The sequence below is a fragment of the Mauremys reevesii genome, linkage group 16 (genome assembly GCF_016161935.1).
Source record: "Mauremys reevesii isolate NIE-2019 linkage group 16, ASM1616193v1, whole genome shotgun sequence".
In the NCBI taxonomy this organism is placed as follows: Eukaryota; Metazoa; Chordata; order Testudines; family Geoemydidae; genus Mauremys; species Mauremys reevesii.
The window spans coordinates 33,624,082-33,768,260 of NC_052638.1; the positions used below are offsets into that span (position 1 = coordinate 33,624,082).

At 41.4% G+C, this 144,179-nt stretch overlaps 1 protein-coding gene and 2 long non-coding RNA genes across 10 annotated transcripts; 2 read left to right on the top strand and 1 right to left on the bottom strand.

Annotated features, from left to right (window-relative positions):
* Positions 1 to 1,552: 1,552 nt before the first annotated feature.
* On the top strand, positions 1,553 to 80,194 carry CDYL2 (chromodomain Y like 2). 3 transcript variants are annotated; one of them, XM_039502677.1, is made up of 7 exons: positions 1,553 to 1,699; positions 41,594 to 42,188; positions 55,920 to 56,137; positions 66,794 to 66,966; positions 72,063 to 72,273; positions 72,931 to 73,074; positions 75,523 to 80,194. In XM_039502677.1, exons 1-7 carry the CDS (start codon positions 1,676 to 1,678, stop codon positions 75,679 to 75,681), a joined length of 1,524 nt encoding a protein of 507 aa, XP_039358611.1. In that variant the 5' UTR covers positions 1,553 to 1,675; the 3' UTR covers positions 75,682 to 80,194. The 3 variants fall into 3 exon arrangements, with proteins under 3 accessions (XP_039358611.1, XP_039358610.1, XP_039358609.1); XM_039502676.1 differs by having other exon boundaries at positions 75,510 to 75,663; XM_039502675.1 differs by lacking the exon at positions 1,553 to 1,699 and adding an exon at positions 32,357 to 32,433.
* LOC120384263 lies at positions 44,860 to 107,888 on the bottom strand. Its single transcript, XR_005588718.1, has 3 exons — positions 107,789 to 107,888; positions 69,685 to 69,809; positions 44,860 to 45,103 (listed from the first exon to the last, which is right to left on the bottom strand). It is a non-coding gene; the product is annotated as an uncharacterized LOC120384263 (long non-coding RNA).
* Positions 107,889 to 107,977: 89 nt separating this feature from the next.
* LOC120384262 lies at positions 107,978 to 111,773 on the top strand. Of its 6 annotated transcripts, none has more exons than XR_005588712.1 (4): positions 107,978 to 108,146; positions 108,419 to 108,617; positions 108,987 to 109,186; positions 111,278 to 111,773. It is a non-coding gene; the product is annotated as an uncharacterized LOC120384262 (long non-coding RNA). The 6 variants fall into 6 exon arrangements; XR_005588714.1 differs by having other exon boundaries at positions 109,004 to 109,186; XR_005588713.1 differs by having other exon boundaries at positions 109,026 to 109,186.
* The last annotated feature ends 32,406 nt before the right edge of the window (positions 111,774 to 144,179 follow it).

The window sequence follows — 144,179 nt, forward strand, 5'->3', positions numbered from 1 at the left end:
TTATCACTTTTTAGCTGGGGGGATAAGTCCCTCTGGTTGGGTAGATCTGGGGTTGTGAAGTCTCAGGAGAATCATTTATGTTACTGTAATGGCACCCAATTGCAAAAGAGTCTTTTGCCTCCTCTAACATTTTAATCAGTTTCTCCAAAATGTAGCCCATTTCCAGATGGTTTCTTTGCACACAAAAAATGCAGCTCCCATCCCATCCCATGCAAAGCAGAGGCTCCATGGGTGTTCACCACATTCCTGGGGAATGGTGGCTAAACAGGTCTAGGGGGAAAACTCCTAGTCTGGGCATTCTAGAGTATGTCCCATCAGAATCCATTCAGCTGGAATCCCCAGTTGCTTTTTTCCTGGACAACCTTGCCCAAGGGCAAAGCTGATCTATCCTAGTCTGCTAGCACCTTTCTGTTCTAATAAAATGGTATCAGGCTGACATTACTCAGGATCTAAGACTCCTTCACTCAGTGGATTCCCCTCATCCTCTGCACGGTATCCAAACCCTAATGGGTTTCCCAAACATTTCAGATTAGAGGCAAAGCAGAGGTGGAACACAAGGTACCTAGCACGTTTCCTCTTCTGAGAAATTTCTCTGAAGGACTCCTGACCTCAAATAAAGGGGGTGTGAGCTGGGAAGAAGGGGGTAAATGCCTTTCAGAGCAAGTTGGTGAGCCTTCCATGCTCCAAGAAAGGAGCAAAGTGGAATGGAGAATCTGTTCCATATTTCGCTCTCCATAAAGACATTGTTTCATGACATTGACTACCTGTCTGTATCTACTGGAGGAGAGTCTTGAAACCAGTCATGGGCAGCTCCATTGATGGTGGCCACTCCAAGTGTGGGATGGTTGAAAAAAGCAATGCGAAAACCTACATTTTCCTGGTGGTGGCCGTTGATGCGGTGGGACATGGAGGAAGTCAGCGGCCAGTAGAGCAGAAGGAAAGGGGAGAGGGGTTGGAAGGGTGCCATTAGTCTCATCGTTCCCTACAGGTGGCCATTGAGGGTTATCAGACCTCCATGTCCTTGATAGCAGTCCTTGGGTGGATGGGGCTTGTAGTAAGCCCTGGCCACCTTGGGTTCCTTCATGGTGGCCATCCTGTCCCTGAGGGAGATGGCACCCACCACCTACCCCGTGCTCCCAGAACCCCCTAACACTCCACTGCCACCCTGCAAGCCCCACAGCCTGCCTTGACCTTGGGCTGGAGGCCGGTCTATCTCCCGCCTAGCTGCCCTGCCCTGGCTGAGCCGGTGTGGTGTCACCACAGGTCCGGGCTCCCCCCCTCGCTCTTTCCTTTTTGGCCGTGGAAGGAGTTTGAAGCGCACCCGGGTGTCCGGGGAGGCGGCACGTCGGAGGGCCCGGGGACTTTCCCTGCGGCGTGTGGCGGGTGCAACCCTCCCCCTCGCCCTCCCCTAGGCTGGAAGGGGGACTGGGGAGGGGGGAGGCTGAAGCCAGCGCGAGAGAAGCCACAGAGCGCAGCGCCCCGCTCCAGAGCTGGTTACGCCAGCCAGCCCCGCCGCTGCCTCCCTCTCTCGCCGTCTCTCCTCGCCTCTGATTCTGCGCACAGCCGGCCCCAGCGCCTGTCATTCTGCAAAACACAGTTTACTCCACGGCGAGCGGGGGAGACAGAGGGAGAGGTGGCGAGGAGGCAGCCGAGAAGCCAAGTCCCGCAGCCCAGCATGGCTTCGGGGGACCTTTACGAGGTACGGGGACGGGGGGGTGGGGGCAGCCCCGGGCCAGCTGCGCGCCGCAGCCCGGCGGGCAGCGGGCAAGGGCGGGCGGGGAGCGGAGGCAGCGGCAGCAGCGGCAGCGGCAGCAGCGGCGGGGGGTTTGTTTCGGAAACGCTTAGCGGAGCCTGGGTAGTTCCTGAAGAGGGGAGGAAATCGCCCAGGCGGGGGTGGGGGGGAGCCGGGCTGGCGTGTGCGCCGGGGTGGGGGGCCCGGGATGGAGCGCTCCCCTCCCTCCCCCTGCCTGGCTCCCCCTGCCTCTCGCGCTCCCTACTTTCCGTGGGGCTGGAGCGCAGCAGGCCTTGCAGGAGGGAGAAGGAGGAAGGAGTGAGCGCGAGCCGGAGTGAGCGGTAGGATGGGAGGTGTCAGCCGCCCGGAGAGTGGAGAAAGTCCAGGTAAAGTCAGCGGCGGCGCTGGACGTGCTGAATCTGCAGATTAGTGCGGAGGAGAGGGCGAAATGCGCCGCGGCGCTGCTGGGGAGGGAGGCGCAGGGATGGAGGCGGCTCCGCGCCTGGCCGTGCGAAGTGCAGGAGCCAGACGCCCGGCTGCTTCACCTTGCGCCTGGGGGGCGGCTGGGGGTGGAGGCTGGGGGTGGGGGGGGAGATCGGGGGCTTTGCGGGGAGGGCTCGGGGCAGCCGGGGTGGGGGGGGCGGTGGCTGTCAAAGTTTGGCAGGTCCCTGGTGGCTGGTTGGACCTTAGCGGCCAAGGGAGGAAGGGAAAAGCTGGAGCTCGTTGCATCCTTCCCGTCTTTGGTTCCAGGCTCCCAATTTGTACCATGCACAAGTCTGGCTGCTCCTACTGCGCCAGAAAAAAAAGAAAGAAAGAAAAGCGCCGGACTTCCGACTAAAAAAACAAATCTGGCCGTAGGGTCTTGCTGGGATCCAGCCAGATTTTGACCCCGAGCACCCAATTTTAAATGTCCAAAGCAAGAGCAAGTCTAGTCCCTCCTGCTGGTCCACAAGAGAATTTGGACCCAGGCACTGCAAATACCTGGGTCCAGCGAATGGATCCAGCTGAATCTTGTCAAAATGTGCTCCAAGCCCCAAATTCCATCACTGAAATTTAAAAAAAATCATATCTGGTCCTATAACTGCTACTGAATCAGGATGCATCAAGGTCCATCTTTTCTCAGTGAAATTGGAATGGCTAGACTTCTTCTTTGTTTAAACTGTACAATGTGAGACTTGCAACCAAAAATTGTCATGTTCCAGTTCCATCCAAGTGTCAAGGTTTCTGCAGCGCTCATATACCAGGATGCGCCTGGGTCTGGTGCAGTAAGAGTAGCTAGGCATGTTCTCTATTTTGATCATAGAATTTGAGGTCTTGCATCCAAAACTCTCAAGATCTGTGATCAACTTTTCCCTTTTACCGTGGCTGTTGCCTTTGAAATCCCCTAACAAAGGGCGTAATTAATGTACGATATTGATCAGTTCTGTTTTTCTTGTGCTGAACTGGATTTTAAGTTTCCTTGAAGTAAGTAGAACTTGGACTCTTATAGGTGAGATATGCTCAGAGATGTGTACTGATCTAAATTAATATTGTCAACTTATTTTCCCTGGTTCTTCATAGATTTTGTAGTGTCAGTTTGTAATTAGTTATTAACGGCATTGTGTCAACTTTATCTGTGCTCTGACTCCATTGTAGTCTACAGGAGATCTATCAAGGATGACTTTGGCCCATAACTTTCAGTGAAGTAAAGGTTTGGTTGGGCTCTTCTTTTATTGCCTATTTGTAACTTCTGGGAAGCATGGAGAAGTTTTAGGTAATCTTGCATCCCAGAGACATTTCAGTACGTTTAGATTGGTTCTGGAAGGAAACAAACACATACCGCTAACATTGACACTGGCTGTGTTATTACAGCTCCTATTCATTAATTAAAATCTGTGCTCTTTTATGAGTCCTGTGTTACTCTGAATGAGCAGATAGCCTATAGAAATGGGAGATGGGCTCTGCATTTAATATTGTGTATTGTGTGGAAATTTTGTAAGTAACAACGTGCCATGAAAATGCTATGTGAAATCCACACTTGCAACCTAGGAAGCACATCGAAGCATGATCATTTTAAAGGCTCTAGTCTAGGCTGTGAAGCCATCTTTGACTGTACCATGAACTTAATTTAGGCAATGTTGAATGCTGTAGTTTGCAGCCTGTGGATTATTCTTGATCATTCCCTTTGGGCTGTTTTTGATTATCAATATATAATAGAGAAGAGTTGTATTCATCAGGACAGGTCAGTGAAAGAATGGATCTCCACCTCTACTTTGTTGATATGTCTAGAACATGACCTTCTGAGATGGTACATGGTGTTACATCACTGCATTTATGTCAAGCTGCTGGGAAGCATGTGTATAGTGCTTAAGTTAGCAATTCAATCTATGCGGTGTAAAAACCTTTCTACTGTGAAGGTATTTGTGACTGGGGCCAGAGCCTGGAAAGCTGAATAGTTTATATTCTGATATGCTGCAAGTTGGCAGTTGTTAGGCTCTGGTTAAATGACTGCTAAACTTTCCCACACACGCACACACAACCCCCCACATCTAAAGATCTCTTTGGGTTTTCTGAAGTCGTTAGAAAGAGGCTTCTAACAGTTGAGTAGGTAGTGATGTCAAATATCAGTTAGGTAGCATGAGAGATGATGTTATCACCATGAACATGTGGTGTGTACCTTATTTTTTGGTTGTATGTGGCATTGTTTTGTTGCTTTTTTGGCCAGCTAAAATGTTCTGATGTCAAGATGCATATTAAATAGCTTATGATTGTCACCTTTAACAGGCTGCTCTTCTGAATGATCTGGGGCTTAAAGCACCCTGCATAACATTTTTAATTGTAGATACACCTTATGAATCTACTAAGTATGTGTAGAACTGCCTTAACAATATCTCAGTCCTTCAAAATTTTTACTGAAGTTCAATGAATCAGGCAAGAGCAGTTACCTCTGTATTAGTAAGCAATTGGTATTGTCTAAAAATGATTTTACTACAGCTGATTATGGTTACAGTAGTTATGACTAAAAAGAGTACACTGTGTTATTACCCATCTAACCCAGGTTAACATTTTTCCTTGGTTGTATCTACATTATGTAACATATGAGAAATGTAATTCAGTGCAAACTAGATATGTGATTTTATATATATAACAATTCATCCATTTTGTATTGTTCAATTATTTTAAAAACAGATTTTTTTTCAACACGGTGTTGTCTTGAAGATAAATTTAGCGCATGTGTCGCGGTTAAAGGAAATGAAGATTACAGCCAAAACAACAATAATATTTTATGTTGTCCTACTACACTTTTCAATATCAAATGGCTTCTAGTCATCTCTGCTTGAAAATACATTCTATTTCTTTAGGATTACAAATTAGTTTTCATTTATTCTACAAAATGAAGAGCATCCCTAGAGACTTCTATGCTTACTGATAATAGGGTTCTAGGTTTGTGTATCTTCGAATCAAGATGTGTTACACTTGAGAATATCTTGCATCAGATATTATTAGAAAGTAGGTGCTAATTTTGAAGACAACAGAAACAAATATTTTTTTGTGTGTAGAAATTCAGTTAAGGTTTTCCCTTTAAGAAATTTTAGATTAAATTGAAGTGTGGAGAGGCACTCAGACATTACGATGATGAGCACAGTGTAAGAACCGGAATAGAATAGAATAGAATCTCAAGCACAGCTATGCATTCACAGGTTGAACAAAAGGCCAGTTCTGGTTTGCTTGTTTTGACGTAATTATGACTCTGAGCTTCTCCCAGTGGGTGAGGAGGTTCTTTATTACCTCAATATTTTCTCAGGAGATGTAATCTTTTTATATATTTAAGAAATACATAGCACAGTATTTAGACCAATAAAAATTTAAATACAAATTTTGGCAACAGCATATCCACAGTGACCTTCAGTAGCATAGCACTGTTGAGCTTTCTAGTTGTTTAGACAACTTGTTGAATGTATTGATATAATGTCTTTATTAATCTCAGTAATAGGTAAAATAAGAGTAAATTTCAACGTTGCTCATTGGTGCTATGAGTTTTGCTGTCATTGCCTTGGTATATCCTTTTGTATTCTCCATCTTGAGTTCAGTTCCAACACTTAAGACCCTCTCTTAACAGAATTAGGTCGCTTAAGAAGGCTATTGCACTGGTATTAAATATGAGATGACAGTATAAGAAACAAAACTTTAACTTCAAACCACTGCACACAAGTTTTTTCTAGCAAAGGGAATGCAATTTAGTGCAATAAAACATAAACTCTGGTTTATGATGATGATATCTGATATCATTTATCAATAACATGCAGAAGCTTTTGAAAATCACGGGCGTTTTTGTTTTGAAATGTAGTTTTTATTTTGATCTAAAATTTTCTATATTTTCTCATTGTTTATAATAAACCAACATAATCAGAGCTTTTGGAACAATGAGATCAAAACTTAAACATTTTCTCATAGTTCTTTAAAACTATTGGAAATTCCAATTATGGTAGTTTATTAAACAGTATCTTAATTCAGCGATGTAATGAATTAGCAGCTAAGTCTCTCGAGAGGAATGTGGCAGGTAGATATCTCTGGACCACAGTAATTTCATCATTATTTAAAACTATTAGCCACTAAAGTGCAATTTTACTTGGAAAAGTGACTTTTTAAAAATGAAACTGTCTTAATCAAGAGATACAATGCCAATGTATATTCATGTCTACCTACATCAGTGACAAAAATAAGATTTAACTACATTTTACTCCTGTTAATACGGCTATGTGAGAGTGAGCTGCAGTCTATTCCCACTCACATCATCAACAGGATTGTTAATTAAGCTCCAACATAGTTGCAGTGTCAAATTCTTCTCTCAATTATACCTGTGCTCACTGCGCAGCTATCAGTGAGGACAGAATCTGACAACAGTGGTGCTCCACAGATGTAAATGAGGGCAGAATATGGCCCACAGAATATTTGTAACCTGTCTTGATGTGTAAATCAGAAAGACTACAACTTGAATTTCACATTCCTGTTTGAGTTTACAGAACTAGGGTTTAGAAATTGACTTTTGGCTTGTAAACTGAGCTAATGTGATTACCAGTCCATAATAAAGATGGAAGCACACAATGCTCTTTTCATGGAGTCACTTTTCAGTATAGAGCCACACTTTAAACTGCTGTTATCTTATGGAAAACATTTGGGAAGGGGGAATCTATTTTAAAACAATTTCATGCCCTCCTTTTTCATTACAGAGGCGACTTACTTGAAACAGAATGTTTGTTTAAGAAGTAAATATACTTATTTCCAAACTGAAGTCAACCTCTTTATTGACATAACAATTGGTTGTTGTGGGAATATGTGTGATGTTACAAGCAGAGAATGATGACTTCAGGAGCAAATGATTGTATAAATAATGAAAATTCTATTGGAGTGAGGGCAGAAAAATATAGTATATCGAGACAGATTCTCAGCTGGCGTAAATTGGTATACCTCTATTGACTGTAATGCTGATTGCAATAGAAATAAGCCTATTTACACTGGCTGCTGATCTGGCCTTATTACATTTAAGCAAAACTGCTGCTAAAGAGAATGCTTTATCAAGTCTCTTTAGGAAGAATCAGCTCTTTAACTAACCATAAATTTACTTCTGTATCATTGTGTCACTGAAGAATTATCACAATCAATAGTATTTGGGATACTTAATTTTACTTCAATTAAGATAACTTGTACAAATACTACTCTAGTTCAGTTGGTAGAAGTCTCACAGTGGGGTGAAGCTTTCTTTATAAAATCCACATTAAATTTGATCTTGTACCCAGTGGTTACAGTGATATGTAGTTCTAGATTGGGTAATCTGCCGGATGAGAGGTTAAATTTAGGTGTCAACCTTTCAGTAAGAAGTTAAATTGAGGTTTCTTCTACTCACGTCTTGTAGTTCCGCATATTAAAGCAAAGTTTCATAATACTCTCAGAAAAGAATAGGGGATAACTCTGCCAATATTCCCTCTCAAGACATGTCTACAGAATTGCTGCTACAGTGGCACTGCAGCTGTGCCACTATAGGTGCTGTAGTGTAGATGCTTCCTACATTAACAGAAGGGGTTTTTCCATCAATGTAGTTAATCCATCTCTCCAAGAGCAGGTAGCTATGTCAACAGAATTCTTCTGTTGACCAAGCCACATCTACACCAGGGGTTAGGCCAACCTAACTATAGTACAGTACTCAGGGCACAAAATTTTTCACAGCCCTGAGCGATGTAGTTGGCTCGATCTAATGTTTAAATGTAGACCAGGCTTAGTAACAGACTCTGGTGTCAAAAGCTTTGTAAAACATTACTGTGAACACAACTGTCATGTTTACCTACATTGTCACTGTGTTACCAGTATCCAACTTCCTCATTGCATTGGAAATTGCTTGGGACTTTTTGAGTATGAAAAGACCTATTGTAAACCAAATGATTTTCTATTGCATTAGTGTTTTATGACCATCTTGATGAAGTTCTTTCATCCAGAGCATGATATATTTCCTCCAAATGTAGGTTAACTCAGGAATATGCATGAGATAACCATGTTCCTGATTGGATAAACTATTGGAAATATACTTTCTATTATAGTTAAACCACCATTAAGTATACAAGATGAACTACATTTCTCAAAAGAAATTGAGTATATTTCCTTTCACTGTATAGGTACATATATAATCACATCATAACTTTTCTGATAGCATTTGGTGAACTACAAAAATGTAAAAATACAAAATGTATTGCACTTAGATTGGTGTTTTATTCAAAATTGTCATGTAATTATGTAATTGTTTGTGTTTTGTAAGTTAAAATATATTTAGAACAAACCTAATACAAATAATTGTGAAATTCAAATGTGATCTGATACTGAGGAAAATTAGCTGATTTTTTTTTTCATCAAAGGCGGAATTGTAATGCCTAACTACTCAGTGAATAATGTTTCTTTGTCCATTCATTTGACTTTTAACGCTGTTGCATTTTCTTGGCTTTGTATATTTTCATCAGTGTCGATTATTTGTTGTCACCTCTTACCCATATATTTTGGGAAATAATTTTATAATATATTTTATGCCATAAGCATCTTGGTATTGTCAACAAGCTGGATGAAAGACTTAACTATTCTTTTTATTTAAGTGTGTGGAATTATGTAAAGTTTGTATCAAACCATTTAAACGTGTAATATTTATAGTGGTAGAAATGATGATCGAACTCTATGAGCCCCAACATGTTTTACACAAATAAAAATAAGATTATTCTTTCTGTTTCCTGGAGAAAGAAAACTGGTCTTTTAATTTGTTTAACAACAGTGCCACAATAGCTATGTTTATTCCAAAGCCCTTATCCTATAAATGGCTAGTGTTGTAAGGCTGTGGGGGAAATATGGTGTGTCTATTTTCTTTTATCACACACCAACTGTAATGTTGTCATTGTTAGATACAGTGTAGAATTAAGTCTTTTGTAGTTATTAGTTATCATTTAAACAGTGACCTGTGTGTTGCAGGGTATATTTAAGGTTTCTCATAACTTTATTGACATTGTTTAGGTTGATACAGATGGACTGTGTAGGAGCCAGTGATTCTTGTTGTAACTTAGCAAAGCAGGGGAAATAGATCACCCATTAGAGTACATCCTGATACATGAATAGCATGGGGTTACTTAGTGATAGACAATGACAATGAAAATAGTGCTGAAAAAATGTCTGCCAAAAATACCCTTTTCTTTGCAAACTGCTGTTATATCACTTGGGGTGTGATTTTTGCTGTGCCTCTTGGAGGTCCAGCACAAAACCTGCAGCCCAGAGGGAGTGGGGACTAAACTGGCTGTAAGCCACCTTTGTATGCTCCTCATGCTGGGTTGTTCCTGAGGCTGGTGCAACCTCTGGCATAACTTAGGTAGCCCATCCTCAGCTGCCTATGGATGGCAATGTCAACCAGAATCTCCACATGCTGCGGCATCTGCAAATATGTTATGCTTAATAGACAGTAGTAACAAACTTGACTGACCACCTCAATTCTGGTTGAAAATCCTTGCAAAAGAAATTACAATAAATTAAAACGGCATTTTAGTGATATGTGTAGAATGAGTTAACCTGTAAAATCAATGTTGTTGTAAATATATATTAATGAAAGAAGGCGTTTCTAATGGCCTAAAATATCTTTCTCCTCTTTTATAATTTTGCTTTCAACATAGAAATCATTTCAAGATCTGTGCTGGGAGGATTTATTCCAGGACTTTCAGTTAGATTTTGGGGTGGATCTTCACAAGTATCACACTCTATAGAATTTATGTTTTCTTCCCCGTTAATCTGAAAAGACCTAGTTTGCTGTTGTGTGCAACTGGTAGTGTATTCAAACTTTTATTTTAGTAACATTTCACAGAAACCTTATTAAATGGCTATATACTTTTTCCTTATTACCCTTCTTATAAATGCTGATTATCAATATATTTTAATGTAAACAGCTACCTCTTGTCCAGCAAATCTGCTCTATTTCAGTGAGGCCAAAATTCATTTTTTACAGCATCACATTCTCATTCACTGTGATGAACGGTGATGTTATGAGCTATGTTCTGACATCAGTGAGTATAACAGGCTGATTGTAAAGGAGATAGCTTCTGTTCACATAGCTTATTAGTCATCCATGATAGGGGAAGGAGGACAAAAAGAACATGACTGTATGATAAGCTTTGGTAAAAGGATTACCTTTTTTAATGTTTAATGCTGTTTAAATTATAACTGATAACTACAGACAACTGAATTCTATACTGTATCTATTGAAGATTACCTTTTTTTAATGTTTAATTTTGGGAGATGGATCTTCCCCTAAAATGTTGAGTGTTTGGAGTTTCCTCAAACTAATAACAGAATGTCTTAAATTATTAAAACCTCATTAATTTATAGGATTGATTAACAAGATGTAGTATAAAAATCATTACATTTAACAAATGAATATACTGGATGAATTCCTCTTTCAGAAACCTCATTGTGACAGGATAGCAGGTGTTTCAGTGTCGGAAATCTGACAAGAAAGGTGGAGCATATCCTGAATACTACTGGGGAGTTCCCGCTGAGTGTAGTTCATGTAGAAACAAAGTGCACAAATGGAGTTTTGCTAGAATCAAGAATGACTTCTGGCACTTCTGAAGAGGGAGTCAAAGCAGATGATCTCAGAAAATTTTCTGATGACAAGTATGAGTAGAGAGAAAATATTGGAGGTTAACGGATAGAAGCATGGATGGAGGAGAGCTGGTGTTCATGGATCATCAGAATGCCTTCTGTGATGAGAAGAGACTGTGTTTGATGGTTTCCACTTAAGCAAGGATGTAACAAATTCCCAGTTTCAAAAATGGCAGGTATTGTTATGGCAGCTCTAAATGAAGTAGTCACATGTGAGAATGGATGCTTTAGCATAACTCCAATAATCAAGCATGTACTTTCATCTTACACCATAAGACAGATGAGGAATACAGCATCACAAGTTAAGTACTGTAATCAGAATGACAGGAATTATAGAAAAAGGTGCATTCATGTACTAGTGTCTCCACAAAAATACAAGGAGAATGGGAAATAACCCAGAAGTTCCTGAAGTAATACTAAATTATGGAGATTATGACAAAGAGGACATAACTGAAACTTTATGGATTGAGTCCAATAACAGAAAACCGGAGCATAACAATCTCAGTTGGGCCATGATCATTTACTCCCATTTTGGAGTGTCAGATGCACTCTGTGTAGAAAAGGAAGTGGCAATGGGGAGTAGGAAGTACAATATTTACCAAGTCAGTGAAATACACTTCAGTGGCAAAAATGGTAGAGAAATACTTAGAGATACAGAAAGAGAAAGACAAAAGAAAATATAATGGGCATTTGCTGCAAATCCTCAGGATTGGAGAAGTGCAAGAATGAAAACTTTTTGCCACAGATTTCAGTGAACTCCGTACTGCAGAATACCTTTCACAAGAAACAAGTTAGTTACCCAGATAGCTATTGGGTAGCCAATATGGCTAAATGTGCATCAACGTTCAAAAGACCCTTACTCCCAGCTTACGTAGAAGACAGCACTGTGATCGAAGGAGTCAAGAAGCAGAGAGTCCAGCCCTGTGAAAAACCATCCTGGATCGACATCTTGCTGGTGAGAACAAAAGAAAAGGAACTTTTTGAGAACACAAGGATAACAGGGAAGTTCTTGGAGCTATTGATTACAAGCTACTTGAATGCAGCATAGTAAGAAATGCTTCCGAGTGCAACAGAACTAGAGGATTAGAATTCAAAGCAGCAAATTTGGGAGAACTGAGAAATTTAGTGAGCAATGGGAAAAAATATGAAAATCCCTGAGTGTAGAAAAAGACTGGAGAATCCTAAGAGACACCAGAGAAAAAAAATCCTGTGAAAAAAGAAGACTGCAAGGAACAATCAGTGATCAGTGTAACTTCATAAGAGACAACTCACAAATGTGAGGATAACAGCTTTGTTCAGGAAATGAAAAAGAAGGGAGATAACCAAACAACAGCACACAAAGTCCATTAAGGCTTGCAGGGAAAAGTTAAGGGCAGCAGAAAATAGAATTTGTTAATGTTGGGATTCAGTGGATTAAAATCCTTTTCAAAAATATCAGAGATTGGGGAATATGAGGAAGAAAGGAAGCCTATTAATGAATGAGGAGGGGGATGATGGCTAAAATACAGGTTTTGTTTTAATCTATCTGTAAAAGGAAAACGAACGAAAAGAGATTGAGGCAACTAGGAGGGAAAGAAAAGCTTGAAAAAAATTAGCTACGGGGGGCGGGGGGAGCTCCAGTCCGGTGTAGAGTGTTGGGGTGCAGGAGAGGGTGAGAGGTGCAAACCATGGGAGGGTGTTTGGGTGCAGGAGGGTCTCCAGGCAAGTGCAAGGAATTGGGGTGCAGGAGAGGGTGAGAGGTGTAGGCTGTGGGAGAGTGTTTGGGTGCAGGAGAGGTCTCCAGGCAGGTGCAGGGGATTGGGGTGCAGGAGGGGATGAGGGGCACAAGCTCTGGGAGGGTGTTTGGGTGCAGGAGGGGGCTCTGGGCTGGTGCAGGGGATTGGGGTGCAGGAGAGGGTGAGAGGTGTGGGCTGTGGGGGGGAGTTTGGGTGCAGGAGGGGGCTCCAGGCTGGTGCAGAGTGTTGGTGATCACTGACTTATAATGCTACACTGGGAGGATTTTCTTCTATATTTTTACACACAAAGTAACAAGGGAATGGTTCTGGCACAGGGTTTTTAAATACTGTTTGGCATTTCGTATCAGGGCATGGTCCTCTGCAGTATATTGTGGAAGTCATGGATCTCCCACAGAAAGGGTCACAGGGTTAGAACAATAGAATCATAGAAGATTAGGGTTGGAACAGACCTCAGGAGGTCACCTAGTCCAGCCCCCTGCTCAAAGCAGGACCAACCCCAACTAAATCATCCCAGCCAGGGCTTTGTCAAGCCGGGCCTTAAAAACCTCTAAGGAAGGAGATTCCACCACCTCCCTAGGTAACCCATTCCAGTGCTTCATCTCCCTCCTAGTGACATAGTTTTTCCAAATATCCAACCTAAACCTCCCCCACTGCAACTTGAGACCATGGCTTCTTGTTCTGTCATCTGCCACTACTGAGAACAGCCAAGCTCCATCCTCTTTGGAGCCCCCCTTCAGGTAGTTGAAGGCTGCTATCAAATCCCTCCTCCAGAAGGCACACTGTTGTCTCATATCTAGTGTCTTGTCCACTTTAATCACCAGGTCCTTTTCTGCGGAACTACCATTTAGCCAGTCGATCCCCAGCCTGTAGCAGTGCATGGGATTCTTCTGTCCTAAGTGCAGGACTCTGCACTTGTCCTTGTTGAATCTCATCAGATTTCTTTTGGCCCAATCCTCCAATTTGTTTAGGTCACTCTGGACCCGATCTGTACTCTCCAGCGTATCTACCCCTCCCCCCATCTTAGTGTCATCCGCGAACTTGCTGAGGGTGAAATCCATCCCATCGTCCAGATCATTAATGAAGATGTTGAACAAAACCAGCCCCAGGACCGACCCCTGGGGCACTCTGCTTGATACCGGCTGCCAACTAGACATCGAGCCGTTGATCACTACCTGTTGAGCCCAACAATCTAGCCAGTTTTCTATCCACATTATAGTCCATTCATCCAATCCATACTTTTTTAATTTGCTGGCAAGAATACTGTGGGAGACCGTATTAAAAGCTTTGCTAACGTCAAGATATATCACGTCCACCAGTTTTCCCATATCCACAGAGCCAGTTATCTCATCATAGAAGGCAATCAGGTTGGTCAGGCATGACTTGCCCTTGGTCAATCCATGTTGACTCTTCTTGACCACCTTCCTCTCCTCCAAGTGCTTCAAAATGGATTCCAAAATGCTCCATGATTTTTCCAGGGCCTGGGGTGAGGCTGACTCGTCTGTAGTTCTCTGGATTCTCCTTCTTCTCTTTTTTAAAGATGGGTACTATATTTGCCTTTTCCCAGTCGTCTGGGACCTCCCCCAATCACCACAAGTTTTCAAAGATAATGGTCAATGGCTCTGCAGTCACATCAGCCAGCTCCCTCAGCACCCTTGGATGCATTAGATCTGGACCCATGGACTTGTGCATGTCCAGCTTTTCTAAATAGTCCTTAACCTGTTCTTTCACTACTGAGAAGGATGACCAGACAGCAAATGTGAAAAATTGGGACAGGGAGTGGTGGGTAATAGGAGCCTATATAAGAAAGAGCCCCAAAAATCAGGACTGTCCCTATAAAATCGAGACATCTGGTCACCCTACCACTGAGGGCTGCTCACCTCCTCCCCATACTGTGCTACCCAGAGTAGCAGTCTGGGAGCTGACCTTGTCTGTGAAGACTGAGGCAAAAAAAGCATTGAGTACTTCAGCTTTTTCTACATCATCTATCACTAGGTTGCCTCCCCCATTCAGTAAGGGTACCACACTTTCCCTGACCACCTTCTTGTTGCTAACATACCTGTAGAAACCCTTCTTGTTACCCTTTGCATTCCTTGCTAGCTTCAACTCCAGTTGTGCTTTGGCCTTCCTGATTACACCCCTGCATGCTTGAGCAATATTTTTATACTCCTCCCTAGTCATCTGTCCAAGTCTCCATTTCTTGTAAGCTTCCTTTTTGTGTTTAAGCTCACCGAAGATTTCTCTGTTAAGCCAAGCTGGTTGCCTGCCATATTTGCTATTGTTTCTGCACATTGGGATGGTTTGTTCCTGCGCCCTCAATAAGGCTTCTTTAAAATACAGCCAGCTCTCCTGGATTCCTTTCCCCCTCATATTAGCCTCCCAAGGGATCCTGCCCTTCAGTTCCCTGAGGGAGTCAAAGTCTGCTTTTCTGAAATCCAGGGTCTGTGTTCTGCTGCTCTCCTTTCTTCCTTTTGTCAGGATCCTGAACTCGACCATCTTGTGGTCACTGCTGCCAAGGTTGCCACCCACTTCTACTTCCCCTACCAATTCTTCCCTGTTTGTAAGCAGCAGGTCAAAAGGAGCATGGTCCCTAGTTGGTTCCTCCAGCACTTGCACTAGGAAGTTGTCCCCAACACTCTCCAAAAACTTCCTGGATTGTCTGTTCACTGTTGTATTGCTCTCCCAGCAGATGTCAGGATGATTGAAGTCCCCCATGAGAACCAGGGCCTATTTCTCATAGCAGCAAAGACCTCAGTAACTTGCTGAGTAAACAGGTGCTTTGCACCAGGTTTCTCCCTTTATCAGTTTTTCAGAATTTACTCCAGACCTTGCTGAACCCATTAGTGGCCTATTAGTAATTGGGGGGGCACTAAGGGAATAAATAATGCCCTCAGATTTAGTACCAGGGATACTGCTTTGTGACCTGACAGTAGCAGAAGGGACAGTAGAACAATCTGCCCCACCCATGTCCTCAGTTAGTAAAGAATGTTCTGATGTCACAGCAAGAAGACTCAGTGTCCTCCCTGCCTGTTCTCCTGACGTGTCCGCTCCAGCAATAAATGACTTCTGGTGCCTTTCCCGTGCACTGGCATGCACTTGCATCAGATGACAGATTAAAGCAGGGGTGCCAACGTGGCCTTGCCATCTCTCCCTGCTGACTAAGGCTTTACAAACAGCATGTTGCACCACATTTATCAAGTGGATCACTGTCGAAATTACAAGTTAATAAGGAGGCAACGTTTTTTTTTCTTTCACATGTAACAGATGTGAATTGTTCTTGTCAACCTTTTGCTTGAACATCAGTAGGACACACTTCCATCAATAAACATCACTGCTCACCATATGGATTGGGTCAGACCTCGTTCACAGTTTTATGAATTATGGATTTTGCTGCCCCTTCAAGGAATTGTTAGAAGTGGAGTAAGACAATCTCTCCTGGATGGGTAATTTGTCTGCCTTTTCCCAGCTTTGTCACAAGCAGGATCCTTTTCCCCATCAATATTCTCTGACCCTGCAACAACAAACTCGCTTTCTGACACCAAAGATAAGTATTTGCAGTGATTGTCAATGCTAGTACAGCTCTCACTATTAGACGTGGTATCAAATATCGTAATACGTGTGTAGTTACCAGTTGTTGACAATCCAGTGTGGGCTGTGTTTTAAATTCTTCCACAACTGTGCCACTATTATTTTCTCTGCTGTTCTAATCAAATGTCACTGACAGCCTGCCATGTTTAGAAAACAAAGGCTTCTTTTGCTTGTGAACTGGACTTGCTATTTGCACACTTAACTGCAAATTTTCTCCAGGGCTGTCAACAACTGTTCTGGTAGCCTGTGTAGTGCACAGAGAAGAGGGACATTGCATAATGAACAATAAAAATACTTGTGCTACCCAACTGCTTTTGGACTACCGCCCCTGTCCTTCAATGTTAGAATGTTCACACCCCAATTCTTCACAATCCATTTCAGGATTTGTGGCTAAATCACAGTCTACAGGCTAAAAGGAGAAAGGAGAAAATTCTTGGTAGCTGCTTCCATTCTCAGGCTACAACCAGAATTCCTTCAGTAACAGCTACCACTTTTGGGTCAGCATTACATTTTCTAGTGAAATTCTAGATTCCCAAATTAAACTGATTTCTTGAGTATCTCAGTCATTATCTGACAGCGTCTATCCACATACAACCCCATTCTCCCCCTACGTGTGCTTTTCCACTTGCTGTTGCTCCTGCTGGCCTCAGCAGATGGCCATTCCAAAATCTTGCAACATCTCTGCTATTCATGGGCTGAAATATGATAGTAATTAGCTGATGAAATCTTAATTTGCATGTGTACCAGAATATCATACCTGAAAGTTTGTTTAAGACCTAGGGTTGTTTAAGACCTAAAGCCAGAACTGTAGGGATGTGTTGAATATGTATTTGAACACATGCACCGCTAAATGCAATGGCATTTGATTAAGGAGGTGTCCCACCAGATTTGTAATATTTGATGTATCACCTTCCCAGGACTAGGGACTTATTTGATTGCTAAGACTCACATCTATTAATAGTAACAGTAAGGCCTAACTTTTCATTTCCTCTCCAACTGATTCTTCTTTACTAGAATAGTAATAATAATACTCTAGCAGGTAGCTTGGAGGGCCAGGCAGCCTAATGGTTAGAGCATGTGGCGCTCAGTCCCCTGCTTGGTTGAGAAGCCTCAGTCTTTAAGGCATAAATGGACCCAGGCCCTCCCCCTCCCCTGCATCCCAGTCTAGGGACCTGTGTATGTCCACCCCTGAATGGGGGTGGGGGGCAGGTCCCTCCTAGCAGAGAGGCAAAATCCACTGCCCTAGGATAATTCCTATCAGTCTGTTCAGTTTGGGGTATGACCCCTCTAGTCCAGTTTATTGGGTGGTTTGCTTCCTATAGGGTCCCCTCTTGGGTCTTGGGCAGCACCCTACCATGGTCTAGGCTTCTTCAGGCAAGGTTGAGGCGGGAGCTAACTGCCCCCCTACTTGAGGGGAAGGAGTGCTAGCCAGTCAAGGCAGCCAACAGGGAATAAGCACTGTCTCCCCAGCCAAGGGAAACTGCGAAGGGGACGTAGGAGCCTCCAGCTCCTGAGACAATGAGTGAATGAACCCCAAAGACATTGTGGAGCTCGCCCTCACCAACTTGCGGCTGCCCACCAATCATCCCCAAACTGACCCTGTCTCTCTTCTTTTCTCCCCACCTGTAGCGGGGTGGGGCTAGCTGGTCCCAAAGGCTCTCTTTAACCCCTGCTGTGTGGCTGGTAGTTTCCCTGCTCATCACACAGTCATGTCTACTAATACCAAAAGCTGAAAAGCATGGTAAATATAACAAATAAAAAGAGTTATAGCTAAGTATAGTAAAAATTCCATTAAAAAAAAACTCTTCAGCTGAACATGGTTGACCTTACATTTCAAGGCGCTAGAGGGATTTGATTCTGCATAGTTATGAACTTAGCATAGTTTAAATGATGCATCAAAAGCTAATAATGGTGTAATGTAAATGCTTATTGACTTCTACTAAGGCATCATCCACAGCCTTCAGCACAGATGATTAGGGAAAGATCTGATATAAAAGATTCTTGTGTTTCTTAGGGGAATATGTCATTTACATATTTTAAAACAAACTGCTAATGCTATAGTCTGATCTTTCCTTTCTTCCTCTTTATGAAGCCCCTTTAGAGGGGTTTTCAAACAGACAGCGAAAACAAGACAGTACTACATCAGGGCCCAACCAAGAGAGAACATCTCAACCTGTGCAAGCCCCAAAAGGCCATGTGGATGCTAGCTGAATGGCAGCCTGATCTAGTCAAGGAAGAGGATGGCTACTTGCAATAGAACACACATGGAAAAAACCCAGCTGTATAGCGGGGAATTGGAGAATTACTTTGGGGGAGTGAAGAGGAGGAAAAGTGTTCATGTTAATGGGCTCCCATTTCCCTTCCACTACACTGTTCCTTGTGCGTGAGCTGGGCCGCTGCTTTTCCCTTCACCTTAGTGTTCACAACCCAAGGAAGTAGTAACCCTCCAGTGCAGCACAAGGGTGGGAGATAGGTGGATCCTAGCCACCTTCCTGACCAGCAGGGACAGGTAATTTAGGGCTTCCTGTTCCTGATCACCAGAGCTGACATGAGGAGGGACTCCTTCCAAGTTATCAAAATCCTTTCCTCCTCCCTTTTGCCGGGAGTTGGGGGAGAGAAATCTTCAACCCAGTGTCTTTGCCTTTAGTGAGTTCTAAAGGGCCCAACTTCACTAAAATTCTTCCTTGGCTGATTGAATGTCAGAAGGCAACTTGTACCTCATTGTGGGTCAGACTGAAAATGCTGGTACTCCACCTGCAACATCATCCCTTTGAGCACAGTTGCCATATTTTGCAATTAGCTGGGGAAGAGTCACATGCTTTGTCCATGAGACGGGGATATTAATAAGCTACTGTATGAAGATTGAGGCATTGATAATAAGGACATGTTTTTGTGGCTGTAGACCCAGAGAAACCTTTTACAGTCAAGCAGGGAAGCTTTTATAGGCAGGTAGCCTACTTTCTGCTAAACAGATGTTCAGATGACCTCTAGAATGCCAGCAAGTGCTGGTCCAGCTCTGTTAGATCCGTGACCAACAAATGTTGTTCCCTTTTACTTTAGTGAAAGTACCAACGTTGTATTCCTTCATCTTATGCTGTATCCTGTATCATCCTGTCTTTGGAACTTGAATTGGACTTCACAGAAGTTTTGTATGCAGATCAATGGCAGGACATGCTCTTTGCTTTTAGAGTGTATTTGACAAAAAACAACACTGATGTTTTAGCCAATTAGACAAAAATACATACTACAAACAGACATATTTTCTCACAATAGTGACTCAGAGAAAATGGCTAGAAATTGGAAAGGTTTGGTATCGACCCATGTTGTAAGTATAGCTAACAGATGAAAATTATATACCCTCTGTGATGTTTACAGACCATTTGTTTTAGTAAGTACGGATATATGCACATTTTTCTTTGTAGATTACCACTGTGAACATTCCCATCAAGCCTTAATTTTAAACTTGGCTTGAAGACATGAAGTCTCTAAGTAGTCGTTCAAACAATTAATGTCTAATAACCTAGGACATGCTTTTAAGGACATTAAAATGGTATCAGTAAAACTGGCTACATTATTTGCAGCTTCCAGAAACTATAAAATTCCTAGACAATATTAGAAAACTTTTAAAAGTATTAGAAAACAGAGTTTCTCAGATAGCCATTCTTGGCACTCTTCTTGGCACTCAGTTTGACAACTACACTTCTGAGGGATCGTTTTAAGTAGTGAACTAAAATATTTTATCAGTCATATAAAGCTGGCCAGGACCAGTGAACTCATGTACCAACAAGGCAAGGCTACTTGAGTTATTTTGTCCTGTGGTGTTCACTGAGCTCTGAAATGCAGAGACTTGGTTTATTTCAGTGGAAACTCACTAGTGGTGAATTTCAGTGGAAAACAATTACTAAATTTTTGTTTCTTAATTCACAGTCTGCTCTAGGAGCTAAACAACAACATTTCCAAAGATGTCTTTATGTGTATCCATGTGGTACAGTCTCACCAAGCTGTCTTTTAAAAGTGCCTGTGATAAACCTTTCTAATTCCAGAAGGAAATCTTCCTTCATTCAGCATAAAACTCTATGAGGGAAATTATTTGTGCCTTGTGAAAACTTTTCAGGGGTCAGCCTTAACCATGCCTCTCCTATTTTAAGGTATATTGAAGGGATATGGATCTTGATAGTGCTGTGTAAAGACCAACTCAGCTCAAGCTCTTCCAATGAGTTCTGCCCCACACTGTGGAAATTTGAATAAAACAGGCATCTAGAATACAAAATACATTTGATCTCCTTCCCTACATATTGATCATCACATTAGGTGTATCCTTTTAAAACTAGTGCATGTCGAAATATTCTTTACAACCACCTAAGTTCTGAACAGATTCTCGAATACACCACATGTATTTTACAAAAATTCAACACCAAGAAGACTGTTGATTTTTAAAAAGGCAGATTATTAAACTCTACAGGATTTATGTTACTCAGATACATGACTTGTTTTTTTTAGTGACTCAGACATGCATAATGCAGTAAGTTTAAATACACTCAAAGAAACAATAAGCACTTGGATTTTGAAATGCAAATGAGGAAGGTGTGTATTGTCATCCCACTTTAGAAAGAAAGGTTAAAGATTTATGCAAATATAAAGCAGAATGTGGGCAAGTCTATAGGCATGTGCAGGGATCCAATATGCAGGGGATCTCAACCTTTTTCTTTCTGAGGCCCCCCAATATGCTGTCAAAACTCCATGGCCCAGCTGTGCCACAACAACTGTTTTTCTGCATATAAAACCAGGGCCAGCGTTAGGGGGTAGCAAGCAGGACAATTGCCTGGGGCCCCACACCACAGGGTGCACCACGAAGCTAAGTTGTTTCAGCTTCAGCCCCGGGTGGTGGAGCTTGGGGCCCCCAGCTGCATTCCTGCTTGGCGGGGCCTCAGCTTTTTGCCCTGGGCCCTAGCAAGTCTAATGCCAGCCATGCTTGGCAGACCCCCTGAAACCTGCTCACAGCCTCCCAGGGGGCCCTGGACCTCTGGTTGAGAACCATTGCAATATGGGACAACATGGGGAAACTATTCCTTTAGCCAATAGGACTGAACACATGGTTCCAGATGCAATTTAGACAGCTACCAGCTGAAAACTGTGTTTTCACAGCTGCAACAGAATGGTGGCAGAGAAATTAGTATTAAACATATTCCTTGCAGGGTGGATGAAAATCAGTGATTAAAAAAAATCAATGTTTTAATTATTTTTTTTATTTAAATACAAGTGTGGGAGAGGGTTGGAAATAAGCATATTTAAAATTAAATCTGAAAATGACAACCTGTGTTAAGGGCTAAATTCACTACAATCTATTAAAATGATTTAAATTACATTAAATAATATTAAGGGGTACATTTGCTGCCAAGATTTAAAGAAAGTCAAACCACCGCACTAGGGGAAGTCATTGACCAAGCTCCTGGAGCCAGAGTTAGATGAAGTGCTAAACCAGCTTTCAACAGCAATAGCCTCTTCGGCAGGTGTAGAGAGAATATTTTCTTAGTTTCAGTGTATTCAATTAGTGTAGTTCAGTGACTAGCTCATTCAAAGTTAAGAAACCAGTAGTAGTTGAAAAAGCAGAAAAGCTTGTTGACCTTTTCCAAAATCTTGAAGGACATAGTGACCAGAAACAATGTTACATGCACTAACTACAGCTAATACTTCCTTTATTTAACAAATCAGTTCATATTAAATGCAAAATATGTTTTGATATACTTCCTGATAAACCTTTTTCTTATGTATCCAGCATATTGAAGATAGTGTTATTTAACTAAAAAAACCACATTTTAAAATGCTGTTTATGCATTATTTATTGAATTTGAATTTCCATCCAAATGGAGTTCGACACAATTCACAAGTAAAAAATTAATTATTTAGTAGATAAGAAATGCATCATTCACCATTTTCTCACATAATAAAAAATTAAAAATTTAGACTCTGAATAAATATAAATTAAGCTATATCATTGCTTAAATAAATGTGTACATCATCCTGGTTAGTAAACAGAAGTACTAAATTTAATGTAAAGGTTACATTTAGTTGTAAATCAATACGTTTTAATGGCAACAGCCAATGAGAATCAACCTTTAGAAAAATTACTAAAAAGTACAAATGCAAAACAAGATTAAAATCAATTATTTAAATCAAGGTTTCCTGATTGTTGATTTAAATCATAATTAAAAGTGGTGATTTAAATCGCTTCAATTTAAATCAATCCACCCTGCGTCCTTATACTCAAAACTTTTTTTTGTCTGTAATTGGAATTCATCACTTTCTAAAAAGAATGTAACATTTTAAAAAAATAATAAGAGCATAAGATTCTAGTGCTAGAATATCATTTTTCCAATGTGCATTACTTTACATTTATCCATTAATTTCATTTGCCATTTTGTTGCACTTTTTTTCCAATGTGCATTACTTTACATTTATCCACATTAAATTTCATTTTTTTTTTTGTTGCCCAATCACTTAGATCCCTTTCTCCAGATCATTTATGAATAAATTGGAAACCATGTTGACTATTGCTCAAGAGTTTATGTTTTTCTATGTGTCTGACAATTTTATTCTTTACTATTGTTTCACTAAAGGACAGGTTACAAACCTTAGTTAATAGTTCCATAACTTCACATTTTTCTTTTCACGGTGACTTGTTAATGTTGAGTTTATCAATTAATTCCAAAACCTCCTCTGACACTTCAATCTGTGACAGTTTTTCAGATTTTTCACACCCAAAAAGCCAGCTCAGGTTTGGGAATCTCTCTAACATCCTCAGCAGAAGAAGACAGGCAGAAAAGAATTATTTTCTCCGCTCCACTTTACTTTATCATTTTTTCTTTTTTTTTTTTTTATTTTCATCTGGCCCCGGCCCACTTTTAGTTTAGCAGGCTTCCTGCTTACTTAAAAACTTTTTTTTTGTTATTTATTGTTTTTTTTTTGGCTAGCCTTCCTTTTTTCTTTTCTTTTTTTTTTTTTACTTTTGCACTTGCACAGTTTGTTTGCTTTTGCCTTTTTTCTTTTGCTTTCCACTTTTTTTTTTTTTTTTTTCTTTTTTTTTTTTTTTTTTTATCTTTCTTCTTTTTTAACTGGGTGGTTTTTTTTTTTTTTCTTTTTTTTTTTTTTAATTTCAGAGACAGAGACAGAGACAAAATAGGTAACTTGAATTGAATAACTCTTTAAAGAAAATGTTGCAGCCAGTACATTTATGGGAAACAGCTCTTTCTCCTAAAATGGTATAAAAAATACCTAATTTTTAAAAAATGTGCCTTGACCCCTCAAACCTGGGAGATAGTGTTTTGGAAGCCGGCTGATACAGCTTCATTACAAAAGATACAATATTTTAGACTACACCATCATATTAGCTCTGAGAGTCTTAAGCATTTACAGAAATATGGAGACCATCTATTTAACTTACTTTAAACAGCCTGAATCATCATTATTGGGGAATTTTCATCAAATGTGGGGGTTATAGAGGCATCCTGTAGGGATCTGTTCTTGGCCTCATAACAATATCTTTCAAAATATCTATTAAAAAGTCAATACCTTTATCAAGTGGGGGAGCAAAAGGATTTTTGTTTGTTTATGCAAGGTCTTTGAAGAATCATCTCCTGAAAAATGTTTCTGAAAGGTTTCTTCAATAATAAGCATAAAATAATTGCTTGTAAACTTTGACACAAAGACTGATGACACAAAGATTGATGGAGGGATAAGATGCTGCAGCTGAGACAGATAAGGCAATTGTTGGATATATAGGGGAATATTGAGTAAGAGAAAGAAAGGGGATATTCTCTTTATGGTATCGATGAGACCATCACTGGACGTCAGCAATCCCTCAGAATTTGAGGATGGTTGTCTTTCGTAAAATGGTAGCCAGTTATTGCTGGCGGATCTGTGGGTGGCTAATGAGACTGATCTGGGATCCATAGATCTTGTCACAATTGGGGCAGACATTTCCCAATGGAAGGGGCAGATCTGGATTGCTGCGTCAGACTGAGTCCTTTCCTATTTCTCCATTTCCTGTTGTTTCCTGAAATACTGGGATCCTTGCCACATGGTTCTTTTTCATTTTTGTCAGTCAAGGGCTTGGTTTTCCCATTAGTTTATGTCAATACTGCACTCTTTCATGTTGGCTTTGAGGGTGTCTTTGAAATGCTTTTTTTTACCCACTCCTTGTCTGTGTGTCATGGCTCAATTGTGAGAACATGACCTGCTTCAGGAGTCGATTTTCTGGCATTTGAAGAATATGACCTGCCCAACAGAGTTGGTGGTGGATGATAATAGCTTCAGTGCTGGAGGTTTTGGCTTGGGACAGAAAACTGATGTTGGTATGTTGGTCATCCCACTTGATTCGGAAGATCTTGCAGTGGCACCATTGATGGTATTGTTCAAAAACCTTCAGGTGTCTATTGTACATGACCTAGGTTTTAGCACCATACGAGAGAGCAGGGATAGCAATGGCTTGGTACACGAGAAGCTTGGTTTAATTCTTGATGTCACAATCTTCAGACGTGTTTTCTCAAATGTCCAAAAGCTTCACTGGTGCATTGAAGGCAGTGTTGAATTTCTTCATCGGTGTCAGCTTTCTGCAACAGATGACTGCCGAAGTAAAGGAAGTGCTCAATATTCTCCAGTGTCTCTTTATTGATCTGAATTACAAGAGCAGGATCCTGGTGATGTGGAGTATGTTGGTGGACTTCTTTAGTTTTCTTGATGTTGAGCGTGAGGCCGAGTTGGTTATAGGCCGCAGAGAATGTGCCGACTATTTTTTGAAGATCTTTTTCCAAGTGGGCACACAGGGCACAGTCATCTGCATATTAGAGCTCAGTGATTGATTTAGTAATAGTCTTTGGCTGGGATCAGAGGTGAATGAGGTTGAAGAGCTTGTCATCCATTCTGAATTGGATGTCAAGTCAGGAGAAGAGCTTGTCAGTGATGGTGAGGATGACAGCAAGGAAGATGGAGAAAAGGATTGGCATGACAACACAGCCGTGCTTAACTCCTGTCTTAACTAGAAAGGGGTTTGTTTCAGATCCATTGCTGACAACCAACATAGACATATTGTCATGGAGGAATCAGAGGATGGCAACAAATTTTGGCAGGCATCCAAATTTAAGGAGAATTCCCCACAAAGCCCCAATGGATCGTGACCTTGATGTGGTGGAGCAACTTAATCATTCCCATGATCCTGAGCGTGATGCTATCTGGAGTTCACACTCCTGGCAGAGTCGCCCAAGGTGGGAAGGTTGAAGGTGAGTTTCCAGATGAACAGCGATCCATCACTGGAACACTGTGTCTAATTCTAGTGTCTACACTTTTTAAAAATATATTGAGAAATTTGAGAGGATTCAAAAAAGATCTATAAGAAGGATTCAAGATTTGGAAATCTTGCCTTACCATGAGAGACTTATGAAGTTAAATCTACTAGAGGTGACTTGATGATCATCTACAAGAACCTGCATAGGAAGAATACTTCTGATAGTAGAGGGTTCTTTGATCTAGGAGGCAAAGGCATAACAAGATCATATGGCTGGAAGACAATGTAGACAAATTCAGATTAGATATTAGGTCCATATTTTAGAAGTGAGGATAATTAGCCATTAAAACAATTTACTAAGGGTAGTGGTGGATTGTCCATTACTTGAAATCTTCAAATAAAGGTGAGATGTTTTTCTGAAAGATATGCACCAGCTAAACTACAAGTTCTGGGTTTGATGCAAGAATTACTGGGTGAAATTCATTCCTGTGTAATGCAGAACATGAGATTAGATGGCCATAATGGCCCCTTCTGGCCTTTACGTCTAGGAGTAATTAAATCTATAAATACTGCTGTGCATTTCACTCTTCATGCTGCGGGGAGCCCCAGACCCTTTAAATCCCCGCCGGAGCTCTGGCCGCCAGGCTCCTGCAGTGATTTAAAGGGCCCGGAGCTCTGCGGCGGCCAGAGCCCCAGGCCCTTTAATTCACCCCTGAGCTCCGGGGCTCCCAGCCGCCTCTGCAGCTGGTAGCTCCGGGGTGATTTAAAGGCCCTGGGGCTCCCAGCCACATCCGGAGCCTCAGGGCCTTTAAATCTTGAACGACCCCGCCTCTTCCGGTTGAGGCCACGCCCCTGCTCAGGACTCCGGCGTACCGGTAAGTCCTTTAAGTTACTTTCACCCCTGCTTTAGAGCATTCTTTCTATCAATAAAGAGATAAATTTCCCAATTTTTCCTGTGGCTATCAGTTAACTACTATGTATCTTTGAAAACCTAATTACTTTTGTTTAAAGAATCTCAAACTTCCCTTTAAAAGTAACTCTCAGCTCCCAAGTACTACTCTTTTAAAATATATACTGATTTGCAATTGCTTGTATATTAGCAGAATCAGCAAGACAGAAAAAATTGAGATAATGTAGCACACTGAACTGTATGCCTTGTATTTGCCCCTGCACTGCATATTTTATATTTTGAACACTGCATATGACATTCAACAGCCATGGGGAAGGTCTTTGTCAGAGCAATAGAGAATCTGACATCTTTTGTGCTCACCAGTACTTACAATCCAAAAGCCAGTTCACTATTGTGTGTTGTCATCCGCGTGTCCTGACTGTTTAACCAAATATACATGTTGGATCATTGTGGCACACAATATATTACATCATGAAGTGCTCATTGACCCAAGTTACATCTCTACTATTATTAATAGCTATTACTATTATTCATAGAGTACCATAGTTGTGTGTAGTGCTTTACAAGCAATAAAAATTAAGTATCAATAATAAGTTCCCAATAATTTGGGAACACTGAGCTTTGTGGTGAAGTTCTCTATTAAAAGACAGTTGTTCAAATGGTCAACTTCACTACAGATCATTTTCTCATGATCTGCAAATGTAAAGTGGATTCTTGATTCCTCTTCAAACAGCCCAGAAATAACATTCTTAGACATGTGCACAACTCCTAAAATCCTTAGTAAATCCATGTAAAATATATTTTGCCTTATTCTTATCTGGAAGGCTAGCTAATATTCCTATAAAGATTCTAACTTGACTGAGATTTAAGTTCCTCATATTAGTCTGCACCTGAAAACCATAATATGGGAAATGCTTTTCCCAATATTTACCTTGCTTACTGTAGTAGCTCTGTTGCAGTAATAAGCATATGATATCCCTTCATCTTGTACATTATCACTTATTTTGGCATTATTTTTCCTATATGTGCCTTTGTAACCCATGTACTCTTTGGAGGAGAGGACAAGCTGATATAGGATCATAAGTTCTGTACATAATTGCATAGTCATCTAATCATGGATGGTACATTTTTGCTCTCAGCAAAGAAAAACTTGCATTCATCATATGAACCTGCTGTTCCCTCCTAGCATCCTTGGATCCTCCTGGTCTTTTCAGAACACTGCATTGCATAATTTACTCACATAAATGCTAAATGCAGGTATCAGCTGGCATAAATGCTAAATACAGAGAGACAATATAAATGAATTATCTTTCTTTTCTTCCATTTTATGCTGTTTCCTAGGCTTGCAAAGAAATAGCTTCACACATTCTCTTCATCATAATTTTCAACTTGCAAACGGATTGAGATAGACATTTAATAGTACCTTCACAACCTCTGATAATACCACCTAACTATCATAGTAATTTTCATCTCTAGATCTCAAATCACTTTACAAAGAAGGCAATTTTACAGATGAGGAAACTGAGGCACAGATAGGTGAAGTGACTTGTCCAAGGTCACCCAGTAGGTCAATGGCAGAGCTGGGAATAGAACCTCAGTCTTCTAAGCTCCAATCCAGTGGTCCATCTACTGGACAAAACTGCTTCTAGGCTAAACATCCAAGCAAACACTAAAAATAGACTACTCGTTCTGTATCCTTTAAGGAGGGGACTTTAGCAGCAATAGCTACTTCACGGTATAGCCCATTTAATATCACAACTTGCCCATTTAGTGATTAAAAATGCACCCTATATGAGACCCTGCAACAAACCAGCCCAGTCTTATCTTGCCCTAAAATGTCTGAGAGAATAGATGATTCTCGCAGTGTGACCTGAAAATCAACAAATCCTGGATCAAGAATCGAGGAAGGAAGGAAGTTCCAGAGTTGCACATGGGAAAATCCCTGCCAGCAGCTTCCTAAGCTTGACATCTGTTAGTCAATCACATTAACTAATTACAGATACCACCGAAAATTTGGCCGAACTTTATATTAAAGTTCCATTTATAAATAGTTTATACAGAGTTAGTAAATGATTAGTAGATATTATAAACATGTTACAAATATATATATATATGTTATAGAGGATTATAAGCACAACAGTAAAAAGATAAATCATAGTTATAAGCCATGTTTATAAGCAACCTAATTAGCTGCTAGACTCTGACAGTCCCTAATTATTAGTCATTTATTAAAACACCTTTTAATAATAAATCATTTATAAATGGAACCTTAATGCAAACTGTGACCCAAAACTTTATAAGTTAAAACCAACATATGAAATTCCACCCAGAAACTAACTGGAAGGCAGTGTAGATCTCAGAGCACCGATATAAGTGTTCTCTGCATGAACCTTCACTTAATAAGGAAGCAGCTGAAACCTTTACCAGCTTAAGTTTGTGAGTGGTATAGTGCCATGGAGGGCACTGCAGCAGCCTAATCCCAATCTGACAAAGGCAGGGAGAACTTTCCCACATCAGAAAGTCCTGTGTCTGGGCTACTACTTCCGTATGTCCATTCCTGAGCAAAGGAGGATCTAAATCAATCCTCATCCAGCTAACAAATAGCAGAAAAACTCCCTCAGTTAAGGGGACTGATATAAATCACCATTTCTTCTGGTTGCTTTCCCTAGCAGCACAATCATACCACAGCCATCCCTGGAGGGAGCCAGAGCTTCATCTGAGCTCCAGTTTCATCCTGATTCTGGATACGTCTCTGCTCACCAAAAGGGTCAGGAGATACAGAGATTGGTGTCATTAGCATACAGACATTGTAGCCCAGGCCTCCTCATTAACCTGCCTATTAGCCTCATAGGCATGTTAAACAGGATGAACAACACCTCAGAACCCTGTAGTACTCTGCATGGGAGAGCCCTCAGGACAGATGAGCAATTCTTAATACCACCCTGTCAGATTTCTCAGAAAGGAAGAATGGATCCATTCCACAGCAATGCCATCTATACCTGGGAGGTCTGCAGACATGTCACTGAAACCTCATGATCAAGAATAATGAAGGAGGCTGGCAGGTCTAAAAGAACCAGCAAGCAACAGCTAATGGTGCTTGGCTTGTGTACAATACCAAGGCTGAAACCAGATTGAGTGGGGTCAAGGAAAGCTGAAGATTCTGGATATTGCCAAAGTGGCCTCTGAACAGGGTCTGTTTAGCTGTCCCTGAGGAGAGCAGAAGGGAACATGTGATTGTCTGACTCTACTGCGTACCAGTCTCATTCTATCCTCCCTGTGGTGTTTGTACTTCACTTTCTATTGCCATCAGAGTTCTGTGACTACATAATAACTTCTTTATTCAACACTCTAGCTATGGGTAATGGGGGGTGATGGAAAGAACTGACTTCACTGCCTGTTTTTGGTCTTACAAAATAGCAGAGAGTTCAGACTGATTAATGTGGAGGACTCTATTCTGAATTTACAAAGTGTTACTTTCTGCATGATGACATAAGCTCAGTAGTGTGCCATGCAGCATGGTGTAGAGTCAGAACATGGCTCATTTCACACACATCCAACTTGTACAAGCACAGTAGTGTTAAGGCTTCTCCATAGCAAGTGGTCTTTCATTTAAATTGTGAGGAAATGGTCTTTCACACACACATTGCCTCTGATGACCCCAGAATATGTACTTACATCAAATCAGTTAAATATGCTCCTGTTCCATTGCTTCCTGGCCTTTGCAGACTGCCAGTCTCTTAATGTAGCCTTCTAATCAGCTATTCTGTGGATTCTTGGAAACACATCAGCCTGATATCTGCTGACAACTTTCATAACTGTCTTTAGCACTATCAGTAAGGTATTAGTTTGTTCCTTCCAGGCACCCATAATATATTGATTTTACATTGGGATAGATTCTGATCTTAACTACATCAGTGTAAATCTCGAGTGACTCCACAGAAGCCAATGTGGTAACTGAAGTCCAAATCTTGCCCAGTGACACTGCTCACCTGAATGCTGTTTTTGAGAGGATAGTAGTCTATCATTCTTCCTTCTTGGTAGTTATTCTTATGCTGATCAGTATTATCTTGTTATCTTGCACTTCCCCTCACCTATCTGTTATATCCACCTGTTGTCTCTTGTCTTATACCTAGCGCATAAGTTCTCCACAGCCAAGAAACTGCCCCAGAAGAATACCTACTTCTATGTCCCACTGCAAGAAGCTGGAAGAAAAGAGCATCTCTGAATAGATAAAGTTCCTATTGACTTCTTTGGAGTTGTGGGTGCTCAGTACCTCTGAATATTAGATCCATGGGCTCACCCACTATGAGCAGACACTTCTCAAAAGTTGGGCCCTACCCTCTTTTTGCTTGCGTTTTCCACTCTGTTGTGCCAGACAGCTATACAAATACTTACCTGCCACACAGGAGTGAGGAGGCTTATTTTATTACTGATGCTGAAAGAGGGGCACTACAACCCAGCAGTTCAAACGATTATTAATATAGCATTAAAAGTGCACCTTCATTATTATCTTTGTTCACTGAATCACCACTTCTGGCTGATCTATGAGGTAGAGGCAATAGAGTCCAACTGAAGTGACTAGTAGTATTTCTACTGGGTTCAGTGGGCATTAATCAGGTCCATATGGAGAAGGAAAAAGACTGGAAGAAATTTACAAGAACAGGAGACCTAAATAACCTGCAACTGAATGGGGAAATAGAAGCACACGAAAGACAACAGGCAGAGCTCATTAATGCTAATGGTTTCAGGTACAGCATTTATGTAAACTAGTAATTACTTCCTGCATTTCTGGACGTTGTAAAATAACCCCCAGCATTTAGTTTGATGCTAGTGAAAAGCTTAACTGCTTCTAATATGTTCCTGTACGTGTTTAAAAACATGACTAATGTTAACATCTTTCCAGCATATTCCATTGTTAGAGCTGTACAACTGTCACAGAAATACCAGCCCTCTTAGGGTCTTGAAATCCAGCCTGCATCCTACTCACCTCTTCTTACTTGAATTATTATCATTGCCATGAGTAGTACGCCGGAAGTTGGGCCAGATCCTGCTTCTGTGGAGGCAGTGGGAATTTTATCATTGATTTCCAAAGAAGCGGCTTCGGGCCCTTAGCAGAAAGAAAATATAGCCAAATCCTGTAAAAGCAGTTAGTATAATCAGTCAAGTACAGTGGTATTTTTATGTGATGCTGAGTTTGAAATTACCTCTTTACATTTCAGATTCTTCGGTTGATACAGATTTTCTTTTCACGTAAATTGGCCTTAGCAGATAAAACTAAGATTCTCAAACAAAAAACAATGGGCCAGAGCCTCGGTTGGCCTCAGTATAGCCTCATTGATTTCAATAGATCTGTGCCAGTGTACGCCAGCCAAGGGTCTGTCCCTACATGCTTTCCTGGTCAGTAGGAGTGCAATGAGGAGGATAGAGTAGTGAGTAGAACTGGGCAGTAAAGCAGTAGAATCAGTAGATATTTAATTCTTTGCAGACTTTATCAACTTTTTAATTAAACAAATGTTCTCAATTAAAGAAAGATTTGTACATTTTCAGTGAAATACTCCAGTAATAATAGTGTATGTTCTTATTGTCAAGGTATCTCAGCAGGCAACCAGTGAGTGTTTTGCACAAGCCCTTCAGCTGTGAAGTTTAAAAAAAAAAAACCCCGTCACCACCACTCAAGTTCCCTAATTTTAAAACCAAGAGAAATAAAAATAATTCTGATCTCGCACCTGTGTAAATTAGCAACTCCATTGACACTAATGGAGTTATGGCATTGGAAAGCAAGAGTAAGTGTATTCAGAATCAGGCCCTTACTTCTTAATGCTTATCAAAGTTGTAATTAACTCTTGCATCCTCGTGCACCTGCATCCTGTCTCATGTTTCACTCCCTCAGTACATAGGACTGAGCTCAGATGGGCTAGATTATCAACTGGCCCAACACTCCATAGGTATGCTGAACTCAAAGGGAGCTATGCCAATTTACACCACTTGAGGATCTGGCCCACACAAGCTGAAAGCCGAACTTGCATCTCCTATGGTAGGCAAGCATTGTAGTGCTTTACAAATATTTTGATGTCTCATTTCCCCTATATTCATCAATGTTAGTCACAAAAATAGACCATACAAACATAGCTGTACTTAAAACAAAGTTTATCCACTTCTCAAATCTTTTGCATTAACACAATGTACAGGCTTTATTTTTAAATCTCACTTTTAGCAGTAAATAGGAACCTGTACTTATTTTTTCCTTTGTTAGTATGTAAACTGAAAACACATCTATTGTTTCTATATTTAAAGTATGCACTACACCACTGCAAAACAAATTTAGTTGCACAGTAAAAACTACCAGCTGTAGCTTAGTAGTGAAATAAAAATAAGTATCCGTCATCAAACTCAAATGCCTTGGGTGGAATTCTAACAGCTTCATTTTGAAATAAGTTATATTAGCAGGATTGTCGAGTGTGCAATCATAGCCAAATTCTAATTTTTTATCCAACAGAAGCTGAGACATTGAGAAGCCTGGCTTCTTATTTTGTGCTTTTTGTAAAAAAAAATAAACACTGAAGAACATTCATTGGCTTACTTCCTGTACAAGGGAACAGTTTACCCCTGCCTTAGAAAATGGCCATTTGGCAATGCAATTGCATCATTATTCTTTAAAATAAGTGGGAAACCCATCTTCATTATCTTTCCACATGTTGTGCTCTGTGCTTTGATGCTTTGTAAGTGAGTTTTGAACTATTTAGGCAGGCATTTTTGTTATGAGAGAAGGGAATGTGATTATTTTGGTGGGAATTTATTGCATTCAGTATTATTTTTGAACAGACTAGATTACTTGACAGAACTAGTTAGCAACTACTTTGAAAATTCTAATCAACTACTCTTTGATTAACCTAAAGAAGCCTCATTCACTGTTATGCATCCTAGTCCTTTTGATGTAATGGTGCAAGGGTGTAGTCTATGTTTTAATCTTTTTAGGTACAAGAAATTTTGTCTATGTAAATTACATCTATCCAAAATAGAGAATTTTCCTAACGACATGGCTCTTAATCCTAAAAAACTAATCAGTTTTCCAAAATAAGAGTGTCAGTGTTGTTTAAAAATAATTAAATGTAAGTTACACCAATTGTTCTGCTAAGCGACCTATCAAGAAAACATCCAGGGCACAGTCTGTGTGTGTGTGTAACACAAACATGTGAATGTCCTGTCATCCCTCTACTCCCCTTTTCTGGCTCTGTTCTTGACGGTAGTCACAGTATTGAATTATACAAAAATTCCCTTCTTCCAGAGTAGGATTCTTGTATATTTCATTACCCTGACTGCTCACATGAATAGTCAGCAAACACAGCATGTTTACCATAGGTCGTGTTACAGTATGTGCACCCACAAGTAAAAGCATGGTTGGTCTCTTTTTTCCCTGCCAGCAGCCTTGGCAGTGTTCCTTTAATAATTTAAATATTAATACTTACAATACAATGGCAGATGGAATTTCAAAATCCACACATTGCATTAAGAATCTGCCTTTCATCTGAATGTACATTGGAACCCTCTATATAGGCTTTTAGACGAGAGTCCAGCTAGCAAGACACCCTCAAAAGCTACAAGTTGATGACAAAATTAAAATCCACAAAAGCTAGGAAGGGTGGATATGGCATTTTATCTGCGTTTGAAATTAAATTGACCTTGCCCAATGGGAAAGGCACCATAGCACTGTGGACTTTTCTGAAGGATGCTAATGTATTTTGTGTGTACTAATGCAGTCAAGTGGTTTAGAAAATCCCCTTGAGATTAGGGTGGGAGAGGAATATGGTTTGAACACAGGCATTATTTTGACAAATTGGAATAGGTAGAAGGGAAAGGCAATTAGATCAGACCAGGAGAAAGTTGCAGTAATCAAGGTGAGAGAAGACATGGGAATGAAAATAGGTTTTGGTAGCAGAGACAGCAAGGAAAAGATATTAAAGAGGAAGAAGCATTGGATCTTGTAAGAGACTGGAAATGGTTGGAAAAGGAGAGAAAGGAGGAGAGAGAGAGAAGATTACACTGAGACTATGGGAATGAAGTCAGGAAACATAATGGCAGTTGTCAAAAAGAAATAGTGAAAAGAGGCAGAGAAGAGCAAAGATTGGAAGGCAAGACGAGTAGTTCAATTTTAAAGAGATTGAATTTCAGATAGTGATAGGATTTCTAAGAAGACATGCCAGGAGGCAGGTAGCGATGTGAGCGTGGATGGAAGAGCCATAGTTGTGGTCTGTTTGGTTTTTTCAAACACAACAGGCAGTGGGCCGTAGCCTCCTTTGGTGTAAACTGGTATAAAGAGGAGCAGGCCAGCTCTATTCCCAGGTTTCAGCCTCAGAAAACCAGAGGTCCAGGTACACCATAAGAGTGTAGACTGCCTCTAAAAACTCTTTGCTTATGAAAACTCCTTCTGGCCCCTATGTGTCAACCTCTAGTCCTGTTGCAATTATTAAAATGGCTGACCCCTCCTGGGCCTGCCCTCCACTCTCTTCCCAGGCATATGCAGCCACCCAATTCATATCCATACACACATAGAAACATTTCAAGTACGTATTTCCAAATACTATTCTGAAATTTCAATGTTTCACTTTTATATTCTGAGTATTCTTTGTAGTCGTCTAAGACAGTGGCTCTCAAACTTTTTTACTGATGACGCCTTTCACATAGCAAGCCTCTGAGTGCAACCCCCCCCATATAAATTAAAAACACTTTTTTATATATTGAACACTTTTATATGTGCCTGAGGCAAAGCAGGATTTGGGGTGGAGATTGACAGCTCGCAACGCCCCCATGTAATAACCTCATGACCCCCTGAGGAGTCCCAACCCCCAGTTGAAGAACCCATGTTCTAAGACATCACAGCAGGTAAACCAGTGAACATTTCATGGGCATTTTTAACAGTTCACTCACTTCAGGAGAGATTCCAGAGGATTAGAAATTGGTAAACCTAGAAACAGAAGCGAGGAAGCGGAAGAAGTTGAGCCTTGTTAGCACCAGGACTTTGTCTGTTGAACTTCTTCCCTAAAGATGTCTGCGGAAGTACTGTCTGTGGGTGATTTAGAACAAGTAAATTTTCCTTTTATATATTCATATCTATTTAGCTTTTCCTCTTTCCTTCACTGTGCAGGTTCAGTAGGGAGGGTTTTTTTCAGGTGGGTCATTGGATCTCTTCTAGTTTTTAAACTTTGTGTTGGATTTTCAAGAAAGGCCCAGCACTCAGATGTTCCCATTGCTTTTAATGTGGGGGCTGAGCACTGCTGAAAAACTGGTCCTGTATTTTTACCACACATTGCCCAGGTGTTTGGACAATCAGCTTTCTGTAAATTAAATCCAAAGGTCAGAAATGAGTTACAAAGGAAGGTGATGGAAGCAAAATTCATGCGACACGTAAGATTATTTCTGAAGAAAAGAGGAGGACTGTAAGTGATCGAGTGGAAAAAGCAGGAAGTTAGTACAATAATTAATTTTTAAAAGGCAAGCACGTTGGATCGGATAGTCTTTATTTGTTTCCTTTGGCACCTTGTTCACAAGCCCTTTCCATCTCTCACAACATACTGGCACTCAATGTGGGGCAAAAACTCAAAATGAAGGAGACAGAAAAGTAGTGCAAGTACTATAACTCACAGTAATGAAAGGCAGTTTTCCCAGTCCATTCCAGGAAGTCAGTCTGTTCCTCCCCATTGCACGTTGACAGGGGCTGTTTTGGTGTCACAGATTACTATTTACAGCATCTGTCCACATACAGATAGATGTGGTCAAAAAAGAGGTGATTTCTTCTGCCCATTCTGGAAATAAGGATTTAGGTATGTAATCTTCCAACCATATCCTGTTGGAAAGGTGATTTGTTTCCATGATTAGGCAGGCTGAATTATATGTAGTCTTGCTGAAATGTGAAGAGTTTTATATATGCTGTGTTGATCTGATTATCTGAATTGTGACAGCATGCACAGTGCTTTAATTATACACCAATGCCTGTTGATGTCATTGAACTGATAAAATTAATTTTTAAGGGTTGAACCTACAATTTCTTTGAGATTTGATCTACTACTTCTATAACAAATTATTTGCATGTTGTATTTTTTATGAATGAGCAAAATGTGCATGCTGTGTATGCAGTATGTATCATCTTTGTTCAGCAGTCCATGTTATACAAATTTTGGAAACCACTGATATAGAAGTTCAAGTGCTAATTCAAGAACATGCATAGACATGACCTGTGCAATTTCACTAATTACATTTAACTGGTTATTTGCTCATGCAATCACTAATTGCATGCACAAATTCTGCATTCACATTTTAGCTTACAAAACTCTGCAAATCTGTACCATTGTTTCCTGATCTAATACGAATACTGTGTCCCCATATATGTATTTAATCAAAAAGGATGTTATTTCATTTATGTCATTCCTCTTAACCTATATAGGTGAGAATACTGCTAAGATTCTGAATCATCCACACTTGAAAGTTGAAAAGTAGCGTTAAAAATGCATTTCCACAGATGTCATGGTTTCATTCCATTTCTTCTCTTAAAACATATTTAGTAACATTTCGATTCACCCAGTATTAGCTTGTATGCCTATTGTACAGTCAAAGGAAGTAATGACACATGTAAAACTCTGACACTCTTAACTATGATACTTCTACAATGTACTTGTGCTTATAAAAGATAGGACAGCAGCATAATTAGGTAATGTAGTTTTTATTAGATTAAATATCTAGTTTTCCAAACCAAATATAATAAACTCAAGGTGCCAAATACAAGACTACCAAGACTGCTTTTTTTGCAGATGTTATACATTGTTCATTGAAGAGTGAACTGATGGGAAATATGGAAAATAAGAAGTGGAAGTAACAGATCTTTTTACTTAAACAGAAATTGTGTATTCTGGGAGAAAAACTGAAATATCATTTCCATTAATCACTAGTTGTCAGAATAATTTCTTAAGAAAAATTCCTATGAATTTCTGAAAGCTTACACTAAATGCAAGAAGATTTTTACAGAGCATTTTTCAACTGATATAGTAGAAATTAAAACCAATCATTTTAGAAAAAATATATGGCCAATTGGGCTGTTGGTGTTCACTGCACATTGAAGGGAAATGGTGGAAGTTGTACCACGTGATGGGGAATAGATATGAAATTCATGTCCAAACTGAAGCACTGCTCTGCTTCTGCTGAATACATTTAGACGGCAGAGCAGCACTCCGAACGGGGTTGGCATAAATGAAGGACATGAAGCCACTGAGGAAAAGGGGCCATGTTGAAAGGCCCAGCAATTGTGCTTGAGGCTATAACTCAACAGTGCACAAAGGGACAGCAGGGAGGGGTAGGCAGGTATCTAGTCATACGTGTTGTGCATCATTTGGTGCCTTTTTTCGCGTTCTTGTTGCACATGTATATTCGTGATACTCGTGTCTGTCTGTCTCTCTGCTCCTACATTGTACTGGAAGCAATTGTGTGTTGTGTGGACCACTTATAATATTCTCCATTGCTAGTGTGCTATTCCTTAGGAATAGAGTCCTCCTATTCGCCCTTCTTGTCTGTGTAAATATTTACAGTGCTCTATTGCTGAAGTATCTGAATACTTCCCAAATGTTAAAAAGAAGAAACAAAATGGCCTCTTTCCTTCTCAGAGGTAGGATTACACTTGATTAGTTAGTAGAAATTTTGTTTGTGAGTTTATTATGGGAAAGCTACGTTGAAAAGATATTCTGTATGTAATTGTGAAAATTGTGAGGTCCTTTGTCATCTATGTCTCCTGTGAGAGTGAGGTCCACAGTTCGGTCCTGTTAACGATCTGTCTTTTGTAATCAACCTTCTCTAATGGTTAACAGTTCCATTGTTCTGGTGGAACATAGCTGTTGCAAAGGTCATGGTAGCAAAGGGAGAGGTGATCTCCCAGATCAGTAGAGTCAGCCTGATAAATATTTTTGTGTATCAAGACAGAGATCTTGAATTGGACTTTGTACACAATGGGAAGATTACCAGTGTGATGTGATGTGTTCACAGCAACCTTGTTACTTAGCAAATGGGCTTCTCAATTTTGTACCAATTGGAGCTTGTCCAGGACACATGACTTCTTTCCTTGATACAGTGTGCTGCAATAATCAAGGTCATGAATGTGTGGATCACTATGGCCAGGACTGCGTTCCATAATCTGATACTACATTTTCTACCCAGCCACAGACAGAAATGAGTAGGTTTTTTTTGCAGCTAGTGTCATGTGGACATCTGATAATATTAAATGCAACAGGATCACAACGCTTCAAAATAATTTAGCTATCTGAGGGAAGATGTCCTTAAGATTGGACTTTATGGAGGAGGCTAGTTCTTCTAAGTGCTTTTTCTTTCCCTACAAGTCACCTCCACCTTGCCTAGATCCCACTTTAGGCAGCTGCTCTTCATCATTGTACTTATATCAGCATGAGAAAGCTGGGAGAGGGTGCTGTTATATTCAGTGTGGAGGAGATGTTGATTCATCTGTTTCCCCAGTGGCTTTCTGTAGCTGTTAAATAAGATAGAAGATTGGAATGAGCCGTGATGGATTCCATGGCTGAATGCAGTGGAGATGGAGGAACAATTTCCCATCACAGTCCTCAGCCTCAAGCTATCACAAGGTGCCTCCTACAATCCTACTGCCTCTTGGAGGTGGGACTGTAGTGTTTGGGGATCAGTACTACTAGATGCCATTGCGAGGTCCAACAGGATGACTATGGATGTACTGCCCCAGTCTATAGCCAGGCAAAAGTCATCTACCTGTACTATTCTCTGGCCTGAAGCCAGTGCAGTACGGATACTGGCAGCTGACAGGTGGCATTGGAGATTGTGTTTTTGCTAGTGCTGTGACATCATGTGGAGGAAAAAAAGAAAAGAATCGAATGTATCTTTTAAAAATCAATTTAAACTAACCTGGACCTCAAACAGTAAAATTTCTTAATCTTAACCATATGCTTATTGCTTGGTGTAATGCAGTGTAAGGTTGTTTGTGTATCCTAACAGTACAGTTCCATAACTTAAGATGTTTAGATGCCCCCTCGCCCTGAGTTTAACCTTAAATCTGAATTGTGTGGGTTTATAATGCTTAGTTTGGGGAAACCTACAATAACCATGTAATGTATTTTAACATAAATTACTAATATGTACTCTTGCCCTTTACTACATTTCAACATAATTTTGAGCTGTGAATGGATAAAAATATGTGGGATTGGTTTTATATCTAATCTGGAAAAGCACTGGACACTTTTGTTTTATACCTTTTAAGAAACAGACCTCAGTTGCTGATAATGGGTGTTGCACTGTAGCTGTAATCTTTTTAACTCTAATGAATTATTTTCTATTTCCAAATGGATCTCTTTCCTTCAGGATTCTATTGATACTGCACTAAATAGATTGATGTAAAACTATGAACGTTCAAAGATAAACACCAGACTCAAATTCCTTGGAAAGTCCTGCATTTAATCTATATTCTCTTTCCCATAGTTGCCCATTAAAATGTGTAAATACCAGCTTTCCCCTTTCTAATCACCATCTCCTTTTGATGCTCAGTTCCTTCAATGATTTGATACACCCTATCATATAAGTAATTGTGATGCCTAAAATATTAAACTGAAGCATCACTGAAAGACGCAGGTAGAAGTAGCAGGCTGCTTATATTCTTTTATTATTCATTGACGGCCACAAGTGTGCTCGGGGTGGCACAAACATAAATGAAGACACAGTCGCTGCCCAAGAATGGACAAAGGTTTCTTGGAATGTATACTGACAAGTATTATGGTCAGCAGTTTTTCAGCATGCTTTTTTAAATCATGCCATCAATTTTATGCATGGAAAAAAATGTAATTGTGCAAACAAATCAACATATGCATGTGCCAAATGAATTCAGTTGGACATTTTTGTAGTCTAAAGGGTAGTTAAGGAGCTAATAGTAGATAACTGTTAAGCAGGTATTTAATTTTGGCGGGGGGAAGTGAAAATAAGCTGAGGGAAGTGGTACAATGCACGTAAACATGCCGACTTTTCACCTCAGGGGACCAATAAAAGTTGTTGCACTAACCCATTTAATTTTATCTTTGTCTCTACCAGTACTGTTAACTTTCGCTTTATACATCTAGTGACCTGAACTGAGTTTGGTGTCAGATGCAAATCAGTTAATTTCAGTTTAGTGTCAGTCATCAGAGACCAGATTTTCAAAAATAAATGTGCTAAGTTCACATACACTGATGTGTGTGCACAAATTTCAGTGCAAACACTGCATCCATAGAGAAATCTGACTTTGGGAGAGCTGGCAAATATAAAAGTGCACACACAGTGTTGCAAATGTGGCCCTCAATATACAGGATGACCACACAATTTAGTACAATGTCTTTGTGAGACAGTTTCAGAGATGAAGTAGCAGGGGTTCCTATAGTTCAGGTAATAAGAGAACTGTCACTATCAGAGCATACGTACACACAGAATAGAGTGTTCAATGTGTAAAGAGTGCAGCAAAAGATACTTTAGCTTTTTTCAATAGGAGACAGCTGAGGAGGATGACAATATGGTCTCATTTTAGAAATGCAGTTTCAATGGGAACACACATTCTTTACTGATCCTAAGCCTCATATATTCCCAGAGTTAGCCGTACACAGAAAACACAGTTGTACATTATTATAGTTAAGATTCCTTCACAGGGAAAACAGGTGAGTGCCTGCAAATGGGATTGCTATTAACATACCCAATGGGCCAGCAAAGTTCCTCTATATATACAGCCAGATTTGCTTGTGAGCACTCTTTGACAAATGAGGACATTTAGCTGTGATACATAAATGGAATATCAAGCAGTATATGCAGGAGCCAGGTAGGCCACATCAGCAGTCAGCCAGGGTCTATTGAGGATCTGATGTGACTGCAGATGTGGGGAGGGGATCGGAGAGGTTTCTAAAAAATGAGAATATGTTTGATCTGTTTGGCAAAATTTCTGTTTAGCCTGCTTAGACAGTACACAGTGTTCAGTGCCAGAATGCAATATCAGTTTATATTCACAACAGGGACCTGATTCTCATTTACACTAAGGTCCCGGTAAACAGCCTCTGTCAGTGTAAAGGCACCTTAGTGTAACTGAGGATCAGGCCCTAAATGTTTTTCATGTCTGAATTGTTTTTCTTTCTAACAGCTAATGGTATCTCCTCTTTTTCTATTAGGTTGAGAGGATTGTTGACAAAAGGAAGAACAAAAAGGGCAAATGGGAATATCTTATCAGATGGAAAGGCTATGGAAGCAATGAGGACACCTGGGAACCTGAGCATCACCTATTGCATTGTGAGGAATTTATTGATGAGTTCAACGGACTACGTGTCACTAGAGAAAAGCGAGCAAAACATGGGAAACAGACCAGTGCGCCAAAATTTTTACGGGAAAGCCGAGGGTCATCTGTTGAGAAAATATCACATAGACCTTCTGAATCTGGGAAGGCCAAAGGATCAACACATAAAAGAAAGCGAATTAACCCATCTCTTCAAAAACAGAAAAGAGGGTACACAGCAAAGCCGGCACCTGCTGGCGACAGGGCCGCTAAAACTGTGACTTACCGAACTACGCCCAGTGGTTTACAGATCATGCCATTGAAAAAGCCTCACAATGGCCTACAGAACGGAGATGCTAGTCACGAGAAAGATTCTAGACATTTTGGGAATGGCTCACAACAGCAAAACATGGATTTAAATGGCCACGAAGGAGAACATGATTTGCCCAGCATGTTGGAAGTTAATAATGATGTGCCTGTTGTGAATGGAATCGGTATGTGATTTAAACAGCAACAGTCCTTTCTGTTGGGTTTTAATTATGGCAATTGATAACAAAGAGCCCAATTCATGGAAAAGTTATTGTCATACTGCATGAGTAATAAGCACATGAAAAAGTCCAGACTCTGCACACAATTTTCCATCAATCCACTTCTTCACCTCCTTCCCTTTTCCTGATGAGTCATGTGAGGCAATGTGGACTGTGTCACACACCTCTCTGGTGTGTTTTATTTACAGGTATTTGTGGGGGAGGGATGCCGAGGAATGGTGTGGGGGTGACAGTTGAGGTATGTACAACTCTGAAATTCTGGCTATACCTCTTACCAATTTACTAATTGCTTCTCAATTCCACAAGTACCGGCCCAGCACTCCAGAAAAGGCAGGATCTTGGAAACTATGTTAGTATTAATTTGTTGCCTAAACTTTGTGATAAATGTGCCTGGATAATTTTATGCCACTAGTAACTAAGTACATTATACTTATTACTTATTACTGCCACTAGTAACATTTGTGAGGTAATTATTCAGGATTGCCATTCCAGATGAGCCCAGAAGTCAGTATCTCTTGACAGTGACTTGATTCATAGGAAGGTGCGAGGCAAACACTTCATTGGAAGGTACAAGGAATCCTGTAGTAGACAATTTATAATAACCTGCCCAGAGGGAATGTTTATTCCTTCCCCCAGTAGTTAGTGGTTGGCTTATGCCCCGGAGAATGGAGTTTATACCCCTTATAAAAAAAATCATCCTGTTTAACATAATCGTTAAATTGGGTTAATTGTGTGTTGTGTATTTCATTTGATCGGTTTCTCCCTTTCAATTTCACTGAATATCCACTTGTTCCTATATTCTGTGAAAAGGTAAATAGGAGCAACCAATTTCTCATGCATCGCCTCAATCAGCCAAGGAGTGCCAGGTCTTTTCAATTTCCCCCCCTATAGCCGTCTTTCCATGTTTCTAATTATTTTCATTGCCCTTCTCTGGCCCCTTCTGTTTCTGCTGTATATTTTTGGAGACAGTGTGAGCAGAACTGAACACAGTATTCCAGGTGAGGCTGTACTGCTGACTGATATAATAGCTCTACACTGTTTTCAGTATTGTTTTCTATTCCTTTCTTTATACTGCCTAACATTTTGTTTGTTTTTTTTTGACTGCTGCTGCACAGCAAGCAGAGGTTTTCATTGAGGCGTTCACAATGACCCACCAATCTTTTTTCCTGAGTGATTACAGTTAACTTAGAATCCAGCAATGTGTATGAGTAGTTCAAATTCCTTCCATTGTGCATTTCATCTGCTATCATGTTGCCAATTCACATATCTTTGTTAGGACTCTCTCTCTCTTTCTAGTTCTTCACAATCTCTTCTAGTCTCCACTAACCAAATTTTGTTCACTGGAGATGTTTCTATCACTTCACTTCCTTTTCAGATCATTTACACCTCTACCCCGATATAACGCTGTCCTTGGGAGCCAAAAAAATCTTACTGTGTTATAAGTGAAACCGTGTTATATTGAACTTGCTTTGATCCACTCCCCCGAAACGCTGCTTTACCACGTTATAGCCATTTGTGTTATATCGGGTCACATTATATCGGGGTAGAGGTGTCTATGTATATCAAACCAACCGGTCTTACTACAGGTCCTTAGGGCAGCCCATTGTTAATCATTTGCCATGATGGAACAAATGGTTTCTTTTCCACTCTTTATTTTTATTAGCCAATTTGTAGTCCATGATAGGATTAGTTTCCTTAATAGCCTCTTGTGAATGACTGTCAAAGGCTTTCTGAAATTCCACATAAATCATATTATATCACCCAGTTTTCCATTATCCACTACATTGTGGACACACATTCAAAGAACTCTTGTAAGTTAGAGAGGTGCAGTATTCTTTTACAGGAGCCATACTGGGTTGCCTCATCATGGCCATCAAGGTGTTTTTAATTCCTTAATTACCGTTTTGGTATTGTTTCAGTGACATGAGAGTATTAAGTATATTTCTTTGCTAATCCCATAACCTTGATTATTATAGTTACCCCAGCAGTTGCCACACTACACAACCATTGCTGTTATTTGGGTATTGCATAAGAAGTTCACACCTGCATTTTGTGAAGTTAAAGCCTCACAAGTGAGACTGACCAAAATGCCCATTAACTTGAACCCTTTCCAGTGCACACACAGGCATTAATGCACCAATGTTCACGTTAGCCAGTGAAGGCCTGAGGCTGAAAATAAGGCATCTGTGTTCCAATCTGAGCATCCAAATGTCCTGTCCGATCCAGAGAAAGCTCATCTTTAAGCATATGAGTAATCCCAAAGGCTTCAGTGAGGCAACTCTCATGCTTAAAGCTGAGAGCCTGGGCTTCTGTGCTTTGCTGGGTTTGGGTGAAGGAGTCTGTTTGAAAATTGAGCTTCAGCTGTGTTGTGTGTATAACATTTAAGTTGTTTTTTCTTTTTTGTAGTTATAGGTTTTAATGAGTGAAGGTTTTTAATGCCTATTGCTCTTAATCCAGTTTCGTTTTCCAGTACACAATATATTTATTCAGAATGCAGTGGTTTTTACACATACCTTCCTTTTATATTTTAAGATCATTTTGTTAAAAGGGGAAAATAAAACGAGAACTCGAGGAGCAAATAAACTTTTATTTGTCCTCACTGGGAAAAAAAAAGGTATCTCCCATTCCTTGTTGAAATAATACTCTTGGCAGGTCTGTGCTGAAAAAAAAGCCCTTCCTCGCCCTGAGCTCCCAGGTGTGCAGACACTGATGGATACGGCTTATGGCATAACAGCAGATGGCCTGAACTATCTGAGAACATTTCTTTATCATGATTTTTACATTGTCTCTCCCCAACTCCATCACTTCTATTCTTGTGCTTTACACTCTTCTCTTGCTCCCTTCACTCCATCCTGTTCTTCCTGCAACCAGAAGCAAAGTGCAGCTGAATTTTGATCTCTCCATCTTGAGCTTAGATGCATCTCCTCCAAAAGTTCTGTCTAGCAGCACTCCTGAGTTGACGATTCCATCCAGTCTCATTTTGCAGTGGCCGACATGCACAATGGAGAAGAGAAAAAGGGGACAAATTATGCCACCAAAATAAGAGGGGAAGGGATAGAAAACAGGGGAGAGGAGGAGCAGGCAAGATAGATTAAAAGTAATGCTTTTTATTTAAAGTTTTTTTGCTATAGGCTTTTTAAATTTCTTCCATTCCCTGTCAGGAAGAAATTAGAGAGTGTGACAGAAACCGCAGGTAAATCAAAGAAATCTGCACTGCTATTCGTATCCAGCCGAGACTAATATGTTCTCCCCTCAGTTTGCACACTTACAGGAAGGCTTATTAGCAGTAATACAGATGCCAGTTGTGATGAGGGCATATGTCCACTTAGTACTGGACTGACATCACCAACTCCTTTTACATAGGACGGCAGCTAAGTCTTCAGTCATCCCCAATCTTGGTTATAGTCCAACCCATAGCCTAGAAGTGAAAGGCCCCATATCCCATCACCATGAACCAAAAGTGCCTTTCATACTATAGCAATAATGAATAATTGAATTAACCTGATAATTAAATTTATGCCATAAGCTGAGTAACCCTATAATTAAATAACCTGTATTTTGTCTATAAAATACCACACATACTAATGGTGCTGTAGAAATAAAATATGTTCAGGGACTGAGGTTCAGTGGCTCCCTAAAGTGGCCTCCACTAATGCATGCCCCGCTTTGTATACACATACACTTGGATGGGCTATCACCTGCACACCCCACGGATACAATTTTCACCAACAGACCTATAGTGTACTTGCAGATGTGTGTATGTGCACATGCACACACATACCTGCATGCACATTACTGGAGGTTTGGACCACTGTGCAGCCATGTCAGACTCAGCAGAGCAGCTGGGATAGCCACAGACACAGCTTTTGCCTCTGCATCCCATGGACTTGCGTTCTTCCCTGGATCTGCCGGATTGGGAGACTACACCTTTTGCCCAGAATCTGCACCCTCCCTCCTTGAGGAGGTAATTACCTGGAAAAAAATACTGCCTCTTTCATAGACTTCTCTGCCGAAGGGAAGAATCCAGCCCCAACCTTGAAAGCCCAGATCAAGTAGTGCTTACCATCTTCTCCTATTCTCTTTTAAGGGACTCAACAGCTGGTGATAAAAGCTTCAAGCACCTCATAATGTACATTAATATCTATATCTTTAAAATGCTAACGTTCAACCCCACCTTTAAATACATTTACCAAAATAAAAAAAATTTCCATTCCGCATTCCTCCGCTTACTCTTAATTTTCCTTAATCACGAGATCACTGTGTTTTATTAGTTCTGGTACCTAGAATGGCGGAACAGAACCACGTAACAAATGACGATATGAATACTTATATCTGCCTCCATTAGGGTAAAAGCTTTTTGCCTGGTGGACATTAGAGAACAACATACATCAAAATGCCCTGAGCCGCACTGGTTCTGTCCACTAGGGGGCTGCACTTGCCATACACACTAGCACTAGCTAGTCCATTTCAACACACAGCATTGTAATTCCCCAAAAATAGCCACATCCTCTCAGCTCTTCCCTGTCAGTAAGTGGAAGGGTGTGCGGTAGGTTAATGTACGCTGCTCTCTTGTTTCCTTTGCATCTCGCCATAAACTAGGAACACCTATTGTTTTGATGCTGCCGAGGAGATGCGTGCTGTTAGCCTTGGAGGTCTGGCCTCTTGCATTGTGAATGACTGTAATAGGCCAGGCCATGAGGAAAAACAAACACTAGGTAACCTCTGGAACATCTGTTGAAAAACTTTCTATAGCTTGAAGCAGGATTCTGATGACATTTGTTGTCTTCTGTTATCCCATTGCTATCTGCTTCTTTCATGATACTGCAATTGAGAGTGATTGTTGTGTCAAATTCCTTGACAGCATCAAATTTTTCCTTTTAAATAGTCTTCTTCCTGCCCTGCTCTAGTTCTGCACACCGTCTGCTGAAGAATGCCTGCTTGTTATGTATCGCTAACCTCTGTATCTTTACAATATGAAAACCTTCATAGTGTCATGGTGTCCTTAATTTAAATATTCTCTATCAACCCAGTTTCCTGCTTCCTTTTTATTCCCCTTATTCTGTTCATTATAGGAAACAGTAAAATGCAACCAAAAATACTCACTTTCTTAGTGTTGTTGTAGCCAAGTTGATCCCAGGATATGAGAGAGACAAGGTGGATGAGGTAATATCTTTTATTGGACCAACTTCGTTTGGTGAAAAAGACAAACTTTGGAGCGTACAGGGCTCTTTTTCAGGTCTGGGAAACATACTCACAGTGTCACAGCTAAACACAAGGTGGAACAGATTGTTTAGCATAAGTAGTTAACACATTTTAAGGGACCATTCAAGGTAAAGTGGCCTGTTAACACCCCTCCCATCATGAGGGTGGGGAGAGGGGAGGAAGGACGGTGAGGGAGGCAGCTGGGGGTGGGGGGTTATGTGGGTGAAACCACACAAATCACTGTGCTCTCGAATGAACTCACACAGGAAAAATTATAACAACAAAAACACATCACCTGTGGGTGAGCACTTTTTACAAAGTGATCTGACCTATCAGTCCTCATCCTCAAAGGAAACCTGCACAACAACACTTTCCAATGGACTGAATAGACACGTTGCAGTAATAAATCCAATAATAATCCCAAACCCCTTACCCCCGCTGCCTTTTTCCTCTTTCCTTCACCCACCTATAACTGGAGGGGTGTTAACACGCCTCTTCACCTTGAATGGCCCTTTGACATAAGAACATAAGAATGGCCGTACCGGGTCAGACCTAAGGTCCATCCAGCCCAGTATCCTGTCTACCAACAGTGACCAATGCCAGGTGCCCCAGAGGGAGTGAACCTAACAGGTAATCATCAAGTGATCTCTCTCCTGCCATCCATCTCCACCCTCTGACAAACAGAGGCTAGGGACACCATTCCTTACCCATCCTGGCTAATAGCCATTAATGGACTTAACCTCGATGAATTTATGCAGTTCTCTTTTAAACCCTGTTATAGTCCTAGCGTTCACAACCTCCTCAGGCAAGGCATTCCACGAGTTGACTGTGCGCTGTGTGAAGAAGAACTTCCTTTTATTTGTTTTAAACCTGCTGCCCATTAATTTCATTTGGTGGCTCCTAGTTCGTATATTATAGGAACAAGTAAATAACTTTTCCTTATTCACTTTCTCCACACCACTCATGATTTTATATACCTCTATCATATCCCTCCTTAGACTCCTCTTTTCCAAGCTGAAAATTCCTAGCCTCCTTAATTTCTCCTCATATGGGACCCATTCCAAACCCCTAATCATTTTAGTTGCCCTTCTCTGAACTTTTTCTAATGCCAGTATATCTTTTTGAGATGAGACCACATCTGTATGCAGTATTCAAGATGTGGGCATACCATGGATTTATAAGGGCAATAAGATATTCTCCGTCTTATTCTGTGTCTCTTTTTGAATGATTCCTGTTTGCTTTTTTGACTGCCACTGCACACTGCATGGACGTCTTCAGAGAACTATCCACAAAGACTCCAAGATCTCTTTCCTGATTAGTTGTAGCTAAATTAGCCCCCCATCATATTGTATGTATAGTTGGGGTTATTTTTTCCAATGTGCATTACTTTACATTTATCCACATTAAATTTCATTTGCCATTTATTTGCCATTCATGTGTGTGTTAACTGCTTATGCTAAACAATCTGTTCCACCTTACTTAGCTGTGACACTCTGGTCCAATAAGAGCTATTACCTCACCCACCTTGTCTCACTCTCTCAGGACAGTCTGGATAGAAATGTGTTGATTTAAGGAACCCTGCAGGTGCGTAATTGATTACATGGCTCTAAAACTATTACCAAAAAACACTCCTGAGAGTTTAATGCAACAGAACTGTCTCTGGAACATTCTTACTTTCATTTGCTCTTCTGGAACATCCTTGCAACAAGTGAGTAATGAACTTGGTTAAAGTGTGGGAGACTCATCATTAGGGCCCTACCAAATTCATGGTCCATTTTGGTCAATTTCATGGTCATAGGATTTAAAAAATGTCATGATTTCAGCTATTTAAATCTGAAATTTCAGTGTTGTAATTGTAGGGGTCCTGACCCAAAGGAGTTGTGGGGAGTTCACAAGGTTATTGTAGGGGCTGAGAGGTTGCAGTACTGCTACCCTTACTTCTGCACTGCTGCTGGCAGTGGCTGAAGGCAGAGCCGCCGCCAGCAGCAGCACAGAAGTAAGGGTGGCATGGTATGGTACTGCCACCCTTACTTCTGTGCTGCTGCCTGCAGCTCTGAGCCCTTAGTCAGCGGCCATCACTGTCCAGCCGCCGAGTTCTGAAGGCAGCAGTGCAGAAGTAAAGGGTGGCATGGTATGTTATTGCCACCCTTACATCTGTGCTGCTGCTGGTGGGGCGCTGCCTTCGGAGCTGGGCACCTGGCCAACAGCCACTGCTCTCAGTTGCTGAGCTCTGAAGGCAGTGCAGAAGTGAGGGTGGCAAATTGTGATTTTCCCCCCCCAAATAACATTGTAAACCCCCCCCCCCACAGTTCCTTCTTGGGTCAGGCCCCCCAATTTGGGGAACGCTGGTCTCCCCTATGAAATCTGTACAGTATAGGGTAAAAGCACACAAAAGATCAGATTTCACGGGAGAAGAACAGATTTCACAGTCTGTGACACATTTTTCGTGAATTTGGTAGGGCCCTACTCATCAATTCTTAGCTAACATGGTAGCTAGAGAGACAGTGTGATCTAGTGCATAGGGCACTTGACTGGGTTCTGTTCCTGGCTCAGCACTGAACTGCTGTATGATATTAAGCATGTCGCTTCTCTGTTTCCTTTCCCACCCTTTGTTTCATCTTTTTAGACAGTTTGTCTATCGGGATGAGTTTTGTACAGCACCTAGCATAATGTGGCCCTGAAGTCACCTGGGATCTCAAGACTCTAATATAAATTTTGTTCCTTTGGTGACTTTTACCAACTCTTCTTCCCAATCTTTACATGGCTCTTTCTACACACCTTCACAAGTTTTATTGCAGATTAAATACTGGGTTATAAATAATTTATAGACCTAGGTAAATTAAGGAAACATTGTCTCATGCTCTCTTTCACATATAAACTGACAGCATCAAAAAGCTGAACTAAAATTGTCATCTCTGTGCTTAGGCTGGGAAACCAAGTTCAGAGGTAGCTAAAGCTTCCTGTGTTTCTTTGTGACATCTCTAATTTATTTCACATACATTATTCATTGTTTGGGGGATGGTTAGCTTTACTCCATGCCACAGTCATTTTTCATCTTGACATATTAAGGTGTTAACTGTTACCCTACCATGTACTAACCAGGTGAAAAAGTTAGGCACCATTTTGTTTTAGGCTGAATGTTCAGTAGGAAGATGCATTATTTAATTATAGCTGCAGAGGTTGATATTCACTATCTTGGCCCATCTCAAAGTAGATAACTAAATTATGTTTAGGTTCCAACAACTAGAGATGAGCGTCTGCGTTCCATGCTGGAATACTGATATTGACAGACAGGCAACATTGTTCAGAATTTTGATACAGAATTGCACTATCATGGGACTATCAGACATGCCTCCCATAGATAATCCATGGATAGTTATTGGTATTTATATCAGTTTTAGGTTTCGTGCAAAAACGACCAGACCTATTTTAGTTGCATTGGTGTAAATCGTTGCATGAAACCTAAAACAATTATAGGCAAAGTGTGTGTCAGCCGACAGGATTTTAACCAACAGAAGGTCTACATGCAATCTGCAGTGTCATTTGAGGAAAGCATAAATTAGAAAACATAGGTGCCATTGTACATTGCATGTAGACCTTCTGTTGGTTAAAATCCTGTCAGCTGACACACACTGTGCTTATAATAATTGCTGTGAGGTTAACTGCTTCTTTTGTCATATCTTTAACTTCCCTACTTGGCGCACTATTTGAACAAAATGAGATGCAACAAATAATGATGATAAACTGATTGACGAGAGGCTTTTTGTTTTGATGGATTTCCCTTAAGAATTAAGCCCCCACCCTTCCCTTACCATCTGTACTTAGAACAGCTGTTGCTTATTCCTTAATAGTATGCAGATTACCAATGCAGTTAGCCCAAGGCTGCTTCCATCTCATGTCCATTCTTGCATCTAATTTCCTAAATTCTTTAGACTTTATTGCAAAATCTCCCTCTCCAGCAGGCTTGCAGATGGACCAAACAACATAGTGAGCACGAAGCAGAGCAAATAGTGCACAAACGTAGTATTGGAATCTTTGGTCGTCCCCCCGCCCTCAAAAAAAGAATTATTCACAAGCCCAATTATTCATTTCACATGAACATTTATACAAGAAATTTTGTTTGTTTATAAGAATGTTTGTGAAAAATGAAATTGATGAATACCTAAGTATAAGTTTGCTTAAAGGTTCATACCAGAAGTTGTTCACAGATTTAAAGGCCAGAAGGAACAACTATGATTGTCATGTCTGACTTCTTTCCTAACAAGGCACCTATTAAAGTAGCCATCTTGAAATTTCTTTGCTTTTCCATTAGGGTTACCAACTTTCTACTCACACAAAACCGAACACCCTTGCCCCACCCCCTGCCCTGCCCCTTCTGAGGCCCCGCCCCTACTCACTCCATTCCCCCCTCCTTCTCTCGCTCACTCTCCCCACCCTCACTCACTCATTTTCACTGGGCTGGCTCAGGGGGTTGAGGTGCGGGAGAGGGTGAGAGTCCCAGCTGGGGATGTGGGCTCTGGGGTCAGGCCACGGATGAGGGGGTTGGGGTGCAGTTGGGGGCTCCAAGCTGGGGGGTGGAGCCGAGGGGTTTGGAGTATGGGAGGGGGCTCTGGGCTGAGGCAGGGGGTTGGGAGGGGGTATGGGCTCTGGGCTGGAGGTGTGGGTTCCAGAATGGGACCAGAAGTGAGGAGTTCAAGGTGCAGGAGGGGGCTCTGGGCTGGGGCAGGGGTTTGGAGTGTGGGAGGAGGATCAGGGCTGGGGCACAGGAGGGGGTCGGGGTGCAGGCTCTGGGCGTTGCTTACCTCAAGCAGCTCCCAGAAGCAGCGGCATGTCTCCCTCCGGCTCCTACGCACAGAGGCACTGCCAGGTGGCTCTGCATGCTGCCCTGTCCACAGGCGCTGCCCCTGCAGCTCCCATTGGCCATAGTTCCTGGCCAATGGGAGCTGCAGAACTGGCGCTTGTGGCAGGGGCAGCATGCAGAGCCCCCTGGCTGCCCCTACGCATAGGATCCAGAGGGGGGACATGTCACTGCTTCCGGGAGCCACAGCAGGCAAGGAGCCTGCCTTAGCCCCTCTGCGCCGCTGACCAGACTTTTAATGGCCCAGTGACAGTCAGTGGTGCTGACCGGAGCCACCAGGGTCCCTTTTTAACCAGGCATTCCAGTCGAAAACTGAACACCTGGGAACCCTATTTCCCATCTACTGTTTGTAAAAAAGCTACAGTCCTCCAGTCAGGCACAAGAAACAGTACCATCCATCCTAGATGACATATACTGTTAGCGAACAGAAAATAGATGAAGACCTAGATAAAGGAAGTTGGTTGCAAACTATGACAGGCTGAAATGCTTTCACAAAGTATTTGCTGAACAATTCTGAATGCCGAACAAATCTGTAAAAGTCAGTCAGTCACCAGTGCCGCAGACACGTCTACACTGCTTATCGTTAAGCACATTAATACTCCCACTGACTTCCATGGAACTCCTCCTGAGTTTAAAGTTAAGCACATATGTGTTTGCAAGATTGAGATCTCAGTTTGCAAATAATTCATGAACAGAAAAAAAAGGAATAAACTACCAGACAGGTCATTGTGCTCTAGTAATGAGTCACTATAAACAAGGAAGCAGCCAAAAATGTACAAGTTACAATTTTTAAAATTTCAAGCATTAAATGACATGTGTTGTTGGTTTGGGAATTTTACATTTGAAAATAATTCTTGTCAAAAAAACAAACAAACCCTAAAGGCTTCAAATAGTCTTTCTAAACTAAGGAACTAATTTAAATTTAATGTTTCAATTAATAAACCATTATTTAATTGAATATATCTGCTAGAACTCTACTAGAGTGTTTATAATTTAACTGTAAAAAGAGTTTTATTGAATCCCTGAAAAAATAGAATTAACAAATATGTATCTATTAAATAAGGCCAGACTCTATCAGCTGAATACTATTAGACATTTAATATAGTTTAGTACTAAATATAATAATTGCAGGGTATAAAGAGATATTTTACAGGACGTGAACATTTGCAGAGTCCAGGGTTTAGTGATGGCTAGTCATGTAGTTGAATTAGCTACTCAGACATCAAGTAATGGAAATATTGAGACTATCTAAGGAAGATGGCTGGCTCCTATTAGGGAATCTTTCACTATAAATTCATCATTACAGTCATCAGTAACAATGCGTTTTTAATTGGACAAAGATGATCTAAGCTACAAAATTTACATCCATGTCCTAATTTCCATCCCTCCTCCTCAAAAAAACCCTCTTAGCTTTTTAATACCAAAACCAGGAGGTTGGTTTACTCCGCTCTAGAGGTAAGAACAAACAATTAAATACAGATTCAGGTTTGGATGCAGACTGTACTCCTTTTTTTCCTTCTTGGACTTTTGGAGTATTTTGGGACCATCTCTCTCTTTTCTTTTTCTTTTTTTTTTTAAATGGCCAATATATCAAGTAAGTTGAACAACTTTAAACTTCTGCTTTTGCACAGTCTATATAAGAACCTAAGAATGGTCTGATCCAGTATGGCCAATGGTCCACTAGCCCTGTATCCTGTCTTCTGACAGTGGCCAGTGCCAGATGCTTCAGAGGGAGTGAACAGAACAGGGAAATGTATCAAGTCATCTTATCCCGTCATCCAGTCTCAATTTCTAGCAGTCAGAGGTTTAGGGACACTCTGACCATCTTGACTAATAGCCATTGATGGACCTATCCGCCATGAACTTATCTAATTATTTTATTCACCCATCATTTTTAATGGTAATGACATTTAAAATATCTGTAACTGCAAAAAGGAGACTTACAGAAAGCATGTGTTTAGGATATTTTTATGACTCCATAACACAGCCTTTGGCCTACATGTGTATTCTTACTAATGACAACATATTTCGTGAATATCCCATAGGAATTATAAATATGAACAAAGCAGGAGTTACAATTTGCTGCAAGCAGAACGCAGGATAAACTGAATGTTTCTCAGTAAGATGCTGTTTTGTTGTGGTGGTTTTGTTTTTAAAGAGGAAGCATTTATTTCTTGTCATTGATTTTGGTGTTTTCCTATCAATATGTGTTCTGCAAAATGGCACCAGCATTAATACTTTTTTTGCAGTTTTATGTTAAAAGTACAGGTGATTAAAAAGTCAGTATTTACCTCTGTTACTACACAGTGGTATATGAGATACCACAGTTGTGTCCTAGTCCCCCTTTTGTGGGGAGGGGTCTTTTATTAATGTAAAGGTACAATAAGACATTAACTTACTTCATTATATATTATTACTTATTAAGGATCAGCTTAATATTCAAAGAACCTGGCTAATGATTCTGGCTTCCTAGATGGAGAGCCCTCATTCTCCGAGTATGCTAAAAAGGGTGACCAAATTTTTAAAATGGCTATCCTCTTTTTGGCACTTCTCTTGGGTATATACACATGGTGTAATATGTACTCTAATATGAGGACAGTATGTATTTTACTATTCCACAATTCCATTGAAGGAGAAGTAATATTTTCCCAATAATGTGCAATACAAGGTCTTGCTGCTAACAGTAAAAAAAAAAAAAAGTTAATTTGTCATCCTGTTTAAAATGTAGATCCTTTACTGGAGCATTAGGTAAGCAGGTCAGGGGACCTCGAGGAAGCCAGCATTTTGTCATGAGATGACTCTTAGTTTCCTCCCAAAACTGTCTAATTCTTGGACACAAACTTCACATTTACAAATATGTTTGCCTTTCCCTGAATCCTCTCCAATGGAGCACCTTGTATCAAGTTCTATCCTAATTTGAGCATAATCTCAGATACCACAGTGCGATAACAATGGGTAAAATACTACCTTTAATGGTGACCGCTGGAATTATAAAGAAGAGGAGTGTGATAGTGGAGTCAGCTTAGCTGTAAATGTTTGATATGAACTGCTCTATCTTGCTCTGAGTCCCTATAGAGATGTACAATTGAGGATCTTGTTCCTACATTAAAGTTGCGAAATGGAGTTGGCAATGGCTTTAGTTCTGTATACAAGGAACAAAATGTATCTTAGGAAGAGGTGATATGGACTAAGTCAATCATGCCCAGCTTTGCCAAAGAAAATTGAATTAGAATTTTCCCATGAACTTGAGGGTCACCCCAAATTCACATAAAAGAGCAGGGTACAGCTGCTCTCATTTTCCACTACAGGCACATCTGTTGAGACCACCAGTCCCAAAATGCAATGATTGATCTAGATTGGAGTGGTCTTCTGCTCAGATCATGATAGAGCATTTCATGCTGGGATACGCAGGCTGAACCGCGGTAGTAAAAATGAACAGTCAGGGGACACACTAGGATTCGTGGGCCACATTTGGTTGCTGGACACATTTTTGCCCACCCTTGGAACAGGATGATCTAGACATCAAGTGAAATTCAAGTTAATGATACACTACACTGTTTTCTTTGGAGGTATAGACATGATCACATGTATCCATTTTAATTGTTTGCATTTGAAAGGTTCCTCTCTGGCCAACGGAGGCCTGAATCTGCACAGCACTGTGAAAAGGAAACTGGATGGGGAGAAAGATTATGTCTTTGATAAGAGACTAAGGTACAGCGTGCGTCAAAATGAAAGTAACTGTCGGTTCAGGGACATTGTGGTCCGGAAAGAAGATGGTTTCACACACATTCTGCTCTCCAGCCAGACTTCAGATAACAATGCACTGACCCCAGAGGTAAGCATGTAGCCATAAAAGCAAAAGAAAGCCATCTTAATAGATGGGAATGTGGTTAACCTGAAAATTAAAGGCAACTCTTAATCTGTATTTTTGGAGGGTGGGGTTCCCTATTGAATATCTTTTTAAAATTTATGGAGCTCAAATATTCCATCTTTCCATGCTTGGAATTTTATCCAGATGGATCCAACTATTATATGCAATGCAAATTATTTTTTCAAATAATCTCTCCCAAAAGAAAAGATGTGATCACTAATCCCTGCCTGCAGTTTTAAGAAATAATTGTTCAAATATAAAAAGGACTACCCTTAGTGGAAATCTGGCCTCTAACACAATATGTTTGATTAGTACTGCAATGATTTATACACAAATCAGGATCTTATCTCAGGATAAAAATTCAAAAAATTAAAAGTCATCTTAATCCTTCACTGCTTTTATTTCATTGTCCATTTGACATTTTCATGCACTGTATTCTTTACAAACTGAGGCCCCAAACCTGCACTCAAATGCACAGGGATTCAGAGTGTCTCTGTATAAGTGATGTTATTGATTTCCATTGAATCAGTCATTCTGCATCTAGGATTTAGGATTGTTTTGTCTTGTTTATCAAGACTTCTATTAAGTAACAAATGTGTCATTTTGAAATTAATTTCCAATAATTGAACACAGCTAAAAGCATTGCCAAGCACATTAGGCCTTAAATTTTACCTCCCCCCACCCCCTAAATAGTTAGGATCCAGTGGGGAATGTACTCTGTCTTTCATATTGGGGACACACACACAGAGGCGTTAACAGTGTTGGTACCATACAAAACTAGACACTTACCACCCACAGTTTTTGCAATATTTATAAGTAGGGCCCTACCAAATTCATGGTCCATTTTGGTCAATTTCATGGTCATAGGATTTTAAAAATCGTAAATTTCATGATTTCAGCTATTTTAATCTGAAATTTCACGGTGTTGTAATTTTTGAAAAAGGGAGTTGCAGTACTGCAATACTTAACCCTGTGCTGCTGCTGGCAGCAGCACTGCCTTCACAGCTGGGCAGCTGGAGAGCGGTGGCTGCAGGCCGGGAACCCAGCTCTGAAGGCGGAGCCACTGCCAGCAGCAGCGCAGATCTAAGGATGGTATGGTATGGTATTGCCACCCTTACTTCTGTACTGCTGCTTGCAAAGCTGGGCTCTCTGTCAGCACATGCCACTATCCGGCTGCCCAGCTCTGAAGGCAGCAGTGCAGAAGAAAGGGTGGCACAGTATGTTATTGCCACCCTTACTGCTGTGCTGCTGCTGGCGGGGCGCAACCTTCAGATCCGGGCACTCGGCCAACAGCCACCACTCTCCAGCCACCAAGCTCTGGAGTCAGCACAGAAGTAAGGTTGGCAATACTGCAACCCCCCTAAAATAACCTATGACCCCCCCTGCAACTTCCTTTTGGGTCAGGACCCCCAGTTTGGGAAACGCTGGTCTCACCCGTGAAATCTGAATAGCATAGCGTAAAAGCACACAAAAGATCAGATTTCACAGCTGTCTTCCAATAGTGGCCAATGCCAGATGCTTCTGAGAGAATGAATAAAACAGGGCAATTATCAAGTGATCCATCTCATGATGTCCAGTCCCAGCATCTGGCAGTCAGAGGCTTAGGGACATCCAGAGCATGGGGTTGTGTCCCTGACCATCTTGGCTAATAGCTATTAATAGACCTATCCCTCCATGAACTTTGCTTTTTTAACCCAGTTATAGTTTCTCATGGCCATGAATTTGGTAGGGCCCAAATGATAAGGGATACTGTAGTAAAGGTAAATCCTATCGAGCACCAAACTCACCATACTTATAAAAATTACATTAAATCCATCATTCCTATAGAATCCATCACTTCATTATGAGGCAAACAACTTTATGTATAAGTATGGGACTGCTGTGCTATAACTAAATGACTGCTGACTGAGGCAAACCAAAGACTTGCCATGTTAACTTTAGACAGACATAGCTTTGTGTTGCTGGCCCTGAGAGCTCATCCCCCAGATCACCAAGAGGAGTTCAAGTTTATTGAGCAGCGTGGCTAGAGCCCAAAATTCTCCAGAGAAGCCATACCTGGCCTACTCCTTTGAATCTTTTCTGTAACCCAGCAGCCCACCTCTATGCATGAACCACACAAACAGATATGGTGGGCTCCTTCTCTCAGATCTGCAGCATTGACAGTATTCCCGGTGCTGGGCTAAAATCATTGCTGAAGCTGGAAACATGGAAATAAATAGCCTTTTTCTTTCTAAAGCTGCATTAATATCTAAGGTCTGGATGGTCGGGGCTTAGTAACAGGGTATCTAGCTTTTCACATCTAGCTTGTGTGTTTAAAACCCACAATTTCAGCAAAGAGAGAGACCAAGGGCCATCCAGTATGGAGCAAATCTCTGGTCCCTGGTGTGTGGTTTCTCCTAGGCGGGTTGAGACAATATTCTGCGGGTGAACACAGAGCTTCAGTCCTCAGGGATGTCAGTTTGACACCTTTTACCAGCGCTAACCACACACATGCAGAACACTTATAGACAGTGGAGAAGAGGGTTTGGTTTTGTTAAAAGTTACTATGTTCATTTCAGACTCTATTAGAAACATAGGAAAAAATGTTTGCTCAAATCTGCTCAGAGCAGGTCTAGTTGACATGGAAGTTAAAACTTGAGCTGGAGCTGCCATGATTGCTACCATCAGTGGAGTAAGTAGACAAGGCAGCAAGGCTTGTGCAGCCCAGAATCAAACTATACATTACACAAAGACCCACTCTCTCCTTAGCTTCTCTGCTTTCCATTGTGATTCCTCCTGACCCAGCCACAGCTGGACTTCCTTTGGGCTTTAGCTGTTTTGTTAAACTAGTGATTTACTCTGTTTATCCCCACTTAATTAAAGATGTCTAAAAACCCAAAGGTTATATTATAGAGTTCTCTGCACGTGTCAAAGCAGAGCCAAGCATACATTTGCCTGACAAAAGATTAACCTCAACTATGGTATGCAATCCAAGTTATTATCACTAGGCTTGTTGATATCAGGAGTAAAGGGAGATAAGCTAACACTAAATGGAACATCATAATTCATGCTAGTAACTACATCACAGTTGAAGTTCATGCAGTTGATTTTAGCATAAAACATGCCTATGTTCCTTTCTTTTAGGATTTGCATTGATTGTAATTGGCTCAGTGCCATTGTGGTTTTTGAAAAAAGATTCAGATTACTAATGGAATTATTTCCTTTTATCTTTAACTAGACATTGCTCATTTTGAAAAATAATTTTGCTTTGGTATTTTATTTCATTTTTTAAAGAGAGTCATGCAAATTTTCAACATAAATTCTACCAATGGGTTATTTAACTTCACAGGTCACTTGCTAATTTTGAAGATTTGATTCAAACTTTTTTGAAAGTCTATTACCTAAATATATAGAAAACTTCTGTTATTGTTTTTTAAACTCAACAGCTTTTGGTAATCCAAAATCTGTTTCAAACCCAGGAACATGGTTAATCCATTGTTTTTATTCTTCCTAGTTAGGGTAAAAATACTTCTGGGGATTAATAATTTACTGAGTTAAAAAGCAGAAGAGTAAATGAGAAAATAAATTCTAGATTGTTGATGGCTTTAGTAAAGATTGACAGAACTACTCCATATGCATTATGAGTCAAAAACTGAAAGTGGAGGTTCACACATGAAATACCAACATCCATTCTTCTAGACATGAAAAAAATGCAGTGCTTGTAGTGTTAGAGATATATGTCACATCACTGGTTTACTTACACTCTTTTTCTCATGAAATATGTCAGGTTCAAGCTGACAGCTATCTGTGTTATTATTCTCCTAGCAGACAGATTGCTTCTTATGGCAGACTTCAATCACAAGCATTGCCCTATCATTCCAGTAGGATTTATCATCCCCATATAATTTATCTGATATCCTTGTACTGGAAAGGACTCAATGTGCTTACAGGAGTGCTGATGTATCAATAAATAATAGAATTAAATGTATAATTAACAAGGCTATCCAAAGTAATCACTGCAGAATAGTTATAAAAATGCTACCAAGGGTTGCTCATTGTAACATTTTTAGAGAATGTTTCTCTTTTTATATTTATATACGCAAATGGACTGTTAAATTTCATGTATTTATTTGAAACTCTAATTTTTTAAACCTGGTACTTCTATTGATTTATACAGGTTATGTGTAGGCAAGTTTAGGGATAAATTCCCGATTCACTGAGACTTTCTGAATATAAGCAAAGTTTAGAGAGAAGTCTTTAAAAACACCCATTTGTAAGAAGGGGAGGGGGGAGGAGAAATAACTCAACTAAGCTCTTAGGAAGATAGTAGTCTATTTTTTTAGCAGTTTAAGTACATTTTATATCGGTTTATAAAAGGGAAATCTTGCCAGACAAACCTGATTGCTAATTTTGTAGTCTTATTACAAAAAAAAAAAAGCAATCTAGAGAAAGCAGTAGTTTTAATATATTTTGATTTCAGCAAAGCAGTAGATGCAGGACCGAGCCTCAGCTGGCCTAAATTGTGATTTGGCTGATTTACACCAGCTGAGGATCTGGTCTTGTGAATTTTTTGTTTATAACATTAAATCATTCATTCAAATAGGACTTGGGTAGGAATAATCTCCTGTCAAATGAAAACTGGTTGAAGGGCCATAAAAGAAAATTAAATGATAAACAGCAGTGTATTGAGTTGGGGAAGATATCTACTGGGCTCCTGCAGGAATCAGTGCTGGATCTGGTCTGGAAGACAAAATAAACTACATTTTAATGAATTTCACAAATTATATTAAGTGGCAGGAAGGTGAAAATGCCAGAGACGCCAATACCAGAGAGGCCAGAGAAATAGTACATGGGACCCTACAGAGAGTCTGGAAACAGACAGAATATATTATATGGAGTTCAGTGGGGAGTTCTGCTTAAAAAAACAATGGCATGAACTGGACCAAAATGATATTCATTTTGGAATATTGCTAGCAAATACGTAGTTGTGTAGCCCGAGAAGTAGATTCTGTGCTCATCCTGTATGATTATCAATAAGCATGCTACATCTATTTATGTATGTTTAAACATCTGTAGGAAAACAATCTAAAACACAGATATTCAGTGAGAAGTGTGGAAAACTATAATGCCAAAAGAGACTTAAAAGAGTCTGATAGCGAACTGCAAGCTAGAGACAAATGTGCACCATGGAATAGTAGAAAGGCCAATAGAATTTTAGGTTGCACAGGCATCATATCACAGAACCAGGGAATTCTGGTAATCCAAGTATACTCTGTTCAGCTTCTGAGCACATCTTTACTAAAGAAGTATTGATAATTTTTGTTGCTCCTCTCAAATTTGTCAGGAGCCTGGAAGGGCTAACCTTCGATAGGCTGTCTGGGGGGGGGGGGGGTTCCTTTCTAATTTGGGGTGTTTATATTAATATGAATTATGTCCCATTTGTAGGGGAGAAAATAAGTTCTCATTTATATTTTTAAAATGTTTTCCCTGAATGTCAGAAATTTGGCCTCCTCTGAGTCAACTTGATCCCAGGGATCAGTTCCCAGGGATTGACTTTTAAAGTCCTTCAGCTCCCTCTGCAAACAAACAAACAAACAATCTTCAGCACTGGGGAGGGAGGATGAGAAAAATTGGGATGGGGGGAGGAGTGTTGTGTACATTTAATAAAAGCTTTTCTCAAATTGCTGCTTCTGTGTGGTTTTACACATCAAAACAGATATTTGTTCTGAGGTCAAGGAGGTGGTGGGAGGCAGACCAGTTGAGAGTCTCTGGGTAAAAAGATAAAAGGGGTAAAAAATAGGGTGACATCATGGTAGGGGTCTACTGTAGACCACCAAATAAGGAAGGGGAGGTGGATAAAGCATTTCTAGAACAAATAACCGAAATATCCAAAACACAAGACCTGGTAGTAATGGGGGACTTGAACTATCCAGACATCTGTTGGAAAAGTAATTTGGCAAAACACAAAATTTCCATTAAGTTCTTGGAATGTGTAGGGGACAACTTTTTGTCCCAGAAAGTGGAGGAAGTAACCTGAGGGACAACCATCTTAGACCTGATTCTGACCAACACGGTGGAATTGGAAGTGAATCTGAAGATGGAAGGCATTTTGGGTGATTTCATGGTTTTAAGGGAAGGAAGGAGTGAGAGCAACAGAATAAGGATAATGGACTTCAACAAACTTGTAGAACTGGTAGGTAAGGTCCCATAGGAAGAAAATCTAAGGAAAAAAGGAGTTCAGGAGAACTGTTAGTTTCTCAAGTAAACAATATTAAAAGAACAATTGCAAACTATCCTGATGTGAAGGAAAGATAGGAAGCATTGTAGGAGGCCAATATGGCTCTATCAGGAGCTTTTTAATGACCTGAAAAATCAAAAAGAAATCCTATAAAAAGTGGAAATGAGGATGAATTGCTTAGGAGGAGTATAAAAGAATAGCACAATCATGTAGGAATAAAATAAGAAAGACTAAGGCACACCTAGCAAGGGACATAAAAGGCAATAAGAAGAGGTACTTTAAACACATTAGGAGCAAGAGAAAGACTAAGGAAAGTGTAGATCCTCTGCTTATCGGGGGGGAAAAGAGCTAATAACTGATGACATCAAAAAAGCAGAGGTGTTTAATGCCTATTTTGCTTCAGTCTTCACCAAGAAAGGTTAAATGGTAACCAGATACTCAACACATTTAATATTAACAACAAGGGGGAAAGAATGCAAGCCAAAATAGGGAAAGATCAGGTTAAAGAATATTTAAGTAAATTAGATGTATTCAGTTTGGCAGGATCAGATGAAATTCATTATAGGGTACTTAAGGAACTAGCTGAAGCAGAACCATTAGCAATTATCTTTGAGAACTTCTGGAGGATGGGTGAGGTCCCCAAAGACTGGAGAAGGGCAAATATAGTATCTTTGAAGGGGTGGGGGAAGAGTTCCCAGGGAATTATAGACCAGTCAGCCTAATTCCAACACCTGGAAAGATAGTGGAATAAATTATTAAACAATCAGTTGGCAAGCACCTGGAGGATAATAGGGTTATAAAGGAATAGCCAGCATATATTTATCACAAATAAATCATGCCAAACCAACCTAATTTCCTTCTTTGACAGAGTTACTGACCTAGTGGATACGGGAAAGCAGCAGATGTGTTATACCCTGATTTTAGTGAGGCTTTTCACACAGTCCCACATGACATTCACATAATGAAACTAGGGAAGCGTGGTCTAAAATGAAATTACTATAAGGCAGCTGCACAAATGGGGTAAAAGACCTTACTCAAAAAGTAGTTATCAATGATTCGCTGTCAGACTATCAGGGGAAATTTGTGGGGTCGCCCAGGGGTCAGTCCTGGGGCTGGTACTATTCAGTATTTTCATTAACAACTTGAATAATGGAGTGGAGAGTATGCTTATAAAATCTGCAGATGACACCATGCTGTGAGGGGTTGCAAGTAGTTTGGAGGACAGGCTTAGAATTCAAAATGACCTTGACAAACTGGAGAATTGGTCTGAATACAACAAGATGTGAAATTCACTAAATCCAAGAGCAAAGTACTTCACTTAGGAAGGAAAGATCTGCACAACTACAAAATGGGCAATAAACTGGCTAGGCACTAGTACTGCTGTAAAGGATCTGGGGGTTGTAATGGATCACAAGTTGAATGAGTCAGCAATGTGATGCAGCTGCAAAGAGGGCTAACAGGAGAGTCATATGTAAGACACAGGAGGTAACTATCCTACTCTGCTTGGCACTGGTGAGGCCTCAGCTGCAGTACTGTGTCCAATTCTGGGCACTACGCTTTAGGAGAGATGTGAACAAATTGTAGAGAGTCCAGAGGAGAGCAACAAAAATGATGAAAGGTCTAGAAAACCTGACCTATGAGGCAAGGCTAAAAAAACTGAGTTTAGACTTGAGAAAAGAGGACTGATGGAGGGACCTGATAACAGTCTTCAGATGTTAAGGGCTGCTATGAAGGGGACTGTGATCAACTGTTCACTGAAGGTCAGACAAGAAGTAATGGGCTTAATCTGTAGCAAGGGTGATTTAGCTCAGATATTAGGGAAAATTTTCTAACTATAAGGGTAATTAAGCTTCCAAAGAAGGCTGTGGAATCCCCATCTCTGGAGGTTTTTAAAGCAGCTTGGACAAACACCTGTCAGGGACAGTCTAGGTTTAACTGGTCCTGCCACCACGCAGGGCCTGGACTTGACTTTTCAAAGTCCCTTCAAGCCCTTCATTTCTATGATTCTATCCATTTAAACCTAAGTCTAGAAATGTTTATGTGGGAAAATGAAGAGATCCAGATATACATGTGGGCTAAGAGCGAAACAAGCATTTGAAGGATGATAACATTAAGGAAGAGAGAAATTGTAGATGTGCATATAAACATATGGGGATGGGAACATTGCAGTTGAATATCAGGAGGAACTGACTGACAGGAGAGTCATATTCTATCATCATATTTGAAGCAAAGCTCCCCATTACGATCAACAGGAAGTTTTGCTTCTAATTTGGCCACACAGTATTGCCCAAACATGTTGACTATATTATGGAATCTGCCAAGGAAATAGTGGAAGTCCCAGTGTTAGGGAGACATAAAACATTAGAAAAACAGACTGATGAGAGCAATCTTATAATAGCAGGGAGTTGGACTAGTCAATCCAATAGATCTCTACCTTACACAGTTCTGTATCTTCTGAAATAAATGTTTAGCTTTGATCAGGTCTAAAATCACACGCAAAACTTTGAGTAGATTGTTCTCACTTCCCAGCTACAACAAAATTTGCATATGCTGTTCTACCCAGCTGCATTTTTGCATGAGTGTGGGTTAATATTCTCAAAAAGACTGAGGCTGTGCCTCCATGATTTGGGCGTAAATTGCCCTCACAAAATCAGTGCTGCCATTTTTGTACATGAATTCTAGCTACAGAGCTGAGAGAACTTCTGCCTATAACTACCTGATTTTCACACACAGTCAAGATTGTAAACACTCGAATGTGCACCTACAAAAGAGTTTATCTTCTGAAAACTTACCCTTCCATTTCTCATGTGCAAGTTTTATACATGCTAGAATTCAGATCTTTGTGTTTGCACATGCAGATCAGGTAGACACCACACTACATGATTTGCTCAAGCAAATGCAAGCTTGTTCCCATATATCAGTGTTTCCCAAACTTGGGACGCCGCTTGTGTAGGGAAAGCGGCACGGGCTGAGGGATGTACTGGCCACCACTTCAAGCAGCTCCCATTGGCCTGGAGCAGCGAACCGGTGGGAGCCGCGATTGGCCGGACCTGCGGATGCGACAGGTAAACAAACCGGCATGGCCTGCCAGAGGCTTTCCCTATACAAGCGGCATCCCAAGTTTGGGAAACACTGCCATAAATCATAGAATTTGTGTGTGCAAAGCCTGTCCAGAAAAAGTGGCATGCATAAAATTGCACCTGTACATTTAGTGACTTTTTTAAATCGATTTGGATTAGTACATGTCTGTACAGCACTTCAGAGATGTAAAGCACTTTGCAAGCATTAAGTAGTGAAAAGTAGTAGTTGCCGCCTGAATGTCTTATTTCTCTACATCTGTAACTCATCAAGCCAAATTTTGCGGTCTTTGAAAATTTCCCTGTACATCCAAATCTTTCAGCATAAATGAGAGCAGAATTTGGCCCATCACGCTTAAGGTCCTGAATCAAGAAGGCATTTAAATATGTGCAAAAGTTTAAGCAAATGCATAGTCTCACTAAATGAAATCATAGTCCCACTGGAGTCGATAAGAAAACTCCCATTGATTTAAATCGGCAGGATTTCACACGTAAAAGTCAACAAGAGTAGTCAGTCAACAGGGCTACTCACATGCTTAAAGTTACATATGTGCTTACATGCCTTGCTCAGTCAGGGCCGGAATGAAAACTACCTGCAGAAATGTATGAAATATTATTCCCCTTCTTAAAATGGTTAGGAAAAATGTTGTTCTTGCAATAATAGTCTCTTATTTCAACACCAGTACATCAAGGTCTTAAAGATTTTGACTAGTGTTTATGAATAATTTGATCTAATAGTAAATCAAGCGGTAAATTAGTCATCTTTCTAGTGGCTTTTATTACGATAGCATTTGTAGACTTTAAAAATGTCACTGACCATAGTATTATAAACGATACATTAAAGTCTGTGCATTTAAAGTTGTATTGTTCCACCTGACTGATACAGACTGCCCTAACTGAACTGGTGGAAGAACCGAAGGCCAGGGTTTATATATTTCACTCAAACACAGAGCTTACCCTGCTACTGCTGTGGTAACAACTTTGATGGTACAAAGATGTATATCTGTTTATTTTTTAAAAAGTCATAGGAGCAAAATAAAAGCCAAGAAACAAGAAATCAATAGAATAACACAATTTAGGTAACCAGAATTTCCCCCAAAGGATAAACGAAGAAATGCCACCTTGTCAAAAAATGGATCTGAATTACTGCATGTCCGCAAAGCACTTCAAAGATGTAAGGGCTTTGTAAACACTATTATAATTCAAAATACTTAAGTTTCAGTGGCCAAAATATACATCTCTAACAACAAGTACAATTTTATAAAGCAAGAGAAATTATCTTGCAAAGGCATGCATGTCGAATTGTTTACTTTTCTTTATCCACAGATCATGAAGGAAGTTCGGAGAGCATTGTGCAATGCATCAGCTGATGACAGTAAACTCTTACTTCTCAGCGCAGTGGGAAGTGTATTCTGTAGTGGCCTAGATTACTCATATTTAATTGGCAGGTTATCCAATGACAGAAGAAAAGAAAGCACTAGGATTGCAGAAGCTATAAGGTGACCCAAGCTTACATATAAATTATGAAATGCAGTGTGTGATTATAAAAAATATTTGTCAGGTCCAAGAGTGTTAAATATTTAAGTGTTGATTGTACGCTAATTTCAGTCCTACAAATTCATTTAACAAGAAAAAGGAATGGGTTTGCTGTAGCTTTTTCTTATGAGACAGAACTCTTATTTCCAGTACAATGTGTTAAGATTTATTTAGTTCCACTACCTCAGTGTATTTCAAAATTCTTCCTCAAGTCTCAAATTCAAATTGAGATGTAACTGTTTTTTAAATTAGCTGTGGCTTCATGTTTTAACATTGTTCCTCAAAGCCAGATATTTTACTTGTTTCAGTTTTCATCATTTTAATGAGTTTCAGTACAAATGGGGATCTATGACTTAGTCGTGTTATATTAATATAGCAGGCATCTAATGTATTTCAGAACCTTCTTAGAAAGGTTTCTTACATTTAAATCATGTAATTTATATGTAAATGTAGTTCTATTTTCATAACTAAAATGTGGTTTTGCTTAAAATATCAAATTATTTTAATAGAAATCCAGGGTTTATGAAGTGCTGTCTATAAATCAGTCTACACTATAAACCATCAAATGTTCCCATTATCCACAATGGTATAAATATATGACCAGATCTTCAGCTGGTGTATATCAGTGTTACTCCATTAGAGTCAATAGAACTACATCTTTTTACACCAGCTGAGGACTTGGCTCAGACTTATTATTTCCTACAAATACGTATTCCTCTTTTGAGAGCTTTAAAATTTTATGCAGTACATTCTGACATTATTATGAAGGAATCCAACTGAAGGGGATGGTTTGCTATAGATCTGGACTTCAGCTATATTAGGACAACTTGTTTTATTGTTTCATGATATAAATCAACAGAATTATCTAACGGAAGCCAAGCCATTTTAGTAATGACCTCAGTCTGTTGATTACCAGTACCTTGGTTACTGCAGTGACTATTGTCAGCTTCAGGGCAATTGCACCTGTATTTCTTAGGGTCCCAGCAGTCACCTCTCTTGGGCAGAGACCCGCATCTCACTCCATCCTGACTGGGGGTTCTTTAAGGTTATACAGTTCCCTGCCTACACTGTGATCTCCCCAGCAAGCTAGACTGCCAAAAAAGCCAGTGTTGGTGCTTTTCTTTCTCCCCGGGGGCTGCCACCTGTGTATTGCCATCAGTTATAAGTTACCACACAGCTCATTCTAAGCAAGCACATGTATTCTTAAGATAAAAGCATTACAGGGAAAACATTAAAAACAATAAAAGAATCTACATGCATGCTAAAAAGCTTACCAGAGCTCACCCCAACTCCAACCTTGAGCCCTGGTCAGTCCTTCAAAACCCACAACTGGGTTTTCCCTGTGGTAATAAGTTCATAACTGTCTCAAATTCAGAAGCAAAATCTCAACTGCAGTACAACTATTTCTTTATACAACTTGGGCATGTGATCTGCAGTCTCCTGGAACAGATAATCAGCAGACAATTATCCATTCCTCAGGGCATAGTTTCAAAAGGCTGAGTTTTTGCATAATTGGAAGTGGGGAATTTGAACTAACCTCTCCCTAAGTAGATTTCCTGGGGAATACCTCACATTTAATGTCCCAAAATCCATTCTTCTCTGACACATTTTCAATGTAGACCTTTGAACTCCTGGGCCTCACATCACATCTGCCTCCTGGAGAGGTTACATACAGTCCCTGCTCACCAAAATATATAAGATTTGCATTGAATACAATGGACCCCAAAGACACTTCAACTTAATTCAGTAAGGTCTCCCAAGAATACACAGGAAATTGCCGTATCTGTCACAACTATTACAGTACAATTTGGATAATTCTAGTAGATATTTCTGAAACTTAAAGTAGAGAAAAATGAATGTCTTGTAAATTTAATTAATAATATTATGGCTTAAATTTTCAGAGGTGTCTTGTGAGGCTGAGGACACCTGAAAGAGGCCTACTTTTTATGGGATGGATGTTCAGCACTTTTTGAAAATCAGGCGCCTTCAAAGTGTATCAGAATCACTAGTTATGTATGAAATTGTTTGTGTGTGTGTGTATGGGTATACATATACACACAATCAATATGTAAATACTTGTTTAATGTTTATTTTATAAATATGAATGACTAAATAGACACACATTTATACACACAAAAATCCTATAGATGTATAGAGTCATGCATATCCATTCAACATTTAAACAAGTATGGACCAGACTGTGATACTCTGACTCACATTAGTAGTGCCTTACTCCACAACAGTCGCACTGAATAGTAGCTTACAATCTATGGAAGGAAGGGTATTGCAATATGGCCCTGTATAAACTGCTTAATGAAATCTGGTATGTCCCTCACATAGGGCCTGACAACAAGCAGTGAAGTCAATTGGATTCTTATTTAAAAGGGGTGTGGATCAAGTCCATTTTGCCACCCTTTCTTATGTTACAATCAGTAGTAGTCTCAGAATAACGTCATTCCTCTCAGCAAGAATGTCAGATTCTGGCGCAGTCAGGTTAGATTTTATGAGCATGGAAATACAATATTCTTAAACTTTTAACTTAACTGTCAATGCTTTTCTGTTGCTCAATCATTCTCTGAAAAGGGAGAAGCAGTTAACTGACTGACACAAAATAACACCGTAGAGAGAGAGAAAATGTTGCATTGTCAGTGGTTAGGGTGCTCCAGTGTATAGTAACTTACCCGTGTCCATTCTCTGTATCAGCTGAGAGTGGAATGTGTTCATATCAATATTATGAGATGAAAAGAAGAATTCTCACAGTGTATTCCTTCTGTCTGTGCTATAGCTCTCATATGTTGATCATAGCCTAAAACAACAGGATTGCAGTTTGTTTGTTTCACAGGCCCTTTAACAGACTAGAAGCCCTGATCCTGCAATGAGAGCGCTGTGTCCATGCCAAGCTCATTGCAAGATTCAAAAGTGCACATGAAGACCATATTTTCACATCTCCTCTAGTAAAAACAAAAGCCTTCCAAACATAACATTTTCCCCTTTCACTGTAATAAGTTCCACTGTGCAACAGTGTTTACAACTTCCAGTACAATTCTAAGAATGTCCCCTCACATTCTGCTCTCCCCTCCTGGGGTCCCCCTTTCTCCTTATAAGGCTGTCTTGTTTCTGCCAGGCTGCAGACTGTCTCCCCATGCAGCATGTTTAGCTGCTGCCTCTGATCTGTGAAGGCAGCTGCAGGGGCAAAGGGAGTTTCTTCTGCCTTCTGCACCTAGCAGTCTGGGAGTCTTGATTTTCCTCTGCATTAGGCTTTTCCAGTTTCTGATCTGTACCAAAAAATCAATAGGCTTGTGCCCATTGGTACCCAGAATACTCTGAAATTTTGAAATTGATGAAGGTTGTCACATTACAGGCAGAGAAATGCTTTGAGTTAATCATTGGGCCTTGCTTTGGTCAGCGAAGCGTGAACTATAATTCCCCTCAGTCCCCTCCTTTTCCAGTAATACATCTTTGCCTTCTGAGCCCATCGATACAGTACTCCTCCTTACTCTACTTGCCTTGCCTAGTAACCTGTTCCATTTTATTGTCTGTTGTATGAGGTGGAGCTCCTGACCTCCCTCTTCACTCCTTATTTTCTCATGTTCAGACTCAGGCCTCTTAATATTGATCATACTACCTCTTTGAAAAAACACATCACTGTCACTGTCAGTCCCTTTCATACATAGTAAACGCTAATATTGGGTCATCTCAAAGTCTCCTCTCTTTTTTTATTTTGTTGTTGAAAATAAACCCCTTTCTCTTATATCCCAATCCATAGTCACAGTGACTTCAATGGGGCTAGTCACATGGTTAAAGTTAAGCATATGCCTGTGCTTTGCTAAAATCAGTGCCTTAATCTTTCCATGAGATCTGCTATCATCTCCAGCATCCAAATCCTGCTCTCAGATGCACAAGTATAGGTCCCATTGATCTCAACAGGAAATCTGCAAGCACATCTAAGGACAAATGTCTTTAAAGGAATCACATTCTTCCACAACATACTCCATATGAGACTTGGGCAGTAACAGTATCACCTCTTGCTTTGCATTTTCCTTCTGCTAATATAATTCAGTATTTTTTTGCCTTCTCTCTTGCTGTGCACTGGTTTGATGGAACCCATAATTTGTCCATAATTACACCCACACTTTTCCTGATCAGTGTACAGACTGTTCTGTTTCACACAGATTCCATACCCTTTTTCATAGAAGGCAGGTGACTTATTTCAAAGCTCTTATTGCACTAAATTTAGTGTGTTCTAGCCCTCACCTAAGTGAGCCAACCCATTTTGCATTTGACTGCATTATTTCCGCTTCCCCTCTTTTATCCCCCCTTCCCCCATCAGTTCAAATTTGTTGTAAGAGGTGGGACATGGAGATCTTTGTTATACCTTAATCTAAATCACTTCTAACAAAGATCCAGCAAGTGACCTCTGGATACCACTCTAATAATCTAATTTCAATGTAGTTTTTTCCAGTCTGTGGCTCCCCTTTGTGTCTTTCTCTTTCAGCTTGTGTGTACTCTTTATATCACCCTGTTTTATCTCTGTTCCATGGCTCAGTATGATACCTTACCATTAATCTTTGATGCAGAGCCTCAGGTTCTTTAACATAAGTATACAACAGTGCACCCATTGAGTTTCCCTCCTCTTTCATTCTGCAATATATTTAAAGGATTCCATCAAGTTAGCTAAGCAAGACCACCTGAATCCATGCTGGCCTTCCTTGAATAGAGTGAGAGCTGCTAAGTATACAACCCATCACTTACTGGTCCAGAAATAATACTAGTCCTAACCATACCGCAAAAAGGTACCATGTTCCAGACATTCCAGTTACTCTACACAAACCAAATACAATTTAAGAGAAATCATTTGCTATTCCATAGTATTCTTATAAATTAATTACAGACAAATCAGCTGAAGTGTTCATCTGGGGAAAAGTCCAGTAGAAGGCATAAAAACTGAGCAAGACATTTGACATTCAGATCTGTTTTCAGATATGTAGTTTAAACTCAAGAACTAATTTAAGTGTTTCCCTATTCAAGAACTTCCTTTTTTTAATTTTTTTTATTTTAGGGATTTTGTAAAAGCTTTTATTCAATTTAAGAAGCCAATTGTAGTTGCTATCAATGGCCCAGCTCTTGGGTTGGGAGCTTCTATCTTACCGCTGTGTGATATCGTTTGGGCAAGCGAGAAGGCTTGGTTTCAGACCCCATATGCGACGATCCGACTCACTCCAGCTGGCTGCTCATCGTATACATTCCCACAAATACTGGGTGTTGCTCTGGTAAGGCACTTTTCTCCTAGAATTGCTCAGCGGGCTTGGTTAATTCCATACTGTTTTGCACTGTTTTTATGACTGTCACAGAATTTGACACATTTTACAGTCTCTGGTTAAGAGAGACCCAAGGGACATGAGAAGAGGGGCCATTTTCAAGGATGTGTCAGGAAAGGGACAAATTGCTTTGGCAAAGCTAATGTGGGAGGTTTCAAAGTCTCTTTCTGCACCATGCTAGACTCATGCAATAGCTAGTAGTTACTAGGGTACACTGGGGCTTTACATTGCTGTCTGCTTCACAAGTGTAAATCTGGAGTAATTCCATTAGTCACTTAGTTTACCCCAGTGTAAAAAAAGATCAGAATTTGACACCCATAATAGCTTATACTTGCTGTCATGGATCAGTGTCGTATCATTGCTTATGTACTGACAGTTACTCTCGTAAAATCACTGACATCAATATGCTGATATGAACAGCTAATATATTTTTTTAATTTGTCCATACAATGCTTAGATGTCACTGCAAAAACACTTTATAAGTACTTCCCACTAAGGAGAAGGATGAAAATATTTGCAAGTCTTATTTGACCATAGCACCAGGCATATGTGGTCTAGGACAGAAGGAAATCACCACTCAAGAGCTTGAGTGAGCCTTTTCTTTTGCAGGCAAATGAAATGTTGTTCTGCGGGAGAAAGCTAACAGCACAGGAAGCCTGCAGCAGAGGACTTGTGTCACAAGTATTTTGGCCGACAACATTCAGTCAAGAAGTGATGCTGCGAGTAAAAGAAATGGCATCTTGCAGTGCAGTGGTAAGAAATCTATCAGTTTTTGTTTCTATCAACTAGATTACAACTTGTATTAAGGAATTAAATAGAAACCTGTTCAGTTATAGGCAAAAGGAATTGATAACTATAACTTCACTGAAAACCGGGAAGGTGTGCTACAAGGCCTAGTCATGTACTAGAGAATTAGATTCTCAACTCCAGTAGTAAAACCTCTGGAGGGGAGGGCTAATAGAAGGAAGTCTGTGCAAGGATTGCTCATGGATTTCTTCCCAGGTTGTTTCACTTCCCCTTCCCAATATGGAATGGATTGTAGGGCTCACTGATGAACCAGGGGGATCCATACACAGAGCCAGGGGGTCAGCAGGAGACCTGCACCTCCATGCAGACTCTCTGTCCCTCCCTGAAGCTTCTCTCTGCTCCCTGCAGCATGGCTCCAATGGAGTTGCATTGCCACAGCCTTTAAAAAAGGGACACCCCCCCAACCCCAGTGAAGGGGAGCCAGTGGAAGGGAGGGGAAAATGTATGTCCCCAGCTCCTGCTTTCATCCAATCACCAGGCTTTCAACTCCCTCCCTCCCTCTCTCTTCCTCTCCCCCCATAGTTTCTGTCCCCACAGAGCATTCTCTTGAGGTCCATGTGGGAGAGGTGAGATCCATACAAGGATCTTGGGAGCCAAATCTGGTCCAAGGGGTTATTACTTCCCTGTTTTCTGACTGCAGCTTAGTGGCTGTTAAAACCCCTGCATAGCCCTCACTTTCCAAGGCCCTCTTCCTTGAGGCATGCATCAGCCCTATCTAAGCTTTTAAAAGAAATGTAATGTAAACAGTAACAATGAAAACCACAGCCTCCCTAAAAAAGCACTGACAAAATGAAAGCAACTGGTAGCCATTTGTACTTAATTCTTTAGTTATACTGCATGCCCCTGGCATTCTTAGGGCTTGTCTACACTTACATTTTATAGCTCTCTAACTTGCTGGCTCAGGGAGGTGAAAAATCACCCCCCTGAGCACAGCTAGTCTGAGCGCTTTAAAGCACTAGTGTAGACAGGCTCCGAGCACTGGGAGCCTCACTCACAGCACTTGGAGCTAATCCCCTCGCACACAACCACACTCGCACTTCAAAGTGCTCCCACGGGAGCGTTCCCACAACAGTGCTTTGAAGTTTCCAGTGTAGCCATGCCCTTAGCATTTCTTGACTTCACTTAGAAGACTAGTCATTCAAGACACAGTTGAGGCACAGAAGATTTTTAATTAAATCAAGTGTAGATTACATCTCAGAAAAGACACTCAGAACTAAACCCACCATGAATTAGTCTTTGGAAATGCAGCATAAGCTTATTGGATCAGGCTGATATGTCCTATATTATATGAGCTGGGAAGTGCTCTGAATCTCATCCTGCATTCTCCATTACCCCACACACGGATCAGGTGTACAATAGCATCTTCTACTGAAGTCTGTTAGATTGAAGGAAGGTGTTAAGATAGGTGTTAAACAATAGTCTCAAATTGCAGTGGGGGAGGTCTAGGTTGGATATTTGGAAACACTGTTTCACTAGGAGGGTGGTGAAGCACTGGAATGGGTTACCTAGGGAGGTGGTGGAATCTCCATCCTTAGAGATTTTTAAGGCCTGGCTGGGATGATTCAGTTGGTGTTGATCCTAGTTTGATCAGGGGATTGGACTAGATGAACTCCTGAGGTCTCTTCCAACCCTACTTCTATAATATGACCAAGCATGAGCTACCTATCAAAAGGGTTAAAAGTTATAGAAGAGTTAGGAGTCTAGTAGAACAAATATAATGGTCTCATTCTAGTTCATTGTGGACAATTGTGCATAAAAATATAAAACAAACAGAAAAAAACCCAGCAACCCTGCTGCTTATAATTGACCTGTTTACAGTCTATTGAGAAGAAACACAGTTCTGGAATAGTAATAAGTTACAGTCCAAAACTGAGAGGACACCTTAGAATAGGACTCAGTTGTTTGGTAGAGCTTGCTCCCTTTTGTCTCCCTTTTCTACAAACACTAACATCTTGTATTAACCCCCTGCCCTTAGAACACAGTGAAGCATGGAGCATATCCCAATTTCGTTTAACTAATAGAGTTCCTTTTGGGGTTTGTATGTAAAAAAAAGTAAAGAGAGACAACCTAATTTGGCTTAAGACAATTTCTAAATTAAGGCAGCCTAAGTAAGGCCCCCAATAATGGAAGCACCTGAAATCACTATTTACTTTTGAAAATCTTGGTACTAGTGCATAAATACAAATCTCTATGCTGAGTATCAGCAACTTCCACTGACTTCAGGTGGAGTGGTGGCTGCTTAATACTTCTGAAAAATCAGGTCCAACTTCTCTACACCATGGAGATAATTATTTAAGTGATAAAACACTGTTAATACTGCTGTCCGTAATAAGTCGAGCAGATCAAAAATTAAATTAAAAAAAATAAATAACTTTGCTAAGATTTTAACTTTAGGTATTAGAAGAGTCTAAATGCCTGGTGCGGAGCTTCCTGAAATCTGGACTTGAAGATGTGAATGAAAAAGAGTGTCAGATGTTAAAACAGCTGTGGAGTTCTTCCAAAGGACTGGATTCATTATTCAGCTACTTGCAAGACAAAATCTATGAAGTCTGAAGTCACAGTTTAACTTCGAGAGAAAACATTCCAAGTGTAAACAGAGTTCAAACATTACCTGTGTTTGAAAAGCAGAGGGAAGGCATCCTTGAGATGAATTTGTGACAGTGTATCTTAATACATATGGTTGTGTCAATTTCCTTGTGAGTTAAATTGAGAAGTTACAGAGCTGCTTCTAGCTGGTTTGATTTTGTGTAATCAAGATGGAGGCAGGCTTGGTCAGCGCACATAAATTCTACTGAGTGCTGCATCATTCACATGCTCATCCAGTTAGAAATGTACATTCCACGTGCTGAAAAGCACTACTGTGGCCCAGTAAGGCAACACCGTCTGTAATGATTTATTTTGTCTGTCCTTTTTTTAACTTATTCTTGCTTTGCAACAAATGTCTGTGCTGACACTGAGGGCTCAATCTGAAAATCAGGTCATAGTAACACTCTGCAGACCCAAATTATTATACTTCAGAAATCTTTTAATTATTTTTTTAAGTTCTAACAATGTAATGGAAAAACCTGATAATTTATATGTATAATATGTAAAGTTAGTTTTGAAAAAAAAAAACCTACTAGGATTTTTTTCTTTCATTGAATTTATTTAACTTATTTATTTTATGTTTGTATGCAACTGTTTATTGATCATATAGATATTATTTTCATACTTCCCTTGACTGGATTAATGGTTTCACATGAGAATGCAAGTAGCCCAGTGCATTTTTAACAGTGAGCTGTGTATACAATAAAGAACCTACAGAAATCACCAAATGTCTGGGCACTAAAAGTGACAGCCATGTACGTGTTCCTTTATGTGTGAAATTGTACAAAGATGTATTGAAGTCAAGTCATAGTTTGTTAAACTTGTTAAGGAAAATCAGTGGAAGCTGCAATAGTGAGTCCCACACAAGTCTCCCTTCACTTCCTGCCTTCTTGCGGAGCACTGAAGGGCTTGCCAACAAAATGCTTTAAGTTTACTATTTTCTTATTAGCTGGACATTAACAACAGGGTGTGCGGTGCCCTTATGTGGCATCATAGTGTTCTTCAGGTTTAAACATCTCTTTTTGGTCTGAAGTCTACAAACCAACCCTTATGAGCCTTACTCTATCTGCCTGATTGCTCAGTTGTGGGATAATTAATACTCTGGAGGCATCTGGGTCTGGGATAGGAGTTTTATAAAAAGGTGCTAGGTTTTGAAATGGGTGGAGACAGTTTTTGTTTTGTTTTTCCAGTACTCCATGCCGGGCCATCCCATGATCTGGTTATGGGGAAGAAAAAAAAAATCTATTGCTGTCCATAAAAACAGTCCATGTTAAGTGGAAAAAAAAAATCTAATTTGCTCTTTTAAAATGTGACCCTAATATTTTTCAGCGATACTGACTTTTGAACACTGGATTCAAAAGTCTAGCAAGCAGTTAGGGAGGAAATAACATGAACATGTTCAGTGAATCGAATTGCCATGTTAGTATGCCCAAATCAAAATCTCTCAAAGCAGAAAATTTGCACCTTTGTTTTTTTAGTGATTTGTGCACTAGCTCTCCATCCTTGAGCTCACTGACCAGATTACAGTTTAAAAGAACCACAAGTGAGCTGAGGGGTTTGTTCGTTCTTTCCTTACAATCTTTCAAAGAAAGAGTCTCAATAAAGTCTTTGAGAGATTGCAAACCGGCAATTCTAGTGAGCAGTAGGTTTCCACAGAGTCCATCCATCTTTTCGGTTTTCATAGTTAAAAGTAAAATACCTTCCATTTACATTCTATATATGCTCCTAGGGCCAAATTGTGCCATTGATTTTTTTTTTTTAAAGCAGAGCACTATGTTGAAGTCAGAACTCCCCTCCCCCACCCCATTCTGCTTAAAGTAAAAAAACAGGAAAAAAATGGCAGAATCTGACCTGTAGTTAGAATTTGTTTAAATGTCTTTGAAATGCAACATTGTATGTGATTATGGAGTGACTCTTATTTTTCAGTGGTCTAAAAGGGTAATTCTTTCAGTACAAATATGAAATGGGTTGATACAGCACTTGTTATATGTTAAGGGTTGCTTACTTCTTAGGCCCCCTAGCAAAATTTAAATATGTGATCAGGTTACGCACATGCTTAAAGGCTTTGCTGGATCAGGGCCATAGAACCCAATCATATAAGCAGGCACACAAGTCACTTACTTCAGTAGTTCCACTGACTTCAATGGGATTAGTCACGTGCATAAGTGTTTGTACAATCAGGCTTCGAGTGTGGGACTTTAGAAAAATCAGGAAAAGTATCATGATGCCCCAACTTCCATTTTTTCTTATACTGGTCCAGAGAGGTACAACTCCAGGTCATGTAAAATGTGTCAGTAAAATACTAGAAAGTTTATTTCAATACTGTGCTTGTTATATGTTCATATATCTAGGAAATTTGCTCTCAGCAGTATGAAGATGTGTTTTATCACAGAAGGTTTTAGAACAAAAGGAATCATAATTCAATCAATTTTTAAAATGCACCATTTCAATTGCATTTTCAAATATTCATATTAATATTTTGTTTGACAAAGGAATGGTTGAAATATGTTTTTTCATAAAAGGCACTAATCATATTTAATGTTTAATTATTCACGTCTAAACAATTACAATCTAGTTTCCATAGAATTTGTTTTTCTTTCAGAAAAAGGCTAATAATTTCAAAAGCTTCCTTTTTGAGTATTTAAGGCTCAGAATTGATTTTTCTCTTCTGTTTCGGAAGAGAACTTGCTATTCAGATACATAGATGTACTGTACATATTAGTCTGGGTATCTTTACTAATATTCACAGTATTTAAAAAAATAAATGCAATTTGTTGTTAAGTATGTTATTTTATTCTTGTGTAAATTGTTTTGTACAATCTTTAAAAATCTGCAGTTTTGCATTTGTAGATATTCAAGGTAAGCAATTTATTTTGTGTTGTCTTGCATGTATGTTTTTTGCTGTAGATAAGTGTTGTTTAGTTTACTACTTCAGTACATTTCTGTTTAAATGAATAAGCTTACAAACTTTAATACAGTATATATTTTCAGAATATAAACTTTTATATTTCTGTGGTAGGTTAGGGTATGCGTTTTAGGCAATCTTTTTCACTACTATTAATTGTTCTTTTAATCTATAGTATACAGGTTTTGTGCCAATAGTTTTTCACTAGGATAAAATGCTCTTTTAATGTTAGGGATATACAGACAGGTTTGCTGGGGGTGGTGCACAGGTCTTCTGTTTTGTTTTGTTTTTTTACCAGCCTTCAAGTAACTGAGTTTAAAGTATAATTTGTAAATTTATTGCATTTGTGAATAAGCCTTACCATTAGGTACAACAAAACTTAAAACTTCGCAACGGCATATGTAGTATTAAGGACTTCCCCAAATAATCTCTGCAAAACAGTTGGCAAAATCAGAGTACAGGGCCTTAAGTTTTCTTGTGAAAAGGATAATACGGGTTGTTTGTTTGGTTTTTTTTATTTTTAACAACATAGTTAGAGACTTGTCAGTTTGGGCTTTGTTCTATATAAACTGTGCATATTGTTCTCCCAACCACAGTAGTTAATCTCAGGCTTTTTGTGGCTGGGTCTATAAAAGTCAAATCTGGCTAAAGCCAGCACTCTTTAGGAGACACTAAAGAAGTTTACATAAGAGACTTATAGACAATCTTAATCATAGTACATTTAAGTATTCAGTATCCTGGATGTGTTATCTGTGTCTACCCAGTTAACCGTATGTTTTAAGCCATATTAAATCTCTTTACCACTACTTTAATACTACACTGAAAGTCATTCCCTAACTTATCTACAGGTTGACAGGATTGTGATTTCTAGTGAATAAAAATATTATGCCTTCCATAAAAACAAAGGACCAAAGAACTACATTATTCTAATAAAGCATTAGTTACTTAGCAAGTGAACTAGTCTGACATTTATAGTGACGATCAAATGGTCTCTTCCTGCTACAAACATTTCATTCTCATTCATTTTAAGCATAAGGGGGGGGAAATGTATCCACTAGACTATTGGAAAATGAGCAATGTTCTGCTAAGCTGGCATGTCTATTGGTAAGGCTTATTACCAAACCTCTGAGATGAAGCAAAGAACCAAAAATTCACAAAATCTGTCTATGTAAATTTATTTGATTTCAAACTAGTAACTTGCACAAGAAATTAAAGGTAGAACTTTGCAAATTAGGCCCTTACGTTATTTTGTCAGAATGTCATGGAACAGACTAAAACCGTTTCTAATATTTGTAATGATGAGTACATAATATAATATTATAAGGGTACAGGCACCCCTTTATCACAGTGTTGTAAATATTTTCTGAAACTGGTACAGTACGGAGGGACTTGTATCTTGATATATCAAATATTGACTGTCTACATCAAATTGTACACAATATATTTGTTGATGGTCCTGTAACTAGTGTATGGACACATTTCTGGGTGCCTTAGAAGTTGTATTTTTCATGTGTGTTAATATGCAGTATTTATACATTGTGAAAAGCTGCTTTGAATAAAAACATTGAAACTTCATTGCAATTTAGTGATTTTCAAATTTTACAGGAATCAAAATGATTTTGGTAAATAGATGCCATACAGAAAAGGGGATATTATAAAGTGATATGGTAAAAACATTGAATAGACTCCTACATTTTATAAGAAATTAGGCATACGGAGGTTTTTATTATGAGAAGACATTAAATTTAAAACTAATCATCCATCCAAAAATTGCAAAGATCGCAGCAACAAGAACTGCTGTTAGTAATGTAATGAGTCTGATTTCATTCCACCTGACCTTCTGTTCACATCCAAGAAAATTAGCAAAGAATCACTGTCTTCAATATAATTTTCTAAGACTACTTCTACTCCACCATCGCTACCACCCTTGCTTTGACATATGCGAGTCATACAAAGTATGACACAATATGGCTCATGCTGCTCTAGAGCCCAGGACTGCCAGCAATGATGCAGTTCTAAATACAGGAGTGGCTGTGCTTAGAGATCTGGCTTTGGAAGGGTGATTCTGCACACAGGACTGCACTGTGCAAGAGGCACAGAGCCCTGTGCTGCAGCCAGTGTGGAGCAGCACCATCCCAGTGGAATTTCAAAAGGGGCACAATCCTGTGGATTCGTCTATGCATGGGGCTGATGTGCAGGCTGTGCCATGCTTAGTGCCTTCTCTCTGACCTCTCTATGACCCTGAGGTCATAGAGAGGGAGCAGTCACTTAGTTCCCCCTGAGCAGAACAGCAATGAGAGAAACCTCTTGTGATGAGGCCTGGCTTACCGGTGGTGCTGTATAGTGGTAAGGTCACTGGGTCCCAACTCTCCTCCGTCTCCAGCATCCCTCATCAACAATCACTCCAACACTGTGGTGGTCCACCTTTTGGTAGGTAGTGACTCGGCCCTCTGGCTGGGTCGACAATTGAGTTCACCCCCTTCCAGGGTAACAAAGTCCAACAAAACATAGAGGCCAATAGCCTCACAAAAGAAAGAGTCTTCAGCCTACCTCTGGGCCCCTGTATGTGGCATGCCCTTGACACAGGGCTTACAAAGTCTCTAGCCTCTCCTCTGCCAGGGGTAGGGGGATTTATGCCCCCTCCACAAGTTCCCAGGCCCTCCCTCTCCATCAGTCTCTAACCGAGAGTGCTAAGACACCCTGGAGTGCTTCAGAGCTGCCTCCCTGGGCTGCTTCCCACCACTGGCTTCCCCACAAGGCCTCAAAGTCTTGCACTTAAAGTCCAACCAAAAATAGCACAAACAACTGAATCTTCAGCCCAGCTGGGCTCAGGGGCTTGCTGTCTTCTTTCCAGGGTAGCTCAGTTTCACACTAGCCCAAGTGCCCAGGTTTCACTCCCACTACCCGAGGCTGTCACACTCTCCCTCTGTCCACAGCTTCAGGCAGGCTGCAGTCCCTGATCAGCCTCTGTCTTCAGTCAGGCTTCCAGCTCAGGACTCTGCCTCCCAGGCTTCTCTCAGCCCAAGAGAGAAAACTCCCAGCTGCTTCACACCTGGGTCTCCTCTCTAGCCCCTACTCTAAGGCTTAGAGTAGCTACCATTTGCAGGCCTCACCCTTACTCAGGCACTCCTAAAATAGGTCTCTCCTCCTCTGCCATTTCATCTTCCTTCCCCCATCCTTGTTAATCTCTTCCATCAGCTGCAGCAGGCTCTACAGGTGTGGTGGGGTGGGGTGGAGTCACCTAAGCCCAGAATCACTTCTTAACCCCTTCTGGCCTAGTGTGGGGTTTATATACTCCATCACACATGCCCGTGGCATGGGGCATACAAAGGAGGGAGGGAGCTTTTGCATAAGGACTACAAACAATATGGAGCCAACCCTAAAAGCAAATCTCTGCACCCACACAAAGTCCTCTTAACTCTTGATGTGCTTGGAGACATGCAGTATCAGGGCCTTGGTCATTACTATTCTTTATTTAACCGCACACATTATCTAATTTCCACAATCTGTGCAACACTAACTTACCTCACAGACCGGCAACTCTTGGGCTGAAAGGGATGAAACATACACGCCCCTTCCAAAACTGGAAAACCTATTGTTTTTTTCTACAAACACCGAGACAAAAGTGACTAAAAGTGCAAATGTATTGACAGAGCTTTTCCTTAGGGGAATGGGGAAACAGTTTCTAGCCTTCATGGTTCTGGAGAAAAGTTTGAAAACATGACCTAAAAGCAACCTGAAGGCTAAAAAAAAAAGAACCCAAATATTATTTTTTTAAAAACCTTATGCTTTTTGGAGAGTTGGGGTTGGCAATACTGGTTTTTATATTTACAATTTATTTTGTATAAATGCATGGAAGCATGTACTGTACACTAGTATTAGAGAAACAAACATTATTTACTCAGAGGCAACAGTAACATCATAAAGAAAAGATTGAAAATGCTGAAATTCACTTTAATGGAAAGCTGCAAAGGATAAATCGTGTGTACACTTCCAAAGGCATCCAAACACTTTTTTACATTACTGCTTACTTCCATTAAATTATCATTTTAACAGAGAAGCTAAATTTAAACAAAAGAACTAGAAAACAGTCATATGCTATCACACAAAAAGAAATGTGCTTAGCTTTACAGTTACAGACACTGGTAGGTAGTGGGGTCAGCCATCTATAGCAAGGGACTGGAAGCCAGGATTCTTGGGCTCTATTCTTGGCTTTGATTGGACTTGCTACATGACTTCATGCCAGCCCAGAGGTGGGCAAACTACGGCCCACGGGCGATATCCGGCCCACGAGACCGTCCTGCCTGGCCCTTGAGTCCCGGCTGGGGAGGCTACCTCCGGCCCCTCCCCTGCTGTCCCCCCTCTGGGTGGCGGGACTGTGCACTCCTGCAGGGCAGCGCAGCAGCGTGTCTGGCACCAGCCGGGCGGCACGGCTGCCAGACATGCTGCTTTGAGCGGCGTGGTAAGGGGGTGCGGGGTTGGGGGGTTGGATAAGGGGCAGGGAGCTGGAGTTGGTTGGATGGGGCGGTGGCTGGGGGGGGTCAGGGGACAGGGGGATTGGATAGGCGGAGTCCCAGGAGGCCTGGCGGGGGCGGGTGTGGATAGGGGTCAGGGCAGTCAGGGGACAGGGAGCAGGGGGGGTTGGATGGGTCGGAGGTTCTAGGGGGGCAGTCAGGGGGCGGGAAGTGGGAGGGGTCAGATAGAGGGCGGGGGCACAGCCTTCCCTACCTGGCCCTCCATACAGTTTTGCAACCCCGATGTGGCTCTCGGGCCAAAAAGTTTGCTCACCCCTGTGCCAGCCACTTAAATTTTTATACCTCAGTCTAACCAGCTTTAAGAAAATGAAATAATACTTGACTCCTTCACAGGAGTGTTATGAGACCTAATCAATGTTTAACACTCGGAGGCCTAATTGATGTTTGTAATGCTCTGTGGTTGCATTTATATAGAACTTTTCCTCTGAGGCCACTTATAATATCATCCTCGGAGGACTTGAATACACATATAATTTAATCTTGTTTAACCAGCACCATAGGCCAACAATTATTGATTTATATTTAATAGCGAAATACTGTACTCTTGTCATGGGTTAACACATTGCAGTTTCCCTTGAAAGACAATCATTTCCACATGGTCTGCAAGCTATTTCCTAAATATGGTGTTTATGTAGTGTTAACGACACTGTCAACTTTAAAAAACGTATGTTGTACACAAACACGGTCCTTCATTAACAATACTAAAAACCCCTCAGATTATTACAAGGAAAAAATCTAGTTTACATAGCACTACTTATGTTCCTTATTTCCTTTCAGCATTTCTCCCACCGGGAACAATGGAAATCGACAAAGTCAATTTTACTTCTGTTTTCACTCAGGGGGCTGCCTACACTACATCTGTGCTGTTGTAGTGTAGACACTTCCTACATGGGTGGAAGCGGGTTTCCCTTAGATGTAGATAATCCACCTCTCTGAGAGGTGGTACCTAGATTGACAGAAGAAGTCTTCTGTCGACCTAGCTGCACCTATAGTGGGGGTTAGGTTGACCTAACATAACTATGTCACACAAGGCATAACATTTTTCACAGCCCTGAGCAACATAGCTAGGTCAACCTAAGTTTTAGGTGTAGACCATGCCTCAGTTTGACATCTCAGCTTTCAGTGCTGCAATTTATACATTGTGAGCAGTTGCTTTGGATAAAAAACACTGACACTTCATTTCTATGTACTTTCAAAAACTGCAAAGGAGTGTTTATTACTTGAACAACTCCCTTTTTAATTGGAATTTTTTTTAATTGGGTACCAGTCCTTTTGAGCTTTTGCTTATAATAACTTCCCTTTACAAAATGTAACGTTGCATCCAAATTGTCTGGATAGTGCCCTTAATATATACAGGGAAGAAAGAAAGGGAGAGATTATCATTTTCATTTTTAAAAATTTATGAAATGCTAAGATATTATGGTCACAGAAATATCAGGGAAAATTTTCAAAAGTGCCTAAATGTCATGACTGAGATGTGGGCAATCTGATGTAGTGGCTGGAGAAGGACTCGGAGCCAGGCCAGGTCAGTTTGGATACCAGTAGATCAAAGTCTGAGATATGCCAGAGGGCAAAAAAAGTGTCAGGTGCCAAGGTTCAAAAAAGAACTAGATAAATTCATGGCGAATAGCTCCATCAATGGCTATTAGCCAGAATGGACTGGGATGGTGTCCCTAGCCACTGTTTGCCAGAAGCTGGGAATTGGCAACGGGGATGGATCACTTGATGATGACCTGTTCTGTTCATTCCCTCTGGGGCACCTAGCATTGGCCACTATCGGAAGACAGGATACTGGATTAGATGGACCTTTGGTTTGACCCAGTATGGCTGTTCATACGTTCTTATGTAGGAAGCAGGCAGGATCAGGCTATCAGCAGATCAGAGACAGGAAGTAGGAGCAGGGAGCACAAGGGAGGTTGTCCTAAGCAAGGGAAACCGAGTTGCATGGACATCTTCCTGTTCCTGTGCTCAGTTTAAATACAAGCAGGGAACCGGTCAAGACCTCCACCATTCTGCCAATCAGATCTGAGGACCCGAGTCCTCTGTCAGAGTGCAGCTTCTAGCTCTGGCAACTGTGAGTAAGAGCCTTTAGACCTACAGTTCCTGACATCACCCCCCTCACTAAGGGGTGCCGCAGGGTGAAGTGGGACTTTTGGGGATGATTCCCATGGAACACTTGTGCAGGGTGAAGTGTATATTTTCCACTGGCTCCAAGGTACGCTCCACAGGACCATGTTCCTCCCAGTCAGTAAGCTAGCAGAGCCCGCCATGTTTACATTTAGAGTCCAGGATCTTGTGAACCATGTATTCCTCATGGTCTTGTACCTGTACTGCTGGAGGAGGTGGCTGGCTTCTGTGAGAGAAAGGGTTTTCCATGTTGGATTTCAAAAGTGATATGTGCACAGATAAGTCTTCAGAGAGTGGGGTAGTTGAAGTTCAAAAGTGACTGGATTAACCTGTCACAGGATGTTAACAGAGCCAAGGAACCACACGTTGCAAGCAGGTCTGTCTGTGTGGAGATGCTCCCCGGAGAGCTATACGTTTTCTCCCACTGGGTAGGTTTGGCCTTGCTGTCAATGCTGGTCTGCATACCATTTATAGTCTGGTCTTGCTTTTTCCAGGTGATCCTTCACTTCTTCCTGGGCCTGATGAATCCATGCCTGGCAGCGATCCTTCCTAGGATCAGGCGGACAGGAGGAGCTGCTGCAGCCCCGTGGGTCCCCCGGCCCTGAGATGCCCCACTTCACCATGGTGCCAGCGGCGGTGGCGGACAAGCAGCCGGGGGGACTACGACACAGCCTGGAAGGGCTGAGCAGAGGTGGACTATAGAGAGCCGGGTTGGGCGCGGGGCCCCACGGACCCCTATGACACGGCCAGCTCCAAGGGTGAGTCGGGCAAAGTTCCACCAAATTCACCGGCCGGTCTCTCCACTCCCGCGGGGGTGAGAATCGCCACTCGGCTCCCAGGACATCAGCAATTGTGGGCGGGGGGTTCTTCTGGGGGCCTGCAGGCAGGCGTGGTGGCTGTGCCCCCTCGGCACATTGGGATCAGTGGGGCACCAGTTTAATAATGCTGCGTAGGGCCCCATAAATCCTAAGAATGGCCCTGGGTGCTGGCATCATTATTCCTTTTCTATGGGGGTGAGTTGTCAACAGGATACATCCACATGCATCAGCTCGGCGGGACGCACTGATCAACAGGTAACAGAACAGAAGTTAGGAGAGTTGCAAGACACTTCTTTTTTCCTCCTTCATTCCTGTAACCAATTGTCTGCACGGATGGTGAGAGCCACAAAGCCATCCAGACTCACAGGCGTCTCCATTTGGCCAATTCATCTTTAATTTCTTCTCACAGGCCTCACCGGAACTGGTACAATGCACCACCTTATTGCAATCTGTATCAGCCATGAGGCAGCAGAACTGAGCTGCATAGATGGCTATGGTGCTCTGCCCATTGGAGTATCCTTAGGGCATCCTCCACTATTCAAGCTCAGTGTAGATCATCAAATAGCACCGCCATGGCTTGGAGAAAGACCTCCCAGCTTGACAGTATCAAGTTGTCACACTCCAAGAAGAGGGAGGCCCAGTCTAATGCTTCCCTGGACAGCAGGCTGATGACCAGGCTCACCTTTCATAGAATCATAAAACTGGAAGGTACCTCGAGAGGTCATCTAGTCCTGTCCCCAGCACTCAAGGCAGGACTAAGTATTATCTAGACCATCCCTGACAGGTGTTTGTCCAACCTGCCCTTAAAAACCCCCAATGATGGAGATTCCACAACCTCCCTAGACAATTTATTCCAGTGCTTAACCACTCTGACTGTTAGGAAGTTTTTCCTAATGTCCAATCTAAACTGCCCTTGCTGCAATTTAAGCCCATTGCTCCTTGTCCTATCCTCAGGGATTAAGAAGAACAATTTTTCTCCCTCCTCCTTGTAACAACCTTTTATGTACCTGAAAACTGTTATCATGTCCCCTCTCAGTCTTCTCTTCTCCAGACTAAACAAAACCAATTTTTCAATCTTCCCTCATAGGTCATGTTTTCTAGACCTTTAATCGTTTTTCTTGCTCTTCTCTGGACTTTCTCTAATTTGTCCACATCTTTCCTGAAACGTGACGCCCAAAACTGGATACAATACTCCAGCTGAGGCCTAGTCAGCGCAGAGTGGAGCGGAAGAATTACTTCTCGTGTCTTGCTTACAATACTCCTGCTAATACATCCCAGAATGATGTTTCCTTTTTTTGCAAAAGTGTTACACTGTTGACTAATATTTAGCTTGTGATCCACTATGACCCTCAGATCCCTTTTCTTAGTACTCCTTCCTAGGCAGTCATTTTCTATTTTGTATGTGTGCAACTGATTATTCCACTTAGGAAGGAACACTTTGCATTTGTCTTTATTGAATTTCATCGTATTTACTTCAGACCATTTCTCCAGTTTGTCCAGATCAATTTGAATTTTAATCCTATCCTCCAAAGCAACCCCTCCCAGCTTGGTATCGTCCGCAAACTTTATAAGTGTACTCTCTATACCATTATCTAAATCATTTATGGAGATATTGAACAGAACCGGACCCAGAACAAAGCCGTGCAGGACCCCACTCATTATGCACCTTCCAGCCTGACTGTGAACCACTGATAACTACTCTCTGGGAACAGTTTTCCACCCACCTTATAGTAGCTCCATCTAGGCTGTATTTTCATAGGTGTTTATGAGAAGGTCATGTGAGACAGTATCGAAAGCTTTACTAAAGTCAAGATATACCATGTCTACTGCTTCCCCCCTATTCACAAGGCTGTCAAAGAAAGCTATTAGGTTGGTTTGACACAATTTGTTCTTAACAAATCCATGCTGACTGTTACTTATCACTTCATTATCTTCTAGGTGTTTGCAAATTGATTTCTTAATTATTTGCTCCATTATCTTTCCGGGTACAGAAGTTAAGCTGACTGGTCTGTAATTCCCCTTGTTGTCCTTATTTCCCTTTTTATAGATGGGCACTATATTTGCCCTTTTCCTTTGCACTATCAGTAGTATCAGACTGAGGATGCATCATGAACAGGCAGTGACATTGGTTTATAAAACCTCAGACTTGCTGTATCGGGGAACAGAACTCTGCGAGCATGCCTGGAGTGCAGTGTTTTTGGCATGCAACTGACTTGCTCCTGCAATAGTTGGTTTCCTGAGGTCAGCTGGACAACCCACGCCTGCAGGGCTTGGTTGTTTGCCTGAAAGCAGGCAGCTCTCTTGAGCATGTCCAGTGCTCCCAAATAATTAACCAGATCCATTCTGCTGGCCCTGGGCCCACTTCTGTGCCTTAACTGGTCCATGCAAACTCTCACGCCTGGGACATGGGCACTCTGACTTAGTGGACTGAGCGGGAGCTGGGAGCCAGGCCGGGTTGGAAACCAAGAGATCAGAGTCTGGGACTAAAGGACTTATGGAAATGTCTGCACTTCAAGCTTGGGGTATGATTCCCTGCTTGAGGAGACATACCATCACTAGCTATAATCAAGCTACCGCACTAAAAATATAAGTGACGCTGCGGTGACACAAGCAGCAGGAGGGGCTAGCTGCCCTGAGTACATACCCATCCAAGACACTAGGCATGTACTTGGGGTGGCTGGCCCCTCCTATAGCTTGTGCTGCTGCAGCTACACATTCTGGCATGCTAGCTTGATCAGAGCTTAGATAATAATATATGGAGATATACCTATCTCATAGAACTGCAAGGGACCCTGAAAGGTCATTGAGTCCAGCCCACTGCCTTCACTAGCAGGGCTAAGTACTGATTTTGCCCCAGATCCCTAAGTGGCCCCCTTAAAGATAGAACTCACAACCCTGGGTTTAGCAGGCCAATGCTCAAACCACTGACCTATCCCATCCCTTGCATGGGTATGTCTCCTTGACCTGGGAATTAACCCTCCACTAGTTCCCTGATTGAGCCTAAATCCCACCCTCAATAGTGACTTAGGCATTTGGGAGCCTACATCCAGATGATTTTCAATGAAACTTAGGCTCCTTGGCACCTATCCGAGTAACTTTTGACTTAAGTGCTTTTGGAAAAATTCCCATCATTTACTAATGATATTTTTAAAAATTTTATCTCAGGTGTATCCTGTTTAGCCCTCAGAAGAAACTGCAGCTGGATAGGATGAATTTCTTAGAAGTCTAAAGATTAAATGTGCTCTTTAGAAGGAAAGAACCCTGTAGAAACTTTGCCTTTGAATTGGGTGAATTGACAGAGATGAGTTTGTTCATCTACAGTGTCTTCCCTGAACGTACAGCTGAAAAGAATAAATCACCTCAGGAGCATGCGGTGGTGGTATTGGTTAATATACTAGCAAGTTACAGGGAAGAGGAACTCACCAAACTCAATGCCTGTAAAGATCCTCCCTTTAGAGAAAAGTAGACAAAAGAACACATTCTGTTTGAGACACCAGAAAGAAAAGATCCAGGCAATAAATCAATGTTTTCAAACAAAGGAAGCATTAAAAAAACAACCCAAAGCACTATCTCACTATGACAAACCCTTTCTGGTGTTGAGCCCTAGTCCTTAGACAGGGACAATACTACATGTGGGAGGAGCAAGGAGAGGCTTGGAAGAAAATGAGGGAACAGCTCATGAGAGGACTTCATGGACACCATGGGAAAGCATTTTCGCACGCAAATTGGGTGATCATCTAAATGACCAGAGACTCCATAACATGGAAGAATGGGAGGTTAGGACAATGAGGAGGAGAGCACCAGGGTGAAATTGTGGTTCCATTGAAAAGTTGATGGCAAAACTCCCACTGAGTTCAATGGGACCAGGATTTCACCCCCCATTCCTCCCAGTGTCTTGCTACTGTTGAGAAGACTCTCACAGGGTCGACTGAGCTTAAGAAAGTGTGACACAGTTCTGAGTATGTCTCTCAAGTCTGATTTCTCCATCTTAAAAGTCAAAAAGCTCTGCAATCGTAGCCTGGAGAGGGTTTCAAGTTACCAATAAAGCTGGAGAGATAATCAACACTAGCATTCACACCATTTGCACTGAGCTTGGAACATTTTGCTTTAATTCATACTGTTCTTTCTTTTAGTTTTACAAATTTGCTCATTACTGATTTATCATAAAAATAGAATACTTCGGAACTGTGTTGAATTCCAATTATTGTGTCCGTCTGGCCTGACATGGTAATTTTCACCTGGAGCAGTCGAAGTGTATTTTGTGAGTAAGAATGGAATTTCTCATTTAAATAAAAAGAAAGAAGCAGTTTGTCATTTAGCAGGGAACAAATTAATTACCAACCAAGGACTGTGAGGGAAAGACACAGGGATATAGAAGAAAAGAGGAAATAATTTTTGTAAAGAAAAGTCTGTATTGATGAGGATAAGCATTGAAGATGAGTGTGCTAGAATATCTACATAAATGCATACAACATCCCTTTTTCTCCTATAAACATTTTTGAATTTACATTTTATCATATGCTAGGCTCAGTTGTTTGAATGACCTTAAACTGGACATATCATTTTTGTGTAGAAAGTCATTTGCAGAATGCCATTTTACCAGTTTCTGTGAAGCTCCCAGCACAAAAATAATAAACAACAATTATGCTGCTTACTGTAGCAGATACAACCCTGGGGGGGACTATAATTCTACCTGTCCTGCGGGCAACTTCCATGGAATAACATGAAGTTCCTGTAAAGCAAACACTCCCTTTCCTGCAGGACAGGAAGGATGTTAACACTCCAGAATTATACACGGAACATACACTAACTCCAGTATCAGAGGCCTCCTCATGCATCAAGTACATCAACAACGGAGTGCCAGGATTCCAGTGCAAAACTTTCTTTCTTTCTCACTCCCTGGCTCTATAGATCATGGAGATCCTTGACTCACAATTTGCCTCTACCTCTCTGTCAAGAGCATGTTCTCCCCACTGATGGTAATTCACCCTAAAAGCTCTTAGGTCTTGCTCCATATTATCCTGCCATCTTCTCTGAACTCCACTGCACCTCCCTTTAGCTAACTATAGCAGAGGCCAGCAATGAAGAGGGTGACTTGAAAATTCCTGAGCCAAGCAATACAGTCTTTTCTACTGCACACAGTTTTTATTCACTCCTTACTCAGGTAAAAATATCATTTGTTTCAGTGGGAGTTTTGCAGAGTAAAGAGCAGAATCTAGCCCCCGACTCTCGTCAGCTTAAGTTAGCCTTTTAGTATTTATTAAATCAGTATATTATTATTGTGATTTTTGTTGTGCTGAGCCCTGAGAATAATGCTTCCCAAAATTCTCAAAGCCGAGCTTCAAAAAACTACTTTCAGGAGCTCAGCTGTGGTTTTGCCACAAACCCTGAGTAAAAGGCCATGTGTGGCTGTACTGCTATTAGAACCAGACCAGGAACCATCTCCTGGAGAGAGACGTCTGGTCTCTGGTTGCCCCCTTGCTCCATGGGAGAAATAATCTGCACCATCCCTATATCTGGATCAGTGGAGTTGGCTGGTATATTGTGGGGGAGAGAGCTAACGCTTCACTTATTCATCGTAACACCGACTCCCTGTCCATTTACACAAGAGGTTTTGTAGAGCCTGCCGTCCCCTCACCATACTGCTACCCATAATATGTCCCCTTACTCCCATGCACAGGCAAATAACTGCCAACTGATGTGCCAAGACTACTTCTGCCCCTGTTTTCTCTGCCAGCTCCGGACCCCAGCACCCTGTCTTGCTGAGCCAGACACGCTCATCTGCTCCAACACAGACTCAGGGTCTGAATTACTTGCCCCAAAGCTGCAGACTTAACTGAAAGCAACTTACAGAAGTGTCTTTGTCTTTAACACTCAGATGCCCAACTCCCAATGGGGTCTAATACCCAAATAAATCCATTTTACCCTGTATAAAGCTTATACAGGGTAAACTCAAATTGTTCACCCTCTATAACACTGATAGAGAGAAATGCACAGCTGTTTGCACACACACACACACACACACGTATAATACATACTCTGGGTTAATTAATAAATAAAAAGTGATTTTATTGAATGCAGAAGGTAGGATTTAAGTGGTTCCAAGTAGTAACAGATAGAACAAAGTGAATTTCCAAGTAAAATAAAACAAAACATGCAAATCTAAGCTTAATATGGTAAGAAAACAGTACAGACAAGAACCTCACCCTTAGAGGAATCCCAGTAAGCTTCCTTTTACAGACTAGTCTCCTTCTAGTCTGGGTCCAGCAATCACTCACACCCCCTGTAGTTACTGTCCTTTGTTCCAGTTCCTTTCAGGTATCCTTGGGGGTGGAGAGGCTCTCTCTTCAGCCAGCTGTAAACCAAATGGAGGGATCTCCCAGGGGTTTAAATAGATTTTCTCTTGTGGGTGGAGACCCCCTCCTCACTCCTATGCAAATTCCTGTCTAAAGAAGCTGACCAAATGCCCTACAAAGCTTACTTAGAAATCAAGCAAGTATACAGCCAATATTCATAACTTCAAGTACAAAAATGATATATGTGTACAAACAGGATGAATAGATTCAGTAGACCATAACCTTTACAGAGATAAGTTACATGGCACATGTAGCATAAAACATATTCCAGTTATGTCATATTCCCATAAAGCATTATGGGATACATCGTAACACATGGTATGACCACATCTTGAATACTATGTGCTAGATGTGGTTGCCCATCTCAAAAAAGATATATTGGAATTGGAAAATGTTCAAAAAAGGGAACAAAAATTATTAGGAATATGGAACAGGTTCCATATGAGGAGAGATTAATAAGATTGAGACTTTTCATCTTGGAAAAGAGACGATTAAGGGGGGATATGATAGAGGTCTATAAAATCATTACTGGTGTGGAGAAAGTAAATAAGGAAGTGTTATTTACTCCTTCTCATAACACCAGAACTAGGGGTCACCAAATGAAATTAATAGGCAGCAGGTTTAAAACAAACAAAAGGAAGTATTTCTTCATACAATGCACAGTCAACCTGTGGAACTCTTTGCCAGAGGATGTTGTGAAGGCTAAGACTATAACAAGGTTCAAAAAAGAACTAGATAAATTAATGGGGGATAGGTCCATCAATGGCTATTAGCCAAGATGGGCAGGGATGGTGTCCCTAGCCTGATGGTCCTGCTTTGAGCACGGGGTTGGACTAGATGACCTCTTGAGGTCTCTTCCAACCCTAATCTTCTATGATTCTAGCTTCTGTTTTCCAGAAGCTGAAAATGGGTGACAGGGGATGGATCACTCGATGATTACCTGTTCTGTTCATTCCCTCTGGGGCACCTGGCAATGGCCACTGTTGGAAGACAGGATACTGGGCTAGATGGAACTTTGGTCTGACCCAGTATGGCCGTTCTCATGTTCTTATGTAAGGGATGTACTTGGAATGAGGCTATTCAGCTAACGTTACCTATTTGAGATGTTAGATAAACAGCAGCATCTAGCATAAGAGTTTCTATCATGAAACAAATTATTTAAGTACTATGAACCAGCGATCTTGACATGTTAGAATTAAGTTAATTACCATCTTCTAAAAGTTATTCACAGTCAACCAGACGTGATTTTGATGTGTCTCTAAATAAGGGATATAGTCTCAGCTACACCAAAAAGATCAGCAATTTGATACGGCTGTGTCTTTCTAGCCTTCTGGTTAGTGATTACATATGCTGCCTCCAAGCTCTAGGGTATTCACTTTCTACAAGAGGTTCATTAAATGGATAAAGGCATTCACGTAAAGCTCTTCCCATGCCTAATTATTCAAGATCTGTATTATCTTAGCCCCTCATTTGTTTATTCTGTATGCAGCTACAGGAAGCTGCTTGTCAGGGACTCAGATTCTAGCAAACAATCCCATCCAAGTCCACTGTTTGGTCATTAGGCTCATAATGAGCAACTCAAAAATCTTGCCAGCTGAGCCACCAGGGGATTTTCCCGCTTCTTCAAGGTTAGGGGTCAAATGAACACTGCTCCCTTGAGAGGCAGCAACGTTTACTTGTCAGAGGGCAGTAGGTGGAATCAGCAATTCCTCAGTTCTAATCCCAGCTTTATCGCTGAAAGCAAAGCTGCTATAATGCCCAGGATCCAGCCCTCTAAGGATTCACCTAATGCAGTGGTTCCCAAACTTGTTCTGCCGCTTGTGCAGGGAAAGCCCCTGGTGGGCCAGGCTGGTTTGTGTACCTGCCGTGTCCACAGGTTTGGCTGATCACGGCTCCCAGTGGCCACGGTTTGCTGCTCCAGACCAATGGGAGCTGCTGGAAGCAGCGGCTCAGCCTCTGAGCACAGAGTGGTTTCACGACAGCTGTTTCATTGGGAGCTATGGCACTGCACACTGCCCATACATACAGAAGGGTTCACATGTTAATGAGGAACATATCACTCAAATGGTCTGTGATACTCCCAGTACAAAGAGGGGTTTCTATGTGAGTGGCTTTACTTCATAGGTTTCCGGTCTTGTGTTTTATACATATGATGGCATTGCAAGATTTGAAAAAGGATCATTATTACTGAATCGCTTTTAAAACAGGCTGCACTGCAGGGTGTTTCTTGTACAGTTCTGTTTCTCAGAGATTCTTCTATTGTAACAGGAAAAACTAGAGGGGCCCAATTCTCCACTCCCTCACTCCTTGTACAGCCATTTACACCAGTGCAAAGTGGGTGTAAAACATTACCAGATCAGTGGGGCAGCATACTCCATACCATATCTCCCCCTTAGTCATCTCTTTTCTAAGTTGAACAACCCTAATCATTTTTGTCTCCCTTCATATGGAAGCCTTTCTATACCCTTGATCATCTTTGTTGCCCCCCTCTGAACCTTTTCCAATTCCACTCTATACTTTTTGAGATGGGGTGATCAGAATTGGACACCCTACAGGAGTATAATGGATTTATACAGTGGCATTATGATATTTTCTGTCTTATTTTCTATCCCTTTCCTAACAATTCCTAATATTGTGAGAGGGTTCATTTTATTTTACCGCTGCAGCACACTGAGCTGAAGTTTTCAGAGTACCATCCACAGTGACTCCAAGATTTCTTTCTTGAGTGGTAACAGATAATTTAGAACTCATCATTATATATTTGTAGTTTGGATTATTTATTTCCAACGTGCATTATTTTGCACATATCAACATGGAATTTCATCTACCATTTTGTTGCCCAGTTGCCCATTGTGTGAAATCCCCCATAACTCATCATAGTTGGCTTTGGACTTAACTACCTTGAATAATTTTGTATCATCTGCAAACTTTGCCACCTCACCGTTCACTTCCTTTTCCAGATCATTAATGAATATGTTGAATAGCACTGGTCCCCATACAGATCCTTGGGGGACCCCACTGTTCCATTTATTCTGACCCTTTGTTTCCCATCTTTTAATCAGTTACTGATCCATGAGAGGACCTTCCCTCTTATCCCATGACTACTTAGTTTCCTTAAGAGCCTTTGGTGAGGGACCTTGCCAAAGGCTTTCTGAAAATCCAAGTACACTATCAACTGGATCACCCTAACCCACATACTTTTTGACACCCTCAAAGAATTCTAATAGATTGGTGACGCATGATTTCCTGTTACAAAATATGTGTTGACTCTTTTCCAACAAGTCATGTTTATCTATAATCTAGTGTCCAATCATTCTTTTCTTTATTCTAGTATCTATCAATTTGTCCAGTACTGGAGCTAGGCAAATTGAACTGTCATTGTCAGGATAATCTCTGGATCCTTTTTAAAAAATCCATGTTACATTAGCTACCTTCCAGTCATCTGGTGCTTAGGCTTGCTTTAGCAGTAGGTTACATACTACAGTTGCGAACTTGGAGGTGACTCTGCTCAGGAGTGGAGATGGATTTCTAGCAAACAACAGAAGAACAAGTTCTATCTTAGTGCTCAGTCCTGCAAACACATCCACATGTGAGTCACTTTACTCACTCATGCTGTCCAGTGAAGTCAATGGCCTGTACTGCCTCCTATTGCAAGACAACCCATGGATGAGGGGCTCTAAGGGAGGAACCCTCCCCCCATGTTACTGCATTGGGAGTTAGAGTTTGTCCCCCTGTGGAATAGATCTGGAGCCTGCCTAAAATCTAGAGCAGTGTTTCTCAAACAGGGGTCGTCGCTTCTGTAGGGAAAGCCCCTGGTGGGCCGGGCTGGTGTGTTACCTGCCCCATCCGCAGGTCTGGCTGATCGTGGCTCCCACTGGCTGCGGATCGCTGTTCTGGGCCAATGGGAGTTGCTGGAAGCGGCGGCCAGTACGTCCCTTGGCCCACGCCACTTCCAGCAGCTCCCATTGGCCCGGAGCAGCGATCCGCGGCCAGTGGGAGCCGCGATCGGCCAGACCTGCAGATGGGGCAGGTAAACACACCGGTCTGGCCTGCCAGGGGCTTTCCCTACAGAAGCGACGACCCCTGTTTGAGAAACTCTGATCTAGAGGGATGCACAGGAGGCCAAGGACATATGTATGGAGACCCTATTGGCTCTAGTCACAGTTGGGTCCCCATTCCTCTCTGCAGCTAGCTCTAGGATTCCCCTGATCTACTCATTCCTCACTCCAAGTCTCCATTATCATGCACCAGGAGGGGAAAAGGGATGGGGCTGAGCAGGCTACAACACTTCTGAGATTTACTTTATATGGCCTGATCCTGCAATCCTTGTGCATCCCATTGCAACCAAGGAGTTTGGAATGTGTAAGGAATAACTGCATAGTTAGCTGAGGAAATATATTAAATTATGTTAGCATGACCAGGGATCCGTTTTGATTGGCCTTGTGTGTGGTAGTGTCAGGGCCAGGGAATGGGTGGCCTGGTCTAGAAGTTAGTGGTGAGCACAGGTTGCAGGACCAGGATCCAGTTACTGGGCATTAGACTGGGCTTGAACACCAGGAGATCAGAATTGAGACACAAATTGGAGGGCAGGGATCAAGAGTCAGTTACCAAGACTCAGGCCAAGCAAGGCTACAAGGAGGTCAGGTTCGGATGACAGAATCAGAAGGCAGGAACCAGGGGGCAGTACCAGGTTCAGGCTGAGTCGGGATATCAGGAGGTCAGGAACAGGAGGCAGGAAGAGGTAAACACCAGACAAGCAGTCCAGGACAGGAGGAAGCTCGTTTATGGACAACTTCCTCTGGCTTAAATAGGGGCTGGAGCCCAATCAGGAGCACTGGAGCTCTCCCAGTCTGAGCACAGGGGTGGGGGTTGTGCCCCAGTTGGGTTTCTTGGACCCTGGTCCCAGCAGCTGCCTGGGTTTGAGACCTGCAGGGCCTGACAGATCTATTGATATAAGATTTTAGTTTATATATTGTACGTCCGGGGTGTATGCACCATTGAGAGAGCTGATGTGATTCATGAGGCCCGATTCTCCTCTCACTTACACAAGCAACTCCACTGACTTCAGTGGAGTGACTCCTGAGAGCAGAATCAGGACCTGTAAGTCTTTACAATGTCTGTTTCAAGCACAGATTTTCCACGTAAACTTGTTAACTACTCAACTGGAAACAGATTCCTCTTTTGCACATGGAAAATGATTTTCAACTTACATCAGTGAGACTGGTTTCAGAATGGTAGCCGTGTTAGTCTGTATCAGCAAAAACAACGAGGAGTCCTTGTGGCACTTTAGAGACTAACAAATTTATTTGGGCATAAGCTTTTGTGGGCTAAAACCCACTTCATCAGATGCATGGAGTGAAAAATACAGTAAGCATGTGTATATATTACAGCACATGAAAAGATGGGAGTTGCCTTACCAAGTGTGGGGCGGGTCAGTGCTAACGAGCCAAATCAATTAAGGTGGAAGTGGCCTATTCTCAACAGTTGACAAGAAGGGTGAATACCAAGGGAGGGAAAATTACTTTTGTAGTGCTAATGAGACCAATGCAATCAAGGTGTCCCATTTCCAACAGTTGACAAGAAAGTGTATCAGCAGAGGGAAAATTACTTTTTGTAGTGACCCATCCACTCCCTGGACACTCAATAACAGACTTAAAAGTGGCAATTCTTCAACAAATAAACTTCAAAAACAGACTCCAATGAGAAACTGCAGAACTGGAATTAATTTGCAAACTGGACACCATCAAATTAGGCCTGAATAAAGACTGGCAGTGGATGGGAATGAACAGAACAAGTAATCATCAAGTAATCCCTTCCCTGTCACTCATTTGCAGTTTTTGGCAAACCGAGGCTAGGGACACCATTCCTGCCCATCCTGGTTAATAGCCATTGATGGACCTATCCTCCATCCATTTATTTTTTGAACGCTGTTATAGTCTTGGCCTTCACAACATACTCTGGCAAAGAGTTCCACAGGTTGACTGTGCATTGTATGAAGAAATACTTCCTTTTGTTTGTTTTAAACCTGTTGCCTATTAATTTCATTTGGTAACCCCTCTGACGTAATCAGCCCTTATCCCAGTCTCTCAGATGGTGAGACAGCTTTCATTAAGAGTGTCATGCGACAATGGTAACCGAAGGTAACCAAAGGCCGAATTTTGTCTACAGAATCTTTATTACTGGTGAGGAAAAATGAGAAGGAAAGAATGAGTCCCTCATCCCAGGATAAGTGTGCAGGCTGGCATTTAGAAAAGACATCTTTGTACAGTATTTGTAAGCTGAGCTCTTTGAGGTGGAAATTACATGGAGCCCCAACAAGCCTTTTTTACAGAGTTAATTTTCAGAGGAACCATATTTTAAAATACAGTGTCGCTTAACACTTGCGACCAAATGTACTAAGGAACTTGACTTCTGTTGCCTCTCTAACCTCTGTTTCCCCTCTAGCCCTTTGTACGTCTTGTCTATTTAGACGGTAAGCTCCTAGGAGCAGGGACTCCTGTCTATCACTATATGTACGTACAGCATCCAGCATAATGGGCCGCCAATTCTGGTTGGAACCAGCTGCCACTGCCATAATACAAAATAATAAATATAATAACTAACAGTCACACATCAAAGATCCTGTGTACTCATAAAAAAACAAAAAGAGACTTGGAGGGAGAGAACAAGATCATGTCTAACTACCCAAAACAACTTGTACATTACAGTCTCACCACAACATTCCCCTTATGAAACACTTACAGGATCAGACAGATGGAGCGAGGATGGGATCAGCAACATCCGCAGAGGTTACAGCCATATACTGTACTTGCAACATATTGAACACATCAGAAGTAGCAGAGATCAAACAAAAATGCTAGAGACTTGTAGTTGACACTCATGTTAATTTAGCAACACAGTTATGGCGAAGGGTCTGTTTTGATGGCTTTATATCTTGGCTGTTTTAATTCCCCTGGGGCTGAAGTTTGGCACACAGGTTTCCAGCCCAGATGGAACTGTTAATTATTGTATAAAATTTGATTTGAATGAGTTCAGCTGTTTTTATGCAGAAAGCATCAGAAAAGAATATTTTAGATGATTTCAGATATACTTTGCTAAGTAAGCGGCTTAGTTTAAAACATTACAATACCTTATGAACTGGGATGCATTTAATCAGGATGGCTGCTTTCCCAGAAACCAGTCTCAGTTTGGTGATGTAAATGGCAATGACTGTTGCTTAAATGGTAAAGAATTAGCAACAAATTTTATTCTAATGAGGACACATTTGGTCAGTGCCAGTGTTGAGTAGGGGTTAAATCCAATCCGAGTAAAAAAAATTGACCCTTATTCTATCCTCAGTTGCATCCATCTATCCCCAATAACATCAATGGTTTACGCTAATCTAAATGAGGGCAAAATGGACTCCAGCATCCATTGTGCACATGCACTTCTGGGTAGGATTGGCAGAGATATACTTTTATGGGGTATCATCCTTCAGCTAAATTGTTCCCATTGCGAGTTAGAGAAGTAGAAGAGAATTAGAGGATTTAAATGTCCATACCAATGATTTGTAAACTGAGCTATTTGAGGGGGAAATTGCTAAGGGACAATAAACTTGGAGCCCCACCGAGCCTTCTTACAGAGTCAATAGACAAACACCTGTCAGGAATGGTCTAGTTATTACTTAGTTCTACCCTGAGCACAGGGAACTGGACTAGATGACCTACTGAGGTCCCTTCCAGTCCTACACTTCTGTGATTTTATTATTCTATTCTAAGGATTATTTGCAATTATCAGTGTTGAGTGTTCCCTCTCAGATGGATCAAACTTCCAATACTACTGAAAACATCCATTCTGTTTATACCCCCAATGCACAAACAACGAGCGGATAGAGTAGCAACGGGGCCAGCAGCATCTTCAATGGGAGTCCTAAGGAATACTAACAAACACCTGTTGGAAAAAAGGAAAGGAGTGCCAAGTGTAAGTGTGCAGACGCACCCGGCGGCACCTCCTGCTGCTTATCCGCGGGAATTAGCTTCCAGCGTCCAGAGCGCCCTCTGCTGGCCAGTGATCCACCTTACCGCTGGCCCCCGTGTCCCTCCCAGGACCCCCATGCCCCTTTTACTGGGTGCTGCCCCCTGGCAGTACCCCCACAGTTCTGGGTCTTCCCCTCCCAGGGGAACCCACACCCACTATCCCCACTTTGCCTCAGTCTTGGCTACTCAGGCCGCTTGGCCTCAGTCTCCATCTAGCCCCCATTCACTGGGGCAGACTGCAGTATAAGCCATTCATCACAGGGAAAGGGGTTCAGACCTGCTGCCTCTGCCTCCCCATGGGCTGCCCCATTGCAACCCTGCACCTATTCGGCCTATAGTTAGGCCTGCAGCCTGGGACTTTCCAGGCCTCTTATAGGGGACAGCTGGGCCTGATTCGGGCATGGCCACAGCTGAGCCTACTTTCCCCAATCAGCCCAGGCTTCTTGCTCCAGAGACAGCCCAGCCCCGCAGGGCAGGAGCGGGTAACCACCCCGCTACACAAGGCATGCACATTGTATGTTACTCAGAGCAGTGAAAGGTGCAGCAGAAAATAAAAGCCTCCAAATATTACACTATAAAAGGCGAAGTTTGCTAGCCAAAAGATAAAGAAATCCCATTTCCAACTTTGGTTGACAAAACATGTATGTACAGAATACCACAGGAGAGGGCGGTGCTAGCTTTGTGGAGAAAACCAAGAAAGAGCAGCACATAACAAAGTAACATACAGCAGGTACTGGCAAAGGCTCAGCCAACTTTCAAGTAAGAAAACATGTCACACCATAAACACAGGAGCTGGAAAACTCACATCCCAACAGAAAATTGAAAAACTGAATAAGGAAAGAAAAAATATTTATATTCAGCAAAAGAAATTACATCATCAGGATATCTGTATTTGGCACTGCTGCGACCACTGCTGCTATATTGCGTTTAGATCCAGAGTCCACAATTAAAGAAGGATATTGATAAATTGGAGAGGGTTCAGAAAAGAGCTATGAGAATGATTAAAGGAGGATTGGAAAACGTGCCTCATAGTGATAGACTCATGGAGTTCAATCTATCTGAGGGAATTATAGGCCAGTCAGCTTGATTTCAGAACCTAGAAAGATAATGGAGCAAATAATCAATCAATCTGTAAGCACCTAGAAGAAAATAACACCATAAGTAACAGGCAACATGGATTTTTCAAGAAAAATCATGTCAAACCAACCTAGTATCCTTCTTTGATAGCATAACAAGACTTTTGAATGGAGGGAAGCAGCAGATGAGATATATCATGACTTTAGTAAGGCTTCTGATATTGTCTCACATGGCCTTCTCATACACAAACTAGAGAAATAGAGCCTAGACAAACAGCTGGTTGGAAAAGTGTACTTAGAATAATTTGTTTTTAGGTAATTTGTTCACAGAAAAAGGGCTAAAAAGAACCTGGAAATTCCCCTCATTTTTGCAATACAGAGATGCAGGCCAGGTTCTAGGATGCCTGGCATGACATCACTATTTGGTTCTCCAAATATCTTGCCATGGACAGGGAAATGAGGACCTGAGACATCTAATATAAAAATCAAGTAGGGAAAAAAACTTTTTTTTAAAGGAAGACAGACTTTCTACATTGTTAAGAATTAGCAAAGGGAGAAACCAAGTCTCTTTTACCATATGGTTCACCTTTAAAAATACTATAGTGTTCTGGTAATAATCCCTAAAACTACAGATGACAACTGCTTGGATACTAAAATGTTTGATATTGTGACTATATATTATTGAAATTAAGAGGTTTACTAGAACTACCATTAATAATAAATAATACTTAGCTCTTACTAAACATATGTGTTTGTGTATGAGATATACAGTAGATATATTTAGTGTGCAATATGTACATATAGGAGGAAATGAAAATATCTTTAAATGCACCCATTAATATTGTTAACAATTAATATTTCATAAGCGGGACTTTGTGATTAATGTTAACATTTTCCAATTTCCTGGTCTCCTCCTAGAATCTGTTTTACAGGATATTGCCTGCGCTTATGAAATAAGAATTGGTTTATTAATATTAAATTGGAGCTGTGCCAGGACTGAAATATGCACTTTTACCCATTGGGTAATAGACAACTATCTGCCTTCCATAAGTAGTAGGATTCACCAGCAGTGCACAGTGTCTGATCTGAACCTATCCAGAGGCATCAAAGCGGTAAAATCAGTGATGTTATAATACTTATTTCAAGGAGGTCTTGCAATTCTGACTGAATTAAATAATGGACCCAATCCTGAATTCAATAGGAACAAGCCCAGTGTTTTTAGAGTGTTTTGAAAACCTTGGATTAAAATTGCTGTTATGGTAATTAAATATTATTAATATTCTTTATGAAAGTTTATATGTGCCTGATAAAGGGGAATTAGATCTGTTTGGTTCTATTCTCCCGTAAATCAGGAAATGAGGAAGGGTATTTACAAAGATGCACCTTTTTTTATTACCTGCCAAAATGTTGCGTACCTTTCTCTTCACTTTAACCCTGAAGGTATTGGAGGTACATCTTTGATTACATTTGCTGTTGCACTAAATATAAAACATGGAAAACAAACTGCCATGCACATTACATAATATGTAAGGGAAGCAGTGGATGGAACATGGTGACTGAGGAAATAATGTTGAGCAAAACCAAGATGCAGAATTAGATTGCTTCAGCTGCTGCCCTTGTTTCGTGGCAGCTACCATTGCTCAGCAATCTCCAGGATCTACAACATGGTAAAATGGGCTCTCTGAATCCAAAGGAAAAAGAAGGTACCTGGCTTGTATCACAAGGGAAGATTCTTTCTTGGTCATGCCATCAAAAAGTAGAACGTTTAACCTCTTGGAGATAATAGTCATGTGGTACCAATATATCCTTTCTTTAGCCAGGCCAACCCTGCACTCCTTGCGTAACCAAAACTCCAAGGGAATAGATTTTGCTGGCAGCTTAGAAAAAACCATCATTCTAATGTTAAAGATTAGAAATTGACTAGCTTCAGAGTATTAGCCGAACTTATAGGACCATATACTCAGCTGGTGAAAACGGGTGCCGTCTTTGACTTCATTAGACCTCTGCCCTTCTGCAGCAGCTGAGGATCTGGCCCATTTTTAACTCCCAGATATGATCACAGGCTAATGTTGCTCCTTTTTCAGTAACATGACTCCAGCCCTTTAGAGTATTTAAGAATCAAATATTTTATAAAACATTCTGGATAATTAACATTTGCAAAGCCAGATTACTCAATACCTTCATAATGGTCTCTTAATTAACATATTGGTATCAACAGCATGATGGCTGATAAAACGCATCTGAAAAGGCTCCATAAAAGGTGTTGCTGGCATGATTATAAGGGCACACAGAACATGTAAACACTGGGAGAAAAATTCCCATGAAGACACAGGTGCTTTTAAAAAAATCCCACTATGAATTAATAGGGTACTTTAAACCTCAGAGGATTCCTTTATTGCAACCAAGTGTGTTCCCATTAGTCCACAGGTCTCCTTCCTATAAGCAGCTGAAAATATGGGTGAAAGACATATGAGAGAGCTATGGTGCAGAAAACTAATGCATTAGCCTTTCAGCAGTAAATATCTGGGTTTAAATTTGGTATAGGACAGAAGTGGAAAGCAGTTTGCTTGCTTCAGTCTTTTATTACATGCATTTATAAAATATCTATCCTAGTCCTTGGGTGCACTTTATATAGATTTGATTTAAGAGCAAACAGTGTTTTCCTGGAAATAGGGAATGTACTCTCTCTGACCCAACACATCACCAAATTAACTCACCTTACATATCAGTGACTAGCTCCTAGAGGATGCTGTGTACCACAGACTTCACCGCAGTTTGGCATGGTTGGGTGTCTCTGGGCAGTGTTGCCAACTCTTGTGATTTTATCTAGGAATATCGAGGAATATTTGGTGTTTTCCGTAGAGCCCCCACTCCTGAAGTCAAGTGCTTATGTTAAAATCTTGACTTACATTTTTTTTTTTAAGAAAACAAGTTTCTATCTTTCATAATTGTGGAGAACAGCTTAAAACATGACCCAAACTATCCAAAAGGCTGGGAAAACAGAACGCAAATAAAAAGATCCCCAAATGTATGACTTTGTTAAAAAAAAAAGTCATGATTTTTAAGCCAATCTCATTATTCTAGGGGGGGGCTGATTCGTGGTTTTTGAATGCATGGGGTTGGCAAATCTGGCAGAGGCTAAGGTCAGCACTTTGGCTGGTAAGGGTTAAAGCGTGTTGGCAGAGCTGACAACGGGTATGGCTGTATTTCAGTCACAGGGTGTAATTGTAGCTTGAGCAGGCATACCCAAGCTAGCCTTTTACCTTATTAGCTCAGGTCCCAGAACACTCAGCCTCAGCAGTGCGAGCTTCAGCAAGGGCTGTAACTCTCAAGGAATTACCTGGGGTTACAGGTAGGTTTGTATAGCCTGTGCTGTAGCTCGCTGTCAGCTCCAGCTGCAATCTAGACATACCCAGGAGGGGGGTGTTCACAATGCTAGTCTTCACCTTCCATCAGTTGGATTCTGCTGCCAGCCCTTCACTTGAAACAGCAATCTTCTGTTTCAAAGAACATGCAGGATGGTGCGTATGATGCTGGTAAAAGCAGGTTTTGCCTTTCCTTCTCAAGGTAGCTAGGGCATCTCCTATATACTTTAGAACTTCCTTGATGTTTAAAGATGTAGAGGCATCTAAATGCATATGGTCTCTTCCCTTGGTAATTCATACCTACAATTGCATCCCTTTTAAACTGTATGTCTGTTTGCTTGGACCTGCTGGTACTGACTTGGGATTGTGCTCCCGCTTACCTACCAGATTTGCAGCTGCACCCTGGAATGCTATGGTTTGGTCTCTCTGGTTTAAGTGCCCCTGAGGCTTAATGTGTTGAGGAAGCAGCATTTTGGGTCACTCGTTTTACATCACACTTGGTTTACGCACACATAAAGTACTACTGTCACTACTAAAGGGAACTCTTACACTAGCACGACACAAAGTCATACTATGCTGGTTGTTACAGGGCTGTCGTCTTGCGTAGTGTGCATTCTAGATTTCTCTCTCTTCGGTGTAGTTTGTTTTGTGCAATTCTGTGGGGATGGGAGGGATTTTTGCTTCACTCTGGTATCTTCTTGCTCTATGTATTTGTTATCGTCTTCAATTCAAATTCTTTGCTATGTTCTTACAGTAGAAATCCATCCTAGATTCATAGATTCCAAGGCTGACAGGGACCATTGTGATCATCTAGTCTAACCTCCTGTATAACACAGGCCACAAAACTTTCCCAAAATAATTCCTAGGGTGTATCTTTTAGAAAAACATCCAATATTGATTTCAAAATTGCCAGTGATGAAGAATCCACCACGACCCTTGGTAAGTTGTTCCTATGGTTTAATGCTGCATTTCCAGTCTGAATTTGTCTTGCTTCAACTTCCAGGCATTGGACTGTGTTATACCTTTCTCTGCTAGATGAAGAGCCCATTATCAATTATTTGTCCCCCTTATAGACTGTAATCAAGTCACCCGTTAACCTTCTCTTTGTTAATGAGCTCTCTAAACCTTAGAAATCTTAGAAATGTAGGATTGGAAGGGACCCCCATAGGTCATCTAGTCCAGTCCCTTGCACTGAGGAAGGACTAAGTATTATCTTGACTATCTCTGACAAGTGCTGGTCTAACCTATTCTTAAAAACCTCCATGGATGGTGATTCCACAACCTTCATAGGTAATTTGTATGAAAAAGGGACCCCACTGGGGAAGAGCTAGGAGGGCAGGGACAAAAGGGAGACACAGATTAGAGGAATGGAGTAAAGAGAGGGGGGTGTTTGCAGAGGGGATGTCAGAAGACAAGGGGTCTGAATGTGTCCCTATTGAATATTAAAAATATTCAGGCAATTGTGAATTGGATTCAAGGTAGATAAGAAGCTTTGCATAATTTCAGAAAGGTAGACTGATTTTGCTGATGTAAACACAATCATTCTTCCAAGCTTGAGAAATTTCAGCCAAATAGGAAAAAAAAATTCTTAGCATATGAGAAGAGCGAGTTATAAGGCTAGCTAGTCTCAGCATAACCATAACTATACTATTTGCTACCCAGAAGACTTTATACTATAGGACACATTGTACCCTGAAAAAGTTTCTTCTAAAAGAAACAACTTCGTTCATCCAGACTGCAGTATGAAGCATCAAGGTTTTGCTTTTTTTCCACCTCCATCAGGCTATTTTCAATGATGCTTTGAAAATCCAGAGGGGTTATGACATGAGCTACCATTAAAGTAGTACTTAAGCAGAAGACACTTGAGAATGCCAACAGCATGAATTAAACCCTTTGATTATCTCTGAACCCTATTTCCAACACTCAAGGTGCTGCTTTGTTTATTGAGCAGTGTCTCTTCCATCACTGTGCATGTTCAAGAATGGTAAGATTGGGGGTGTTTTAATGGCAGCTAGTGTAACAGTCGGTGTGAAAGTTCACAATGCTAGCTTGTAAAACAAGGGGCAAACATTTGTAACAGGGTGCATGCTAGAATAGCTTTGAACTTCAAGTCTACTGCACAGCCCCTGAGATCACTATGAACAATCCCAGTGGATACCTGCACTTGCAAGACCACATTTTCCCCAGGCTTCAAACCATCCTCTGATTTTTGTCACTTATAAAAAGGTGCACACAAATGTTTGCACCTGCAGAATTGCATGTACATCTGCATAACGGTGTCTGTGAACCAGCTGGTAGGAGTGCTCAATTCCCCAGTTCATACGCAACAAGAGGAATGCCCATGAAGAAAATGAGTTAATGAGTAATTTTGCAGGCACAAAAGATTGTACATCTTGCACATTTTTGCAAGTGTACAGATGAAGGCCACAGCTGGAAGTCTGCCCCAGAAATGGGGAATGTGAACAATCAACTATAAGAGGACAGCTGAGGTTAACATGCCCTAAGTAAAAACACTGAACTCCATAAGCAGATATATATTGGACCTGGTCACTTCTAACATGTCCTTTACACACTCTCTTTTGCATGCCAAATTTTTGCCAATGTGGGACACTTGTCAGTGATTAACAATGGCTCATACTCCCCCCTCCCACATACACACAAGTGAACTCAGTTGAATTATTGTCCAGTAAAGACATCTGTCCACTTAGTATTTCCTCTCTGTGGATCCAATGCAAATATCATAGTTCGTATCTATTAACAGTATAATATAAATTGTTTTAGTGTAACTAAAGGTTCATATATAAAAAATTATCTATACAAACAGCATATTGTCATCAAATATTGTCTCTAAACAAACTGTCCCATTTCTTTGAGTACGTGGAAAAATATATAATCCCTGAGAAGCTGAGGCTTACAATTTATTTCCACCTGCTCACATCACTGCTTTAGAAATTCCAAACCAGCAGCGATCAGCTCCACTGTCATGTGTAAAAGCTTCCTCAGGTCTGCTTGTCATTTAAATGCACATTATTACAAACACCAGTGTCACTGCATTGGACACCTCTCTCCGGGGGAGCATCAGGAGGCGAAGAGAGTCATGTTAGAGATTTAACTAAACAACAGCTCAGGCTTTAAAGTTGTGTCTACATTATGGAGGCTATACCTGCATAGCTATGGCAGCAGAAACCTGTGGTACAGACGCAGCCTACACCTACAGAAGGGATTTTTCCATCAAGTAAGATCTCCATCTCTCCGAAGTTAGTTACAGCTGCATCTACACTTGGGGTTAGGTCAGCATAGCTACATTGGTCAGGGATGTGATTTTTTTCACAGCCGTGACAATGTAGCTATGTTGACCTAACTTTTTATTAAGGTAAAGTTACAATAAAACTTTGACATATTACATTGTACAGACCAAGACTAAGTAACCTCCTGGCTACAGCTGGCAAGATCAAAATGTTGTGTATGCATGTACACGGGGTTAACATTTTCCATCTTGAATCACAGTCACATGCTTTCTACAACATGAAACTGACAGTCTCATAGTCATGCAATACATCACCATATGAGGAGAGATTTGGGATAGCAAGTTACTGAATACAGACAACTCCTGAAAAGCCCTACGCTCCTTCTAGGTTCCTGTGAGGCACTGAGAGCCCTCAGTCACGACTGGGAGCTGAGGGTGCCTAGCGTCTTGCAGGATCAGGTACTAACTTTAAATTAATCTCCCTTTCCCCAATTCCCCTCTCTAGAGAGGTACCTAATTAATGTTTGGCTGCCATTGTAAACAGGCCCAAGTGACAGAAGTTCAGAAGTGGACAGTTTATATTTTATTCCTCCCTATCTTTATCTTACCTCTACAGAATTTATTAAGCCCAATATAATTTGCCAGACTAAACAAGCTTTAGGCCCCCGACTAAATATGCCTTTGGGACGCCTGGCAAATGAACACTCTGCATTAGTACAACCACAGCTATGCTCTGGTAAACATTAAAGATTTAATATTTTATTAAACCTTAATTAAACTATCAGGATTTGGTTTGTGTCTCTTTCCCCATCTTTCCTAATTACCTAGTACTTCTGTGTAAACAGACACTCTTCTATCTGACTTCAGCCTGCCTTACCGAGTGATGCTGTACACCTCACAGCTGGTTTCATGATAATGCAGTATGATGTCACAAATGATGGATGGTGACATCGCTGAACAAATCCAGGAAGGTGGAGTTAGCTGGTGAGAAGAAAGATGCAGAAATAGAGCCCAGGAGGTGAATGGAGGTATTAAAAAACCCTGTTTTCTTTGCATGTGGCTGAGGGTGTCCCTGAAGCGCTACACCTAAGCCCATATATAACAAGCTATATCAGTGCACTGACATCCTAGTTCTCAGAAAGGGTAGAAATGTGGACTTCTTGCACAAAAAATAAGAGGTCTCTACTGCTTGAGCTAAAAAGAGAACTCCTTCAGCTCTGAGTAAATAGCTGGCTGTTCTAATAACAAGGCCAGGCACCAGAATGAGATATGATCTCACGTATTAAGCCAGTGTATTACACACATACTGTCACACAAAAAATAATATGGGCTATATTAAGTTACACTGCTTGCTCTCACAAAAAGCACCCAGGCTGGGAGTTTACATTATACTTCTGGTCAATAAAGCTTTAAAGGGCTAACTAAGCATCCCTTACAAAAACTGCAGTATTTTATGGTAAATGCCCAATAAACCAGAGTAATGGTCATTTGTAACCTGCATTGTTTTGGACCATTATTATATTTATATAAGGGATCTTGCTCTCCACAAACATTTGAGTCAGCAACACAAATAGCACAGAAGCAACTTCAAAGCCAGCAATAAGAACTTCAGCTTTCCAAGGACAGGTAAATAAATGTGGATTCGCAGGGAACAAATTAGGGATCCACCTACTGCAAGAAGGGCGCTGAAGTTGAACATTTTGTTGTATTGGCAGCAACCTCCCCCTTCCTTCTGATATATACTTATATGGTTTTTCAGGATAACAGCTTTTTATTGTCACTTAATGTGGGTGAAAGCTAAAGAAAGGCTCTTTCTGCCTCAGAAAAAAGGCTGGGCATAGGCAAAAGCTTGTTTCTCCCCCTCCCCCATTTTTTAAGGCATTGAAAGCCTAACAACTGCTTTTTAATAAGTTCAGACTATAAATGCTCTAACGGTCATTGATCCTATCAACACACATCAAGCACCTGGAATAAGTGTTTTTGCCACTGCTGAAAGGAGGAGGGAGGAGCACAATATACAATGGAAAGAGAGAATGTGTAAGTGCGTGTGCTAAACAGAAGCCCAGGATGCATTTTTCTCTCTCTTTTACACACATGCACACACAGAATTATAGCATGTTTTTACTTTCACTTTTGCACTGACATACCCTAGATTCTAGAACTTTCTGTATTCTGATCACTAGACTACTGCTGCAGTCCCAGATTGAAACCCAAAGCCCCATTGCTACAGTCACTGCATTCTATCTAGTAAAATGCTCTAATATAATATCTGGAATAGAAACATTGACAAGTATCTGGATTGCAGTTGTGGCATTTACGTAACAATATTCAGATTCAATTCAACAGACTCATTTGTTCCATTTTTCTTTCCACATCAGAAAATGGGGGGGGGGGGGTAACTGAAAAGATCACTCCTTTGAGAATCACTACAATAATTTATCAAGATAACATGTTTTAATACAAGGAAAGGCAAATGCACAGCTCATTTCCAAATGGATAAATGAAATAAATCCTTCTAAACCAATTTCTTGTTGTTTACTGATTTGGGGAAACTATGCTACATTTTACCAGTCTGTATCATCTACTATAAACAGTACTAATCTACCCAAACATATTGAGAGTCAATATCCATTTCCAGTTATGAATGAACACAGCAGGAAGCTGATAAAACATCAATGATTCAAACTGGGTTTCAGTTTTAAAATGGGATACATGATCCGGGCTATATCTTCGGTGATTTTCATAAGGAGTGCAATGTGTGAAGATCAAATTTTATGCCAGGATTTGCTATTACTCCTTTTACATGCTGTTCAAATAGAATTTTTCTGTTAATAAAGATAACAATAAAAAAAATTTAGGCCATTTGTTGGTTCCCTAATTTCTTCTAAAATTATTCTTTGAGACTGAGAAAAATCCTCATTGCTTCAAATATGGTAAACCACATTTGGGGCCAGATCCTCAGCTGGTATAAAGTCACCTTTTCTCCAGTGAAGTCCATGGAGCTACACCAATTTACACCTGCTGAGAATCTGGCCTACTATCTACTTGTATTAAAGCACCTTTTCTTTTTGTCCGGGGGGTGATTCAACAACTAATTCTAGCACATTTTCATTTCACAGATTTCTCTTGTGTGTGCAGAAGATACTGAACCTTGACAAAACAGAACAGCCAGAAGAAATCGTGTAGCTAATTTCACAACATGTAACAGATTTCTATCAGATTTTTATAACTATTCTACTCTCTGATCATAAAATATCAACGTGCTTTCAGAAATGCTAGCAAGAAATCCTCCAACACCAAGCAGTGTGATCGATACAGCTTTAGTAGACGATATTTTCCTCTCTTTCTTTTCTTTCTTTTTCTTTTTTTTTTTTTGGATGCATTGGTTTCTTCTGTACTAGAAAATCGTTTATCCAAGAGAAAGTATTACTCTCCAAGCTCTGGGCTATTGGCATTTTACAGTAGCTTTTCTGGAAGAAGATGATCTAAGAAAATGTTAATCTTTCACCTGGTTTATATTGGTCTTCAGTTGCAAAGCTTGGATTAACACTGAGCACTGCCGAAATGCTTTTTATGTGCTGTGTGTACTAAACTCTAGTAATGACACTTTACAAATCGTAGGCACTTTCATTTAAGATTGTGACACTGAATGGGGGGTGGGTATAATAGGTGAGGGAAGGCTCTGCCTCCCCTGGCTGCTGCTGCTGCCGCGAGACACTGGGCAAGGGCTGCTCCGGCCCCGGGCAGGACAGCATGCCTGGGGCTGCTCTGGCCCGGGGCTCCTCCGGCAGTGGGAGGGGAAACAGGGAGCTCAGAGCTCTGGCATTGGGGGCAGGGCCTCGTGCAAAAGGGGCAGGGCCACGGGGCTAGCCTCCTCAAAGGGGGTGAGGGGTCCACCCTCCACCCATGTGTCACTGGTTTGTTTCCTAACACGAACAAGAATTCAAAGTTTAAAAAGTATATAATATGCTTCTACAGTTGATGCCAGAATAATGAAACAAACATCTCTTTAAAAAGCTTGGACCAAATCTCAGCAAACGGAGCAAGCGTCTTTGCCTGGTAGTGTGAAAAAGTCATGGTGCTCACCAGGGCATCCATAAAGATGGCAAACAACCACTACTGCAGAGTGTAAGGGAGTAGCAGAGACGGTAAAATTTTGCCTGAGTGGATCCGTGCTGTGGACAGATTCGCTAGCGACAGCCCTGGCCAATCCACAATCTCTCCAACCCCTGCCATGAGCTGCAGGCACCTCTTGCAGAAATCTTCAGTGTGCAAGTAGCTGTAGAGTTCCTCTCTGCAGTGGTTCTACTCCTCGCACAGCTGACACACACTTTGTACACTGCTTTTGCAATTTACGGACCCCCACAGGAGTGGCCTAGGGGCTAGCCTATTTTGAATTTCAAACATCAAAAATAATTAATTGGGATCTAATTGGTAGCAGCTGATCCTCACAGATGGTACCACAGGGGCAGAGAGAGTAGATGGGGCAACCTTCACAAAGGTTCAGTTCAATAAGAAAATAAAAGTTCCAAAGGTTATTCCAACCGGTAGAACTTTGGAAATAACCAGGAATTTCCCGTCAAACTGATTTTCTCATGAAAATGCAGTTTCTGAAAAATCAAAAACTTCGGTGAGAAAATCTTGACTTTACCTAAAAAAAAAAAAATCAGTTTTCCATTGGGAAAATCAAAATTAAATATTTTCGTTTTGGCTCGGTTTGACCCTGATCTGAATATTTCATTTTGATGAACTGACCTGAAATGTTTTCTTTTCAATCAGATCAATCAAACATTAAATGGCAGTTCCTTGTTAGGCACATTGTCTTATGCGAGATGTAGTTCGAGCCCCCATTCCCTCCTATTGGCGAACTTCCTGGAATACTACACCTCCCGTAAGGTAATACTGATTTCCTTCTGACCAACCTCTGCATGGTGCATCATGGGAGTCACAATTCTGGGTGCAGCAGGGAGCCTGGTTGTTAGGGCAAAACAGGGGCATCCATCTTCTGAATTACAACTCCCATAAGGGAATGCACCACAATGGGAGAATGCAATTTAAAGTTTAACTTCGTTGAAATGCTTCATTTCAGGTTATAGCAACAAATCAAAATGAAACATTTATATTTTGGGAATGTTGGGGGAAAACTGCTTGAAAGCGCTGGAACAAAATGTTTTGACATTTCTGAGCCCTCATTTTTTCAGAATTTCCATTCCATGAAAGAAATCGAAATTTAAAATTTTCCTCCCAATTTGAGCCAAAAACAAATGTTGAAATATCTGAATTTTCCACAGGAATTCCAAATTGCACTCAGCTCTACAGAGCTTCTTGCTTCTCCTAGATTGCAAGCTCTTTGGGGCAACAACTGTTGTTTATTATATTTGTGTACAGGCCCAACTTAGTTAAGGCCTTTAGCTGCTACTATATTATAAATAAATAGTAATATTAAATAATATCTGCAAAAAAATTGCTGGAAAACTTGTGATAATGGGCTTTCTGCTCTTAGAACCCTTTCTCTCATGGTATATTGGTATAAGCAGGTTCTGATCTTGGCCACAAAATGGACATGAATGGACACTTAACTAAACATTTCAGAACTTCAACAAGAATCGATTCTAAAACAGGGCAAAGGTTCAGGTTTGTGGGATTTTATTTTCTCTAAAATGGCTTTCTGATTCAGAAACCCAACCTAATAGTTTTTAGCCAGATAGCACCAGACACCAGACTGATGTTCCTCTGATCTCTAGAGTCTGAGAGACTGTTCCCAACAAGTTTAAATGAAGAACTTGGTAAAAGAGATGTCCCAAAGGACTTTAAATGTGCATGCTCAAAGCCTTATGTATTGGCTGGTGAAGACTAATTACAGCTGGAGATACTTTTTCTTTTCCCTTCCCACTTTGTAGGGATGTGATTTTAGCTGATACAAAATTTTGTACAAGGAAATATTAGTTTAGTCAAAATATGCAAAAAGCAGGTAATGCACAGAGCATACTGAGCTACCTCAGATAGTTGCATTAAACTAACACTTCCCATATGGAATAGTAAGTATACTAGTCCCAACCCTTCTCTTATTAGCTTAATGAGGCTAATGAGGCTAGTACAACCCAAGCTTCTGTCCAGGGAATAAAAAGTGGTAAGTTAAGAAAAGGAAAATTTTAGATTTAGATAATTAGATATTTAGATACTAGTTGACAGAGACTTTCCATCTACCCCAGGTCAACCTCTCCTTCAAGGACAATCAGGGATGACCTGGGGTAGATGGAAAGTCTCTGTCAAATAGACCAATGCATAGGATTGGATTCAGTTTGTTTTATTTTACATTCTCCAAACCCAAAACACCAGACCAAATAATTATAGCAGCAGTGACCCTTGCTATTCGTTTTAGAATCCTCCAGGGCAAGCTGTTTAATTCTTGCTTCCAAAGCTAAAAGCTATTTTTCCTTCCTCAGAAGCAGCTTAGAAAATGGTAGGGTGTTATCAAGAAATATTTGCACTAAAGAATAAAAATAAAGACTTTATTATAGGCAGGTGCTGGGATCTCTTTTTTTTCCCCCTGGCGTCTTTTCTTTTTTCATAAGGAAGACAAATCACTAAAGTTTAGATATAAAAAAAAACAGAAGCATCAATTTTGGGACAATATATATTGCAGCAGACAGTACATCAGTCAGTTTGCTTTACTGAACCTAGGAAATGATGTTTTAAGTTTTAGTATTGCTTCTGTCAACATAGAAAAGATATTTTTCTCAGCTCTGGAGTACAACAGATAATACTGTCATGTTCAAAATTACACTTATTGCCTGTGCTGTGCTAATGATAACCACAATTTGTTTAATACTCTGCTCGTGTTCTATTTTTTTTAAAACACATCATGAGTAAAGAACAGTAAAACCTGTGCAAATTTTGGGGAAGCTAGTTCAAAAGCTTGCTATAATGGAATCCTAAAAGCTGATTATGTCCTAGCTATTGCAACTGCACTTCTGTGATACAATGGCAACAAGCTCAGACCAAAACCTTCAGAGCTCTTCAATTTCCTCCTGTCCGCTGCTTGGATAACAATCACAGCTGAGTGGAAGTCACCCTTTGTTCCTAGTATTAATAGAAGGTTTAATGCATTCTGGGAAAGTTTTGAGATGAGGAATTTAACCCATTCCAGCAAAGACTCCCTCATGCAGAGGAAACCCAGCACACACTTTTCTCACAAGATGTCAAGCCAGAAAGTATGGCCTTTGTAACAAGGGGAGGCAGCGTCAGTATCAGGTTTGACACACTTAGGACAGATGTGAATCCCAGCAAGGTCCTTCATCAAGCTGAGGTAGATACATGAGGGCAGATACTCAGCTGGTGCAAACTGCTATAGCTTCCTTTTGGAGCTCTGACAATTCACCAGCTGAGGGACTGACCCCTGGAGTTCCATCATACAGTGCCATAGGAGCTGGAGCACCTATGGAAAAAAAATAGTGGGTGCTTAGCACCCATTGGCAGCCAGCTCCTCCCCCTCCCTCCCAGCACCTCCCATCTGCCATGGATCAGCTGTTCCGCGGTGCACAGGAGGTGCTGGGGGGAAGGAGGAAGAGTGGGGATGGGGCACACTCAGGGGAGGGGACGGAACTGGGTGGGAAGAGGCAGGGTGGGGATGGAGGTTTGGGGAAGGGGTGGAGAGGGGGTGGGGCCTGGGCCAGAGCCGGGGTTAAGCATGACCAAAGCAAGGAGGAAGTTGGCGCCCGTTCACAGTACGCTGTGTGTACATGCATGCAGTAGGGGCAGGATGGGCCTTCAGCTAAGACCCTAAAACCCGAACTCCTGACAGTTCTAGATGGACTTTGAGCCTCTCCACCACTCCACAGTTTTGCTCTGTGCTTCCTGGATGCCATCTCCCACCCCAGAGATAGCTTTATCCCCCATGTGACAACACTCCTGCATGCTGAGACCTGGTTGGATGATAAAAATACCACATGCATGCAAAAGACTACCACTGAGCCCCCCAAAATACACCCTTTGGACCAACTAAAACAATTTAATGTGCTCTTTTCACAACATGAAATATGTTTGGTGAGATGGGACGCATCCAGGGAGGCAAAAGGAGAGCAGAAACTCTCCTTGAGGGTTTGTCTACTCAAGATTACTGATTGTCAATTAACTTAAATTAGGTAACACATTTATACGTTAGTCTGGACACATCACAAACCTTAGGGTTTGGCTACACTTGCAAGTTAGAGCACATTAAAGCAGCCCCGGGCGCCCTAGCTCACTACCCGTCCATACTGGCAAGACACATAGAGAGCTCTGACTCCAGGGCTAGAGCGCTCCTGGTACTCCAACTCGGCGAGAAGATTAACACTTAGTGTGCCTTGGCTCAAACGCCCGAGTGTCAGTGTGAACAAGGTGTTGCATTACTGCGCTCTGATCAGCCTCCGGAAACATCCCATAATCCCCTTAAGACAAGTGGCCACTCTTGTCATTGTTTTGTAATCACTGCAGGAATGCGGATATGCCCTTTGAAAGCTCTGTTTCTGACAGCCGGCATGCTTATCTGCTCCGAGACAAAGCAACCATTACTGTGGAATGTGTGTGAGAGAGAGAGAGGCAGAGGGAGGAGAAGGGGTCTGCTGCTGTCTGAACTTACAAAATAGCATGCTGACATGCTCTCAGCCCCCCCAAAACCCACTCTCTCTCCCCCCACATACACATAACACACTCCACCCCACCTCCATTTGAAAAGCACGTTGCAGCCACTTGCATGTTGGGATAGCTACCACAATGCACTGCTCTCTGTGGCCGTTGCAAGAGCTGCTAATGTGGCTACGCCAGTGCGCTTGCAGCTGCCAGTGTGGACAGATTGCAGCGCTTTCCCTAGTGCGCTCTACGAAGGTGGGTTTAACTCAAAGCGCTCTACATCTGCAAGTGTAGCCATGCCCTTAGTGTACAGAACAAGGTACCAATGTGTTAACAAGCTCCAGTTAAATGGCAACCAATAAACTAGTGTTTAAAACACTCTATTGCAGATGTAACCTCAGACACTATGCATACTGTTCCTGCCCTGTTTAGAATCTTACAATAAGTTACCATCGTTTCATCTGCTTCCTTTCTCCCACCTTTTGTACAGCCTATTTAGATCATAAACTCTTCAGGGCAGAGATTGCCTCTAACTGTGTTGCAAGTACAATGCCTTGTGTAATAGGGCTCTGGTCTCAATTGCAGCTTCTAAGCCCTACTGTTATACAAGTAATTTATAATAATGTTCTTCACAAGTTTACTGCTTGTTTGCTCAAGAAGGAATTTTCTGACTGACTAGAACCACTGCAAAAATGTTTTCCTCCTCTCTGCTGTATCCTTTCATTATACAAAAAAACATTTGTGACTCCTTCACTAGCTTCTTCCCACCTTCCTCCATCAAGTTCAACCTCTTCAACTCTACCCATGTAGACATCTCTGCCCTTTTTCTCTTGCTGATCCTTTCAGGCCCTTTGCTCCTCTTTAACTACCCCTCCTCTACTCTCAGCATGGATCATCCTCTCCTTTTCCTACACACCTCGACAACCACCTCTCTTTCCTCTTTCAAACACTTCTGTATAGCTTTTCCATGGTCACTTTATCCACAAGTTTGAATGGGCATCCACTGTATTTTAGGCTTCTGTAATTTTGACTGTTTAGAACCCAGCTACGTGGGACAATGCCCTCTGTGTTCATATAACACCGAGCACACTGTCTGTGATCAATACATAACTGCCATGAACGGAAACAAGCAGGAAAATCTAATTTAGATCTGGCTGTGAAAACATGTCAGTTCAGTGGCTCAAGTCAATACAAGCTGACCTCCATGGCTTTGGATCCTGCTGGCAATGATAGCTGGACTGCAGTTCTATAAAATAAACCTGTCCCCATACCCACAGTGGGGACATCCCTTTCTGGCCTCTGGCTGCCAAAGGAAACTACAGACAATGGGTCAGATTCTCCACTCAGTTACAGAAAGAGTCACTCCTGATTTATGCTGCTGTGAGGGAGCTGAATTCAGCTCCATCTCAGCACTCCTGACCTTGGACTGGTCACCAGCTCTTACTAGCTAATACCGTACGGTATTTGCAATTGTAGAAGTTGTAATATTCTGCAATTCTTTTGTAGAGCTATCCCTGCGAGCACATGCTTATGGAGAACAGCAGTGAGGTAAGAGCTGGGTTTAGGGCTAAGGTTACTAAAGAGAGAAACAAACAAGAGGAAACTACATATTCTCCTGTGGAGTGGAGTGGTCTCCCACTCTTTGCATCCTGTGCAGACATTTATGGGCTAGATTCTCAGTTGGTGTGCACTGGCTACACTCATTTACACTAACTGAGGATCTGGCCCTCATACCTCTGCAGAGTGGGGTACAAAATGCTACCCTTCTGAATTGGAAGCATTTTACACATTTTCACAGATATAAATAACTGCACAAGGTGTTGAGCAATGAAAAAAAACAGGCCCTGTATCGTTGGACGAGGACAATTAACAAAGGCCCTTTACTGCGACCTCAGTAAATACCCATGACTGTATGACTCAAGCACATTCTTAGTCATTCCTTGAAATGGACTTAGTCATGAAGGCAGTTTTTCTGTGACGTGAAATCTGCTTTGCGGTATCTGAATCAGTGTGGTTATTTTTCAGATTGGACAAGTTATGAGAAAAGGGCTTTGTTAGAACAGTGACAGGAAAGGATGTACCATTAGCCAAGGTGAGTGAGAGTGAAACCAAAAGGCTGGTGCAAACTTTCCAGGCATGTTAGATTCAGCTGTCCACTACTAAAATGAGAGCCAGGGGTTGCTGAATGCTGAGCTGAATGCTAAGACTCTACAGTCATCTCAGATGTCCTCTTGCTTATTTTAGTGCATTCACGCTTTATTTTAGTCAGAATCCACCCCCTTTATTGTACTGGTAATTTTATGCCTTCTCAGTTGCAGTGTCAGAGTTAACTAAGCACCAGCTCTGCTCTGGGCTAGTAGTGATGACATGGTATTGTCAGCACTAGTTTAAATGTGCTTTCAGTTCTGTTGCAAAACAACATAGAGCCCTTCTCTATTGAAATACAGAAATGAAAAGCTTCTGTTCACCCTTATTTATCACTGAATGAAATGTTAAAGGCGGCTCCAAAAGAAAAATTGAAGCTGTACTTCCCAACAGGCCATGCAGATGGACAATGTATCATGTACTGTGTCACAAGTATCAATCAGTCTTTTACAAATCATGGTGCAAATTATGCACCCACTAGAGTTGCCAACTTTCTAGACCAGGGGTGAGCAAACTTTTTGGCCTGAGGGCCACATCGGGGTATGGAAATTGTATGGTGGGCCACGAATGCTCATGAAATTGGGGGTAGGGCTCTGGCTGGGGGTGCAGGCTCTGGGGTGGGGCCAGAAATGAGGAGTTTGGGGTGTGGGAGGAGGCTCCGGGTTGGGATGCGAGGGAGGGTAATGGCTCTGGGCTGGGGCTGGGGCTGAGGGGTTTAGGGTGCAGGAGGGGGCTTCAAGCTGGAACCGAGGGGTTTGGAGGGCGGGGGGAGGATCAGGGCTGGGGGAGGGAATTGGGATGGGGGTGAGAGCTGTGGGCTGGGGGTGCTGGCTCTGGGGTGGGGCCGGGGATGAGGGGTTTGGGGTGCAGGAGGGGGCTCTGGGTTTGGATGGGCTCAGGGCTAGGGCAAGGGGTTTGGAGCTCAGGTTGGGCCGTGGGCTTACCTGGGGCAGCTCCTGGTCAGCGGTGCAGCGAGGGGGCTAAGGCAGGCTGCCTGCCTGTCCTGGCACCGCTCTGCGCATGCCCCGGAAGCAGCGAGCAGGTCTGGGTTCTACGTGGAGGGCGGGGGGCAGGAGGCTCCACATGCCGCTCTCACTCGCAGGCACCGCCCCCCTCCCCAGCTCCCACTGACTAGTGTGGAGCTGGTGCTCGGGGAAGGGGCAGTGCGTGGGTCCCTGTGCCCCCCTCCCATGCCTAGGAACCAGACCTGCTGGCCACTTCTGGGGTGCAATGCGGTGTCAGCTAGGACATGTAGGGCCTATCCTGCTTTAGTGCTGCAGCATCGCTGACCAGACTTTTAACAGCCCGGTCGGCAGTGCTGACCAGGTTTTCCGGTTGAAAACCAGACACCTGGTCACCCTAACACCAACCCTACAAACTGCTCCATGCAGGCAAACCCCTCCCCTCTTGTGGGACCTCACTATCTTCTAACAACCCAAATACCCTAACAACCATATATGTTAGAAGATATCTTCCATGAGGGTATGAGTTTCTTTTGGGAAATATATTGCAGATGAAGCAGATTTTCTCAGGGGAGATTATAGCTCGTTACATGGGAACGTTAATTGGTAATGTAAACCCTATGGAAAACATCCACTTCATCTGCAGACACGAGATACCTGAATTATCCACAATAACCTCATTTTCCAGTTTTTTAAAGAGTAGGAAAGGTATTGTACATTTAAAATATGAATTCAGCTATGCCCTCTGCATGTCTTTTAAGGCTTATTCCTGCGGACTGATGCCAATGGGAACTTTGCCATTGACTTCACTGAGTGCAGGGCTAGGACCTGGCTGAATAAATATTGTTATGATCGCTATCTTTCCTCCCCACCCCACCATTCTGTCATCCCTTGTTGTGTAGACTCTAGACTTTTCTGAGGAGGGCCTTGCCTCTCTGTGTATGTGGTCGTGGAGCCAAGTACGCCTTGGGGTGCTCTGAATAACTTAATAACCATGAACAACTTGCACACATGGAAAAAAATTACACTCACAAAATTGCAGTGGCCAAATTAGAGGCAAATTTTGCTCCCAACATCAATAAGACTTTCTGTGTCATATGTGAAGGTAACATTTGATTTTTCTGAGCTGGAATCCCTCTCACTGTATAATATAGACCCAGTTTTCAACGTCTGGATATTGCAAAGGGTACTGCCCACACAGCTTGCTGGCTTCGTAATTTTTTCTGTCATTTAACTCCATTTTTAAACTAGTCAACAAATCTGAGTTTAAATTATTATTAAAATATCTGACTTAATCCCATGAAAACCAAGAAGTTCCAAGTTCCTAGTTCTTCTTCCATCCTTAAATCCCCCATTTGGCAGCTGCCCATGAAGAAGGCATGAGGCTTAGATACCACAAGTGCAGAAATGTCTGGGCACAAGAGGGTGTTGGTGGGAGAAGGAAATAGAATCAAGAAAGCACGACTGAACAAAGCAGTCACATGGATTATAAAACAGATCTGGTTTTTTGATAGTACAGTATCTGCAAACTGTTTCTTTCTGGCAAGAAGCGCTTCTCGCTGTCTGAGTTTTTAGAGCCCTGTGATGAGTAGCATGGCAGCAATTCTCTTTGAACTCAGAATTTCCTGGTTTTTGTGGGTCTCAATTTAAGTCATATCTCTGATAACTTTTTGTGGTCAATTTATAAGAAGGGCAGGCACAGGGAGAGAGAGACACTTAGTGGAGTGAAAATAATAATGCTTTGTACTTGTACAGTACCTTTTGCACCAAGGACCTCAGAGTGTTTTATAGATGGGTAATGTCCCCCCTTTACAGATGGGGAAACAGACACACAAAGAAGTGAAGTATTTTGCCTTAGGTCATATCGCTAGTCTGTAGCAAGGCCAAGAGTATAACATTATTTCCAGTCCCTTTTCTAAGCACTAGGTCACACTTCCTGGTTAAAAAACCCACATGCACACAGCAACACATCCACAGAGGGAGAGAGAGAATTATTTAATTGAAGTAAGTACTTGTTTTTGGAGATTACTGTCTGTCTTGCCAATGCCCTAGTGACAGTCCTGTCTGCACCCATAATGAGGGCAAACCCTTCTGTGGCTGTATGAGGTCATGTTTTTCACTAAATTACCATAGTTGCTGTCATTTCCCCCACAACTCCCTCAAAACATTAGATTACCATGAGGGCATCCTTTATTTCCTCATTTTCGGCGCCATTCTTGGTAAGACAGAAAGAAAGGCTAACTTGACATACCTGCATTTGGGGGGATGGGTAACAAAGATATTCAATGTTAGGAACAGAAAATAGAGATCTTCCTGGAACTGCCAATTTTCTGGATCCTTTGAGGATTAGATCCAAGTTTACAATTTCAGCGAGCAATTATCTAAATAGAAATGCTCTAATTGCGCTAGGATTGTGTTTTCTCTGGAGTGTTATTTCTTTCACGTAGCCTGCTGTTTATTTATATCCAGCTAAATAAAAGGTATACTGAGCTACTCAGTGATTTACGCTGAAGTAGGGATTCAGCCGCTGGTACACGTGAGATTGCAACTCAGGGGCACAAAACCCTCCGGGATTGTTCTTATTTACTGAACCTGGGCCCATTCCTCTCTTTGCCCCTCTAGATTCATAGTTTAATAGAAGACAAAACACAATTCTTCCTGGGTGATTGTCAGCCAACTGACTTGCTGCTTTTGAAACTGCTGCCAGCTTGGGAGGGAGAAAGGGACTTAGGCATCACTGAGAATGTTCAGATGATGTCAGCTTATTCTGCATATTACACGTGCCTGAAAGCAACAGGAGGGTGGAGGAGAGAGACGGCAAAGCGTGCACTGCATTGTGCCTCCACCGCTGATGACAGCTTACACTGATACAGTGGCTGTCATCTCAACACTCCTCAACAGCTTTGTGCAGTCAATGCTGCAGCCATTCTGCGATAGAGGTCAGCACTGAGGCAGACAACCAAAACACTGAAGACCAAACCCTACTCTGAAGAAAAACGCCATTGAATCTTTAATTCCTAAAGAGAGCAGCAGGTTTTCAAAGATTAGTCCCCTGGTGTTTAGATCATCAAGTCATCTCCTTCACCTAAGAAAAGAAATCATATTACTTTACCCTATTGTTTAAAAAAACCCAATAACATTATATTCCGAACATCTATCCTGAAAATGGTAATGAGCGTGTGGAACGTGTGTGAGTATATACACATACATAGTGAGGAGAGGCAGTAACCCCACCACAATTAAAACTGCAACCTCTGGCTGCCAGGCAAACTGGGCTCATTGGGTCTAAAGGGCCCCCAGTCTCCTTTGTCTTGAAGTATAGCAAAGGATGCAACGGGGTGGGGCAGGGGAAAGACTCCTCAACACCACAAGGGCTACAGACTGGCTCCTTAGAAAACAAAATGGGTGACACAGGCCCAGAGATCCTCACTGGAAACCCATAACCGTAAGTGGCATATGATTTTTAAAAACGGAATGTTTCAAACATCAAAGTAGCAGCAGGGGGAGACTTCCTATTATGCATCCCACAAGTACCAGCTACTTCTTACCTTCCTTTGACATTTCTAGAGGCTTATAAGTAGCAATAGAAGCACCTGTAAACCACACCTTAGATAGTCTCTATGGAAACCTGCAGCTGACAGGCACAGTTTGATAAGCTGACCCCACAGGTCAGGAAAAGCAGAAGTGGAAGATATCCAGAGAGAGTGGAGACCTGGTGTAGCTAACGAACAGGGGACTGCAAACGGGAGTCTGGGAGAGGGAGAAGGAGATCCCCCTGCTGAACGAGCAATGTGAGAATACTAGTCTTGGAGTGAGTGAGTTTGTTTGGCTGTTTGTGGTTTTTCTTTCTCTTTCAGGTTATCTTCAGCTACAGCGTCAGTTGGGATTGTGTGTCTGGGGACTGTTTGCCTTTGTTTCCTGGATCATCCTCGATCATCTTTGATCAGCCTCAATCTGCCTTTGATTACCCTCCCGTTGTGTGATTAATGAGGGGGTAGGGCTGACCTAGGAGAGAAGGCCTTAAAACTCAGAGGCTAAGCAACCAATGGGAGCTAGCAAACAGGGGAGTTTGAGGGAGGGAGTCATAATATAATCACTATGGTTAGGAAGGGCTGCATGGCCAGTGCCAGCGCTGCTCCTGTCTCCTCCACCTGTGCCTGCATCCAGACAGACAACCTAACCACGGATGCCTCTACCCAGATCCTGGTGTGGACTTGTAGAGACTGCGGACTGCATTTCCCACTCACAGAAAGCCAGGCTGGGAGGACCATCTAGTGTGAAAGGTGCCTGCTGGTGGAATCTCTCAGGAAGCAGGTGAAAGAGCTACAGGAGGAGGTGGCTAGGCTGAGGCGCATCCAAGCCCACGAGGAATTCCTCAAGAATATTCATATGGAGACATCCAAGGCTGAGGACGCTATCCAGCTAGAGAGAATTGCTGTCACACCACCAGGGGAGGAGGATATGGCTCTATCACAGGGAGGACACTGGCTGCTGGTTACTTCTGGCAGCAGGCAGTGCTCCACCCCTACTCCCAACCCATCCACCATGGTGATGGAAAACCATTATGCTGCCCTGGCAATGAGTGATGAGGAATCACCCCCAAAGGTGGAAGAGGAGAAGCCATGTACCCCCAAGGCTGAGAGGATCGCAGCCACCACTCCCAGGAAGAAACCTAGGGTTGTGGTGGTTGGTGACTCTCTTCTGAGGGGGATGGAGGCATCCATCTGTTGCCCTGACATGACTCCCAAGAGGTATGTTGCCTGCCAGGGGCCCCTATATAAGATGTTATGGAGGGATTGTCAAGGATCATCCGGCCCTCTGACTACTACCCCATGCTATTCATCCATGTGGGCACTAATGATACTGCAAAGTATGAACCTCAGCAGATCAGAAGTCTCTGGGTAAAGATAAAAAGGGTAAAAAAAACAACGGTGACGTCATGGTAGGGGTCTACTATAGAGCACCTAACCAGGAAGAAGAGATGGATGAGGCTTTTTTAAATAACTAACAAAATCATCCAAAGCACAGGACTTGGTGGAAATGGAGGACTTCAACTATCCAGACGTCTGTTGGGAAAATAACACAGCAGGGCACAGATTATCCAACAAGTTCTTGGAATGTATTGGAGACTTTTTTTTTTATTTCAGAAGGTGGAGAAATCTACTAGGAGAGAGGCTGTTCTAGATTTAATTTTGACAAATAGAGAGGAGCTGGTTGAGATTTTGAAAGTGGAAGGCAGATTGGGTGAAAGTGATCATGAAATGATAGAGTTCATGATCCTAAGGAATGGTAGGAGGGAGAACAGCAAAATAAAGAAAATGGATTTCAAGAAGGCGGACTTTAGCAAACTCAGGGAGTTGGTAGGTAAGATCCCATGGCAAGCATTTGAAGACAGTTCGCAGTTTTTCAAAGAGACATTATTAAGGGCACAAGAACAAACTATCCCACTGCGTAGGAAAGATAGGAAGTACGGCAAGAGACCACCCTGGCTTAACCAGGAGATCTTCAATGACCTAAAAATCAAGAAAAGTGGAAACTAGGTCAAATTACAAAGGATGAATATAAACAAACAACACAAGTATATTGAAACAAAATTAGGAAGGCCAAGGCACAAAACGAGATCAAACTAGCTAGAGACATAAAGGGTAACAAGAAAACATTCTACAAATACATTAGAAGCAAGAGGAAAACCAAGGACAGATAGGCCCGTAACACAATGGGGGGGAAACAACAGAAAATGTGGAAATGATTTCTTTGTTTCTGTTTTCACCAAGAAGGTTGGTGGTAATTGGACGTCTAACATAGTGAATGCCAGTGAAAATGAGGTAGGATCAGAGGCTAAAATAGGGAAAGAACAAGCTAAAAATAACTTAGACAAGTTAGATGTCTTCAAGTCACCAGGGCCTGATGAATTGCATCCTAGAATACTCGAGGAGCTGACTGAGGAGACATCTGAGCCATTAGCGATTATCTCTGAAAAGTCATGGAAGACGGGAGAGACTGGAAAAGGGCAAATATAGCGCCAATCTATAAAAAGGGAAATAAGGACAACAAGGGGAATTACAGACCAGTCAGTTTAACTTCTGTACCCGGAAAGATAATGGAGCAAATAATAAAGAAATCAATTTGCAAACACCTAGAAGATAATGAAGTGATAAGTAACAGTCAGCATGGATTTGTTAAGAACAAATTGTGTCAAACCAACCTAATAGCTTTGATAGCCTTGTGGATGGGGGGAAGCAGTACACATGACTTTAGTAAAGCTTTTGATACTGTCTCGCATGACCTTCTCATAAACAAACTAGGGAAATGCAACCTAGATGGAGCTATTATAAGGTGGGTGCATAACTGGTTGGAAAACTGTTCCCAGAGAGTAGTTATCAGTGGCTCACAATCATGGTGGAAGGGCAGAATGAGTGGGGTCCTGCAGGGATCAGTTCTGGGTCCAGTTCTGTTCACTATTTTCATCAATAATTTAGATAATGGCATAGAGAGTGCATTTAATAAAGTTGTGGACAATACCAAGCTGGGAGGGGTTGCTTTGGAGGATAAGATTATAATTCAAAATGATCTGGAAAAATGGTCTGAAGTAAATAGGATGAAATTCAATCAGACAAATGCAAAGTATTCAATTTAGGAAGGAACAATCAGTTGCACACATACAAAATGGGAAATGACTGCCTAGGAAGGAGTACTGCTGAAAGGGATCTGGGGGTTATAATGGACCACAAGCTAAATATGAGTCAATAGTGGAACACTGTTGTCAAAAAAAGGAACATAATTCTGGGATGTATTAGCAGGAGTATTGTAAGCAAGACACAAGAAGTAATTCTTCCACTCCACTCCACGCTGGTTAGGCCTCAACTGGAGTATTATGTCCAGTTCTGGGCGCCACATTTCAGGAAAGATGTGGACAAACGGGAGAAAGTCCAGAGAAGAGCATAAAAAATGATTAAAGGTCTAGAAAGACCTATGAGGGAAGATTGGAAAAAATTGGGTTGGTTTAGTCTGGAGAAGAGAAGACTGAGAGGGGACATGATAACAGTTTTCAAGTACATAAAAGTTTTTTACAAGGAGGAGGGAGAAAAATTGTTCTTAACCTCTGAGGATAGGACAGGAAGCAACGGGCTTAAATTGCAGCAAGGGAGGCTTAGGTTGGACTTTAGGAAAAACTTCCTAACTATTGGGGTGGTTAGGCATTGGAATAAATTGCCTGGGGGGTTGCTCTTAAAAATCTCCAGTGATAGAGATTCCACAAACACCTGTCTGGGATGGTCTAGATAATACTTAGTTCCATCATGAGTGCAGGGGACTGGACTAGATGACCTCTTGCGGTCCCTTCCAGTCCTATGATTCCAGAAAAGGAATCAAGAATAAGGAGAGTAACTCTAGATAATGCACAAAATTTAATGTCTCGGGGGGCTTATTGGCAGATACCTAAAAATCTACCTGAGCATCATTTTCATGGTTATAGGAAGTCTTCCCTGTTCCCCCGCCCCCTTGTAATAGAAGGTTGTTCCTCATAATTATCACTACACATATATAGTGTACACTGCATTTCCTTCCTTGTTGATGTATAGTAATCAGAGTTAAAATATCAGAAGCAATGTTTTTATTAGGGTTGCATGTGTTCGTTTTGATTATAGTCCCATTTAGAAAGGATTGAAAAAGATTAAACTGGAGTAGACACCATAGCAGCAGCTTTTTGAATCATGTCTGGGTTCTCATTCCAAGCTTCAAAATACATACAATACGGTAAGGAGTTTGTGCATGAGTCTGAGCTTGTTTATGAATTATTTCTTTTTGTATAGATATAAAAAGGAGTGCCTATTTAAAACCCTAGGCACCTCTGGCACCAAATGCTAATTAGCCACAAACCCCACCAAAGCTGACAAACCTGAAGCCCCTCACACAAAACCACAAGCATTTTTTGAAATGAGAAATAAGCTGTTTTAAAGTTGCCTTGCAACATCACCATGAAGAGTACTGGCAAACGCACCAATATCTAGTTACCTGCCCGTCTCCCCAGAGCTGAGCCACCTGGAACTGGTGCAGAAGCCTGGCCAGTCTCAGCCAGTGGGGGGGGGGCAGTGTGTGGGGCTTGGCTGGCCCCTCCAGGCAAGTGGGCATAGTGGCATGGGCCTGCCCCTGAGGGGAAGGGGCACGCTGGCAGCACAGGGCTAGGCAGGCCACCCCCACCATGCCATGCCCCATTGCCACCGGCTGACCCCTCGCTCTGGGGACCGACCTCTCCACCCATGCTCCATTGCCCCTAGGGGGGCCCACAAAAGGTTAATCCGGCCCTGCTTACAAACCTCTGTTTCCTGGACCCTATGGTGAGGTAGCGGGACTATCTTCCCCTTTTGAATCCTGGGTCCCTCAGCCTAGACCTCTCAGACCGCTACCCAGAGACTATTTACCTTTTGCCTTGTGAGAAACACTGGGGTGAGCCAGAACTGCTTAGTAAACTGCAGGATTATTTTGTTTGCCTTTTTCAGTCATGCCTAGAAGCTAGAGAGCCACCTCCCTAAGACAAACAGCCAGAGCACCTCACCCTGTGCTCCCAACCAGTGCTATAGCAACATCTACAGCCAGGTAGGAACATCCGGGACAAGAGAGATGCTCACCCATTCTGCACAGGGGTGTCTTACAGGTACAATCTCTGGCATTGCCTCTAATAGTGAGGAAGAAGACTGGGGTAGGTGGATAATACAAGATATTTTTCTTGGCCCCCATCAAGAGATGTTACCCCAGGTGAGAAAGCAAGTGGAATTTTGCATGGCTGAATTTTAAAAGTAGGTGCAGTTACTAGCTCCTTTTTCTGCACCTTGTGTATGCTGCTGTGCTAGTGTCTTCTATAAATATCCCATTGAAACCAGCAGACTGTTTGCACCTGGTGCATTCAAACAGCTGAGCATGCAAATTCTGCCCTAGGCACTGATGGAGTGTGAGGCAACAAACAAGCAGTAAAGGGTCAGTGTAACTAGACTGCACCACAACTATGTGTGCTATAGAGAATAATCCTGTCCGGACCACTGGGAAATGGACTAGGGGAGTGTATAGGATTTTTCTGTCTGTAAACTTGTGTGCTGGATTATCTCCTCCCCCCACCTTAGATCCATGTGCGGAGAATACCCTCTGTGTGTACATCTCCCTCTCACCATGCAGAATGGGGAGATTGCCCCTTACCTCAAGAGAGCCCTCAACAGGGTTGGGGAGCTGGGTGTGGGGAAAGGAGCCAAGGAACAGTGTGTAAAATCATAGTTCCTTGGATCCAGCACAAAATCTGCTGGAAAGTCATGACAGCCTGAGGCCATACTGCTTTTGCCATCCAGTCCCCCACTGTTGTGAAACCCATTTGCAGAGATACTAGGGTTAACCCTGCCAGCATATCTCCACTGCAGGGAGGAAGAGAGAAAAACAGGGGTGCAGGTCTTCTACATAGAGAGCCTTGGCAGATTGCCGCATGGTTTAGAGAAATCACAGGGGATCTTACACACTAACCTCCTTGCTCATTCTGCAGTGGGACAAGTCCCACCCCCTCAATGGGAAGCTCTGAGAGGCAAACCTTGCAGCATTTCCTTTTCCCCATGTTTTCTTTTGTGGGTGATGGCAATCTGGCCCTACGATTCTGCATTATCAGATACCATTCTCCTTTCTGATGACACTCTTGCTTGTTTGCCATTGGTCTTCCTCTTGATCTGTTTGGATGATGATAACCTGCTCAAAGCTGATGCTTTTTGGTAGCATCTTTGACCTGGTGGTTTCTTGGTCGCCAGCTCTGCAAAGAGAACCATGCAGGCTCTGTTAACCCTCAGGGGTTCAGGCACGCCATTCTCTTTGCAGGACTGGGATTGTAGCTCTTAATATACCGGCATCACCATGTTCAGAGGTGGGAAAAGAAGGGACCCTTCTATAAACACCCGTGTGGATACTCTTCTCCCTGAGCCTGCCTCCCACAAAGACTGTCCGTCAGAACAGCAGGGCTCAGCCCTGGAAGCACACACCAGAGTCTGTGGAATGCTGCTCTTGTCACTAGTCATTTGGAGTTAACTTCTTCTGTAACTCGACTCCAGTCAAGAAAATCAGATTTAAAGATGAGAACCTAGAGAGTGCAAATTCCGTTGGTCCCTCAACTCTAAATGGAGTTTGTGGCAACCCTACAAAATAACATTTATCTTTGATCAATTCTTCTCAGTGTGAAGCAAGGATGATGGTTTATTATTACCTGGTTTGCAGCTCAAGGGGATAGGTGCCCAACTCTCGACTTAAATCTAATTCCTGTTTGTGCCTTTTGAAAATCTTCCTCAAGTCCTTGCGGTGTAGGTAAACAGCTTTAGTTAGTAGGTGTAGGTTATTTGAATAACTTTACAAGAGCTATATTATTTATTCTCCCTAAAGCATTCTTATATAGTCCTGGTCTGCATTTCTCTTGTTCTAGCCAAGTGATTTCTATTTGATCCTAATAGCTGTCCAGGGTTTGTTTTTATATATTCTCCTATGTTAGTTCAATTATGTTCCTATCTCTGCCAATTTCTCTCTTTAGTACATTCCTCAACTTATCAGCATTTTGTTTCAGGTTCATTTTTAGTATAGTCATGCTTTCATGACTCCTTTATCAACTATATCTGTGAATTTAAAGTGGTTCAAACACTATCTGTATATGTGAACCCCTTCTGAGATCATCTTGGTTAGCTAAAGTGTGTAATTTCATTTCAATCCTTACTATATTATTACTATCCTATTGTAAGCTTAATGCTTTTACACCAGTTTATTTCTGCAACATCCTTCAGGGTATACATCCTGAAAGATCTCACTTATACCAATATGAATCCAGAGTGACTCCACTATAATCAGTGGAATTCTTCTGAATTTACACTCCTCTCAATTTCATCTTCCTCTACTTTATGATACATAGACATCTAGACCCAGTCCCCATGCTTTTGTCGCAAAGACTCAGTTAATTACGCTTTTAAGTGTTACCTCCTGAAACGCTGGACTAGGCGCTACTCAGCGTAAGTAAGGGTGGCAGAGTCAGGCCCTTCGTAACTTTGTAGCTATTGATTCTGAACCCAAGTTTTGTCATATTTAATGAAATGTGAAATATGATTCCTGTTTTACATAATGGCACAGCAAGATTTTTTTAAAATTTCCTTATGTCAATACAAGACAGATACGTTTTAGAAACCTACAATACATTCACACTACAGATGAGCTTTCAGTTAATCTTTCTTGAACCTCTTCCATGGGTCATCTGCAGGGAATTAACTGCGTCTTGGTTTATTGGGTGGGGGGGGGTTGGACTATTTATACTTCTTACACACTGAAGTACTACTCAGCATCAATAAGGATAGAAGAATCAATTGCCTGGCAAAAAGAGAGCTGAGTGGAGGTTAGGCTTCACTCTCTTTCAAGCAACATGGAAGACTAGAAAGGCCTCCGTGTCCACCTGCACCAATGTAAAATGTGTAATGAGGCCAGTGAGACCAGCTTTTCCAATGACTGACTGGCCCAGTGTCACCAGCATCAGTTTAGTCTACTTGAGGATTTAATCCACTTGAGATTGTTAGGTTTAAAATCTGATTTCCAAGTGAGAAACTTTTTTTTGCCTCAATCTGTTTAGGTTATCTCTCCGTCTCTTACACTGTTGGCTTTTACGCTAAATGCTCCATTACGTCAAACTTCACCCAGAAAAGGAACAGTGCTCATTGAATTAATCCAGGTATTCATTCATTCCCAAAAGAATGTAAGGAGCCAGCTACGTTTTCTCTCAGCCATTTGCTCTGACTTCTTCCAATCATCCCATACTAAAGAAAGAGTCAGCAAGACTCCCTGAGAAGCTGCAAAAGGGGTCTAAGTGGTTTGAAAACTCTTTGGTCAAGAACTAGGTTTTCTCTTGTGTTCATATAGTGCCTGGCACAATTACTTCTGGGGGAATTCTGTGCTAAAAAATTAAAAATTCTGAACGCTATTTTAAAATTCGGTATATTTTATTTGTCAAAATGACACCATATAATCATGCTCGTTTCAGTTATTTTTGGTAATTTCAAAATACCTGTCAGCGAGTTTGTCTGTAACAATTCAGACAAAAACTAAGACTTAGGAAAAAATTTTGACAAATAGATTCCTTCTGAGGCTACCCTGCCCCGACTCCTCAGCCCCCTGCCGGGCCGGTCTCCCGGTTCTGCCCTCCCGGGTCCTGGCGGGACTCTGGGCTGAGGTGCGGCCCAGGAGCCTTGCTGCTTACCCCGACCCTGCCAGCGCCAGACTGGCTGGAGGTGAGGGGGGAGCTGGCAGAGTCAGTACTGGTGGGGGGGGAGCCCAGGGTTGGGGTGGCAGGCGGTGTGGGGGGGAGAGCTCACTGCTGGGGCGGCAGGGGTACAGGTGGAGGAGGGCACTGGTGGGGGGGTGAGAGCCCAGGGCTGGAGCGGCAGAGAGGTGAGGGGGGGAAGCCCAGGGCTGGGGTGGGGGGTAGCCAAACATTTTTTTTTCCTTGGGGCAGCAAAAAACCTAGAGCCGGCCCTGCAGAGGAGCTGAGTTATGCTCAGATTATTGCTACAGATTATTGCCCTAGCACACTATAGTTGGCATAATGTATTTCCTCCATTGTGGCACCAGAATTAATCTCATCACCATTGTAACTGGTAAAAACCAGACTGCTACACATGGTGAAGGTCTCCAGGTCACTGGTATTATACGTGCCACCCCTACTCCAACAGCTCTATGTCAGTGGGTAGCATAACAGTATGGAACAGGGTATTCTGGGGGGGGGGGGAGCGGAAGGATTGTTAGGGAGTTGGGGAGCCTCCCCCATGCAGAGCCTGGTTCACCACCTAGCCTCCCCTATTGTCAGGTACATCTGCCCCCTTTCCTATGTGGCCCTGCAGCCCCTGTCTCATTCAGTCCCTGACTCAGTGCTGTCACCCTACTAGCTCCTGAGCCTGCACCCCCGTCTGTCCTCCCTACTAGCCTTTCTGTGACCCTCAGCGGCCCTGTGTCCTCTGTTCTGTCCGTCCTGTGCCTCCTCACCTGGACCCACTGTGAGGAATGCAGCCTCTCCCCCTACCTCTCTGCCAGCTGGCTGCCCTCTCTTCAGGTACCACAGCAACCCCTGGTGGGAGAAAGGTGCAATTGCAGCACCTCTGCAGCAGAATCTATATTTTGCAAAGGAAAAAAAATCTGCAGGGGATATGAATTCTGCATGTGTGCAGTGGCACAGAATACCTTCAGGAGTACACAATGACACTCCAGTCCCAACTGGGGCTGCTGGATATTGCAGTAAGATGTATTATAAATAAAAATAGACACTCACTTTGTACTTTCATCACCTAGGTTGCTAAGGTTGCTCTTTAAATCAGAGGAGATGCGGGAAGCCACATTGTGATCTGATTTACACTTGGATTAAGCCAGATTCTGTGTCATGTTCTAGGCTAAGAACCTATATAAACAAGCACTCCTTTATCTTCAGGTTTGTCTGAGCTTCCAGTTTTTGGATTAACAGCCTCCATTTATTTAATTACATTCTGATATCCAAATATGCAGTGCTGCCAACTCTTGCAAACTGATTGTGAGTCATGGGATCTTGCTCCCTGCAGGAAGAGATGTTTAAAAACTTCAATATCTTTGTTACCAAAATTATAAGCAGAATGATTTACAATTTTTGCAATGCTTTGTGAGCGAAATTCTTTTAGAAAAAATATCTGAGCATTATAAATACAATTGCTGCACTGAGGAATAGCCAGCCTTGCTTGGGTAAGGATTTTCCAGCCATTTTCAAGGTGGCTGATATTGTAAAGATGGTCGCAGCTCACAAATCTTTATTGGAAAACTAGTTACACAGGGAGAGTGCTTTGTGTTTCTTAGACAGTCATTGTTCATTTTCCAGCTCCATTTTATAGCCCTTGTACAGTATATTATAAAATAACAATATGATTCTTTGTCTTATTTATGATGAAGGTGCAGCTGACTGGGCAGGAGACTGTGCGGGGGAAGGGGGATAGTCAGAGACCCACAAATCAGGGAGGAAGGTTGAGGAGGGAGATGGGGAGAAAGTGGGAAACTAAGAAGGGAGAAAATGAAGGAAATGGATGACAGCTTCCCTATCTCAGGGGAAAGTGGAGTCTCCATCTGATCAGTCAGGAAGGGACACATTTTTGTGTGCCCTAAGGTTGACTTTTCAATCTGAAACTATCAAACACACATTGGCAAATGAGTAGAGGGGAATTAAAATCAAAACATACTAAAACCCATGATTTGATGGAGTGGCTTCTTTTTAATCTCGTGAATTTGGGGCTAATATATATATATATAAAATATTTTTAACCTGACTCCTGATTTTGGATCTCCTGAGGTTGCCAATACTGCAAATGTTTCCTGTTGTCTTACTGACATCATGGCTGAAGACTTGGGACCTGATTTTTCCATTGACCTGCACCTTATGGAGCCATTTATAGCAGTGAAAACTCAGTGTAAATTGTCAGGAAATCAGAATGGTAGACTTCTACACCACATTCCACTGCTGCAAATGACTACATAAATGCAGGGCAATGGAGAATCAAGGCTCTTAGCACCTGAAGGGATTTTGTTACCATAGTTTGACAAAGGAGAAGCTAATGTGCCCTCATATTAGCAATCTATGTTCCTGCAAAAAACCATCTCAATCCGTAAGTAGATGCCTTTAGTTAAAAGGTTCTCTTACTTAATCTAACAGTGTTAGAATCTAGCCACATTCTGCTCTGTATTACACCAATCAATTTTGTTGACTTAAGCTGTCAAGTAAACTTGTACAACTTTCACTTATTTGGTGTGTTGCCTCTGAACTCAGGTTACTCTGGAAAATGTCTTAAATCCATTTATTGGCCTAAATTCTCTTCCATGAAAGTGGTCCAAGGTAACAGAACAGAATTTTGACTCATTGTGAACAACTACGCTTGTTTCCTTGGGCCTTAAGACACAATAGGTAATTGCTATAAGCTCTTCTTCTTCCTTTTTCTGTTCTATTAGGTTGAACTTTGCAGGGAAGTGCTTTGTCTCAGATAAAGGATCCATTCAGGAAAGCTTACCTAACCCTTATGACTTTTTGGATTTTATCCATGTATCCAGATCAGTCATGCAATTTTGTTTACAAACTATTCCTTACAGCTTTTGAAGACTCGTATATTAAACACAACACATTATAATTTACATTAAAGTGTTTGCCTCAAGTTGTTGTCTGCACTTCTTGTGCACCTGCCTTCTGGTTCAGCAGTTGGTATATCTGCATGATGATCCATGGCACAGACACTGCCTATCTAGCTATCATTCTAAGAAGCTTCCTATGTCATACATTCAAGGTAAGTGCCTTTCATCCCACATACCTGCTTTTTACAAAAGAAAAATAATCAAGAAAAAAGTGGCTAGCAACTATAACTAGGAGCGTGGAATTTAATTATTGGTGGCTTTCAGATCAGCCCAATTTTTGTTAAAATCTTAAGATCCAAAACAATTCTGTCTCCAGTTCATTTTATAGTTGATCTTCCTTAATGGGATTAAAGGAAGTGTCAGTATCCTGAATGCTAAATCTCAGATTGGATAATGTCTGCTTTAAATTCAGAAATGAAAGATTTTTTGCATCCTGAAGCCACAACTTTTAATTTTATCCTGAGCTTAAATTTTTGCTTCAGCTCTGTACTTCAGTAGCTCAGCTTCAGTGTGAGGCACATAAAAGAGTATTGCATCATGTTACTGAAAGTGATAATGTTGTATTTATGCACAGTACATGTTCTGCAGGCTTTTGTCCAAGTAGTACAGATGCTACTGACTTGATCTAAATATGTTCTTTGAACTCTGCTCCTAATTTTCTGTGCAGTTGACTCACTAATAAAACTGACTTCTCTCTTTCTTACACATACTCAGACAATATATCTTACGTTAGTATAAAACCAACACTTTCAGTCTCATATTATAGCCTACTATACACTAGAAACACTGGGCCAAATGCATTCCTGGGGAATTTCAGCTAGCGATTAATTTGACCCATTGGCTAATAAATACAACAGTTAACCAACTTCTTTTCACAGGGAACACAGCCTTATTATTCTGTGGGTGTTCAAAGACTACAGAAGCTTTCACATTTATAGTACAATATGAGACGTTGGAGACAAAGTTGCTTACAATTGAGTCTTTCCACAGTGCCCAAGGAATTAAAAAAAAAAACAGAAGTACACACAGATAGTAAATATCTGAGTAGAACATTAACTAAAAGAACCTAACATACTGTCCAACACTTCTGTTCCATTCTGTCATGTCTTTACATCCAGAGCTGGTCCAACACGTGTAAACAGTCAAGCAAATAAAATGTTGCAATGAAATGGGAAAGATTTTACTTCATCTAGAGCAGCAAACAAGATATTGCACGCACACACTTAACATCACTGTTACCAGCAAACCATCTGGAGACATGTCCTCCATGCGCACAAATTAAGGGTCTGATTTGTGCTGCCCTTGAACTCTGTGCCAAAACTTGTACTGACACCCTCCTCTTTCCCCGGAGCCTAAATGTGAATTTAGGCAAATAACAATTGCACCCAAATTTGAAAATTGAGCCTGTTGTGTTTGCAGTGTGGGGGGAGTGGGGAAGGCACTAGCTTTTGTTGGTATTTAATCATTGTCTTGGTCATTGTGGGCCTAGCTTTGAAAACTGGTTGCCTAAAATTATGTGCTATTTAGGCACCCAGCCTTGAGAAATAGACTGACAGTTGCTATTGTAACTATTGTTTAGTGATTTGCTACATGGGGGCTATAAAAATAAGATGGAATGTAGTTGCAGTGCTGATGGGCTCTGAAGGCATCCAACCATCTTCATCCATAGGAGGTTGCCATGATGTGGGAGAGAGACCTTTGAGTCTCAGGGTCTTAGTCTCACATTTTGGTTTTTGACATGTATCTGTGTGTGCCAAACTCTTGTGCGATGGGATGCATGACCACAAAAATGGTTTCATCTCTAATATTTCAATTACCAGAGTTGAGTCCCAAATGGAGAGAATTGCTAAAGATGCAGAGAAAATGGGAGGGGAAAGGAAGAGAGAATTGTACATGGCATTTATAAAAATAACTTAAACATTCCAATATTTTACAAAATCAAGAAAAGGGAAATTGAAATTAAACATCCAAAAATGAATGGAATGCTACACAAATATTTATACACTACATATCAGAAAGCTGGGAAGATGTTATCAAATGGATTTGCATTAAACAAGAAAACAGCTTCAGGAAAAACAAAAGAAAAGTGGCATAATTTAACAAATCTGTATTTGGGGTATTGCCAGCTGTAGGAGCTTTCAAAAGGATTTCTTAGAGAATTATTTTTAAAACTAATTTTCTGGGAAAATGTAAAATGCTGGTAGTTTAGTATCTCACAGTAAATACTCCAAACATTGAGGGACATATTAATACTATTAATTCTCCTAATTTTGTATTAAATACCTAAATGTAAGCTGCTTTGCAAAAAGGTTTGGAGCTCTGCCACTGAGATTACATTTAATAAGTTTTATTTATGACATTATAAAAACATAAGGACTTGAGGGTGTGTCTTATGGGTGGAATAACTACCATCTCCTGTGCTAAATACCCACAGAGTATGGGGGCTGAGGAATTTCTTCACCCAAGGAATCATTATCACTGAGTTAATGGCAAAAGACCATCAAGCCACTCTATTGAAAGGTATCCTCCAATCGCCACCCCCCCTTGCAAACTATAGTGATTAGTCACTAACAGACTCTTCTTTTGTATATCTAAATGTGTCTTCTCCATACTCATTCTCTGCGGCCTTTGACAGTATCAACCTGCCATTTCTCCTTTTCTGCTTAGTTTTTCTCTACAAGACGTTCTGTAGATTCTCTTGGCATTTCCCAAGGAGCTGTTTGTGGCCCCCTCCTTTTTTTATATTCTCTGCACTTGTCGTCCGGTTGCCCTCCTTCACTCCCAGAGGTTTTTTTACCTAGCAGATACCAATAACCCTCAAATCTACTGTTCTCCCTTCCTGACCTCAGCTCTGGTTCCCATTTCACACTTTCTTAGACTAAATATGAAAACTGAACTTCTCATTTTTCCTACAAAAGCCTCTTTCAATCCTGCCTTATTTCTCCAATAATTTAACTTTTCATTGCGTTGATACAAAAAAAAATAGGGGGCTACATTAATAATATCAACCAGTGCATCTAAGATATGTCCACCACCCTGTAACTGATGGATTTTGCATGTTTATGCCTCACTGCTATTTTTATCTTGTATTATCAATACAAACAAGTGATACTAGTAACAACAATTATATTAAAATAGAGAAAGAAAAGCACCAAGCTCACATGTGGGAGAGATTTTCCTTCTAAACTGCAATTCCCAACAGAGAAGCTGAGTGAGGTAATATTGTTTATTGGACAAACTTCTGTTGATGAAAGAGACAAGCTTTCAAACTACACAGTATGTGTCTTTCACCAATAGCAGTTGGTCCAACAAACAGTATTATCTCACCCAGGTTGTCTCTCTAAGATCCTGGGACTAACACAGCTATAACACTGCAAATGATATTCCAAAGGACAGATGAAATTAGATACCCAGAAAAAGCTATTTGGTTCAGAGGAGAGCATAATTTTCATTGGCTGCAACTGAGTTTGTCAGCATACAGCTGATTTACACAAAGGATCTGATTAGTTTAAATGGTTCCATTCTATCAGTAACCTCAGTTAAGTTTTTTGTTGGTGTTTTTTAAAAGTAGCTTCCTGATGCAGTACATGTCTCTTTTCAGCCATTCATGAGCCAGGATTTTCTACCTGTATAATAAATTTACCAAGCCAAGCAAACTCCACCAAGATTTGCATTTTCCTACAGATTATTGCCCTAGCACACTATAGTTGGCATAATGTATTTCCTCCATTGTGGCAGAATTAATCTCATCACCATTGTAACTGGTAAAAACCAGACTGCCACACATGGTCAAGGTCTCCAGGTCACTGGTATTATACTTGCCATCCCTACTCCAACAGCTCTATGTCTGTGGGTTGCATAACTCATCCCAGTCCCATTCATTTCAGTACTTTCAAGCAACATACGTCATATGGATTAAATACATTTTTTTTAAATGTTACAGCTGTTATTTTTGGTGCCTGGTCCCTGGTGGGCTATAAAGGAAACTTATGAGACTAGATAGATCCTAGCTGGGAATTCTACTACATGAGTTTTACTGCTGGGAATTTTGGTCCAGCCAATCTGATTGTTCTGTTTTTGCAGCCCATACTATTATGATGAAACAATAATGGCTGATAAGATTTTCTTGTAAATGCTCAAGTATTCCCAGCTGACTATTGTATTTTGGAAATGTTCGTATTGTTGCAATGAAATCCTTATCTTTGAAACCATGGACCTTAGTTATAACGGTCTCTTGTGCTAATGGACTTTTCCTAATATGCAAACAGTGTGAAACTTTCCCAAAGGACCTTTCAGCTGGCTAAATTCTAGACTTTGGCTAGAATTTCAGGGTTTCAACACATTTCTCTAGCAATCTAGCCTCCCACCACAGTCCAATTTTCTGGTTCACCAAAAATCTTTCTTTTTAAACTCTTTGCCTCTCTGCCATTGGAGGCTCTTCCTGGTCTATTGCTGTGTCGTTGAGAAGCAGGGGGTCAACAGTACTGAAATTCACATAAAAATTGTGGGGAAAAAAGAAAACTACCTACACCTCTACCCCACTATAATGCAACCTGATATAACACAGGTTTGCATATAGCACGGTAGCAGCGGGGCTCCGGCAGCGCTTTAAAGGGTCCGGGGCTCCGGCTGCTACAGGGAGCCCAGGGCCCTTTAGATCACTGCTGGAGCCCTGCTGCTGCTACCCCAGGGCTGCGGCAGCAGGCCTCGCTGGCGATTTAAAGGGCCTGGGGCTCCCCGCGGCCAGAGCCCCAGACTCTTTAAATCACTGCTGCAGCCCTGCCATGCTACCCTGATATAACAGCATTTCACCTATAATGCAGCTCCCCACGACCGCGTTATATCGGGGTAGGGGTGTATACATATTTGAGGGAAATGTTGCTAAAGTAAATGATGATGAATATTCTCAGCATGAGGAATCAAACACCAAAACGAACATCTGTCTGGCTGTTGGCTGCATTATAACAACTCCAGTCTTCTCAATACACTCTTTGTTCTGTAACGTTGAACGTAGGAGCCTGATTGTGTCATGTTCTGAGCACCTCCTTCCAGCTGCTTCATGCCTTCATTTGACAATGCATTGAGTGCACTCAGCTCTTGTCAAGGTGAGACCCGTAATAGTATCCCTTCTCCCCCCAGCACTTAAGAAATGCCCAAGGAAGCAGGCAGGCCAGGTGTTAAGAGAGGAAGGGATAAGACAACAAATGAGAGATGGTTGAGTGACCTGAAAGAGGCCAGACAGAAGCTGAAACTTAAACATTATAAACAGGAGGTTATGTAGCTGATCTAAAAATAATCATTCTATTTTTGTGTCTTAGCATTCCCAGCTGCTGCTTGCTGACCCAGGAGGAGAGGGCCTACAATGGGGAAATCAAGCCCAGCTCCCCTTTCTGCAATGCAAAACACAATACCCTAGGCTGGTCCCAATGCCACTTTCTAAACCAATAGGAAAGCCGTTTGCAGACAGCTAAATGTCTTCTAATTGAATGAACTAACCCGGATATTAAATAAATACAACAAATCCTGCAGACAAATAATCATCAGCTCTGGCTACAGCTTCCCTGCTGTCCACATGGCAGTCAACACACTGCCACCGGTGCCATTTTATAACCAGAAATCTCTAGGGCATCTGACCCCATCCTTTACCTTCCCTTTCCTCCACTCCATTTTATGCACATCATCATCATTGTATGCCATCGACAACTCAATATAATTGATAGTCTCTGACTGAGAAGATCCCAGAACTGGAATGATAGTTAATGTTGCACGTCAGGGTAAAACAGCAATGGCAGTTATCTGGGAAAAGCCTGGATAAACACGCCAGCACTATGACCACCTCTAACCAGCTCCAAGAGACCTTCACTTTCACGGGTACTAAATTTTCTCAAAGAAATGAGTATCATATTCTGCTGCCATGACCAACAGTTTCAAATGGCTTTCATACTTTGCTTCATGCAGACTGATAAAATTAAAGATGACCCCAAGCCAAAGAATTTAGATCTCATATCAAACCCACAGCCTCATCCCAAAGATGAGAGGTGCTTGGAACCAGGGGGTTGTTCCAGCTTACAGACAGACAGAAGGGGTAACCACAAAAAGCAAGATCCAGGACTTTGATTTGGGCCCAATCACCAGCTAACATTTTTCCCAGCTGACTTTTGGCTCAGTTTTAAGGTGCCATGCACACCAAGGAACCACATACAAATGTTGAACCACTACCATCATCACCAGAAGCAGAAAGAACACCATTGATTCATTTTAGGGAGCAATCTGTAGTCTCTTGAACCATTATCCTTACAGAAACATTAATATAATAGAAGAAAAATACTGTATATCACCATCCTCAAAATATCAGTGTTAATATTGTATTGGTTGTTTGTATTCAAGGAACACTTGGCATTTATACATAGTACTTTACTTACTTCAAATCACAAACATTAACTAATGGATGCAATATCATGCTCAGTCTGTGCAGTAGTTTTTGTGAAGTGTGAAAACTGCAGATGCAGATAAGATTCAAACTCTTTTCTACTAGTGAGCCAAGGCTGGATTTGAACTCCAGTCTCTAAATGTCAATGGCCAGTGCATTTAGCCTAACAAACAGTGAAAGAATATCAAATAGTAAAGCTGGCTAACAAGGAGCCACCATCTCACAAGATGAAAGTGCGTCTTGTCTACATTATATGAAGCTGTCTCCTACACAGCGTTGGCTCTCAGAGACCTAAGGAGGCAGAAACACATTACCAATAGAAATCATTTTCTATCTCAGCTTTGGGTTTTTTAATTCAGCATATTAAAAGGAAAAGATCTATTAAGATTAAAAAATGTCAAAATACACTCAGGTTGCTAATGCCATTCTCCTTGAGAGACAGAAAGCAAGCATTGTGGCCAAACTCAACACTGACAATCAGAGAGGCTAAAATAATATAGGAGCAATAAGAAATGTGCTTTGAACTGTCAGGCCCTTCACTTTGTTAACGGCACTTAGGATCTTATTTACAAGTAGGGAAATATGTCCTGTTTCTTAACATTCCTAAAACAAGCAGAAGTAACAACACTAATGAGTTGTGAAAAATATTATGCCAGGGTGATCCTAGGCCAACAGGGGATCCTAGGCCAACTTGGTGCTTTCCTCCCAGCAATTTACCATTAAGGAAGACAACTGTAATTCCCATATGTCCTCCAGACTCCTATCAGCTGCAATCCTGGTTCACTGGAAAGTGATATGACAGCCAATACAAAGGATTATGGGGCACATCTAAGACCAAGGGGTTGCCAGAACTGAGTTCCATCTGCAGCACCACTCTGCTAGCAGAGACTCAAACACTAGAATCGGTGTTTCAGGTTCCCTTGTTGCTACTACTCTAGCCTTTATGCCATCTATTCTTGGTCCTTCTGAAAAACAAAACCCACAGACCTTTCTGCAGCATGGCTGTGTATCAGAAGATGGGTGAAGAGCTGATTGGAGGTTTTCCAGGATAAAATAGCTCAAGACTTTTACCTGATTAAAAAAAAAAAGTCATCTCAGTAAAATCCAGTCACTTTGATCCATCAATATGATGGCAAATGGTAACATACTGTAAACTTCCAGGGGCTATATACTGTACCTTTCTATTTCATTTTATTAAACACACATTCCAGGCCAATAATGGAAAAACCTGCAACTCCGCTTGGAATTGCTTTGTTTCTGTTTTTTTTTTTTTTGTGTGTGTCTGTTCATTTTAAACGAGAATCAAGACCCTGGGCACCCCCCAAGTCATAACCCTTCTCTATTGCACAGCAAGCAGTAAATGCCAGCATGCTGATTTAACGTGCTTATCTGGAGAGTATGTGATTATAGCCACTTTAAAATTAGCACAGCTTCGGTATAAAATACTTTATGATGGGTATATTACCAGTGATACTAGATTTCAAAAGCAAATGCACAGCTTCCAATGCCAGAAGGGACCATTGTGAACATCTAATCTCACCTTCTGTATAACATAGGCTCATAGAATTTCCCCAAAATACTCCTAGGGCATATCTTTTAGAAAAAAATCCAATCTCAATTTTAAAACTGTCAGTGATGAAGAATCCTTGGTAAATTGTTCCAATGGTTAATTACTCTCACTATTAAAAACGTGTACCTTTGTCTGAATTTGTCTAGCCTCAACTTCCCAGCCATTGGATTGTGTTATACCTTACTCTGCTATACTGAAGAGTCCATTATTAAATATTTGTTCCCCATGTAGATACTTATACACTGTAATCAAGTCACTCCTTAACCTTCTCTTTGTTAAACTAAATAGATTGAGTCCTTTGAGTCTATCACTGTAAGGCATGTTTTCTAATCCTTTAATCATTCTCATGGCTCTCCTCTACACCCTCTCCAATTTATCAACATCCTTGAATCGGGGACATCAGAACTGGACACAATATTCCTGAAGTGGTCGCACAAGTGCCAAAGAGAAAAGTAAAATAACTGTCTACTCCTACTCGAGATTCACATTTATGCACCCAGCATGTATGAAATACAGTAAAATATTCTACGAGCTTTAGCTGCAAGTGACGAAAAAAAGTTATAATATCGAAAGGGACTCTGGATAGTTTTTCAATTCATAGCGATAGGTTATATCACCAACCAAGAACAGAGTCTGAGGGGGTTTGAAAATCTCAGATGTGCTGTATTAAAAACTGGATACGATTATTTTTGGAATATACACTAGACTAGTTTTATCCCAAATATAAAATCATAGATAAAAGCAAGTGCAATGCATATGAACTACAGAATGACCTTGTATGTCTGGATGGGCCTTACAACTAGAGCAACGAATTCAAGCAGCCTGTTAAAATACACTTGAAAATATTGCAGATAGGCACGCTTGTATTTTGTACATATGAGGACTATTTCCAAAATACCCTTATATAGTCCTATGATGCCAGTTGATTTAAATAAATAAATAAATAAAAAAAATCAGAGGTTAGGTCTTCTATCCTTGCCAAACAGAAAGGAAAGGAGCATTTATAAAGTTAGGGTTGTTTGTCAGCAGTTATATTATTTGCATGGTGGTAGCACTTAGTGGCTCCAAGCCATGTATCACAGCACCATTGCGCTAGGTGCTGTAAATCAACACAGTTGCGGGGC

Excerpts from the sequence above, each read along its gene's own strand:
- CDYL2 (XM_039502677.1), top strand. The coding sequence starts at position 1,676 with ATGGCTTCGGGGGACCTTTACGAG. Across the intron at positions 42,189-55,919 it reads GCCTGTTGTGAATGGAATCG|GTTCCTCTCTGGCCAACGGA; the intron begins GTATGTGATTTA and ends TGCATTTGAAAG. Across the intron at positions 72,274-72,930 it reads AAATACTGGGTGTTGCTCTG|GCAAATGAAATGTTGTTCTG; the intron begins GTAAGGCACTTT and ends TTTCTTTTGCAG.